Here is a 130,423-nt window from a genome sequence, read left to right as displayed (position 1 = left end):
ATTTTATTACTTCTTCAATTAAAGTATTTATCAAAGGCTTGTAAAATGTCATCAAACTTATCGGAAGCCTCATTGATGCCCTGCCTTGCGATCACATCATCAGCTATTGTACCTATTGAGTACAGCAAAGTGTTTATTTATTCAGCTTCAGTCTTGCTGTGTAGCTGGGAAGCTATTCTGTATCTTAACAATCATCTCCTGCACAGAGACCAATTCTGAATTTGGATAGGTCCTTCCAAATTCTCAAACCTTTCTGGCATTGTATATTTTGGATTCATATCTTTTCTAATCTCTGGATGTCGTTTTATTACTTTTATAACTTTTCATTCTCGCTGTAGAAATGTTCCTGCTCTATTCGGAGGTTTCCCGCACTTTCCGGAGGTTTCCTGCACTTCACCCTTGCAATGTCCTCAAGTATTGGCCGCCGACTTCAGATCTGCCCTCCATGAGGATTCGGCTTTTCCCCATTTTGCCTGCCCAGTGTGCCATTAGACAATGTTTCTACCCTTTTCTAAAGGTTGTTCACCTGCTGCTTGGTTCTGTGACTCGCAGCCTGTGATCACTGGACTTGGATTTTACTTCCAGACCACCACACTTCTGTGGTGCAACCTGAATGCCCATGCGGCTGACTCACCGACTCTCTGTCTCTTTTCGTCATCTACGGAGCAGCTCTGCAGCTCTTCCTAGCTTCTCCACGAGATCTGCAGTCCTTTTGGCGCTACTGTACCAGGTTAGGCTTCTCAAAATCTTCTGGATGTGTTCACCATTGTCACCATGCTGTATATTGTTGCTCGCATTTCAGATGCTAGGTTGAGCTTTGTTTACAGAGGTCTCTGAGTCAATGTAAATCTGAACAGTAACTCATTAATTGTATTTACATGGACTATGTACACTTTCCATAAGCCTGTCTAGCTGCTACCTCTCATGATGCTTCTTGCTTCTCCCTAAGCCCATTACACATGTGACTCTTACATCATCATCACAGTGGGAGGTGTTACTCTCGCTGTCTGAAACATTAACCCTTTCAGACCCTTATACTACAGGCAGGTGCTCAAAATTGCAACCTATCAGACAGGCTGTGAGCTGCAAGCACAGCATTGGGAAGAGTTTTAAAAGCAACACTGCCATGTTATATGGAGTTTTCAAATAAATTGATTCCCAGGCTATGGTTGTCATTGGAAAGGCCAAACCTGGCACATTTGGTTCTGTTTATTTTTACTTCTTAATAAAGCTGTGTTATAGTCAGGTGGGTGATGGCGTGGCTGGTTTCTGCGATATTTAGCGCAACGGCTCACTTACATGGAAGGGGCAGAATGCCTACACCTGATGATGTCGAGGGAGCGGACGCTCCGTCCCCAGTAACGGCGTCCGGCGCCACTGTGCCGGCGCCATTTTTAAAAGGCTTCACGCCGTTCTGATTCATTTCAACTTTTAAAGGTACAGGTGGGAAAAAATTGAAATTAAAACTTTATCAGTTTAAATCCCCTCTCCTGCCCTCTGCCCCCAATGAGTAATCAATATCTAAGTAGCCCTTTCCAGCCAAAAGATTAAAATTGCGATTCCAACCTTACCCCCCCCCCCACCCCCGAGCTTTCTCCACCTTACCTTTCAACCCCCTTCCCACCATCCCCTCCACCAATCGTGTAAGTTTTTGCCATTTCCCCCCCCCCCCCGCCACCCTGAAAACTGCACTCCTCCCCCCTCCCCACTAGTGTTCTGCATCAGATCTCCGAACGGCAACCGGCTAGAATATCGGTGTGGGATGTCTGTCACAGTGAGGTAAGTAATTATGCTTTCATTAACACTTATTTAAATATTTAAATAGAGTTTCCGTCGCCGAGCAGCAGGGGAGCCACCAAGAGGCTTCACCACCGCCGGTAAAATGGGGTGGGCCCTTCCCGGCATCAAGACCAATGGCGGGCCTCTCCCGGAGGTATTTTCCAGGCCCCCCATCTACCGCCCCTGACGTCGGGGGACTGGTAAAATCCAGCCCCAAGTGGCAAGCCAACTTTCTTTGTTGAATGATAATTTTCTTTAATCCACAGACTGGAGATCTGAATTTATATTTTTTTAAGAAATTTTTTAAAAGGACAGATGGAAAAAGATGACTTTGCTAGCAGCTTAAGATGGCCACCTAATTTGCAACACTGTACCCTACATCACAAGGCCTGTGAGGTGGAAGACAAAATGTCTTCTCATTTCCCAGCAAGAGCCAAGACCCATGAAGTTTAAGGGAGCTACCTGTTCTTTCATCAAGCAGAGAAATACTGCTAACTGCTATGTTTGAATCACTGAGTGACTGTCATGTAACCTCACCATCTGTGGTTTTAAGCTGGTATTTCTCGGCAGCAGAGGAGAAGCTTCCGGACTTTCTCACATGCAGACCTGACTGGAGGTTCCTCTCTCTCGCTCTCTCCATTTCAGCTTACAAGCTTGGAACTCTGCCTGATGACTAACCACCTTTGCATACTCCGGCTACAATCAGAAACCCCGTTGGGGGAAATCATCCGCATCACTGTCTCCAAGAGACCCACCAATCTAGTCATCTACTACCTCTTCGAACTAAAAGCCTCAGGACCACTGAATACACCTGGAAGCCAGCCGAATCACCAAACTGCACAGACTGTATACTCCTTCTTTCTATGGACTCTAACTCAACCAATCTATCTTCCCGCGCTCTGTAACCTATTTGTCTGTGTGTAAACCTCTAGTGTGTGTGTGAGTGAAAGTTGGCACGTCATTTTTTCTCATAGGTAAAATAAAGATAACTATTTAACAAATCCTAAAATGATCACAACACCACTCACACACGTGTTCACTCTCACATGCACTCTCAAGATAGAAAACAACAGGGTACGAGGTGTTCAGAGTTCAGGTTGTAAAAGTCTGTTGTTTCAGGAATAACCAGTGGGATCCCCTTGGAAGGCAAATTTTTTTAAAGTTGCAGGCCTATTTGCTGGTGGTCTGGTATTTGTTGGGTTGTTGCAGTCTCTTGGTGGTTCACTTTGGGTTGAAGATGGTGCTGATGTCTTTGGTCAATTGTCACCGGTAGAAAAGTTGTTTTTACAAAGGCATTCTCTTGTCTCTGCTGTACCTAGCTTCCAACTTGTCTCATCAGGCTTCAAATGTATTGACTGGAATCAATCTCTCTCTCTCTCTTATCCTTGTTGGAATTCAAAATGGCTTGAGGACAGATCAGACTGATGTTTTTCTAGTCTTGTCCTGAAAAGACTCTCCCCATTTGTTCCTCAAAACAATTACTTTTTAAGGTGAATTTTACAAGGGTTGGCTTCGCCCATGTGACATCAGGTTTCAGTCCCAGCTGGGCTGTATAAAGGCCTTTAAGATGTCCCCATTCTGAGGAGATGACGGTGGTCCACAGTCTGTTCTAATGGAGATTACTCAGAGGCAAGAAGTCTGAGAGAGCTCTTGTCGTATTGTCTTTGAGTATAGCTTACATCCAGGTGTGATTATCTGTCACATTTCCAGGCAGATGAGGCTTAATTGGTTTTCAGTCTTAGTAGACATGGATGTGATTGAAAAAGATGCTGAGGGTCATGTGTTTTGTCCTCCATTTTGTTGATAGCGCATGGACCAGTCGCTTTAAAATCGGGTTTGTCCAAAGACTTGGAGATTCCCAAAGAAATGCTGGCAATCTGTGGGCTGAAAGACTGAACTCATGGCGTTGACATTCATGACACTTCCAAAGGCGTTGTGGAAAAGTTTGTATTGGATTTAAAGAAGTTAGCTTCAGTCACAACGGATGGTCCATCTGCAATGATTGGACAAAAATCTAGATTTATCCATCTGCTGAAGCAGCGTCTGACTGCGGACTGCCTCAGTGCCAATGATTTGGCCTCTTTTCACTGCATTTTGCACCAAAAAAATATCTATGCTCAAATAGCAGGGAAAGACATGCCGTAAGGTTTGATGAACATGATTGTCAAAAATCAATTTAATTTGTGGTCGCGCTCCGAACCATCGGCGGTTCGTGGGATTGTTGGAAGAAGTGGAGTCAGATTTCACTGAAATCATCTATTTTGCGAATGTACGGTGGCTGAGTCGTGGCAAGGTCTTGCAACGATTTGCTGCCTTGCTCACTCCAATCTGAGACTTTTTGGTCGAAGGTTTGCAGCTCACTCTGGTAATAGAGGACAAAGCTTGGCAATGCGCCTTGCACTTTCTGGCCAACATCACCACCTACTTGAATGAATTAAACCAGAAACGTTAGGGGAGGGGAAAGCTGATTTGCGATTTGGTGCAGTATGTGCGAGCATTTCAGTCAAAACTGAAACTTTTTGCGGCACACATGAAGAGTCAGGATTTCACGCACTATCCAAATCTGCAGAAGATGCTGATTTTGACCAGCAGCACTATGTGAAGTGGTTGGCGAATCTGCTCAGCAAATTTGACAAGCGATTCTCTGATCTTGAACGTCTCGGGCTCACCTTTCACTTCATCTCAAGATCCATTTCACTTTGACATCTAGAATGCGCGACCATCTCAAGGGCTCGTCAGTGTGCTGATATTTTGTATCGTGTGGCAAAAATAGTGACCTGATCGCCACAAGTTTGGCGAGCGTTGAAATCCTAATGGGCAACACTACTCTAGACCCAGCTTTTCTTTACTCGTCCCATTATCACCCTCTTTTGCCTTGCACCATCATCCCTTTTGTCATTTTAATTTCACCTGCCTTCCACCCTATCGCAGACCTTCACTTTTGTTCTTTCCTTCCCCCTTTCCCTGCTTCTATCATTCATCATTATTTTAGGCTATGTTCATCCAGTAGGATGTAGACCTCCTCATAACTTTCCTTGCATGAGGGATTTCTGCCTTATACTGACAAGCAGTCAAGGCTTAGTGTCAGTCGAAGTTTTCTGTTGGGGTTGCCTCACCCTCAATGCTACACTGGAGTGTCAGCCTTGATTCTTACACTCGAGAACTGGAGTGGGACTCGAACCCAGACCCTAGTGACTCAGAGGCAAGAATGCTGTAAACTGCACCCCACTCCTCTTTTTTTCCCTCTTGCCTCTATACATGCTTGAAATCTGTCACATTTGTAACTATTTCCAGTTCTGATCATTGACCTGAAACATTAACCGTTTCTCTCTCCACAGATGCTGCCAGACCTGCTGAGTATTTCCAGGATTTTCTTTTTTAATTTTAGATTTCCAGCATCCGCAATATTACCAAACTTTGCCCTTGCCTCAACTCATCGGCTGCTGAAACCCTCATCCATGCCTTTGTTACCTCTAGACTTGACTATTCCAATGCACTCCTGGCCTGCTTCTTTCCCCCTGAAAACTTGAACTCAACCAAAACTCTGTTGCCTGTGTCTTAACTCACTCCCAAGTTCTGTTCACCCACCACTCCTTGTGCTCACTAATGTCCATTGGCTCCGTTAGCCAATGCCTAGATTTTAAGATTCCCATGTTTGTTCTCAAATCTCTTTATCTCTATAACTTCCTCCAGACCTACAATCCTCTATCTGCATCTAATTCTGGCTTCTTAAGCATCCCTCATTTTCATCGCTCCACCACTGGATACTGTGCCTTCAGCTGCTGAGGCCCTAAGCTCTGCAATTCTCTGCATCGACCTTTCTGCTTTTCCTCTGTTAGGATGCTCCTCAAAACCTACCTCTTTGACCAAGCTTTTGGGCACCTGTCCTAATATTTCCTCTTGCGGCTCAGCATCAAATTTTGTACTATAATTCTCCTTTGAGATGCCTTGGGATGTTTTATTACGTTAAAGGTGCTATTTACATTCTTGTCCAGGTGAGATCTGCTCTTTGATGTTACTTTCCATTTTCCTCAGGGTGGCCAATCCCATCTGTTCAGTTCCCTAGCAGGCATATTAGATCAAAATTACCATCAGATCCCTCATTCAAGGCATTTTGATTTCTGCAATCTATATAACCCATTTCTAAGAGATATTGGGAAAAGCTGATCCGCCAAGAAGTTTCAAAACACAACCAGGACTGGCTGGCGGTCCGCTGTACAGAACATTGCCTTTTCTGCTCTAAGACCCAGTTCACTCTCGGCCTAATATGCTTAGGCCCATAACACAAAACAAGTCTGTGTGGAGTTTGCAAGTTCTCCCTGTGTCTGCGTGGGTTTCCTCCCACATGCCAAAGACTTGCAGGTTGATAGGTAAATTGGCCATTAGCAATTGTCCCTAGGTAGGTGGTAGGGAAATATAGGGACAGGTGGGGATGTGGTAGGAATATGGAATTAGTGTAGGATTAGTATAAATGGGTGGTTGGTGGTCGGCACAGACTCGGTGGGCCGAAGGGCCTGTTTCAGTGCTGTATCTCTAAAACTAAAACTAAAAACTAAGCCAAATTTCAGCACGTTAGTCGTTTCACACAGCGAGGTTGGCAGAGAAAGGGAAATGATGTGGGAACATTGCTGTTCTAGGTTTAGTAGTAAAATTACATAGTATTTGCAGCACAGAAACAGCTCATTTGACCCAAAAGGTCTATGCCCATGTTTATGCATCATAAATGAGCCTCCTCCCATCCTACTTCATCTAACCCCATCAACATATCCTATTCTTTTCCCCCTTTTGTACTTATCTAGCTTCCCCCTTAAATGCATGTGTACCAGGGATGTCCAACCTTTTCATGAGGGGCCGCATTATAATTTTTGTCCTACATAGGGAGCCGGTGAGCAAATTTCAGAAAGGTAAAGGTATTAGAAATTTATTTTACTTATTAATCAAAACCAAACGTGCAGTTTTTTTGTGAACAAGCTTTAAATGAGAAGACTAATTTATTAACTTTCTTTCTCATCACTATGTGTTGAACACTGATTTAGTGAGATACCTGACATTGTTTTTGCTTGCAGAAGTAGACGATGTCTGCCCACACGCTCGATGTAGCGATGTGGAGCATTCCGGATAAATGTCCAACTGTCAGGGATGATATTGATCCCTCTCTCCCCACTCCTTCTGTGACCCTCCCCCCATCTGTGTTACCCACCCCCACTTCCTGGGGTCTGGTTAACCCAGCACCCTGCCCCCAGGTCCTAGGCCTGGGCACTGCTGCCTCCTCGGGTGGCTCCTCCTCAGTGATGGTAGCGGAGATGGCCGGGTCCATATGCAGGCAGAACCTGGGGCCTCGAGCTCCAGGCCGGGATAATCACACTGGGAATGGAGTTCGTACAGGAAGTCCCAGCAGACATGCAGCTGAGCCCGGGCGCTGCCATCTTGTTAAAGGAGCCAGAACGTAAGGTACTGAAGAGTCCGCCATCTGCGTAAAGGAGGACATGCACAGGGAGGTGTCTCCACCATGTCGGTAATGGACACAAACCATTGTCAGTCACAAAGTTTTGGTGGGCGGGCAGAAGGCAATGGCAGGTTTCCAGCGGGAATTTCCCATCCTTGACAGGCCAGATGGAAACCTTTGGCAGCCCAGATTCTGGCTCGCGGGCCATAGGTTGGACAACCCTGATCTATACTATGCACCTCAACTACTCCTTGTGGTAGCAAGGTCCAACTGCTCACCACTCTGTGGGTAAAGAAGTGTCTCCTGAATCCCATATACTTTTTTAAAAATTCTGTCATGGGATGTGGGTGTCGCTGGCAAGACCAGTATTTGTTACCCATCCCTAATTGCCCTTGACAACTGAGTGGCTTGCTAGGTCATTTCTGAGGGCAGTTAAGAGACAACCACCTGCTGTGGGTCTGGAGTCACATGCAGGCCAGACCAGGTAAGGATGGCAGATTTCCTTCCCTAAAGGACATTAGTGAACCAGATGGATTTTTACCATAATTGATGATAGTTTCACAGCACCATTACTAAGAGTAGCTTTCAATTCCAGATGTTTATTAATTAATTGAATTTAAATTTCACCAGCTGCTGTGGTGGGATTTGAAGTCGTGTCCCCAGAACATTAGCCTAGGGCTCTGAATTACTAGTTCAGTGACATTACCACGACACCATTGCCTCCCCTCTCCCCACTGCCACTTAACAGTATAAGGAACAGGAGTGAGCTGCACCCACAAGCACGGATTTACCTGCAGCCTCAGTTGCTCTTCCCCCATTCTCAGCCACTAAACCATAGGGAAGTGGATGCATCGAGGATGTTAGAATGATTTACAAGCTTGCAGTTTAGTCTCTTGTAGTTCACTGTATCAAAAGGTTTATTTTTGCTGTTATTAGCAAAGTTTCTTTGAATTATTGAGGTGGCTCAGATGGCCATGTTGATTGTAATAGATTGCCTTTGCAGTTCACACTCTGCTTCCCCTCTTTCCAAGATCAGGAACTCACCAAGCACCGAACTGTGGTCAGCACATTCACATCAATTCAGTAAGGAAACAAACATGTTATATTACTAATCCATACAAGAACAAAGCTAAACTATTAAAAAGCTTCTACTCATTTTAGAATTTCAGCAGTTTGTGATTTAATTACAAAAGCGTACATCTTTTATACAAAACAGCTCAAGGGATCAATATACACAACAGGCCTTTGAGGTCTCGCCAATAATCTTTTATTTTACATTCAACCTTCCTCAGTGGAGATTAGCACAAAAAAAACCTAATTCAACTATCACATTGCAGAAAGAAATAATCTTTCACGGGTTGCGGAAAACATAAGTAAAAACTTTTTCTCATCGTGGCATCTTGTGATTTAAAGTTTAAATGCATTTTCTGGGTGCCTACACAACACATTCCAACTTGGGAAAAAAATCTTATTTTTAAACCAACCACAAAGAAAAGGGAGGTTCTAGGCTTTCAGATTCATTAATAATGAAACCATGTAATCACAAGCAATCTAGCGAGACTGTACTATATTAAACGGCTGCCTTCATGTCTCCAGAGTCTAGCCTATAGTCACAGGTTAGGCGGTCAACAATCCAATGTGTTTCTTGTGAACATGTCCAGATTTGTCAGACTGAGCTTCACTTTTGAAGCCTTGGGTTGAAAGGGCAATTGAACTAACAATCCTAGAATCTCTACTGTGCTACACAGGAACATTTGGCTTGAAAGTGAATTAAACAGACAACAGGCTAACTTAAAATGGAATGATGTGTTAATTCGCCAATTCCACACCCCCACCACTGCTTAAAGGATTGGAAGATTGAAGAGGCACTACGCTGTTGTAGCTTTAACTTTGACCTAGATTCTCACAGCAGAATTCACCTTTGCATTTCTTTGCCGTGACAATGTAAATTGATTATTTACAATTGGACTGTTTACAGATACTGCTGTTGGAAAGTTATTGCTTTAACTCAAAAATTAAAGGCGCTTTACAAGCATCTGCCGTTCAATCTGATGAACTTTCATGAATTTTACAATTTTCTTCCTTCCAGCTAGATGGTGGCATGTTGCTAAATTCAGCCACAAAAGATGCAAGTTAAATAAAGTACCCTCGTCACTCTCCCATAGCATAGCATCCATGCAGCCAACCAAATGTAAGTATCGGATGAAGCAGGGTTAAAGGACAGGAAACAGAGACATAATTCAGTCCCCATTGTAAAACGTTGTACGTTCTGTCCTAGTTTTTGTATTTCCATTGTAAACAACTGTCAAATTTTTCCATTATAAATTCCTATGACCACATTGATAATGGAAACTGCCCATGAAAACTTTGTGCACTGCAATTAGGTCCTCCTGCTGCTAGTGGCACAGTACTGCCTCCACTGCCTGGGAGTGTAATTACAGGGTGACAAGCTCCCTTTATAAACAAGGACATAGAAAAAGTTGACAGGAGATGCATAAGATTTTTAACATTTTAGATTGCTTATTGTGGGTATGAAATTCAAGTTTTTTTGAAGATGGATGTTATTATTACCTGCCATGACAGTTTATTAATATAGTATATTTCATTATGGAAGAGATGCACTGATCTTTTTGAGCCCCTCAGGATAGAGGAGGGAAATATGTACACTATGTATTCAAGAGATGTGTGTTTTTGGCACTTCTAGGCACCTGATTGCTTTAGTAAAGAGTTGAACTGTAGCAATCTTTGTAATTATATTCCAAAGAATCTACCATCCCCTCATCCTCAAGCTCTAAATCAAACAAGGAACTGGAAGGCAGGGCATCAAGGAACGATGGGATGTTTAATTGTGTCACTGATCCACTACAGCATCAATCCTCACTACAAGCTCGCACCAGGTGCGGGTCACAGGTTGAGAAAACTAATGGGGCTGCCCTTGGCACATCTTAATGGCCAGCATTATGCTCAAGCTGGCCAATGTCCCACATCAGTTTGCCAGCCTCTTCTCAGTTGGTACCATGCATGAAAAAAGATGTAGCAGCAAAGAATCAAAAAGGTGAAATAGAATCAGTGTCTGTTGAGCAGTCTGTCTGCCCGGCAAGCACCATTTCTATTTGTGAAGTTGATTGTTTTGATTCAGGAGCACTCTGTTTAAGATATCAAATACAGAAATAAATGCAAATATATGTATTACAGTGCTGAAAAAAATAGCAAAAAACCCCAAACTATTAAGTATGATTCTCTATCTGCTAGTGTACTTCCTACTTTATCACCCTTGCTGAATAGAAAAAACTTGAAGGAGCAGCCAATTAACCAAACTTTAGAAATAAGATTCCGAGACAGTGGCACGTCTGAGGATCGCCAAGGATGATCAGCAGGCATTGATACAGTGTTTCAGAATACAATGGAGGCGTTGCAAAGCTCCTCAATCAGCTGATCTGCTTTACAGCATTCTCTCCCACACCTTCCCCCTCCCCCCGCACACATACAGCAGCCTCCCAGCAAAGTGAGTCCAGCTGCTGGCTCTAGAAAGTGGGTCATAAAACTGCCTGACACCAATGCTGGCATCCCAGACACAGGGACAAAATGCTGAAAGGCAGTGTATGCGTGCGCGCATGTACATGCACACACTATACTCAAGTGATTTTCCTGCCAACCAGATCAATGCAGACCCTGCCTGTTCAAACACTGTACAACACAATAATTCGGGGAATCATGCTTTTCCTGCCAATTTGTGTAAAGGTGTAAAAGGACAGAGTCCTTTCTGTTGTGGTGGGTAGTTGAGGTTCAACTGTAGTAAATATCTGCATGTACAGACGGGTCAACTTAAAAATCAGGTTACAAGCTTTAGACTTATTCTACAAAATTCTTCAGAAAATGAAATTCTGTTTTAAAGATCAGATTTATGCAACTTAGTCTACAGGAGATATACATTTGTACAGTTCCATATCAATACTTCTACTTGGCTGCTAAAAACAGGATGTGATGGTATTTTTCACATCCTTACCAGTGCCCCACAATCATTAAACTTTCAGCTGTAATCCCAGAACACAAGATACTTAGTAACAAGTGTACTGTAAATGACACAAATGCAGGTGTTGGGTTCTATTTAGAAAAGATGTTCAGTTGTCTCCTAATCTTTGGCCTTGACCCCAGAAATAGCCTCTCCCCCATCGAGCCCCCTGATCTTCAGCTTGCGGTCTCCTGCTAGCTGGCCGGACTCCAAAACCGGATATCCCACCCCTCCTAGAAGGAAACCATCGAGTCCTGGAGTGAGGGAGAAGAGGTAAAAAGGTAAAAACAGTTTTCCCAAATATAATCTCTCACAATATGGTAACCAAAATCGTTAAAGATTCAAGAAAACAAAAGTAACAGCAAAGTACACGGTAGCAGATATATTTACTTACAGAAACTGTGGTGTAGAAAGAAATGTTCTCCCACCATACTCTTGAGGGTATTTAAACATCAGGACATAGTACATATGGCCAACAAAGATACCAACAAGCTCGTCCATTACCCTGCCATGGAGGTTTAAAAAAATGAACAAAGTATTTAGTGGCTTGGCTTTTCAAAAAATATTTTGAAAAACACACACAAATGTAAGTTCAAGAAAACTACTGAAAAAAACAGGCAAACACATCAACAAATTTTAAACCAATCACCTTAATAAAGGATTAAACTTAACTGTGGCACTGCTAAAGAATGAAGTACAGTGTGAACACTGACTGGGAAAGATTCTGAAGCCTCTCCTTGGGACCAGTCTCTTTGTTATGGTGCTATTTGGTATCAGGGCTATGTCATCATTGCCTCAGATTTCTCTCACTGAGTTGAATGGTTTTGTCATTTCTTTCAGTGCAATAGCGGTACCCCAATAGCGGTATAACCAGTACAAAAGATTGCAGAATTTCAAGCACGAGTTACGTTCAGTGCAATTAAGACTTTACGTGATCTTTTGCAGTTTTAAAAACGTCCTGCTAGAAGCAGTCCCCCACTGCGCACCCGCCCCACCCAACGACACAAATCTGTCCTCGTTTTTGGGATGAACTAATCACTAACAGTAATTTCCACTTACTGCGCATGTTTGCAGGCCTTCTAGGAGGCTGCAAAAATTAAGTTGGATCTTTTAGGCATAAAGACACCAACAGGTATGTTTTGAATGAAAACATTTTTTTCAATTTACCAAGGAACTTACTTTGAACCCCAATCTAACTAGAAAATAGTTTTGTATTTTTTTTTTTAAAAAAGTCAATTTTAGTGATTTAAAGCGGAGTTACTCACAGGTACTGGAGTAGACACCGATTTTAAGTTTTTTTTGTGATAAACCCATTTTCAGCTGCATTAATCAATCTTTACCAAGTTACCAGTCTTAAGAATATCAAGGAATATTTTTAAAGCAAATCTTTTTTTTAAATTATGCTGTCAAATGCTGCCCGATTGTGCTGGTGAATGGCAGATTTTATATTCATTGATATGCAAATGTGTTTGAGTGGAATCTCAGGGGAAAACTCTTAAAACAGGCACAATTGGTGCTCAAATCGCTGATCGCACCCAAAGCAGAAATTCTATTGCATAATATTTTAAGAGGAAGGGTATTTATGTGCGACAGGGTGATACTGAAGCACCAATGCACAATATTGTGAAGTAATAAAAGGTGGGGATTACATGCCCATGGCCCCAACCCCAGATTTCCAGATGTCAGCCTCGAAGAATGCTACGAGGGGTCTGGAGTGGAAATGGAGCAATTTCCACTGTGACAGCATACAGAGCTGAGGAAAAAAATGCTGCCCTCAGTCTACTTGCACCCGAGTTTCAGAGTAGCAGTGCTGGGAGGTTTGCGAACTCGACACCCAGCTGTGCTCTCTTCCCTCTAAAATGCCTATAGGGCAGGCTAAGTCCCAGGATCCTCTGTGTATGCATTTTTATCTGAGTAATGGACTTACAATGGCCAGAGCCTTATCTGAAGTCACAAGAGTGAGCATCTCTCCAGTTTTCTTTCTTTTGCTTTAACTTTACTTTTTACCTTTACTGGAGTACAATTTATGTGGAACAGTTACCCTCCATCTACTCCACCACCCCCCTCAAGTCACCACAGGTTGTGTATGACTGCATGTGCTCGCAGGCTATCCAACTAGAATCACAGCTGAGGCCAAGCTTATTTTCATTTGGGGCTCACATTCAGAAAAAGGTCATTGAGTAGTCAGCAGCGGGAACTCGCAAGTACTCCTCCCCTAACCTAGCAGCATGGAGACCAAGTGTAGTGCCTCATTTTGCTACCCAAGTTGACTTAGCACAGGCCAATGATCCACCCTGGTCTACGAGGCTCAGAGACTGACATTTACACTATGTGTTCATACCGTATGAATTCCTGATCAGAGAGATAAAGAAATAGAGAATTTGATCTTTTGTGCACTTACGAATTTCTCAGAATATAGTTGAATATTAGCAGAGCCCAAGGAAGGTAACAAGCCTGTGGGACAATAATGTAAAACAAAAAAAAGTGAAGATTTTTGTATTGTACTGCTACCGCTAAATACAGGTTTCTGTTGAAAGTACATATTGGGTGGTTTGGGGGACCGCACTGTGTATTTATCCACTGTCACATGCTTCACTGTACAGTGGCATCACAGGTGCTTCTACCCCCTCACGCCCACACCCACCACCACTTAAATACCTCACACCGAGTTCCCAGGTTGCATCAAATCTCTGGGAAGATGTGGAAGAGTAAATACTTTCCCTGAAGGGAAACATCAAAAGCACCAAGGAATAGTTAACGTTCAACATTCTCAGTGTCAGCCTAAATTTAGTGGTAGCATTCTTCCCTGAATTAAGCGGTCATGAGTTCGAGCCCCAATCCAGACACTTGAGCACATAATCCAAGCTGATGCTCTCAGTACAGTGCAGAATGAGTCCTGCAGTGTCAGAGGTGCCGTCTTTCAGATAAGATGTTAAACCAAAGCCCTGTCTGTAAACATTTATCCTTCAACCAACTCAATAATTAAAAACATATCATTCGGTCATTTCCCTCATTGCTGTTTGTGGGATCTTGCTATGCACCCCTGCCAACATTACGACAGTCTAAAGTATTTCAATAGCTGCAAAATCCTTTGATTTTATATCCCTAGGATGTCCAGTTATACAAAGGCCAATTGTGGCAGCCTGCTGCTGTCCTCGTTGCCAGCAGCCAACTACGCACAGACCACAGATCAAATCTGGGACCAATCTGTTTTTTTTTTATTCATTCAAGGGATGTGGGCATCGCTGGCTAGGCCACCATTTGTTGTCCATCCCTAATTGTCCTCAGGAAGGTGGTGGTGAACTGCCTTCTTGAACTGCTGCAGTCCTTGGGGTGTAGGTACACCCACAGTGCTGTGAGGGGGGTTCCAGGATTTTGACCCAGCGACAGTGAAGGAACGGCGATATAGTTCCAAGTCAGGATGGTGTCTGGCTTAGAGAGGAACTTGCAGGTGGTGATGTTCCCATCTAGGGTGATCACCTTCTAGGTGATAGAGGTCGCGGGTTTGGAAGGTGCTGTCGGAGGAGCATCAACAAATCAGATGGTGCGCCTCCTAACTGACTGAGCTATTGGGAAGCTAGAACTGCAGATTCTGCTCCAAACCTTAGATCAACAGTAACGATTAGATGTTCCTACCTTAAACGTCATCCCAAACCAAAATGTTACAATCTGGTCTTTATTCAGTTGTGCCCACACATACACCACCGTCAAAACGAGGGGAACAAACAGAATCTGTCAACAAAGAAAAAGTTATAAATCTATGTTAGTTAACCTATCTTAGCAAAACAGGCAACAGCCCCAAGTGCCTAACTACCATCTTTCATGGTTCATGCTTGTGCATTCTCTCAAACCCTCAGTAGAAATCAGGGTCTACCCTGCTGCAGTTTTGAGTCACATAGGTATAACCTCACTGCAGCAGGTATTCCATGGCATGTTCCCAGCAACACACCACCAAGCTAAGTGTCTTTCAGGAAAACAGTTTGTGTTATGTCATATGGTACATGTCATATGTGCCTCAACAGGTATTGGAGTTCAAAGGGCATGAATAAATCACTCAGCTTTCACACTTGTGGTTTGATATCCCATCCGAAACACATTCCTGCCCACAAGCTATGCTGTATGGAGCCCACTAATCTTTCACGTGAATCTGCATGCTTGTCGTTGCATTTCACTGGACTGCATGCTAAGGAAACACACCTACACAAGAACAAGTGCTTGGTTAAGAATAGCTAAAGCGTTAGGTAAGTACGCAGTAGAGAAATCACTCTAAGCCATCACCCCCTAATAATAAAACATCTCACTTCTGAAGCCCCCCATTGAAGAATTCTCAAATTGCAGGAAGATCTTTTTTCCTTTTGTCCCTCTATGACCACCACTCTTTGATATTGACACACAAGGTGTAAGGCAGGAGTTACAGTTTTACTATTGCAACACTGGAACTGCCCCACATTCTAACTGATTTGCATGCACAATGGTTATTGCCCCCAAGCAATGCATTAAAGTCCCAGGTGCTCCCTCCAAGCTAATGACCACTCTTTGGGGGACAGGGCAGGAGGGATAGAAAAATGAAGTACCAAATTCCTCACATGATCAAGCAGTCTAATAAAGAAACTGTACAGTAAGAACATAATCTTTCTTTAAACCCAATAATTTACAGTACCAGGGTGTAAACTAAACACCAAAACTCTGATATTTAAAATGCATTTTTTGCCACTTACTTGTGTCGCATCAGTGCAGGTATTAATTGCAAGAAAGAGCACTGCAACTTGAAAAAGTAAAATGCTTCAAGGTGTTTTATAGAAGAGGGAGAAGGAACAGGAGGATATGGACCTAAAGTAACAATAGGCAATGAATTAAAGGAATGGCCAAAGAGGTCGGTTTTGGAGGGGTGGGGGGGGGGGCTATTGAACAACAATTTGTATTTATATAGTATTTTTTAATGTAATAGAACAGCCCAAGACACTTCATAGGAGCATTACCAAACTAAATTTGACACCAAGCTACATAAAGAGATACTAGGGCATTGGCAAGACCACACCTAAAACACTGCGTACAGCTTTGGTCTTCCTATTTAAGAAGGGATATACCTGCATTGGAGGTGGTTCAGGAAAGGTTCACTAGGCTGATTCCTGGGATGAAGGGGTTGTCTTATGAGAAAAGGTTAAGCCTATATTCATTGGAAATTAGCAGAATGAGGGATGATCTTATTGAAATATACAAGATCCTGAGGGGACATGACAGGGTAGATGCTGAGACGATACTGCTCCTCGTGAGGGAATCTAGAACTGAGGGCACAGTTCCAGACAGAGATGAGGAGGAATTTCTTCTGCCAAAGGGTCGTGAATCTTTGAAATTCTCCACCCCAGAGAGCAGTGGAGGCTGAGTCATTGAATATATTCAACGCCAAGATAGACAGATTCTTGAACTATAGGGGAGTCAAGATGAAGGGGAACAGGCAGGAAAGTGGAGTTGAGGCCAAGATCAGATCAGGCACAATCTTATTGAATGGCAGAGCAGGCTCGAGGGGCTGAATAGCCTATTCCTGCTCCTATTTGTGGAATTTGGAAACGTGATCAAAAGCTTGGTCAAAGAATTAGGTTTTAAGGAGCATCTTAAAGGGGAAAAGAGACAGATGGAGAATCAGAGAGGGAGGGAATTCCAGAACTTAAGGCCTAAACAGCTGAATGCACAGTTGCCATTGGAGGGGCGAAGAAAATCGAAGAGCTCTACATGCCAGAATTGGAGGAACACAGAGTTGTCAGAGGACTGTAGGGCTGGAAGAAGTTTTAAGGGAGCTTTTTTGAAGGCAGTGATAGGCCCAGCGAGGCAAGAAAGTTTCAGAAGTGTCCCAGAGTTGCAGCCACAAAGGCTCTGCCGCTGATGGTGAAACAGAAGGAGGATACATGGTGGGGTCAGTCAAAATTACCAATGTCAAACTTCAAATGCAAAACATAATTAAACTTCTCTTTCACACCACTGTAAACCATTGCATTCTAGTTTGCTGGTCTCGTATTTAATTTGATCAGCAACGCAAAGGTTCACTTGTGTGAAAGTAGAGGGAGATCGCCAGGTGTCAATTTTTTTCAAGTGAGATCTACCACCAGTCTTGCTCTACTCACCCAAAATGAAACATTAACTGTGGTCGTGGACAAACTGTAATGGCAACTATCCCATCATCTTAGAACCTAACACCAAACAGATTTTCATGAAGTGCAACAACCTCACCAAAGATACTTACAAGCATTCCAATGGTTAATCCAACAATCTGTTACAGTGTTGATCAGGAAAATATGAATGGCATGTTCATTCCTATTAAATTATTAGCATGTTTTTAAATGCACATGTTCCAATGCTTTGATGTTGCAAAATAGTCTGAAAGCTGGCAAAAACAAATAATTTGAAGGTGTTATGTCCTCCTTGGCCCATCATTGGTACAAGCCCCTTGGATGGGCACTGGAGGAAAATAAACTTTCAGGGCTATGTGGATAGAGCAGGCGAAATGAGGCTAACTGCTCTACAGAGAGCCGGCATTGATTCAACGGGCCAAATGGTCTCCTTCTGTGCCGTAATGACTCTGACTCTTCCCAAGGCAGTGACTCATGTAGGGGTACGATTACACAGGCAAAAATCATCCTCCAGTACCTTGGTCAATGCTTACTTTAAAAGTGTGAGCCGAGAGTATAAACATCTAGAGCACACAGTTCAGCCCAATCCTGTTCCCGAGCCTGTGCCGACTTCCACTGGACATCAATCAGGAGCCGATTTCCTTCCCCCACCACCTCTAGACAAGGAACACTGTGGTCAGGGGTAGCTTCACAATTTCTGCCCTAACTCACTCAGAACATACCAGAGGCTTAACCTGGATTCCGTCAGGTCCATATGGTTCATTACCATTGTCTGCTGCAGTTAGTAGCACTCTCGCCTGAGTCACAGGGTTGTGGGTTCCAGTCTGACTCCAGAGACTTGACTGAGGGACGGCTGCACTGCTGGAGGTGCCATCTTTCAGATGAGGTATGGCATCCTCTCAGGTGGATGTAAAAAGATCTTGGGGCACTAATTTGAAGAGCAGGGGAGTTCTCCCTGGTGCCAATATTTATCCATTAACCAACACTACAAACAGATTATCTGGCCATTATCACATTGCTGTTTGAGAGAGCTTGCCGTGTGCACATTGGTTGCCACATTTCCTGTTACAGCAGTGACTACATTTCAAAAAGTATGCCATTGGTCAACACATGCTTTGGAATGTCCTTAGGTTGTGCTATAGAAATGTAAATTATTTCTTTAACATCTCTTCACAAAAAGGATACCACTGTGCAAATCCAGTTAAAAAACAACATAAATATGTAATCTGCTGTTCTCCCATCAAAGAAACCTATATAAAAAAGCACAAGAAAAATTATATTGCAGACGGTTCCTTCAGGCAGCTCAAGAATGGCAGAGAAATCGAATATGACATATTGTAGGGTGTCGGATACTATCTAACACCTTTGAAAACTGGGTGAAAGCTTCCTCTCTGAGGAAGAAGTGCCACCAACAAGGGACTGAAAACTTGGTTTAAGGAATATAGCAGACAATCAAACACAAAAATGTTTTGTATTATGGAATGTGTAGCTATTTCCCATGCTTGTGTAACAAATAATACTTCAGAAACTAATGTTTAATGGCAATATTGCCTTTTAAGATAATGAAAGCCTGTGAGAAAAATACTTTACTTCCCAAGATGACTGTTTGTTTTAAACATGCTTTTTAGCAAGGCAATGCACTTTTACTTTAGCCAAACTCCTGGAATAGTTTTTTCATTTTTTTTTTTAAAATGAGTTTTTCCTAAATATTTGGAAAGATGAGTATACTCACTAGATCCAGTGCAAACACGTCAGTAGAAACCTACCTCTTTCCAAGCTAGAGGAATATGAATACAGGAAGTACAGCTGAATCAAGTAATGGAATCCCATTGGGTAAAACAGGCATGCAGTTATTGGCCTCCATATCTGTAGACAAAAAAAAGTCATTAATTAGGTTCACACACCCCATCAGTATAGTAAGAAAATAAAACACAAACTACGCACACTATTTGTGACAAAATAATGTCTAGCATACTGTATCGACCATCACAGTCTGTTGCCCTACCCGTTACATTTTCAAAAAAATGCAAAGAAGCAAATACTATCATTTGTAATGCACAGAACATTAGCAGATACTGTTAACCCAAGGTAGCAGCAAGAAACCCAAACTGATGCTAACAAAGCCTCGAGACATCCAAAAGCTCCTACAGAACTCTCCTGACGATTGCTGGCCACATGGAATATTTTTCTTTGTAATCTTTATTTCTCTCTTCTAGAAGCTCCTTTATCTGTTTATTTCAAAAAAAAAGCCTACATTTATACAGAGCCCTTAACAATCCCAGGGTGTCCCAAAGCACTTTACAGCCAATTCATTATTTTAGTGTTGTATTGTAGGAAATGTGGCAGCCATTTTGCACACAGCAAGCTCCCAGAAAGAGCAATGCAATAAGGGATAAATATCAGTTAGGAACACTGGAGAGAACTCCCCTGTTCTTCTTTGAGATAGTGCCATGGCATCTTTTACATCCACCTGAGGTAGCAGACAGGGGCTCGGTTTGACATCTCACCCGGAAGACAGCATGTCCGACAGTGCAGTCCCTCAGTAATGGATTTAAAGATCCAGTGGCACCATTCAAACAAGAATAGTGGAATTTACGCCGTTGTCCTGGCCAATATTTATCCCTCAATCAACATCACTAAAACAATTAACTGGCCTTTAACAAATGGCTGTTCATGGGAGCTTGCTGTGCACAAATTCGCTGCTGCGTTCCCTACATTACAAGAGTGACTACACTTCAAAAGTACTTCATTGGCTGTAAAGCACTTTGGGACATCTTGAGTGTGTGAAAGGCACTATAGAAATACAAAAACTTTCTTTTTTAGGGGAGAAGAAAATTGAGAGGAAAAGAACATTGAATAGCTGTATGTATAAATCCCACTTAAAGTCTGCAGAAACAAGAGTCATTAAAATTTCAATAAATAGAACAGTTCAAAAACTTCTTTCCAGAACCACTTAAACTCATATCACCTTAATAACCCAAGTAGGAATTGTATAAGATGCTGAAAAAGATGAGGGAAAAAGAGTTTAATTCACGGAGCATGAGGCCTCATTCCAACAAATGCTGGGCAAATATATTATACCACTGCTAAAGCACAGATACATCCGCTTCGAAGACTGAGAAATAAAATGCAAATTTCTGTCAAGTATACACAGGGTAAGCATAGAAAGATCAATTTCTAGTATATGACCATAGCAGACATCCACGTACTGAATACATCCAACTCTGTTGGGATACCTATGCTGTAATTAAGGGAAATGGCTGATTGTTGTTAGCAGGAAATCCATTCACTTCAACTGTAGAATATCCTGAGCCAGGTAACGGAAGAAGCTTCCAAGTACAATTAGGACAATTCTAATTAATTATATTCTAATCTGGGCTGTGTTATTTTGCGTGACAGTATAATTATTCCGCCTGATCAATTTTCCCAATGAATTCCTTCAAGTATCAACCTGAGACTGTGTGGACCCTGTTCTATCAGATCTAATGCAGCAACAATGTGCATCACTGGGAGTTTCAAAGCTAGTATTGTTGGGGTTCTGAACTGTCCGCTCTACAATGAAAATACCTTAATACAGACATTGCTCTACCTTAAAATACTGCCCTTAAGATTGCAGCACAATTGGTTAAAGTGTATTTTAATATAAAGAGTAAACATGCAATAATAGGCTGTACCTTGAAAGAAATTGTGCAAATTGCTGTTTTTCATTCTAGAAGCCACCTCAATAAGAATCTTTTTGATCTGATATGCAATTTTATATTTAGTGTAAACTCTGATCACTTTTAAAAGCTTCAACCACACTGCTTTAGCAAGTGTCAAAACACTGATGCAAAAAGTCAAGTAATATTTCAATTAACGTTAGCACTCATTTACCTAATCCCCCTCTGCAACAACGTGTAAAGTGATAGGCAGCTATTTCAAAGTATGCCAACATGCAGATGATAAAAGGCTTTTTCAGTGAATAGGAAGAGCCCAAAGAGCTGAGCTGCATTACTAGAAAATTGCTTAGCAATGACTATTTTTAAACGGATTAGTGGCAGCAAGAACCCCAATGTCACTGGACACAAATCAAGAGTCCAAGTGCTTTCTAAGAGGGTACCACTAAAAATAATCTAACCCGTGGTCCAATTCAAACTGAAAGAAACTTAATAGGAACTAAATTGGCTTTTTGTGGTGAGCAAATATACAATTAATGCCCTTTAGTGCCCATGGGCAATGGACATTCAGAGTGGATGGGCCCATGGTTCAATCCCCAATTGATGTCAAGTGAGCCACACTCAGTTTATGCGGCAGCAGGAGGGGCACAGCAATTAGCCATGAACCCACTTCAGATCGTTATCCAGTAACATTTCCCACTCCCCACTAATAAGTGCACGAGGACAGAATCAAACTCAACAAGATGCTCAAGGTTAAACAGCCTATCAGCACTCATTCTAGGCTGGCACATGTGAAAACTGGCCAGAGGCAAGCTCTGCGAGGGCACGCAGCACCTGTGGATCCCAGTCAGAATCAACAACTTCCAAAAATGGAAGAAGGAAAACTGGATTTTGAAAATATTTTTTAAAATTGGGAACTAAGCACACCAGAAAGCTAAATCCATCTAGTCAATGCTGCTTAGAAACTGATCTCTATAAAGAAATGCTGAGGTATGGCTGCAGTTATTCTAATGCTAGTATTTTGGCTGTATTTGTACAGCCTCACTATAACTTGCAGCTCTAAGTAAAAGCATTTGTAAAACATGCTAACTGCCCTAAACTAATGTTCTGTTAGGCAATGAACAGCACAGCTTCGCAGTTTTTATATAGATCTGTTACAATTCCTTCAAAGGTAATTTACAATTGTGATGGAAAATGGAGAGATCCTTCAAAATAGAAGTTACTTCATGTGATCATTGTTACATAAGCAACTGTCCCCAGTTTAGATGTCATTTCATTTATCTATTGATAAAAGTTGCCAGATTTACAGCTTGCAAAAAGGCAGCACAAGTGATGAAAAGAGAGCTAGATTCGTAATAGCAAATCACAATCAGTCCCGTGTCAAATCATCCTATCCACTAATATGCAAATTCCAGCCAGTAAATCCTTTACATATATTTAAATATATTCATAGAAATGCAAATATATTTTCACAAATCCATGGATGAAAAATTATATTCTCAATAGTATCCATTCTACAACATTGCAGCTGATATATACACCAACATTTTAAATAATTAACATGAACATTTTAAAGTATTTTTGAGTTATCAGGAAAAAGCGACATTCTCTTCCTTGTACACAAACTGCATCTTACAAACTGAAGGTCACCACTACCTGCCCTGGGTTTTACTGTAACATAAAATGTCAATTCATCAAGGAGGAGCAGAATCAAATACAGAACTGAAACAATATGTATTTATATAGCACCTTTAACGTATTAAAACGTCCCTAGGCGCTTCACAGGAACAGACACAAATTTTTGACACTCCCGAGGCACAGAAGGAGATTTTCGAGCAAGTGACCCAAAAGCTTGGTCAAAGTTGGTTTTCAGAACTTTGAGGATTAACTTATTTTATAACGTAAATTGGAAGGGAGGGCGAGGAGAAACATTTACAAAGTGGGAATGGTGGAACTTATCTTGACCCCATACACCTAAGGCAACTGTTCTCAAACTGGAATCTGCAAAGACTTTAGGAACATAGGAGCAGGAGTAGGCCATCCAGCCTGTCGAATCTGCTCCACCATTCAATTAGATCATGGTTGATCATCGACCTCAAGGCCACTTGCCCACGCTACCTCCATATCCCTTGATGTCATTAGTATCCAAATAGCTATCAATTTCTGTCCTGAACATGCTCAATGATTGAGCTTCCACTGCCCTCTGGGGTAGAGATTTCCAAGGATTCACTACCCTCTGAGTGAAGAAATTCCTCCTCATCTCAGTCTTAAACAGCCTACCCCTTATTCTGAGGCCATGTCCCACGGTTCTTGACTCACCAGCCAGGGGAAACATCCTATCTACATACACCCTGTCACACCCTGTAAGAATTTTATGTTTCAATGAGATCACCTCTCATTCTTCAAAACTCTAGAGAATACAGGCCCAGTTTCATCAATCTCTCCTCATAAGACAATCCTGCCATCCCAGGGATTAGTCTGGTGAATCTCCATTGCACTCCCTCTACGGAAAATATATCCTTCCTTAGTTGATTGTACACAATACTCCAGGTGCAGTCTCACCAAGGTTCTATACAATTGCAGCAAGACTTCTTTACTCCTGTACTCAAAACCCCTTGCAATGAAGGCCAACATACCATTTGCCTTCCTAATTGCTTGCTGCTCCAGCATGCTGGGTTTTAGTGATCCATGAACAAGGACACCCAGGTCCCTTTGGGCATCAACACTTCCCAACCTCTCTCCATTTAAGAAATACTCAGTCTTTGTTTTTCTACCAAAGTAGATAACTTCACATTTATTCACATTATATTCCATTTGCCCATCCAGGTCTCCCTGAAGCTTCCTTGCACCCTTCTCATAACTTACATTCCCTCCTAGTTTTGTGTCATCAAATTTGGAAATATTACATTTGGTCCCCACATCCAAATCAGTTAGAGACTGTGAACAGCTGTGGCCCCAGCACTGATCCTTGCGATACCCCATTAGTAACAGCCTGCCATCCCGAGAATGACAAGGGCAGCACATACATGGGACCACCACCTGCAGGTTCCCCTCCAAGTCACACACCATCCTGACTTGGAACTATATCGCCGCTCCTTCACTGTCACTGGGTCAAAATCCTGGAACTCCCTTCCTACCCCACAGGGACTGCAGCGGTTCAAGAAGGTAGCTCACCACCACCTTCTTAAGAGCAATTAGGGATGGGCAATAAATGATGGTCTGGCCAGCGACGCCCACATCCCATGAATGAATAAAAAAAAAATTCCTACTCTGTTTTCCATCTGTTAACCAATTCCCAATCTATATCAGTATATTACCCCCATGTGCTGTAATTTTGTTTACTAACCTCCTGTAAATCCAAATACACCACATCCACTGGTTCTCCCTTATCTATGCTGCAAGTAACATCCTCAAAAACCTCCAACAGGTTTCTCAAATATGATTCACTTTCATAAATCCATGTTGACTCTGCCCAATCATGTCATTATTTTCTAAGTGTCCAGTTATCACATCCTTTAGAACAGATTCTAACATTTTCCCGACTACTGCATCAAACTAACAGGTCTGTAGTTCTCTGTTTTCTCTCTCCCTCCTTTCTCAAATAATGGGGTTACATTTGCTACTTTCCAGTCTGCAGGAACCTTTCCAGAATCTATAGAATTTTGAAGGATAACTATCAATGCATCCACTATCTCTACAGCCACCTCCTTCAACACTCTGGGATGTAGCTCATCTGGTCCAGGGGATTTATCAACCTTCAATCCAGTTAATCTTTTGAGCACTACCTCTTTATTAATACTAATTTCTTTCAGTTCCGCACTTTCACAAGTCCTTTGGTTCCCTAGTATTTCTGGGAGATTTTCTGTATCGTCCTCCATGAAGATAGACACAAAGTAATTGTTTAGTTTTTCTGCCATTTCCCTACTCTCCATTATAAATTCTCCTGTATCTGCCTGTAATGGACCCATATTTGTCCTTGCAAATCGTTTCCTTTTCAAACACCTAAAGAAGCTTTTACAGTCCACCTTTATGTTTCTCACCAGCTTAGATTCATGTTCTCTTTTCCCTTTCTTTATCAGTTTCTTGCTGGACTCTAAATTGCTCCCAATCTTTCTTTGGGGGTGGGGGGGGGGGGGGGGGGGGTCCGCAAAATAATAATGGAGATGGGAAGTGAGCGTGGTCATCACGTGCACGGTGCAGAATGAGCTGGCTGTCTTGTCTCAGAGGGCAGTGTACATGGAGGAGTACTGAGAGCAGCAGCAAGACCACCAGGCAGACCCACAGTCGCCAAGGTGGGCACCCAGGTGAGTTTAGCCTTATTCAAGAGAGGGGAGTTTTTTTTTAAATAAGCAACTTAACATGTCAAGCAACACACCAAGGGGAGACACTAGTGGGAAGCAAGCAAATCTGATATAAGTTCTGAAAAAGGACCACTGACCTGAAACATTAAATCTGCTTCTCTCTCCACAGATGCTGCCGGAAATTATGAGTATTTTCAGCATTTCAGATTTCCAGCATCTACAGTATTTTGCTTTCATATTACGGATATAAGTAAATACCTGTTCTAGGCAAATCTGACACCTATAAGTAAATACCCGTTCTAAATACATTTAAACACTCTTTACATGCGGCACTTTCATATTATACAGTATTATAATTTATCTGAGATTATGCATCCATTTGAAAAGAGGACTTTCAACCCCCAAGAGAATCTCTGGCCTAAGGCAGGCAGTAGCCTGGCTGAAGTTTGAGGCTGGCTGAGGGAGGTGTTGCCCTACCTGGAAGCTGTTGAAGAAAGGCTCGGCCCACAGCACCAGGGCCCTGGCGCTCACCAAGTTGAGCCTCTCCATGACAGGGATGATTACACTGCCCGTGAACCAGCATCTAGTTACCAGGGGGATGCTGCGGTACCACTCGCCCAGGCCGCTCTCCGCCATCGCCCGCTCTCCAACCCGAGGTGGGGGGTTTTACGGAACCAGCCCAATAATCCCCTCTGTATCACTAACTCTCCTCACGCAGAGCGACACCAATACACCCTCGGCCCGCCGACTGATCTACCGGCCCAGGAGGCCGCTGGGAAACCCCCAACCTACTTCCGGTGACGTGTCAACACCATAGGCCGCCACCTCACACTGCTTCCGGGTCAGGGAGCAATCAGCTGATAAGCATTGTTGCACTGAGTCTGCCCAGCAACAGTTTATCCTGGCCATCAACCTCCTCTCTTTTCTGCAATAAATATTATATATTGCTAGTTATATGCTCTATACAGGGGTGTTTATAAAGTCCTTGTGCAACGTTAATCTTTAATAACTTTGGATGTCCACATGATAGAAGCAAATTATAAGGAGCATAGGGAAGAAAAATTCATAAAGTTTTTTTAACAAAGAAAGACTCGCGTTTATAGAGCATCTTTGATGACCTCAGGAGGCTCCAAAGTACTTTACAGCCTTTTGAAGAGTAGTCACTGTTGGAGGAAATGCAGCAATTTGCACACAGCAAAATACCACAAACAGCAATGTGATAATGACCAGATAATCTGTTTGATGTTGATTGCGGGATAAATATTGGCCAGGATACTGGAGAGAAATTCCCTGCCCTTCGAAATAGTGCCATGGGATCTTTTACGTCCACCCACAGAGAAGATGAGGCCTCTGTTTAATCATCTCATCAAAAAGACAGCAACTCCAACATTGCAGCACTCCCTCAGTATTGCACTGCAAGTGTCAGCCTGGATTTTTGTGCTCAAGTCCTGCTGTGGGACTTGAAGCCACAATCTTCTGACTTACAGGTGAGTGTGCTGTCCACTGAACCACAACTGGCAGTATGTTAATGGTGTTAATGCTGCATTGATGTTCATGAGCTCATTCAGCAGCAACTGGAGTATGACTTCAACGAGTTGGAAAATCAGATTGAACGATGTATCACAAAAGATGGTGGTTATGTTGAAACCTAAAAATTTGAACTGCATTGTCTTAAAACCTTGACTAATGCTTTCATATGCTGTTTATAATTTGCTTCTCTAATGTGGACATCCAAAGTTTAAATTTGTACAAGGACTTTATAAATTCCCTGTATATGTAAAAAGAGGATATTACATCAGTGCAGGTGCAACCTTACATTGAAACAAGGGATCCCATTTCCCAGAAGTTCAGTAGCCTTCTAATGTATGAACAGATGTGTTTAAGCTCTTGTTTCTGCAGGCTGCAGAGGTGTGACATATGCCCTTGCAATATGGCCCCCTAAGCCTAGACAACGCAGGTCTCCGAAGCCACAAATAAAGTTGAAATCCATGCTCCTGTAAATTTGCATAAACTTTAAGTTGCTATTACAACATGCTGAATGCCATTTCTTAATTAAACTATCAAGGAAACACTAGGTTACGATACATACATTGTCTATATTACAGTATTCAAATATTAGCTTTAAAGGTAATAATCAAATCAACGATTTCAGAAAATAAGAAACCTTTGAAGTTTGATGGCTCTGGTGATCACACCCAAAATCATGATTGAATTATTGCAGTAGAATTCATTTGTTATGCATTACCCTGAATGGAATGTGTAATTATATGCATGTTAGTAAAGAATGTACTTGCATTTAAACGGAACCTTTCACATGCCCAGCATTTCCCAAACGGCTTTGCAGCCAATGAAGTGGCCTATCGATGTGTAGTCACTGTTATATCCCGCAGTCAATTTTCACGGTGCAAGGTCCCATCAACAGCAATGACCTAAATGATCAGATAATCTGATCTAGCAGATTTGGTTGAGAGATAAATATTGGTCAGGACACCATGTGAACTCCCCTTCTCTTCTGCAATTAACACTATGATTCTTACCCAATCATATTTTCATAACCTTGAGCTCATGCAGTTTTCTTTGACCTATTTCTGCGAGCAAGATAGCTAAATTGAAAACAGAAAACAGAAAATGCTGAAAACACAATAGGTCAGGCAGCATCTGCGGAGAGAGAGAGAAACAGAATTAAAATTTCAGATGGTTGAGCTTTCCGTTCGCAAGCTATTTCTAAAGATGGTTTCTGATAAAAGGAGAATATAAAGCAACTTTCTGTATTACAGAAACAAAAAGGACAAGAAAGCTGAATAGCTTTAAACTTTATAGCACAAGTCTCTCAAGTGGAGAGACATGGAGCTAAAATCAACAGTTTAACTCCAGACTCAGGTTGCCAACTCTGGGTGGATGCATTCCCAGAGATTTAATTTCATCACCTCCAACCATCCTGCCAGTCAAATTGCCTTTTTGTGCTATCTCCAATATTTATCACAAATAAATTAAAGTGTTCAAAGAAATTGATCGAAAATTTACAATTTTTTTTATATGCTTCTAATGATTTTTCTCCCAGGTTGCTTACAACCGTTACCAGTGTTCTGACCGAGGTGGAAGGAGTTCACTGTCTTTTAGTCCCACTTCTCTGCAGGCCACAACGTATATTTTAAAAATGTTTACCCATTTACTGATTCAGCCAATCACATATTCTACTCTTTATCCCAGAATAAAATACACCAACAAGGTTTCTTTAATAAACAACAAAATTATCAGTTTATTATCAAAGAAGACTTATCCAGGAATGAAGCAAAACATTAACACACAGATTGAAATATGAAAGTTCCCTTTTTAAATTCTCTACACACACACTGGAAAAAAAAAATACAAACAAAGAACAAAGAACAGTACAGCACAGGAACAGGCCATTCGGCCCTCCAAGCCTGCGCCGATCTTGATGCCTGCCTAAACTAACACCTTCTGCACTTCCAGGACCCATATCCCTCTATTCCCTTCCTATTCATATATTTGTCAAGATGTCTCTTAAATGTCGCTATCGTATCTGCTTCCACCACCTCCCCTGGCAGCAAGTTCCAGGCACTCACCACCCTCTGTGTAAAAAACTTGCCTCGCACATCCCCTCTAAATTTTGCCCCTCGCACCTTAAACTTATGTCCCCTAGTAACTGACTCTCCCACCCTGGGAAAAAGCTTCTGACTATCCACTCTGTCCATGCCGCTCATAACTTTGTAAACCTCTATCATGTCGCCCCTCCACCTCCGTCGTTCCAGTGAAAACGATCCGAGTTTTTCCAACCTCTCCTCATAGCTAATGCCCTCCAGACCAGGCAACATCCTGGTAAACCTCCTCTGTACCCTCTCCAAAGCCTCCACGTCCTTCTGGTAGTGTGGCAACCAGAATTGCACACAATATTCTAAGTGTGGCCTAACTAAGGTTCTGTACAGCTGCAACATGACTTGCCAATTTTTATACTCTATGCCCCGACCGATGAAGGCAAGCATGCCGTATGCCTTCTTGACTACCTTATCCACCTGCGTTGCCACTTTCAGTGACCTGTGGACCTGTACGCCTAGATCTCTCTGCCTGTCAATACTCCTAAGGGTTCTGCCATTTACTGTATACCTCCCACCTGCATTAGACCTTCTGCCATTTCTCCGCCCAAGTCTCCAACCGATCTATATCCTGCTGTTTCCTCTGACAATCCTCATCATTATCCGCAACTCCACCAACCTTTGTGTCGTCCGCAAACTTACTAATCAGACCAGCTACATTTTCCTCCAAATCATTTATATATACTACAAACAGCAAAGGTCCCAGCACTGATCCCTGTGGAACACCACTAGTCACATCCCTCCATTCAGAAAAACACCCATCCACTGCTACCCTCTGTCTTCTATGACCGAGCCAGTTCTGTATCCATCTTGCCAGCTCACCTCTGATCCCATGTGACTTCACCTTTTGTACCAGTCTGCCATGAGGGACCTTGTCAAAGGCTTTGCTAAAGTCCATATTAATAACATCCACTGCCCTTCCTTCATCAATCATCTTAGTCACTTCCGCAAAAAACTTAATCAAATTAGTAAGACATGACCTCCCCTTCACAAAACCGTGCTGTCTCTCGCTAATAAGTTCGTTTGTTTCCAAATGGGAGTAAATCCTGTCCCGAATAATCCTCTCTAATAATTTCCCTACCACTGACGTAAGGCTCACCGGCCTATAATTTCCTGGATTATCCAGACAGAAACTCTCTCGGCAGAGGTTTGTTACCAAAAAAAATACAAAAAAAATACTTTGGCCAAATACTTGCTATCTCTTGAAGATAAAAGAGAAGATATGGAAGGAAGTGGGCGGCACAGTGGCGCAGTGGTTAGCACCGCAGCCTCACAGCTCCAGGAACCCGGGTTCGATTCCGGGTACTGCCTGTGTGGAGTTTGCAAGTTCTCCCTGTGTCTGCGTGGGTTTTCTCCGGGTGCTCCGGTTTCCTCCCACAAGCCAAAAGACTTGCAGGTTGATAGGTAAATTGGCCATTATAAATTGTCACTAGTATAGATAGGTGGTAGGGAAATATAGGGACAGGTGGGGATGTGGTAGGAATATGGAGTTAGTGTAGGATTAGTATAAATGGGTGGTTGATGTTCGGCACAGACTCGGTGGGCCGAAGGGCCTGTTTCAGTGCTGTATCTCTAAACTAAACACCCGGAGAAAACCCACGCAGACACAGGGAGAACTTGCAAACTCCACACAAGCAGTACCCAGAATTGAACCCGGGTCGCTGGAGCTGTGAGGCTGCGGTGCTAACCACTGCACCACTGTGCCAGTGGAATATGCAGGGTTTCTTTCAAAGAGGCAGAGAAACAGATGAGCTGGGTGTTTTTTCCTTGGCAGGTTGATCTTCAAATGTCTTCAAAACAGTTCACACTCCAACATACCAAGACAACATTTCAGAAGTGAAAAACAACTCCTGACCCTCATAAATCGTGCCTTGTCACTTCTCTGTAAACATCTCCCCCAAGTCACCAAGGTTTGTTTATTTATCTTAAGACATGTGACTTCTATTAAAGGTTGTTTTCATCACAAGATCTCAAGTGTCCCCTCAGTGAACTTTAAAAAAAAGAGTCCAGCAACTATGAAATCTTCAGCCTTCCAAAAAAAGAATCCATTTCCACAATTTAAATACAAGTCCTCAAACAATATTCAACAAAAAATGGAAGTACTTTCATAACACCAGGTTACTCTTTATTTCCTGGAGACTCCTGGAGGATTGGCAACTCTACTCCTCTTTTAATTGAAATCTTAAGGAGCCACTGGGTCATCAACCAATTAAAGGAAAATCTAATAAACATGCCCCCTTTTTAGAATAGCATAAACAATGAACACCCAAATCAGAGCCAAGAGAAAAGGGAACTTAACAAATTAAATCATAATACGGCTTATGTTAGGATGAGACGTGAAGGCTCAGTTAGGGCGCGTGAGAGTTACAAGCTAGCCAGGAAGGATCTAAAGGGAGGGCTAAGAAGAGCAAGGAGAGGACACGAGAAGTCATTGGCGGATAGGATCAAAGAAAACCCTAAGGCTTTCTATAGGTATATCAGGAATAAACGAATGATAAGAGTTAGAACAGGGCCAATCAAGGATAGTAGTGGGAAGTTGTGTGCGGAATCAGAGGAGATAGGGGAAGCGTTAAATGAATATTTTTCGTCAGTATTTACAGTAGAAAAAGAAAATGTTGCCGAGGAGATTACTGAGATACAGCCTACTAGGCTAGATGGGATTGAGATTCACAAGGAGGAGGTGTTAGCAATTTTGGAAAGAGTGAAAATAGATAAGTCCCCTGGGCCAGATGGGATTTATCCTAGGATTCTCTGGGAAGCCAGGGAGGAGATTGCAGAGCCGTTGTTGTTGATCTTTATGTCGTCATTGTCGACAGGAATAGTGCCAGAGGACTGGAGGATAGCAAATGTTGTCCCCTTGTTCAAGAAGGGGAGTAGAGACAGCCCTGGTAATTATAGACCTGTGAGCCTTACTTCGGTTGTGGGTAAAATGTTGGAAAAGGTTATAAGAGACAGGATTTATAATCATCTTGAAAAGAATAAGTTCATTTGCGATAGTCAGCACGGTTTTGTGAAAGGTAGGTCGTGCCTCACAAACCTTATTGAGTTTTTCGAGAAGGTGACCAAACAGGTGGATGAGGGTAAAGCCGTGGATGTGGTGTATATGGATTTCAGTAAGGCGTTTGATAAGGTTCCCCACGGTAGGCTATTGCAGAAAATACGGAAGTATGGGGTTGAAGGTGATTTAGAGCTTTGGATCAGAAATTGGCTAGCTGAAAGAAGACAGAGGGTGGTGGTTGATGGCAAATGTTCATCCTGGAGTTTAGTTACTAGTGGTGTACCGCAAGGTTCTGTTTTGGGGCCACTGCTGTTTGTAATTTTTATAAACGACCTGGATGAGGGTGTAGAAGGGTGGGTTAGTAAATTTGCGGATGACACGAAGGTCGGTGGAGTTGTGGATAGTGTCGAAGGGTGTTGTAGGGTACAGAGGGACATAGATAGGCTGCAGAGCTGGGCTGAGAGATGGCAAATGGAGTTTAATGCGGAGAAGTGTGAGGTGATTCACTTTGGAAGGAGTAACAGCAATGCAGAGTACTGGGCTAATGGGAAGATTCTTGGTAGTGTAGATGAGCAGAGAGATCTTGGTATCCAGGTACATAAATCCCTGAAAGTTGCTACCCAGGTTAATAGGGCTGTTAAGAAGGCATATGGTGTGTTAGCCTTTATTAGTAGGGGGATCGAGTTTCGGAGCCACGAGGTCATGATGCAGCTGTACAAAACTCTGGTGAGGCCGCACCTTGAGTATTGCGTGCAGTTCTGGTCACCGCATTATAGGAAGGATGTGGAAGCTTTGGAAAGGGTGCAGAGGAGATTTACTAGGATGTTGCCTGGTATGGAAGGAAGGTCTTACGAGGAAAGGCTGAGGGACTTGGGGTTGTTTTCGTTAGAGAGAAGGAGGAGGAGAGGTGACTTAATAGAGACATACAAGATAATCAGAGGGTTAGATAGGGTGGATAGTGAGAGTCTTTTTCCTCGGATGAGGATGGCAAACACGAGGGGACATAGCTTTAAGTTGAGGGGTGAAAGATATAGGACAGATGTCAGAGGTAGTTTCTTTACTCAGAGAGTAGTAAGGGCGTGGAACGCCCTGCCTGCAACAGTAGTAGACTCGCCAACTTTAAGGGCATTTAAGTGGTCATTGGATAGACATATGGATGTAAATGGAATAGTGTAGGTCAGATGATCGGCGCAACATCGAGGGCCGAAGGGCCTGTACTGCGCTGTAATATTCTAAAAAAAAAAGTAAATTACTGCAGATACTAGAAATCTAAAAACAGTAAGTGCTGGAAATACTCAGCAGGTCTGGCAGCATCTGCGGAGAGAGAAACAGAGTTAACGTTTCAGGTCGATGACCTTTCATCAAAACTGGAAAAAGTTAGAGTTGAATTGGATGAGCAACTGAATAGAAAAAAAATTGTAGGGCTACAGAGACAGAGAAGGGGAGTTGGAACAGCTGAGTTGCTCTTGCAGAGAGCGGGCATGGACAAGACAGACAGAATGGTCTCCTGCTGTGCTGTAACCACTCTATAATTCTATTCGATGTTTCTTTGTAACAGGCTTTAAGCAAATACAGGAGACAGGGAAAGGCTGGAACGCAGGAGAATTTGAATTACAAAAGGGGATGGTAATGAGACAAGTAAAGGAACAAAAGATGGGTCTAGAGGTGTAAATGGAAAAAAGCAGAAACATCACCAACAGCTGCCATTCAAAAACATCTCTCAATTTTTCCAGTTCTGATGAAAAGTCATCAATCTGAAACATTAACTCTCTGTTTCTCTCTCCATAGATGCTACCTGAACCTGCTGAGTAACTGCAGAACTTTCTGTTTTTATTACATTAATTTATAACATTATTTACTGCATTAACCAAACAGCTGTGATTTAGTTGGTAGCATGCTTACCTTAGAGTTAGAAGGTTGTGGGTTCAGGTCCTACTTCAGAGGCTTGAACGCAATAATCACAGCTGACAGTCCAGTGCAGTGCAGTAGTGAGGGAGTACTGCACTGTTGGGGGTGTATTTTGGACCCGCCTGGTCTGCCCTCTCAGATGTTCTGGGCCAATATTTGTCCTTCAATCAACACACACAAACTGATAATCTCGATTATTACATTGCTGTTTGTGGGAGCTTGCCATGCACAAATTGGCTGCTGCTTTTCCTACATTATAACAGTCACTACACTTCAAAAAGTATATCATTGTCTGGAAAGTGCTTTGAGGTGTCTGCTGGTCGTGGAAGGCTCTATATAAATGCAAGGAGTCTTTTATTTTCACTGCAACCAAATAAAAGCCCAAAACTACAATTCCCAGTAAGCGCACTTGCGCAGTGATGGACTGGTGACATCACTTCCTCCTCCAACCGGTTGCCAGGGGGTGGGATCAAGTCCGTTATTTTGAGTTTTTTTTTGTCTCAACGTCGTTAATGGGATTTTGAACATTTTTTTCTTGTCTTTCTTTCAACGTCTTTAAGGAATTGTTAAATAAAAAGCGGAAGCGGTAAGATAAAGTGAAGGGGAGAAAGTTTGAATTTCCCGCCGGGTGGCGGCGGCAGTGGCGGTGCCGCGGCCTGTCAGAGAGTTCCCAGCCGCGGACTCGGCCTGATGCAGAACACCGACATCGGTCCCCGGGAGCACGGCAAGATCTGGCACCGGAAGCCCAACCCTTCAACAGCCGATGGGTAAAACTGCCTTCCTTGTCTGACTACTTAACTGGCGCCTATTCAACTGTGGGTGCATCGCTGCGGAGTGAGGGAGACGCCATCATTCCCGCCCACCCCAGTCTGTTTGGGATTTTTCCATTTTTTTTTAGAGATACGGCATTGAAGCAGGCCCTTCGGCCCACCGAGTCTGTGCCGACCAACAAACACCAATTTACCTATCACCTGCAAGTCTTTGGCAGTGGGAGGAAACCGGAGCACCCGGCGAAAACCCACGAGGTTACAGGGAGAACTTGCAAACTCCACACAGGCAGTGCCCAGAATCGAACCCGGGTCCCTGGAGCTGTGAAGCTGCGGTGCTAACCACTGTGCCGCCCCTTTCCCCACCCCTTTCCCATTCCCCAAACATTGTTTCCAGGATACTCCCCCCTACCCCCCCCCCCGCGCCTCCTCTCTCCCCCCTACCCCCCCAGCGCCTCCTCTCTCCCCCCTACCCCCCCCCGCGCCTCCTCTCTCCCCCCTACCCCCCCCGCGCGTCCTCTCTCCCCCCTACCCCCCCCGCGCCTCCTCTCTCCCCCCTACCCCCCCCGCGCCTCCTCTCTCCCCCCTACCCCCCCCCGCGCCTCTTCTCTCCCCCCTACCCCCCCCCGCGCCTCCTCTCTCCCCCCTACCCCCCCGCGCCTCCTCTCTCCCCCCTACCCCCCCGCGCCTCCTCTCTCCCCCCTACCCCCCCCGCGCCTCCTCTCTCCCCCCTACCCCCCCCGCGCCTCCTCTCTCCCCCCTACCCCCCCCGCGCCTCCTCTCTCCCCCCTACCCCCCCCGCGCCTCCTCTCTCCCCCTAACCCCCCCGCGCCTCCTCTCTCCCCCCTAACCCCCCGCGCCTCCTCTCTCTTCCCCCCCCCGCGCCTCCTCTCTCTTCCCCCCCCGCGCCTCCTCTCTTCCCCCCCCGCGCCTCCTCTCTTCCCCCCCCCCCGCGCCTCCTCTCTTCCCCCCCCCCCCGCGCCTCCTCTCTTCCCCCCCCCCGCGCCTCCTCTCTTCCCCCCCCCCGCGCCTCCTCTCTTCCCCCCCCCGCGCCTCCTCTCTTCCCCCCCCCGCGCCTCCTCTCTTCCCCCCCCCCGCGCCTCCTCTCTTCCCCCCCCCGCGCCTCCTCTCTTCCCCCCCCGCGCCTCCTCTCTTCCCCCCCCCGCGCCTCCTCTCTTCCCCCCCCCGCGCCTCCTCTCTTCCCCCCCCCGCGCCTCCTCTCTTCCCCCCCCCGCGCCTCCTCTCTTCCCCCCCCCGCGCCTCCTCTCTTCCCCCCCCGCGCCTCCTCTCTTCCCCCCCCCCGCGCCTCCTCTCTTCCCCCCCCCGCGCCTCCTCTCTTCCCCCCCCCCGCGCCTCCTCTCTTCCCCCCCCCGCGCCTCCTCTCTTCCCCCCCCCCCGCGCCTCCTCTCTTCCCCCCCCCCCGCGCCTCCTCTCTTCCCCCCCCCCCCGCGCCTCCTCTCTTCCCCCCCCCCCGCGCCTCCTCTCTTCCCCCCCCCCCGCGCCTCCTCTCTTCCCCCCCCCCCGCGCCTCCTCTCTTCCCCCCCCCCCGCGCCTCCTCTCTTTCCCCCCCCCCCCCCCCCGCGCCTCCTCTCTTTCCCCCCCCCCCCCCTACCCCCATTGGTCTTTACAGTGAGAATAGTGGACAATTGAAGTTCGTGATAAATCAGTAATTTCCAGTTTATTCCATCTGCGAGCTCTGCAACAAAACACCCAACACAGGGTGTCACTGACAGCACCTTCCTGGATTTCCATGTTTAACTGTGCATGTGCGGATGGTAGAAGTTGCTGTCAGTTTTCTGCAGTAATAACGAGTGCTGGCAGTCTCACTCATTGTGACTCCAGATTCTGGGATCATGTTGTGTAAGCTCCAGGAATACGTGCCATCAGAGTTAGCTAGCTCAGCCCGAGTAATCTGTCAGTCAGTGTCCACACATATATAAACTGTACAACGGTACCAATAGATGGAGATCAGGAAGGAAAACTCTTGCTTTTTTTTTGTTACCCTCTCTCCTTCCCAAGACCCTGGAAACTAAAATCTGATACTTGTTTTGCTTCTCTTTGTGGCCCCAGCTAAGACCAGCTAATTTAGAACAGGGATCAAACCAGAGGCTTTCCATGTGATATATTTATTTCCTCAGCCTACGGGGTGATCCAGCTGGTTTTAATCATTGTTATGTAATACCATTGTAGATTTAGTGGACTGTGTGCTTAAAAAAGTGTTTAAGCCTTTTAACTTGCTAAATATGATGTAAATCATATGAACTATGAGTCAGTCTCATCCTTTACATATTTAGGTTTGTGATGAAAGTAGTTTTCCAAACACTTTCCCTTGAAGATGGTAAAACTTTAGAGAGATTAGATAAAGCTGTAGTCATTTTAAAATTACTCTTTCAATTGTACTAATAATATGTAACATTCATCAAGTTATCGATTCGTTATACAGCTTTTTGTTCTATGATGAATGACTACAAACCATGACTGTCACTTGTTTTATTGCTAGAATTGCTTAATAAAAGTAAACTTTTTTTTTTGTATTTACTGCCTCAAGAAAATAAGATGCATATATCCAGGTGTTGAAATTATCCATTTTTAAATCTTCACAGCACTTGAGATTTTAAAATATTTTACTTAGATATGTTTTTGCTAGCAAAACTCATGCCTGCTTTGGGTTTATATTTTCTATTTTGAATATGCTTATTCTAGTGTTGCAGAGTGATTTACCATAGTTAGCATTAGCACTTCCCAATAGTAAGATGCTGTATACCATTCCATATCTGTTTGAATGGATTAGGTATGTAGGCCAGCAACTGCTGAGCATGTAATGAAAGCAAAACTGAGCATGTAATGAAAGCAAAATTAATACATTCTGAAATTGACCATGCAGTTCATTTTTAAAGATATGGAATGTATGTTTTCAAGGGTAGTTTTGCAAGCATTCATTATATTCTCATAGACGATAGTGATTATAGCACAGGAAGAGGCTGTTCAGCCCATTGCATGCTACTAGCTCTTCAGCTGGAGCTTTCTCTGTATCCGATAATCACGTTTTCAAATACTGATCCAAATCTCTCTCTCTGATAATATTCCAATTCTTTGCCTTGATACCTACTTCACAGAATCACAGAATTGTTACAGTACAGGGGGAGGCCATTCGGCCCATCGTGTCTGCACTGGCTCTCCAAATGAGCAATCCACCTATTGCCACTCCTCTGTAACCCTACACATTCTTCCTTTTCATATAACAGTCTAATTCCCTTTTGAATGCATCAGTTGAATCTGTCTCCACCACACTGTCAGGCAGTGCATTCCAGACCTTAATCGCTCGCTACGTGAAAAAGTTTGTTCTCGTGTTTCTTTTGCTTCTTTTACCAATTACTTTAAATCTGTGCCCTCTCGTTCTCAATTTTTTCACGAGTGGAAACAGTTTCTCCCTATCTACTCTGTCCAGGCCCCTCATGATTTTGAATATCTCTCCCAAATCTCCTCTCGGCCTTCTCTTCTCCCAAGAAAGCAGTCCCAACTTCTCCAATCTATCTTCGTAACTGAAGTTCCTAATCCCTGGAACCATTCTCATGAATCTTTTCTGTACCCTTTAAAGCCTTGAAGCATTCCATGTCTTAATACTCCTCTGAAATGACTCCCCCCTCCATTTCTCTAATAATGTGAATGTAAATATGCAATAAATGTATGGTTTGTCCTCGTTGGTTGCTATAGTCAGCTGAAATTATTCTGGTGCAGTAAGAATTTCAAAAAATATCGTGACTTTGATTAGTTTTACCAATTTTTCTAAATCCATGTCTCCTTTGTTTCTGAACAGTGTCATAGTAAATGTTACCCGTAGTGTGGTGGGACATCACTCAAAGATCATTCGATTTCTTCATGTTGCATTTGAGGCTGCAGGGGAAGCTTTTCTTGCTGGTGATCACCAGGGCAATATTTATCTCTTTGACTTGAGTAGGAATAGGTAAGTTAGTTTAATTATTTTTTTTACTCGGAACAATGGAGTGCCAACATTGGGCAACATTCACTGATGGTAATATTGTATATTGTCATCTTGTGCATTCCCGATTTTAATTGTTCCATTGTGGATGACAGTGGCTTCAGCTGTCTGGGCCCTCAGCTCTGGAATTGCCTCCTTAAACCTCCCTCTCCTTTTAAGACACTCCTTAAAACCAGCCCCTTTGGCCAAGCTTTTGGTCACTTGTCCTAATATCTCAGTGGGGTTCAGTGTCAAATTTTGTTCCTGTGAAGTGCCTTGGAATGTTTTACTACGTTAAAGATGCAGTATAAATGCAAATTGTTGTGATCTAGGTAACCTTTTAGGTGTGTTTCAGATCCATAGGCATTAAGGAAAATACTCCATCTATATGAAAATGGGTATGCTTCAAAAAAACTTGAATATGACAATAGGTTGGCCAGCACTGTGATGTGAACCATTAACTCAACGAAAGATTTTTCTTTTAAAGCCTAACCAGCCTGATTTCTCTTCTTTCCTCAACCCTGCCCCTTTCTTTAATGCAGAGACATTGAAGTCACCTATAGTACCTGCAGTGCTCAGATACATACTGAGGATCAAACTTGGGATTTTCTTGGTTTGCATGGTATCACACTAGGAGGTGCCATTACCTACTGAGCCTTTGGAGCAGAGCAGTCCTCAATGGGGAGTTGGAGCAAAAGCAATTAAATTTATACATAATAAGTAACTGGGAATCCGGTTTTGAGGGGGATAAAGAAAGCAACATTGGGTGCATCTTGCATAAGTTTTGTAAAGTTACAAGTAGTATTGGTACAAACTAGTCGGATCTACTGTCAAGAGCAAGTGTCGTTATCCAGTGATGCCAGTTAGAAGGCATGACACAGCTGGACCAGGGTGGAATTTTGTCTCTTTTTAAAATTATTTAAGAACAGCAGCTCTACAGGTAGCTAATGTTGTGTAGAGCTTTGCGATGCAATTTATTAACTAGCAAGGAGGGTTATGAGTGGTGGGTCCACAAAATGGAGAAGCACCTGGCTGTAATTGTTCCAGTGCATTGACTCAGCACAGACTGCCTGAGTCACAAGCATATGGTGTCAGATCCCAAACAGGAACATGATAATAGGCAGGGTAACTGGCTGCCATCTCATTCCTTTTTCTAATCAATTCTACCCCCCGCCATCTTCCCAATCAGTACTTCATTGTTATCTAATGACAGAATTTATTGTATCAGTAACTTCTGTGGTCAATGATTTTATTGACATTATTTACGATGCTTTTTTTTTGTTCATTATTCTTTCTGTAGCTTTAAACTAGTGCAGCGAACAGGACAAGCATGTACAGCATTGGCTTTCAACCTGAGAAGGAAGACAGAATACTTGGTCGCTCTGGCAGATTACTCTGTGAAATGTTTCGATACAGGTACAGTTAAGTTTGTAACAATTGATGATGTAGAATCAAGTAATTGCTTTACATATGGAGGCTCTGTTCAGTAATAAACTAAACGGCTAAAGGCGCAACTGTTCAGAGCGCGCTACATAAAATAGCCAGGGAAGATTAATTGGTAAAATGACCCTTTACTGCAAATAAGCATATGGAATAATTCAAATTTTTACGAGCTAATTTCTGTATTTTAACGTCTCAGCAAGTTTATCTAGTGAGTTGCATACCGACCAATTGGATTCCTGGTTTGTGCTTAGTTTAGATCATATCTGGGGAAAGATGTGGGTTTTACAATTAACCTGGACATCCCAGCTTTCATGCAGGGATGGTGGGGGCGGGCAGGAGTGAATCACATCATTATCAAGGGACCCTTGCTGGAACCACATGTTTGTGGATGTCTAGTGAAGGGCTTGGCTCCTGCTCTTCCTTTGCTTGTGCATCCTTCAGCATTCACTGTGGAGGCTTGCATACAAATAATGGCCATTTGGGTGAGGTAGCAGAGGATAATAGGCAGTCATGAAACTGTATCCCAGCAAGTCTGGAGCTCTTGTGATAGATGTTGATTGGCAACTTTCAATAAAGTTGTTCCATTTCTCGGAATAGTATAATGGATCATCAAAAACAAAACATGCAGAAATAGAATTCTATACTATAACTTAAATAGATTGTAGCACAATCCTAGAGAAACAGATACCCACTACACCTTGTTTTGCTGTTCACTGTAGCCTTTTCCTACTTGAGCAAGTACAGTTATGAGTTCCACTTTTTTTAATAGATAATTAGTCCTCCGTGAAGAGCTGCCACAATTGGTTATAGAGAATCATAGAATGCTTAAGGCACAGAAAGAGGCCACTTGGCCCGTCATGTCTGTGCCAGCCGGAAAACGATCCACCTATTCTAATCCCACCTTCCAGCATTAGGTCCATTCCCCTACAGCTTACGGCACTTGAGGTGCATATCCAGACTCCTTTTGAATGAGTTGAGGGTCTCTGCCTCAACTACCCTTTCAGGCAGTGAGTTCCAGACCATTGCCACCCTCTGGGTGAAAAAGCTTTTCGTCATCTGCCCTCTAATTATTCTGTCAATCACTTTAAATCTATGCCCCCTCGTCACTGACCTCTCTGCTAAGGCGAATAGACCCTTCACCTCCATTCTATCCAGGCCCCTCAAAATTTTGGGTTTGCCTCCCTATGTGTAACAGTTTGCTTTCAGTAACTATTTGTATTGGCATCAAACTTGAAAGTAGCAAGTTGACCTGAAATGACTAGTGAAGGCTCTTTTTTAAAAAAAAAAAAATATTAACTCCAGTAATTTTGTGATTGATGTGTAACGATGCAGGACTTTTGAGTTTTGTACACCTTATACTCTGAACACTTCTGCTTAATGGCCAGACACCAAAGAGCTTGTGAGCTGGATGAGGGGACATGAGTCTGCCGTTTCATCCATTTCTGTTCATGGATCTGGAAGATATGCTATCACCACATCAGCTGATACAGCCCAACTCTGGGACTTGGACACGTTCCAACGAAAGAGGAAACTGAACGTACACTTGTCAGTTGGCATTCAGAAGGTTTGTTTAGGATATTAAAATCGGGACTATAGCAAGCCATTACAGATTAGTTTGGTTTGAGCTATTTAAGCATATACTGGTCATAGAAAAAAGTTGCATACCATTTATACTTGTGTCTGATTCATGAAACCCCAAGGAAGCTTTCTAATTCTTTTGCACAACCATCAGTAAATCACTACTGTGCATACTGTAGATGGTACACACTGCAGCCACAGTGCACCAGTGGCAGAGGGAGTGGATGTTTATATTCCATCATCCATAAACTGCAACTGGTTCAAATCCTGTCCTGCAATAGGTCCTATTTGTCCATCACCCCATCCTCAGTGATGTGCATTAGTTCCCTATTCCCCAACATAGTAAATTCAAAATCCTCACCCTAAGCTTCAGATTCTTTTGTGGTCTCTCCCCATTCTATCACTGCAACCACCTCCAGCCTTAAATTCCCTCCCACATCCTTTCAACTCTGACACTAGGCTTTTGTGTAGTAAAGCTGTACAAGCAACACCTCTTCACCATAACATGCACCTTTTGAGTACAACTGTTCATTTCAAATTTGTCAAATTGTAAATATTACGTAACAAATCCCAGTCAGACTCAACCTGTAAAATCACTGCAGACGCTGCACAATTTTCCAACCACAAACTCAATAGTCAAAAATTATATGTAGAACATGAAACTATTTCTGGCCTACATTGTTCCCAAATAAACTATTATATAAAAAAAAGATACCTTAATCCAGACTTAACATACAAAAGTGCCTCCTGGGGAAATAATTCACCACAGCATTTCCAAGAAATATAACTTTTTTTTAAAACATTGACATTTGCTTGGGGGGAGGGGGAGTTCAAAAAGTCATCAGTTTTTGGTGACCGGCGTTAACATTTGGGGAAATACATAACTGTCTCATAAATTCTGCACATTGTGTTGATGGGAAGCAATGTAGAATTCTTCACAATGACAACAAGCATAAATGCTCATGTGTTCTTTCGACAAAACCTCAGATATCTTCTCCCAGCGGATAACATCATTTCTGAGCCAAGCATCAACAGATTTACAAGGCACTAATGTAAATGGTGGACTGGAATCCCTAAAATTGCCATCTTTTGCAGGGTGATGTCAATCAGCTGCAGTGGAAGGAAAGGAAATAAAATATAAATTTTTTTTTCACCTTTTCTTGCTGCCTACGTTTTTATCTTCTTATAGTGATCCATGATGCTCCATACATTGATTGGACTTTTAATTACATATAATGTTACCTCAGCCCTATTCTATATAGTTAACCTATCCCATAATATGAGCGCTCAATACCACCTACAGTTGCAATTCTCAGAATCTTGTGACCCAATTTGGTGATTTTTAATATATATATATATATATATTAAAATATATATATACAGTGATTTTCCTTGTAACTTCCAATTGCATTGTTAACTAGATAATTCGTTAATTAGCAATGTTTTTATTGCTGAAAGTCTATTTTACATATCCTTGCTCTGAGTAGATTAAAAAAACTTATTTCATCTTTTCTAGGGTATGTTAATTGAACTCCAGCTCTGTGATTACAGTTTCTGTTAAATAACCTACTTATATCTGCATTGAAAATGTGGATCCTGACCCCATTCTCCAGTGAAAGCCAACTCAGTTATTTTATCTGTCTTCGTAACTTGCATCCTCAAATTTCTGAACTCTCCATGTTGCTTTTGTTAGAATTATTTCCAAACTTTCTAAAGGTAGAGTGCCAAATCTTGCACAGCTTTCCAGATATGTTTCGATCAGAGTTTTATACATTGCGAATATAACTTGTTCTGTTATAATCTAGTGTTCTGAAAATACATCCCAAAACTCAATTAACCTTGTTAAAAATTGTTTTACATTGTCGAGATACTTGGATGATAATCCCACCCAAATTGTTTTCTTCTACTTCATTGTGTATACATAGTTTCTGTTCTGTACTTTATGCATTCATCTACTTAAACTCCATCTGCCATTCTTTAATCCATCCACTCAGTCCAAATGTGTCTAAATATTAGCACAATGCCGTCAGTAAATGTTATGCTATTGCTAGAAGGATCTTGGCCTATGTTGTGAATAGTGTCGGACCTGGACCAGTTTCTACAAAATTTTAGAAATCAGATAATGCCTTTTCAAACAGTAGGAAAAGGTTTAACTTGCCCCTTTACTGAAATACGTTCCACATATTCCACGTTATTACCAATTTAAGGAAATTGTGATTTGACATCTGATATCTCATGGTAAAATTGAGATTATCAGGATTCAACTCATTCAGATCATATTCGTTAACAAATATTAGATTGCTCAATGCTGGTGGTTGTGAATTGTTCTGAATTTTTGTCTTGTAATATTTTACAAGATACTTTAAGTTTCAGTTGAAATATGTTTTGCATATATTTCAAAGTAACTTTTAAACAAAATTAAGAAAGCACAGTAATGTAGGCTGATGTTTTCGGGAGCATATTTCTCCCATTTGAGCTTTTCAAAACATTTTTTGTCACTTACTAATGGTATTTGTACCTGGAACTCAATCTGTCTGGGATACTATGGACAGTTCTGGGCACCACACCCTGGAAGGAAATATTGGCCTTGGAGGGAGTGCAGTATAGATTTACTAGAATGATGTTTGGACTCCAAGGGTTAAGTTATGAGGAGAGATTACACAAACTAGGGTTGTATTCCTTGGAATTTAGAAGGTTACAGGAGGATTTGATTGAAGTTTTCAAGATATTAAAGGGAACAGAAAAGGTAGATAGAAACTATTTCCACTGGTTCGGGAGTCTAGGAATAGGGGGCATCATCTTAAAAGTGCAAGCCAGGCCTTTCATGGGTAAAATTAGGAAACACTGTACGCACACAGTGTGGCAGAAGTTTGGAACACTCTCCCACAAATGGTATTTAATGTTTGGGTCAATTGTTAATTTGAAATCTGAGATTGATAGATTTTTTTTGTTAGCTAAAGGTATTAAGGGATATGGGGCAAAGGAGTTGGGTTGCAGATCATCCATGATCTCATTAAACAATGGAACCGGCTGCAATGGCTAAATAGTTTACTCCTGTTCCTATGTTTTGCCATTGAAGGAGCATTCTATCTCCCATTTTCAGAAATGCATGGTAATTTGTGCTCCTTTCTTCTGTAATCTAGGTTTATTTCCTTCCATTGAGTAACACGATCCTCAGTTGCTTTAAGGATGATTCTATCTTTGCCTGGGAAAGTGACACACTGCATTGCAAGTACCAATTACCGGTACCAGAAGATGAATCCCGTATCAATTATAGAGCTTTTGCTGTCACCAGGTAGGGTATGTACAGAGTTTTGATGTGACATAAAGAAGGCAAAGGCATTCCAATTACCTTGTTTTGGGGATTCGCTTTTGTTCAGAGAATCACTCAGCACAGAAGGAAGTCATTTGGCCCATCGTGCCTGTGCCACCTCTTTGAAAGAGCTATCCAATTAGTCCCACTTCCCCTGCTATTTTCCCGTAGCCCTGCAAATTTTCAAGTATATATCCAAGTTGCTATTGAATCTGCTTCCACCACCCTTTCAGGCAGTGCTTTCAAAATAACAGCTCACTGCTTACAAAAAGTTCTCCTCATCTCCCCTCTGGTTCTTTTGCCAATTAACTTCAATCTGTGTCCTCTGGCTACCAGCCCTCCTGCCAGCAGAAACAGTTTCTCCTTATTTACCCTAACGAAATGCTTCATAGTTTTGAAATTCATCTTTTAGGATTTTTTTTAAAGATTTGTTTTACAGTTTAACCATTGGGTTTTCTCTATATTGGAGGACACTTGCATACATTCTGCCTTATGACAATTATGGTTTAAAGGTAAATCGTGTTCAACTGTACTTCTTTGAAATGGCTTTTTCAAAAAATGTTATAGTTTCAAGAAGTATGCTGTGCTTTATGCAACATTCATCAAAGGGTTATAAAAGCTTAACTAGTTAGTTAAGTTTTTTTTGGAAAACTTTAAGAACTTATTTTCTTCTCTCCCCTTTTGAAGGTACATAACTCCTTGCTGATGTATACACTAATCATGTTACCATGATAATTTGAAGATAGCACAGATACTTTACTGATCTACGCATTAAATAGAAAGAGTTAGTCATGTCTGTTCCATAGTTGCTCGATATCCTTTAAGTACCTCGTCTAAATGGCCACCTTACAGGTCAGATCCTTGATGACCAGATGTCTGTAGGCTATTCTAGCTGCAGAATGGGAAGGCAATGAGTTGGAACCTATTTTCTATCCTTATCCACAATCCTCATACATGCAGTTGAACAAGAGTTGCTGGCATCCCAGCTAAGATCAAGTTAACTTGGCAAAAAAAAGGGCTGAAACCTGAGATCATGCTGGTCTACTTGGCTCAGCTACTCAACTCGCTGAGCTATTGGAGAATCTTAGTTAACATTCCTCGTACAGCGTGTGTGATTACAGTACTGTCTTCCTCCTGACTCCCTACCTTAACAACAATTTATTGTGTTTATAACACTGCCTTTAATGTAGTAAATCCTCCAAAATTGCTCACAGGAGTAGTGTTGAACAAAATTTAACATCAAGCCCAATAAGGAGATATTTGGGGCAGATCACAGGGAGATCATAGTGCCTTAAAGGAGGAAACAGAGGGCAAGAGGTTTAGGGAGGAAATTCTGGAGCTTGGGGGCCCAGGTAAATAAAGCCACAGCTGCCAATGGTGGAGCAATGAAAATTGGGATGTCCAAGAGGCCAGAATTGGAGGGACTCCGATCTCGGGGTGGAGGAGGGGTGGTTGTAGGAATTTAGGAGACTACAGAGATAGGGATACTTGGAGGCATTTGAAAACACGGATGAGAACATTAAAATTAAGGCATTGCTTAACCATGGGCTAATGTAGATCAGCGAGAATAGTGGGTGATAGGTGAATAGGACTTGGTGCGAGTTAGGACACTGGCAGCAGAATTTTGGATGACCTCTGGTTCTAATTGGGTGTAGTTTGAGCCCTATAAAGACATAACTTATGAATCAGGATTTGTGTCAAAATCTTAATACTTACAGGGATGGTCGGGCTCTTGTAGCAGGAGGAAAATCAAACTTTCTTCACCTTTGGTGCCTCAACACCAGACAGCTGCAGCGTATAATTCAGATGCTTCCAAAAGTGAGAACTGTTCGACATCTGGAATTTCTCCCCGACAGTTTTGATGGTGGATCAAGCCAGGTAAGCGTTTCAGATGAGGAGCAGCTGATATTTGCATCAATGGCCAAAATAGAACATTGGTTGGAGGGTGTTCTGTCAGCACTGTGCAGTACCTGGTATACTGAGTCCAGTTTTAACCACTGAGACACAAGGGTGATATTCAAGACTAGAAGCTGGTGCACAGAAGAGTCAAGGGTAGGGGTTGATCCTTACTGCCCGAGGGCTGAGTGATGAAAGACTAGAAAAGTTTGGGTTGTTCTCACTCAAAGAGGTGATCGAGAGTCTCACATAGAGATATTCTGGACCTGAATTTACTCTTCAGTGATTATGAATGGACTGAAAATCCAGCTCACTTAAAATAGTAAACAGAGCAATAAAGGTAAATCTGGAACACTACTTCAGTCTAAACTGTGACATGGGGCGTGGGTTGAAATGATTGAAAGGCAAACTTGGGGCTGGTGTCAGGAAGCTGGTGTTCAAGAAAAGATCATTATTGGTGAAATGGACTTCCTGGTAGGACTTGCAGATAATTCTGTTATTATGTGATTGGTGGGGGGCACTACAGGTTTTCTCTAGATTTTGAACTTTGATGGGTTGTTGTAATTTCAACAAATGCAGTATTGAACTTTTAATTCACAATGTGGCTCTTTCATCATTGATATGTTGCACATTCCATTGATAAAGTATTGCTGTTTGCTTTTTAGTTTTTAGTTTTTGCTATTGTTGCCAATAATGCGTTGACCAATGTTGCAGGTCATTGGCGTTCTGAGCCAGGATGGCATCATGAGGTTTATCAACATCCAGACCTGCAAACTTCTTTTTGACATTGGAAGCCTTGATAATGGAATTAACACTGTGGCAATCAGTTCAAATGGACACTACATTGCAGCAGTCTTAGAAGATGGCAGCCTTGGCATTTACAGTGTCAGGGCTTTGTCACAGGAATTAAATAAGGTATTCAGTTTATTGGATGGAATATTATCATAGATGCAAAAACATCATTGCACAGTGAATATAAGTAGTGATTTAAGGATTTTCATACCAACATAAGAATACAGCAAGATTAACATTTTAATTTGCTGTTGGAGATTTATTAGAATGTCAAACTGACTTTCTGACTTTCATAAATGCTATTGAAGTACTGTATGGAGAATCTTTGTAGCGATCACATATTTTAGATTTTGTATTTTAGTACTGTGAAGTGCTTTGGGATGTCCTAAGAATATGAAAGGTGCTATATAACTGCAAGTTTTTTTTAACCAAAGTTGCATTTATCGAAATGGAGATGAATGGCTGTCTCAGGTTGCATACACATTACCTGTGTTTCTATTGTTATGAAAGTGCTTCTATTTTTTAAATATTTTTGAGGACTCCTGTTTAAAAATTGTGGAAATGCATTCATTTGAAAGACTGAAGAGATTCCATAGATGCTGGACTTTTTTTTTAAAAGGTCACTGGAAGGACTTGAGATTTTGTTCGAAAATAAACTCTTACTGATGTCACCTGTCTTAAGCTAAGTAAACAGCAGGAGCCTTGGTGACTAGGGGAGTTGTTTACAGAGGAGTGACGTGTCAAGATTTACGGTGATCAAGAATTTGTTTCATTTTGGATGTTGTTTTGGTCAGTTGGGGGTAAGCCTGCTGAGAGAGAAGCCACCAGCTCAACCTTTTCCATCTTTTTGAGAAACCCTGAAAATTCAGTGTGATAGCGAAAAGCCTGTGAGACTAAGCTTCGATATCGCCTGAAGAAAGCTGCTTCAAAAAGATCCCAGTGACAGCCGTCCATTCATATTTGGGACGCAAGAATAAAGGGACCATATGACCATACGAATTAGGAGCAAAAGTAGGCCATTCGGCCCCTTGAGCCTTCTCCGCCATTCTATAAGATCATGGCTAATCTGTTTCTGTCTTGAATTCCACACTCCCATCTACCTCCAATAATCTTAGATTCCCTTGCCTAACAAGAATCTATCTACCGCCGTCTTAAAAATATTCAATGACCTGCCTCCACTACCTTCTGAGGCAGAGTTCCAAAGTCTCCCAATCCTCAGAGAAAAAATTTCTCCACATCTCTGTCCTAAAAGGATGACCCCTAATTTTAAAACTGTGCCCCTTAGTTCTGGACTCACCCACAAGAGAAAACATCCTTTCCACATCCACTTTGTCAAGACCGTTCAGGATCTTATATACTTCAGTAAAGTCTCCCCTCACTCTTCTAAACTCCCGTGAAAACAAGCTCAGTCTGTCCAACCTTTCCTCATAAGACAGTCTGCTCATTCCAAGTCAATTCAACTGATATCATTCCATATCTTATCCTTTTCCTTCAAGAATTAACAAGTATTTGGCCAAAGTATTTTTTGTCATTTTTGTAAAGAGATCTCTGCAGAGAAAACTCCTCCTTTTATTTTTTTCTTTGTGTGTGTGTGTGTGTTAGGCTAATTTAGAAGGGAGCTTTCATATTTCAGTCTGTGTTAATACTTTGCATCTTTACTGAATAGGTTTTGTTTTATAAATTAATAATTTTGAATTTTAAAGAAATGTGGTTGGTGGATTTTATTTTGAAATAAGAGTATATAATTGGCCGTATTGGTAACTGGGTAAAACATATTTAAATATATGTTGTGGGACTAGAGGAAGACGGTGCACTCCTCTAGCCTCGGTTGTAACACTATGCAGTGCTGTTCTGGGTCCCTTTTTATGTTTTTTTTTAAAGCAATGTTTGTTCGGTGTAGTCGATGCCATTCACAGCATTTATTGTATCTGTTTTCTGCTCTGCAGGTACAGTCCATTTAAGCAATAGGCGATGCTTTATTCTACATTACAATCCCAACATAACCAGTCATTCATCCAGTCAGATCATGCAATTCTTTTACAGCTACTTCTGTTTACAGCACCAGAGCACTTGGAATACAGTGACTGCAATGGGACCACCACTTTCTCCTTTGAATTCATAGCAATAATTCTGGTTATTACTGTTTTTCTTCATCTGTGTCACTAGCAGACTTCAGAGCGAAACCAGTGCAGGATATTTTACTGTCTCACATCAGTTGCTTTTGTTTTCTCCAGCCTCCTCCTCCACTGGTTAAAGTTGTTGCAGACAGCGTGAAGAACAAGGATTTAAAAAATAAGAATGCTGTGTCTGGCCTGAAAATGAGAGTGACTACTGGAAGAGTAGAAAGACCTTGGGGAGGAAAGTCAGCTGGCAAGAAAATGCAGACCAGGGTCCTAAAACCATCTGGCAGTGTGCTGGAGGACAAAGAGGTCAGAAGGCAGGGTCGGGAGGGAATTTTAAATGAAACTGACTCAAAATAATTGGATTTTCTTTTAAGCATTGCTTCAAAATCAAACATCAGGAAAAAGCTCATTTGTAACTAATGTAAATTGTTCAAAAGATTAGTTGTCTGCTGGAAACGCAAGAAAGGTCTGAATGTGTATAAACTAATTTAATTCATTTTATTTTTTTCCCCTCAAGTTTTTCCCCCCTCTCCCAAATTACACTGACTCTTTCACAAATACAAATCTATTGATGCTGAGCACTCTCTAGTACACTGCCCAGAGCGGCCATTCTTCATGTGAGAGTTTAGACAGTGAACGTCACAATCTGTGTCTCAATCACTTAACTGCGTTCCACACCCAGCTAGGATTAATCAAATTGGCGTAAACTAGTGCACCAGCCATGTCTCAATGGATGATGCTCTCGTCTGAGTCAGAAGGTAATGGGTTCAAATCCCACTCCAGAGACTTGAGCAGGTAATCCAGACCGATGACCAGTGCCATACCGAGGTGGAGGCGCAATTGTTCAGATCAGACGTTAAAGCAAGGCATGGTGGGTTGCCCTCTCTGGCGGAAGTAAATGATCCCACAGCACTATTTTGAAGACGAGTAGGGCAATTCTTCCTGGTGTCCTGACCGATTATTTATCCCTCAACCAACATCATTACCATATCAATATAAAAGCAAAATACTGCAGATGCTGGAAATCTGAAATAAAAACAAAGCGCTGGAAATACTCAGCGGGTCTGGCAGCATCTGTGGAGAGAGAAGCGCAGTTGTTCTGATGAAGGGTCACAGACCTGAAGTGTTAACTCTGCTTCTCTCTCCACAGATGCTCCCAGACCTGCTGAGTATTTCCAGCACTTTGTTTTCATCATTACCACATTGCTGTTTGTGGGATCTTGCTGTGTGCAGTTTTCTGCTGCATTTCCTACATTACAACAATGACTACACTTCAAAAGTATTTAATTGATTATGAAACACTTTGGGATGTCCTGAGGTCATGAAAGATGGTATAGAAATACAGTTCTTCTCTTTCACTCCATGAAATGCTTCTGGTAGATTATTAGATGGCACTTGTAGTGCTGCAACTACTGCCCAGATGAGATCAGCTAATTTGCCACTTACCAGGAATTTAATGTAGAACTTTCCTGGTCTGTACAATTCATTGTCATGCAGTGTATTTACCTGCTAAACCATTGAAGTTTTGGTGAAGACAAGCTTCTTACTGATGGTAGTATTACTGCAGAGAGCAGTCCAGTAGAAATTAAAGACTTCCCCTTTTCCACTTCAGTTTTGTTTTTACTTTGAAGAGGTTTGCGTGGTGAACAGTTAACAAATGTTAAAATATTTTCAATTAGCGACTCCACATTTCACCCTGTTTGCAAAAGGGAAATAATTTGTGATTTTTTTTTTCTCTCTTCATAATATTTTAGAATGTGCTTCCAGCGGGTCTTAATAAAAAGCGGCTACGAGCCCTACTGAAAGAATTTGGAGAATATCCGGAGAAGTACAGGTATGCTGCTGAGGTGTTAGGAAATACCAACAACCTAATTACCTGCAGCTGCATTTATTTTAAAACCTCTATGTCTATAATAATTGATTTAATGTAAGCTACACTGAGGGAATTCCAAGCAGTCAGATGTTGGTTTCTTCTCTCCTTTCACCAGCCCACCCCTCTTTTCTCCAGCCCCACCATCATCTGCCCAGATACCTACATTACCTATGTGTTTAGTTTGTTCTGGATTGAACTGATTTGAAATGAATGTAAACCATAAGTGTTAGTGGGCTGTTTGTTGATGAGGGCATCGCGCTATTTCTAATCAGGTACTCTCAATATCTGCACATGCACTTTTCACGAGGAGTTGGGGGATGGTTATCAAGAGTGGGAACACTGTTGATTTCCCCTCCCTAGCCCAGGGGTCTGAGGCCAATTGTAGTCCCTTCAGCATTGCTGCCAGGGCTGAGATTCGCTGTTAGCACGGACTGGGAGTCAAATTCAGGGCATTATGTTCTGTGCGGCACAGTTTTTAAAAACTACCTTTATCCCAATTGAGAGATGAGTTTTGAGTACAATTATAGATGGAACCAAAGTGTCAATGTAATTTTGTATCTTTTCAAATTCATAATTCACATTTTTTTAATGTTAATGTTTACAGATTGTATCTGGAAAAGTTGTTGCAAATATAAAATGGTCACTAATAAATCCATTAGGGAATTCAGGAGAAACTTCTTTACCCAGGGAATAGTGAGAATGTGGAACTTGCTACCATAGGGCATGGTTGAAGCAAATAGCATAGATGAATTTATCGGGAAGCTGGATAAGGACATGAGGGAGAAAGGAATAGAAGATTATGCTGATAGGGTTAAAAGAAGATGGGTGGGAGGAGGAGAGTGTGGAGCATAAAAAACAGTATAGACCAGTTGGGCTGAATGGCCTGTTTCTGTGCTGTAAATTCTATTCAGTTTTGTATGAAACGCTAAGTTCTCCTTTTATATCTTTGATTTTGGATTTAGGATGTTCATTTGGCGTTCTTTACTGCAATTGCCCGAGAACCATGCAGCATTCAGTAGTCTCACTGACAAGGGTACGCATGCTGCACACCTGAGAATTCATGAAAAATACCCTATCAAAAGTCGAAAACTTTTAAGAATCCTTCAAAGGTGTGTTTCAAAACTTAATTTTTTTTTTTAAAGAATTTGTTACAAATATACTCAAGGCGTTAACTTGAATAATTAGTGAACTTGTTAACCCTTAACATTTCTCAGCAGTGCCCTTTTCTTATCCATAGCTTGATTCTGTAATTATTACATATCTGATTTAAAGTTAGTAGCTTAGAATCCTGATTCCAAAAATTAAAGCCTTGACATTTCTGGAGAGGATTGGGATCAATAAAATCTATTTTGACAAGAAGCTATATAGTAAGACAAAAATATCAACTTTAACATCAATTGTTGAGCCAGGTCCAGGTTTGAGAGTCCTAAGGTTTAGGAACTTAGCATATTTAACGCTTGCTGGCCCTCCCTTAATTTTTTTTTGTCCTTTTCAATTTTCTTAATCCATTGAAAAAAAATTAGACCATCACTGCAGTTATCTAATTTATTTAATTTTTAACCACTTACCTCACTCCTGCTGTCTCAACTGGCATCATAGTCCTCCAAGATGAACATCACCTAGAGGAAGCTTTGAGGGAATCAAGGGCATTGAATGCATTCTGGGTGGCGGACTTTGTCGCCCAGAGTGGCTCCGTAGTACGACCACTGATTGAGCTACGTGAGTCCTGAAGGACACAGTGCCAAACTGAGCTTGCATCAGATGGTGAAGGAATCAACACAAGAAAGTAACCTACTTGACATTGCCCTCACCAACCTAACTACCACAGACCCTTCTGTCCATGGCAGATTGTTACCACCCACATATCATGGCTGTACTGTAGAGGATACACTGCAGAACCTCATCAAGGCTGCTGCTTCTCAACCCCACAAGCTCCACCACCTGGAAAGATGCAGGCAGCAGGTGATTGGGAAGGCCAGTGGCTTCAAGTCGCACCCTGACTTGGATATATATTGCCATTCCTTCATCACTGGTTCAGTATCCTGGAATTCCCTATCTTAACACCATGTGGGAGCACCTTCACCAAAAGCACTGCAATGGTTCATGGAGAAGGGCCAACACCTCCACCTTGAGTCCACTGAGGATGGGCAATAAATTGCCAACATCACCTGCATGCTAAGAGTATATATTTTTTAAAATTACACCCATTCTTTTTGTCTTTATAGGCAGATTCTCTAGCTAGAAGCGTGGAAGTATCTCCTGTTTTGATCTTTACAAATAGTTGCAGTAATTGTTATACCGTTACTATTACATGCCTTATTAAAAACCAACAATCACTACAGTAATCAGGGATTCAACATTGAACGACTTCAGTTTAACTGGGCTCATCCCAAATAGGTGTTGATTCTAATGCCGGGCTAATTGATGAAAGTTAGATACAAGCTTGTATATGTGTATATCTATGTACAAACATAAATGTAATTGACTACACATGCATTAAAATACTTGGATGAATGAAGTAAGATATTTAGACCACTTCACTATATTTTATGAAATGGGGGGGGCAAAACATCTGATTTAATTGAGTGCTCAGATTGAACTTCATGATTATTTTATAAGCCATATATTTGAATGGAAGTTATTTATTAACTAATGTAGGTGGATCATAAAATGTGCATTACTCTTCCTCTCCTGCAGGTTGTAAATTGTGTTGCGATACTGTTTCACAGACAGTTCTTTCATAGCTTGTGGACAACAAAGTTTCTTATCAAATATCGGTACATTGAAACTAAAAGTAACCTTTCTTTATAAAACAAAAAGTTTGAAATGCTTGCCGGTATAGGTTGAGTTGCTGTGATCATTCATTTCATTTTTTTTTAATTCATTCATGGGATGTGGGCATTGATGGCTATGCCCGAATTTACTGCCCATCCCTTATTGCCCTTGAAAAGGTGGTAGTGAGTTACCTTCTTGAACTGCTGCAGTCCATCTGGTGTAAGTATAACCACAGTGCTGTTAGGAAGGGAGTTCCAGGATCTTGACCCAGCGACAGTGAAGGAACAGCGATTATAATGCCAAGTCAGGATGGTGTGTGACTTGGAGGGGAACTTGCAGGTGGTGGTGTTCCCATGCAACTGCTGCCTTTGTCCTTCTAGTTGGTAGAGGTTGTGGGTTTGGAAAGTGCTGTTGAGGAGCCTTGGTGTGTTGCTGCAGTGAATCTTGTAGATGGTACACACTGTGTGTCGGTGATGGAGGAAGTGAATGTTTGTGGATTGGTTGTCAATCAAGCGGGTGTCAAGCTTCTTGCGTGTTGTTGGAGCTGCACCCATCCAGGCAAGTGGAGAGTATTCCATCACACTCCTGACTTGTGCCTTGTAGATGGTGGACAGGTTTTGGGGAGTCAGGAGGTGAGTTACTCGCTGCAGGATTCCTAGCCTCTGACCTGCTCTTGTAGTCACGGTATTTATATGGCTACTCCAGTTCAGTTTCTGGTCAATGCTACCCCCAGGTAAAGGTCTGCTACCTGACCCGAACCTGACTGGACCCGACGGCATGTGTCTGGTTCGGGTCGGGTTGCACTTCCAGGTCTGGCATTCGGGCTCGGGTTAAGCCGGGTCAGACACGCTCTATCAAAAGTAAGTGGCTCCAATGTTAATTTAATTTTTGGACTAGAAAGGTGGTTTTGTTAGTTATTTTAAGGTTATGCAGATCAGCAGCAAAGTAAAAAAGCAGAAGATAAGTTAACTGATGGTCAGGAAAAAATGGAAGGACTCGGGCCAGGTCGGGCTCAGGTCGGATGTGGTTCTGTCGGGCTCGGGTCGGGTTTTTTTTTTTTTTTTTTGCAGACCCGAGCAGGGCTTTATCCCCAGGATATTGATAGTGGGGGATTCAGCAATCGTAATGCCATTGAATGTCATAGGGAGATGGTTGGATTCTCTCTTGTTTGAGATGGTCATTGCCTGACACTTATGTGGCACGAATGTTTCTTGCTACTTATCAGCTAAGCCTGGATATTGTCCAGATCTTGCTGCATTTCTACACTGACTGCTTCAGTGTCTGAGGAGTTGCAAATGGTGCTGAACATTGTGCAATCATCAGCGAACATCCCCACTTCTGACCTTGTGATTGAAGGAAGGTCATTGATGAAAGAGCTCAAGATGGTTGGGCCTAGGACACTACCCTGAAGAACTCCTGCAGTGATGTCCTGGAGCTGAGATGATTGACCTCCAACAAACACAACCATCTTCCTTTGCGCTAGGTATGATTGCAACCAGCAGAGAGTTTTCCACCTGATTCCCATTGACCTCAGTTTTGCTAGGGCTCTTTGATGTCATACTCAATCAAATGCTGCCTTGATGTCAAGGGCAGTCACTCTCATCTCACCAATCCAGTTAGGAAATTTGATCCATGTGCAAAGGAGAAAGTGGGACTGGTTGAGCTCCAGAGAATACAGATCTAATGGAACAGGAAATAAAATTAAATCTTACTTTAGTAATATATTGTCTGTTTTGTTCTTCAGAGTTTTGTCAACCATGGCTCATTGGTCAGCCATCTTTGGTGAGGTCTCATATCTTCCACTATTAGCATTTCCATTTGTCAAGCTCTTTCAAAACAACCAGTTGATTGGGTTCGAAGTTGTTGCTACCGTTATAAGTAAGTAAGAGTTAGACAATTTCAGACAGTAATCTCTACCCCCATTTTGTTTCCTTTTTCTTTGCAGGTTTCAATTTTTACTCTCCATTTTCTCTTAATTTTGCTTTTGGACAGCATTAGTTAATTGTTCTGCCTTTCATACCTTCCCTAGACACTTTTTTAAAAAAATTCTTTTCATGGGATGTGGGTGTCACTGGCAAGGCCAGCATTTACTGCCCATCCCTAATTGCCTTTGACAACTTAGTGGCTTGCTAGGCCATTTCAGAAGGAAGTTAAGAATCAACTACATTGCTGTGGGTCTAGAGTTGCATGTCGGCCAGACCAGGTAAGGACAACCGGTTTCCTTCCTTGAAGGACATTAGTGAACCAGATGGGTTTCTTTACTTACCACTCCTTTAGGCCTGCACTGCCAACACTTTTTTTTTCTCTGTCATTTAATCTCTCCTGTCTTCCACCCTATCATAGACCTTCCCTTTTGTTTTTCCACCCTCCCTTTTTTTTTTACTGTTTTCCAGCATTTTTTATTTCAGATTTCCAGCATCTGTAGTATTTAACTTTTTTGTAAGAGTTGGACATTGCCTTGATTAGTGAAGTGATTTTCTTTAAAAAAAGAAATCAGTTTTATTGTTGAGGAAAATGTATTGTAGGTATAATCTTTCAACTTGCCTGTTTTCTAGTAAACTGGTGCCAACACTGGTTTGAGTACTTTCCAAATCCTCCAATAAATATCCTCAGCATGATTGAGAATATTCTGGCTCATCACGACAAAGAACTGCTGCAGCACTTGGTGAAATACAACATAACCACACAGGTAGCAAGCTAATCTGCATTCTCTTTTTTATCAAATTCTCTTTTAGATCTTGTCTTCATACTTTTATTGTGACTCTGTGTTGAGCATACAGCAGCTGATGGTGGAGTAGGGCATTCTTAAATCAGACATAACATTTCTGATCGCAGAATAAAGCTCCTTTTACTATGTCCCACCAATTCCCAACCCCAGAATAACCGCCTATTGCATCAGAGTGATGCTCCTAGACCAGCTATTCCTCTGGCCTCAAGAATGGGGCAGCTATTTAGTGTTAATTGCAAAGCAGTTCTTTTTTTTTTTTACAGTGAATTTGTATCATCTTGGAACTGAGCTAACGCTACCCAAATTTATTTCACTGTGTCCTTACAGATGTCAGGAGGAATCTTCCATCCTATAACTCTAAATTAGATTCAATCACAGGTTACAAAGATGATAGGATGGTGTCTTAATTCACTACATGACCCAGTGCTAAATACAATTATCTAGTTTTCTGCTGATTGTCCCAGAGTGTTGCCTTCAATTTTATTCTTTCAAGTCAATGGACATGGTGTAATCTGTAATGCACTGTACTGATTGTCAATAGGGTCTAATTTTAAAAAATCTGAAATCTGTCTAGGTCCAAGTAGAGCAAAATCCCAGGTATTTAATTCTGCATGCATTCAAATTACAAACTTTATGAACTATCTTTATGATTTTAAGTAATTCTAATGATTTTTCAATTCTGTTTCACTTTTTATCTTCACTGCTCTAATAATGATCTTGCTTCTGTCCACAGTTATATGCTTGGCCACTTATGGAAACACTTTTCTCCGAGGTGCTAACAAGAGAAGAGTGGCTTAAACTATTAGATAATATTTTCACCAATCATCCATCCTTCCTGTTGGTGGCAGTAGTGGCCTATTTAACTTGTTCACGAGCTCCTTTGCTCCAGTGCAATATTAAAGAAGACCTTGAGGTGAGAAATAAAGTTCAAATTGTTATTAATGTTAGTTGTAGAGCATGGCACTTTTCATTGCAATAAACATGAGCTTTACTATTTGTGGTAAGTTTCTTTTCAATATAACATTTTCTTGTTTAATTAAAAAAGTCTTTTTCCAGTGTGTATCTTTTATTTTATTAATAAATGTGACCCTACCATAGAGACAGTCAGCCTTCACGCGTGCCCTTTCCCACTTTCACGCACTTTCTCGGGCTCGCTCTCTTTCACGTGCACTTTTTAAAAAATTTTCTTTTTCCCTCCCCGATCCCTGTTGCACATTTCGGGTCTATTATCAATACCTTCTCTGGTTCAGTGGTGTCAATCACTCCCGTAACCCATCCCAAACCTTGTTATGCTGGAGTAGCCTCTAGCTACCCAATATCTATCTGTGTGATGTAAGGTTAGTATTTCTTTGTGGTCTGAACTAGATAGCTGTGTCTTTTTGCACACATATTTCTTCAATCCCTCCAAAAGCAGAGCGAGCAAATAACTTGGTGAGAGAGTGCCAGATATAATTTAATTTACTTCACAGCACATGAATATACAACAAAACATTGCATTTACTTATGTCAATCACTACAACTTCTGTTTGAACAACAGTACAAATAATACAGGTGCTACATTTCACTACATTATTGGGTCATGTTGCTCGACTTAAACAAAATAGCTTCCAACTACCTGTTTCAATTTAATCTTTATGCAGTCCTTGCCGGGCATGCCTGTATCAGTGCTTTCAGTTTAAAAAAAAAAATCCTGCAAGTTTCTCTGGGAATACTTCTATTTAATCCACTCAACAGGAATGAAAATGGTGTGTTTGGGCATCGTGCCCATTTTACACCCTGCCTGATTTTACGCTCCTCCTTAGAAGTCAGTGCCGTGTTAAATAGGGTATGGTCTGACATATGCGTCCAACCTCAACCTGATCTCTCCCATTCCCACCTAGCGGATTAAGTTAAAATGTCCCCCTCTGTCTCTGTATTCACAACCAGAAAGGAATCGGAGATTTCCCAGCACACTGGATGTGAATTCTTTACTGATTACAGAAACAGGATAACAAATTGATTATTATTTATAGTCTATGGGAAAGCACCATCCTAGATAGCTCACCTAGCATCTTGACTACCTTGCATCCCTTTTTTTAAACTTGTGTGCATGCACTCTGCTTTAAAACTCCAAGTAAGCTTTTCCAAATCCTTTTCTGTGGGGGAAAATGGTCCAAAAGAAATCCTGAACTGTGATGGTTGCTACCCAAGTGGCTGGTCCCAGGCCACTGCCAGTACAGTTCTCAGCTAAATACCAAAGTAGAGATACTTTGATGTTTCTGTCACACCCTGGGGAGATGCCGCTGCTGCAGCATTGTGGGGAATTGATCTGCATTCTTAAATAGTCCAAGTGTCTGGTTATTCAATGCAGAATTTTTTGTGTGTCTGTCTAGTTGTTGTGGGAGTGTAGTTTGCATCTTTGGTTTATGTTGGTATGAAAATCAGCATGTGACTGAAAATTCCTATGGTTTAAAAAATGAACAGCTGCAGATTTGAAAAAAATACTTGCATTTTATATATAGCACCACAGGCATTCTCCATCCAATGAAGTACTTTTGAAGTGTAGTCACTGTTCAATGTAGGAAATGCGGCAGCCAACTTGCATACAGCAAGCTCCTACAAACAACAATGTGATAATGACCAGGGAATCTGTTTGTGATGTTGCCTGAGGGATAAATAACTCCCCTGCGCTCCTTCGAAATAGTACTTTAGGATCTTTTACCTCCACCTGAGGGGTCAGATGGGGCCTTGGTTTAATGTCTCATCTGAAAGAAGGCACCTCCAGCATTACAACATTCCCTCAGTACTGCACTGGGGTTTGAACTGGATTGTCCTAGACTGGGACTTTAATCCACAGCCTTCTGACTCAGAGGTGAGATTGCTACCCACTGAGCCACAGCTGACACAAGACAGGAAAGGTTTGTATTCCATTGAATACTCCCTATAGTTTTACTATACCCATGGTGGTAGTGCTGGCAGTTTGTTTTTGATTACAAAATGTACTTGGGTGCTATCAGTCCCTTTTGGTATGATGCATTTTATTTTATTTTAGAGATAGAGCACTGAAACAGGCCCTTCGGCCCACCGAGTCTGTGCCGACCAACAACCACCCATTTATACTAACCCTACAGTAATCCCATATTCCCTACTACCTACCTACACGAGGGGCAATTTACAATGGCCAATTTACCTATCACCTGCAAGTCTTTGGCTGTGGGAGGAAACCGGAGCACCCGGCGAAAACCCACGCGGTCACAGGGAGAACTTGCAAACTCCACACAGGCAATACCCAGAATCGAATTCTGGTCCCTGGAGCCGTGAGGCTGCGGTGCTAGCCACTGTGCCGCCCACATGTGAGATCATTAGAGTATGTTAAATGCTTCTACAACATCTCATCATATTGTTCATAACATAGGAAACAAGAGCAGGAGTAGTGAAGAAATTCTCCTTATCTCAGTCCTAAACGGCCTATTCGTTATCCTGACACTATGCTTTCTAGTTCTGGACTCTCCAGCTAGACAAAACAGCCCCTCAGCATCTAATCTTTCAAGCCCTCTTAGAATCTTTTTATGTTTCAATGGATTACCTCTCATCACTGTTCCCATCCAAGCTGTACAGCAACCCAAATTATTCCTGCAGAGGCCACTCACAAGTTGGCCCCTTTAAGTTACCATGTATGTGCAACTGCGCAAAAAAATTTGAAGGGGCCGCGCACTCCAAAAGAAACCTTGTTTGGGTGCGTTGCCTTTCATTCTCCTAAACTCCAGAGAATAGAGACCCATTCTACTCACTGTCTCATCATCGGACAACTCTCTCATTTCAGGAATCAATCTAATTAAGCCAGGTAGAATTCATACACCACATTAGCATTGCCACTAGGAACCAGAAATAACAGTAGTTATAAACAGGTCATGGGTGGGGATGGAGCACTGAATCAACTGGGACCTATTTGATCCTAAGAGTGCAGCCCCAGCAGATTTTCCGAAAGAGGAATTATAGTGGGGTGTGGAATTGTTTCAGGACTGTTGCTCTGTACCTTATTGAATGCACAAACTTCAAAAGCAGAAATGAAGATGATCTTTATCTCAGTGTTAATGACCCTGAAGCAGTGTTATGATTTGAAAGAAAAAATTACTTTGTATTTTTTTTAAGTGCTTGTATTCTAATCCTCTAAAATGATTGTGTATAACAAGTGATTGGGAGTCATGGGTGTAGAGAGTAACTGATGCAAGTTTAATGCGTTATCTGGAAAATTCAAACAATTTTTTATCTAACATAGCATTTCTTCCATCACCGTAACAACCTGGACCTAAGTGACATGATCAAAGAAGCATACCACCTCATGGATACCACGCCTAAGGATATCCATCCCAAGCGCATGTTGGATGACTTTGTACCATTAACCAAGGGGCAGTATCCAATATTTAACAAATATCCAAAGTTTGTTGTTGACTACCAGACTAAAGAACGAGAGAGGATCTGGCATGAGGAGATGGAATATTTAAAAGAACGGTAAACATGAAAGTGAAGATTGAGTTTTGTTTTTCTCATTTCTTTTGTACAGTCTAATTACAGATGCATAAGTAGACCCTAGTATTCATATGTTTCCACTACAAATTTAGAATTGGTGCAAAAACAATTTCAACTTCACATGAACACTGAACTTGTGTATATTTAGGTGATGCTGCCTGAACTGATTCTGGGGTGGCTTTAACCTTCATCCTCCACAGAAACTTGCTACTCCATCTCAGGTTGGGCCCTGTCTCCGCATTCAGGCTGTACTGGTACTCTAACTGAAACATTGATGCTAAGTTAAAACTACCTTGTATTGAGCCTACAGTTGTAGTATGGATGCAATCAGTAATTTATTCACTTTTTTTTATATATGATGGATATGAAAGAATACTTGCTTAAGGCAGAAGATTGATTAATCCAATGTTCATTTTCTTTGCTCATTTGGAAACATTTTCCAAATTGAGTTATTTCATTAAGTTAACCACATACCAGTTTTACTGTAGTTAGCTGCAAATGTATGATGTATCAATTCCAAAACTGGAGCCTGATGCTTAGTTGGTGAACCTTTCAGATCCATCCACCTGATTCATTACTAAAGTCTCTTAGCTTTTTTTTTAAAAAAAGAGTTCTTCCAATTTGCAACGGTATGCCAAATGATATATTTGCTCCAGCTGTGTAGAATACAATCAGGAGTGGACCCGGTCTGTTTTTTCATTGCTGGTTTGTTTGATCATGTTTTGGAGGGCAGGATCTGGAAAGCACAAATCTATCGGAACATATGAAGCAAAGACTTTTAGTTAGCTAATGAATCCACCCGCATAGGAACAGGCCATTCAACCCCTCGAGCCTGTTCCGCCATTCAGTTAGATCTGGCTGATCTGTATCTCCACTCCATTTACCAGCCTTGTTTCTTAATCCCGTAATACCCTTGCCTAACAATCTATTGATCTCAGTTTTGAAATTTCCAGTGGACAGCCATGCCCGGGGGGAGGGGGAATTTTCCTGGATTTACAATACTTTTTTTGTGTGAAGAGGTGCTTCCTGACATCAATTACTGAACGGCCTCCTCTCATTTTAAGCCTCTTGTCCTGGACACTCCCATTCTCTGATTTTATAGTGACCTAAAATAAGACTTTAAGGCATAGACTAGGCTTGTATTCCCTTGGGTATAGACGATTAAGCGGTGATTTCTAATTTTTCCTCTGGTGGGGGAGTCCCGAACAAGGGGGCATAAAATTAGAGCTTGGCTATTCAGGGCTGATGTCAGGAAGCACTTCACGCAAAAGGCAGTTGAAATCTGGAAGTCTGTCTTCCTTTTCTTGCCCCCGCCCTCCACAAAAAGCAGTTGATGCTTGGGATGAATTGAACATTTCAAAACTGAGATTGCTGGATTATTGTTGGGTAAGGGTATTAAAGGTTACAAAAACAAGACAGATAGAAAGCCATGATCTCATTGGAATATGCTTGAGGGGCTTAATGGCCTCCTGTTCCTATTGCATATGGATGGGCCCTTGTTTCTTTTGCATAATCGCTTAATAATCAGTTCTTCTGTTAAAGGTCCAGTGAAAAAATCATCCTAACATACTTAATTATTTTTGCTCTCATGGTCTGCTCAGGCAGTTGGCACATGGACTGCAGGCTGAAAGTGTAAAGAGGCAGGCTGAGAATGCAGCCTGGCACCGGCAACAGGAGCTGCTCCAGGAAGCTGAGGAGCAGAGGAGAAAGATCCTACTGGAAGAGGAACAGAAACTTGTAGAACAGAGACTGAGGTAATCTGCACCAGTGTGTTGGAAGTACAGCCATGATATGGAATCTTAATTGTAAGCAAAACTATCTGTGTGTTTTATGTTTGATCTGTCACATGTCTACCTACCAGAAATTCCCACTCTGCAGTTACATATATGATGCCATAGGTGTACTTGACAGCATAGCCTAATTTTAAGAATATCTGACACTTGCACATATAATTTAATCCACTTGGCACACTGCTGTTTTTCAGATGCTATCACAAGGGTTGTTGCATCCCAAACTGAAATGACTAGCTGTAAAGGTACAGCAGTTAAGCTTGGTATCAGACAAGTGCTCCCATATGCTAATCAGATTTTTTTTCTCTAGTTAACTTTCCTTTTAATGCTTCTTATGTCCATGTGATATTGAACATACCAAGAGAAAGCATCAGAAGCAGTTGAGCTGCTTTGGGGTTTGTTTTACATTCGTACTTGCAGTGGACTTACTTTCCTTAACATCCTTCTCCTCTTTCCACCCTCTGAACCAATGACTTGTACTGATGAATGGTTTTACTGGTACAGCAGCCTGTTGTCACCTAAATGGGCATTCTTCACTTGAGACCCTAGAACGTGAGTGTGGCAGACTATTTGACCATGGGGTTTGCACCTGATCACCCTGTGTTGAGTACCACTTTTGGCAATGCATTTATTGATGACCATTGGGCAGATTTTGTTTTTTCTTGAAGGTTTGCGACTTAGTTTCTGCTAAGTTATTGGTTTAGGGGCCTCAGACTTGAGCCCCACTCCGGAGATGTAAATCCATATCTTAAGTTGACAATTCAATGCAGCATTGAGGGAGTGCTTTCAAATTCTATGCAGTTGCATCAGTTCAGTGATGAAATCCTGTTCCCTCAAGAGTTGATGCTGTTTTTCATAGCATGGTTAAATTAATGAACTCATGAAAGCTGTGATCATTTGATTTCTTATGCTCTGTAAAATCAATGTTTTTTTTTTAAATGTAAAAAGAACATCAGTCTTTCACAACCTCTGATAATCCCAAAGTGCTTTACAGCCAAGTAAGTACCTTTTGGAGTGTAATGTAGGAAATGTGTTAGCCAATTTGTACACAGCAAGGTCCCTCAGACAGCAATAAGATAATTACCAAATAATCTGTTTTAATGGTGTTGGTTGAGTGCTAAATGTTGATTAGAACTCCCCTGCTCTTATTCAAATAGTGCCATGGAATCTTTTACTTGCACCTGAAAGGACAGTAGGTTTAATGTCTTGTCCGAAAGACCGCACTTCCAACAGTGCAGGACTCCCTCAGTACTGCACTGGGAGTGGCAACCTGGAATTTGTGCTCAATTCCCTGGAGTGGGGCTTGAACCCACAACCTTCTGGCTTGGAGACAACCGTGCTACCCACTGAGTTAAGGCTGACACTTGAGTAGGTCATTTAGTCTATTGATACTAATTCTGCATTGATTTCAGGAAGGATGAAGTGACGTTCTTACATTTGTTCCTTGGTGAAAATAATTAGACAAATTAGTAATGAATGGCAAGTAACCAAAGTGTACATTTTGAATGAAATTCTAAACACAAATCTGCTGCAAAGTATAGGGATATAGCCAATATTTTCCTTTTGTTAAATATTATATTCCTTCCTTTTGAAGACTTGCCGCTATGAAGCGTGAATTGAAGGTAAAAGAACTTCAGGTCTTGGATGCAGCACACAGGCGTTTCATGAAACATCAGCAGGAACAACAGAAATCTGAATTAAGGAGGCTTGATGATGAGATAGACAGGAAGGTCTGTGTGATTGAAGTTTACATTTTTTTTATTCAGAGTTAATATTTTTGTGAGAGAAACTTGACCTCCAGGGTATTTTGTTGGTCTGTCTTTAAATTTTTTTTCTTTTCAGCATTGTGCTTTTTCCCTCCCATTTTCCAACTCTTGACTTTTTCCATGCATTCCCTGTATAGGTTGCCATCTCACTTCCAAGTCTTTGCTGCTCTATACCAGCTATGAAGAAGTATATGAACAGCCCAAGTTCAGCTGCTGTTTCTGATTTTATAGACTCCATGGTCCTGAATGCAAGTGTAAAGATTAGTTGACTTGGCTGTTCAAAGTCTATACCTAATTGGATCAACTTCTTGTGGTTTTTCCTACCAGAATCCCATTGCAAATGTGGTTCCAAGTTTTTAGCAATGATTATAAATTTTAAAATTCTCATCTTTGTTTTAAAATCCCTCCATGGCCTCACCCCTCCCTACAACAAAAACAAAATACTGCTTCGAGATGCTGGAAATACTTGGGTCTGATAGCATCTGTGGAGAGAGAAACAGAGTTCACGTTTCAGGTCAATGACAATGAAGGGTCAAATACAAGTTGTCTCATTTTGCCTTTTTCCCCTTGTAAGCATTCTGTTTAACAGTGATGTTCCACGTGGAGAAATCCTTTTTCGCTACATTACTTATATTCTTTGGGCCTCCTTATCTCGAGAGACAATGGATACGCGCCTGGAGGTGGTCAGTGGTTTGTGAAGCAGCGCCTGGAGTGGCTATAAAGGCCAATTCTGGAGTGACAGGCTCTTCCACAGGTGCTGCAGAGAAATTTGTTTGTTGGGGCTGTTGCACAGTTGGCTCTCCCCTTGCGCCTCTGTCTTTTTTCCTGCCAACTACTAAGTCTCTTCGACTCGCCACAATTTAGCCCTGTCTTTATGGCTGCCCGCCAGCTCTGGCGAATGCTGGCAACTGACTCCCACGACTTGTGATCAATGTCACACGATTTCATGTCGCGTTTGCAGACGTCTTTATAACGGAGACATTACTTATATACTTTCCTAATTTATATTGAATTGTGCATTCTGTATCTTTTTTTTTGTGCACAATATTCATCAAGTCCAATTTAGAGGACTATTTAGTAACCTGCCTGGACTAATGTTTTCCTCTCCTCCCTGTGGACGAGTATTTTGGAGAGTATCAGTTCCCCACAATGACGTAGCTGAAGTCAGGAACTCGCCATGTGGGGAATCCCAGGTTTGATCTTTACCCCTCCCCGCCAGACTTGCTGCTGTTTCTTGTGTGTTAGTATTTGAATGTGTTTCATTGAAGTACAAAATGTCATCACTCCGTTTTGGTTTAAGGTTGTTCTCCGGGACAAGGAAACTACTGCCTTAATTCAGGATATTGAAGTGAGAAATATGGAACTGGAGATGCAAAAAAAAATATTTGAGCAAGTATGCAATACTCCTATCTACCACTTTCACTATAAAGTATGTCAGAAATATGAGCACAGCAAAGAAGCTAAATGTTGCACACTATTTTTATTAATTAATAAAAAGCTTGATGACCATTCTCTGGTTATCTTAACTGAATAAATGTATTTTTTAAATCTTTGCTCAATTCAGAACTTAGATAAGAGCATTTGTTTACAGGCTTGTCAGTTGATGTTTCTATATGTGCTGTAGACTTTGTTTATCCTTGAAACATGTCCCTCTTTAAAAGAAAATGCCAGGAAATGTATGCATTCTTACAATCTCAAACACTTGGATGATATTTTGAATATTTGAGAGATCGGCTATGATCTATGTACCATATGGTGTAAATAGGTTCTCTGGGTAGCTATCTCTGGTTTCAATAATCGAACTAAAACATAAAAATGTAGGGGTTATTTTAAAAAAACATTTGCTTGCTATATAACTCCATGCTGTTGTATTATAATTGCAATTGCAGCAACTTGCCAAGGAGCATGAAGCTGTGACACGGGATGTGAAAGGGCAGTTGGGTACCAATTGGATCAAAGCAGATGTCGAAGAACAGAGGTTTAAGAGGTTGCTGGAAATGGACCAATATCCCGATGTTGAGGATTACAAGGTACATTGTATGTAGTTCTCCTCCTGTAATATTGATGATGGTTTGCTATTACTATTCATGTTCTCTCCCAATTTTATTCATTTTCACAACAAATGCTGTTTTCATAATTGGACACAGATCTCATGATCAAAAGCTTGCATCTTTATGCATCACCAGTAACTTTCACTGGAGGCTCCCCACTATATGCATCTACCCTGTCCAATAGGCAAAGAAGTACCATGTGGCTAATTGTGGGGTTTACCTAAAATACTGACATTTATATATGCAGTATTTTATTACGCAAAAGAATACACAATCAGCTTAATTTACATGTAATAATTCAGCTTGTTCAGTCCATCGGTTATTGAATTCCTTGCACTATAGTAGAGCTGATGTATCACTAACACATACACACGTTTTCTGAGCGTCTACGAGAAGGAACCAGTTTTGTGATAGTTTTAAGTTAGATCAACATAGCGACGGATGCTGATCTAGCTCAGTATTGCTACTGTAACAACTGCAATTAATAGCTCCATGTTTTGCCCGGAAAATATTTCTTCATGAAGCATATTGCTGGTAAATACTTTGAAAATCTTTTCTACTCTGCACAGGAACATTTTTTAAAAAGCTGCAGAGAATTTATACTTTTTTTTTCATTATTGTAAATATGTTTATATTTTTGACCAGAATGATGAAGAGGGGCCAGCTGAAACTGATCAGCATACTACCAATGTGGACTGGCAAGCACAGATGCTGCACAAGCAAAGGATGTACAGTTTGGATCAGGAAAAATACCAAGCAGAAATGGCACGCCTTGCCAATGAGAATAGAGAAAGGGAGACCAACCTGTTGCAGGCAATGAAGGAAATTGAAGGCAAGCAGGTGAGTAATGTCAAATGTGAAGGTGGAGCATATTTGTAAAATGGACTTTTCTATTCACCAATGCTTTAATTATAAATGTGCATGTTTCTCCCCAACCCCCACCTCTTCATCTTAATTGAGAATGAGAAAGGAGTTCCATTCGAAGGCGACACAAATAAGTTTAATTATTTGATGTCCAGTAACATTTCAGAGTGCTAGATTATATTGTGGTAAGGCAAGTGAGGAAGAGTTTATACTGTCTGAATATGTGCATACTGGGTATTTATATTGCAGATAGAACTATTGTATTTTTCCAGTGATCATTTTAATATAGATATTTATCGTCTTGTCAACTTTCCAACTACATTTATGATGCAGATGTGTGAAGATTATAAAACTACAATGAGCAAGTGAAAAGCACACTGGGATTTCTGTAATCATCCAGCCCACACGCTAGTAACTTGTCCCCCGCTCAAAAGATTGAGCGTCTCTAAGCTAATGTGTACAAGTGCATCAATTTTATTGGGTATTTAAACTCTTTCTGTGACAATAGTTGAGCAATGTCCAGTTTTGGAATTACTTAATTACGTGCCACTTTATAGAATCATGAGCACAAAAAGAGGCCATTCAGCCCATCATGCCTGTGCCAGCTCTTTGAAAGAGAAATTGATTATTCACCACTTCTCTGCTCTTTCCCCATAGCTCTGCAATTTTTCCCCTTTCAAGTATTAGTCCAATTCTCTTTTGAAAGTTGCTATTCACTCTGCTTCCACCACCCTTTCAGGCAGATGAATCCAGATCATATTCACTATAAGGCCTTGATATGCTTCCTAAAGTGTGGTGCCCAGAATTGGCTGCTCTCCTCCCAGCTGAGGCCTAACCAGTGATTTATAACTTGGTTATTTGTACATGTACTTTTAACTTGCTTATCATTTCAAGATCAGTATTTAGAGGAGAGATGTTAGAATCACAGGTTAAATGCCCAGGTTGTGTGTGTGGTTAGCTTTGTGAAAGCTGTCTACAAGCATTTGTTCAGTCATGTGTTATCCCAGAGGTGTAATTAGCAATCGCTCACTAACAAATGGGTTGGGCTGTCATTGTTTTTAACTACGGTTTGGTAGGGCAAGTGGTTCTGAAGTATTCCTTCAGGAAATCATTAGCAGCTCAGTGCCAATCTTATGTTCAAAGAACAAAGCCTAGTCTAACCCTCAAATTGGTTATCAAGTAAATAGGCACATTTGAATTGACTTCTAAATTCTTACCATGGGAACGGTGAATCCAAGAACTTAAGTGCTTTTGGGATGTCCTGAGTAGCTGAAAAGCACGAGATAAATGCATGTTCTGTCTTTTTAATTTGTCATTTTTACTTTACATTTTAACACTGGGCATTACTGCTATATACAAACCTAATATTCCAGAAAAAAATGGACTCAAATGAGTTAACTTGATGGAATAGTTGTGCAATTTAAGCAGGTTGGCTTCCAAAACAGGCTAAGAAGTTTAGTTGCTTCGAATTGTGGAGATGGGGGCAAACTGCAAGAAAGCAATTGCAAGTTGTTTGGCTGGAGGGGGGGGACGTCAATTGATTTCAGTGTAACTCCAAAGCCTGTTTAATTTTGTTTCCTTGTGCAGTGGGATGAAGTTGTCGCAAGGCACGCTCAGCTAAAAGCATCCCAACAAGAGAGGCTTGCTGTCGATGTTGGCAGATGCCTGTTGTCCGATGCAATGAGTCGAGCAGCAGAACTTGATGGATGTCAGCACGACAACTTGCGTGACAATTTGCACAATTCTTTTGGTAAGCATCCAAACCATTTCCATTGTTATTTAGAGACATAAGTTAGCAAAATGCTGGAAATGCCCGGCTGGTTGATTGGCACTTGAACAAGGAAGGTTAACCCTTCAGGAGTAAGCCTTCCATGCAGCTGGTGTAAAGCCCTGTTTTTTTTTAATAGGACAGTGAAGTAAAGGCATGTGGTTGTGAGGGCAAGAACAATGGGCAGGTTTCAGGAATTTAAATTGACTCTTTTCGCAAAAGTGTCAGCAAACACTTTAAAAAAACTGGAAAGAAATAATAAGCCGCTGGACACTATGCAAAGTCATCTCAAACCACTTCAGTATTTGGGTGTTTAATATTCAGGTCTTTGAGAAACAACCACAAGTTGGGTTGGTAGTCAGTGCTTCCGAAATGCATAGGTAATCAGCAGAATGTGAATCCAGCAGAATGTGAATCCAGCAAGAAAATTAGGAAGATTTAATTTTTGTATCTGTTTTGGCTAAAGAATTTCAGCTGGAAAATGATTCTTTTTGACAAAGCAGCTATCAAAACACTGTTCAGAGTGAAACGCTGGAGTTTTTTTTGCCCACGGTGTACCACGTTTGAGTTTAGCTGGGCTCTTCAATGACTGAGAAGAACCATATAAAGATAGGCAGCTCCCTGTCAGTAGAGAAGTCCTGTCATTCTTGGTTTGAATCATATCGCACAGAAGGAGGTCATTCGGCCCATCGTGCCTGTTCTCTTGCATTTTTGAGTCGCCAGTTAGTGGTCAGCAGAGATCGATGAAGTTCTGTCACCTCCTAGAATAATACTTGGTGGAACCGAGGCAAGGGATGAAACTAAATTACTTACAGAAATGAATGAGAAACAAAGGGAACTTTGTAGTGTTTTTCAACACTACGCCACTAATTATTGAGCAACATTCTTGCTCCTCGTATGAGGGCAATACAGTACTGCTACAAGGCTTTTAAATTGAACTCTGGCAAAGTCACTTAATATTGCAACTTTTTTTTCCTTCCTTAGAGAGGTTGTGTGACCCAAGGAATAAATGTCCAATAAAGCAAAGAAGGGATCTCTTGCAAGGCAGAGCAGACCAAAATCCTGATGGTCTCTGTTTGAACAATGTGTCCTGGGACTCTTCTGTTCAGTGTAAGTTGTGTTAGAAAGTTAGTGGCAACCTAATCGGCGTTATTTTTTTTTTTGCTCAAGTCAGTGAATCATGGAATAACACAGAACAGAAGGAGGCCTTTCGGCCCATTGAGTCTGCACCAGCTCCGAAGAACAATCCAGTTAGCCCCGCTCCCCTTCTCTTTCCCTGTATTGCTTCATTTTTTTCTCCAAGTATTTATCCAATTCCCTTTTGAAAGCTGCTATTGAAGCTATTTCTCCCACCCATTCCAAATCCTAACCACTCATTGTGTAAAAGGTTATCCCTCATGTCGCTGATGGTTCTTTTTGTCAGTCACCTTAAATCTGTGCCCTTTAGTTATCGACTCTTCAACCATTGAAACAATACTCTTTATCTACTCTACCTAAACCCTTCTTGATTTTAAATGCCTCTATCAAATCTCCTGCCTTCTCTGCTCTAAGGGGAACAATCCCAGCTTCTCCAGTCTATCCACATAACTGTAATCCCTTATCCCTGGAACCATTCTGGTAAATCTCTTCGTTCTCCAGAGCCATCATATCTTTCCTAAAGTGTGGTGCCCAGGATTTGGCACAATACTACAACTGAGGCTGAACTAATATATAGGTTTATCATAACTTTTTATGTTTTTTTTTGTTCTCGGTGTCTCTGTTTATAGAGGCTAGGATCTCGTATATGCTTTATTAATTGCTTTGTTAGCCTGTCCTGCCACCTTCAAAGACTTGTGCACAGACACCCCAGATCTCTCTTTGCACCCATTTTAAAATAATACCATTTACCTTGTATTGTCTCTCTTCATTCTTCCTACCAAAATTCATAATTTCTGTCACTATTTTTGTTTAATTTCATCTGCCACGTCTGCCCAGCATGTTTTTTGTCTTCCTCACTGTTTACTACAATCCCAAGATTTGTCATCTGTAAATTTCAAAATTGTACCCTGTACCCCAAGTCTGAGTCATTTCTTTTCTTTTCCTTTTTCTTTTTGGGCCTCCTTATCTCGCGAGACAATGGATACGCGCCTGGAGGTGATCAGTGGTTTGTGAAGCAGCGCCTGGAGTGGCTATAAAGGCCAATTCTAGAGTGACAGGCTTTTCCACAGGTGCTGCAGAGAAATTTGTTTGTCGGGGCTGTTGCACAGTTGGCACTCCCCTTGCGCCTCTGTCTTTTTTCCTGCCAACTACTAAGTCTCTTCGACTCGCCACATTTTAGCCCCGTCTTTATGGCTGCCCGCCAGCTCTGGCGAACGCTGGCAACTGACTCCCACGACTTGTGATCAATGTCACAGGATTTCATGTCGCGTTTGCAGACGTCTTTATAGCGGAGACATGGACGGCCGGTGGGTCTGATACCAGTGGCGAGCTCGCTGTACAATGTGTCTTTGGGGATCCTGCCATCTTCCATGCGGCTCACATGGCCAAGCCATCTCAAGCGCCGCTGACTCAGTAGTGTGTACAAGCTGGGGATGTTGGCCGCCTCGAGGACTTCTGTGTTGGAGATACGGTCCTGCCACCTGATGCCAAGTATTCTCCGGAGGCAGCGAAGATGGAATGAATTGAGACGTCGCTCTTGGCTGACATACATTGTCCAGGCCTCGCTGCCATAGAGCAAGGTACTGAGGACACAGGCCTGATACACTCGGACTTTTGTGTTCCGTGTCAGTGCGCCATTTTCCCACACTCTCTTGGCCAGTCTGGACATAGCAGTGGAAGTCTTTCCCATGCGCTTGTTGATTTCTGCATCTAGAGACAGTTACTGGTGATAGTTGAGCCTAGGTAGGTGAACTCTTGAACCACTTCCAGAGCGTGGTCGCCAATATTGATGGATGGAGCATTTCTGACATCCTGCCCCATGATGTTTGTTTTCTTGAGGCTGATGGTTAGGCCAAATTCATTGCAGGCAGCCGCAAACCTGTCGATGAGACTCTGCAGGCACTCTTCAGTGTGAGATGTTAAAGCAGCATCATCAGCAAAGAGGAGTTCCCTGATGAGGACTTTCCGTACTTTGGACTTCGCTCTTAGACGGGCAAGGTTGAACAACCTGCCCCCTGATCTTGTGTGGAGGAAAATTCCTTCTTCAGAGGACTTGAACGCATGTGAGAGCAGCAGGGAGAAGAAAATCCCAAAAAGTGTGGGTGCGAGAACACAGCCCTGTTTCACGCCACTCAGGATAGGAAAGGGCTGTGAGGAGGAGCCACCATGTTGAATTGTGCCTTTCATATTGTCATGGAATGAGGTGATGATACTTAGTAACTTTGGTGGGCATCCAATCTTTTCTAGTAGTCTGAAGAGACCACGTCTGCTGACTAGGTCAAAGGCTTTGGTGAGATCAATGAAAGCAATGTAGAGGGGCATCTGTTGTTCACGGCATTTCTCCTGTATCTGACGAAAGGAGAACAGCATGTCAACGGTCGATCTCTCTGCTCGAAAGCCACACTGTGCCTCAGGGTAGACGCGCTCGGCCAGCTTCTGGAGCCTGTTCAGAGCGACTCGAGCAAAGACTTTCCCCACTATGCTAAGCAGGGAGATTCCATGGTAGTTGTTGCAGTCACCGCGGTCACATTTGTTTTTATAGAGGGTGATGATATTGGCATCGCGCATGTCCTGGGGTACTGCTCCCTCGTCCCAGCACAGGCAAAGCAGTTCATGTAGTGCTGAGAGTATAGCAGGCTTGGCACTCTTGATTATTTCAGGGGTATATTAATGTATATCAAAGGACCAGTCAGTGGTCCTAGTGCAGAACTCTGAGGCACACCACTGTATATCTCCCTGTAGCCCAAAAAGCAGCCATTCAGCACAACTCTGTTTTCAACCCCTTTTCTATTTTTGCATCCATATTGCTATTGCCCTTTTTTATCCCATGGGCTTCAGTTTTGCTAACGAGCTGAATATGTGGTATTTTATCAAATACCTTTTTGAAAATCTATATACACCACATCAACTGCACTGACTTCATCCACCCTCTCTGCTATCTCATTAAAATACTCAACTAAGTTAGTCTGACAGGATTTTCCGTGAATAAATCCGTGCTGGCTCTTTTTAATTGTCCGTGCTTTTCCAAGTCACTGTTAATTTCCTTCTGGATTATTGTTTCTAAAAGCTTCCCCACTGCTGATGTAAACTGACTGGCCTCTAATTGCCAGGTTTATCCTTCTACCCTTTTTAATTGAGCATGTTGTGTAGTTGAGTTTTAACACGTTTCTTTTACCAAATGTTTTCACTCGAGTTGTATGTGGTCTAAAATTTCATTGCACGCACGCTTTCAAAAGACAGGTATATCTTGAAGCATCATTTCACCTGCAATGATCCTGTCACTTCAGGATTCTTGCACAATGCTGATTTCCTAGTGCTCCTTCAATTTGAAATGACCATCATTGTACAGTATGAGTCTTATTGAATAGACATTCATGCCTAAAGTCAGTACAGAAGAAGAGACTTGTGCAGTTTGACTTCTTTGGGCAGAATGCTTGATGTGTTCTGACTTGTGAGCATGCTGAAGTAACATGGTTTATTGAGATCATCCAAAACTCTGCTGCCTGTGTCCTAACTTGCACCAAGACCCGTTCACCCATCACCCCTGTACTCGCTCACCTACATTGGTTTCTGGTTAAGCAATGTCTTGATTTTAAAATTCTCATCCTTCTTTTCAAATACCTCATGGCCTCACCCCCTCCTTATCTCTGTAATGTCCTCCAGTCCCAAATGCCTCTGACATCTCTGCGCTCCTCCAATTCTGGCCTTTTGAGCATCCCCCATTTTAATTGCTCCACTTTTGGTGGCCGTGTCTTCAGCTGCCAACGCCCTAAGCTCTGGAATTCCCTCCTTAAACCTCTCCATCTCTCATTCTCTTGTCTCCTTTTAAGACGCTCATTAAAACCTATTTCTTTGACCAGGCTTTTGGCCATCTGTCCTAATAAGACCTTATCTGGCTCGGTGTCAAATTTTGCTTTATAATGTTCCTTTGCAGCACCTTGGGACATTTTAATAGGTTGTCTTGGCCAATTTTTGGCTTTTTTGAAAAATCGTGCTGGTTTATTCTCTGCAGGAATCGAGTAGCCATTCATTGCCTATGCATGACTGGACTGTTATTTCATTCATTCTCAAGTACTAATGCTGGGTTGGTTGTTAGAAATGGGTTTATTTATTTCTGTAACCACTTGTACCTGTTCTCAAAGTGCAGTATATCTCCTATTTTTATTCTACTGGTTATGGTTCTGGGCTAACAAGCCACAAGTCAAAAGTTCAATTCCCACATGGCAAATTATGAAATTGAATTCGATAAATCTGGCCATTTCCCCCCTGGCACTAGTGTATAAAAGTGCCTGTAGAAACTACTGGGTTGTTGTAGATTCTGAACCATTAACGGAAACTGGAGATGGGTAATAAAAGTAACCTAAGTGTGTTGCTCGCATTCTGAGAATAAATTTTTAAAAAGGACAAAGCATGGACACTTCAGTAATCCCAATTTTCTGAACTTTCATGTATCTTGTGTTATCATGTAATAAATTGGAAACCATCTGATTGCAGAAATAGGCTCCTTTACCTGTGAACCACCACAGCTAACCTGAGGGACGTCCCACTCTATTTCAGTGTATTTCACTAGTTCTTCTGCACGTTGACTGCAGGTAGTTTACAAGCAATAAAAATGGTGTCCCCTCCCTAGAAATGCATTCCTTTCTCATGAGTTTTAATAGGTACATATTTCTTTAATTTCAGCCCTGGACTTATTGCAGTTAACTCTTTTTCTAACATCCGTGCCATCTTGCATCCTGAAAGACTTACACTTATACAGTGACGACCTCAGGACGGTCCAGAGCACTTTACAGACAATAATGGTACTTTTGAGGTGTAGTCACTGCTGTAATGTAGAAACAAGGATATTTCTCCTCTTCCCATGTCTAATAGGAGCAAATGACCATTCCTCTTTGCAATTCGAAGATAATGACCCAAAGGATACTAGCTCGATTGAGTAGGACAAGGGAACATGATATGACTCGCAGTCCCTGAAAGAATTGGAGTTCCTACTCTTTCTATCCCACCTCCTACAGCCACCAAAAACATCATTAAATGCAGCAGAATGATGGTGCTTATGTCTGTTTCCAGCATTTTACATTTCTTAGTTTTTCTGCAAAGAAAACTGGGAAATTGATCCCTCAGCTAATTCTAATCTTTTGTTTTATTACTGTAGTGTCTTTAGACAGAGGAAGAACTGACTTAGAAAACAAGGAGCGTGAATTGTTGACTGGAGTACGAGAGCTAAGACACAAGCTTGCAACACAGGCTCGTCAAAGATATTCATCCAGCTCCCTGACAGACAGGACAACATAAACATGTTATTTGATAACATTCCAGTTAAAATACAATCTACTTAACATTTTTGCGATACTTTATGTTGATTGCTGTTCCATTTTGGATTAGTTTCAAATGAAATCAAGCTTTAATTTTGTAGTTATGTACAGAGTGGTTAAGATGTGTATATCATGCTTTTTAAAAAAATAAATGCTGCTATTGTACAAAGGTGGTAAAACAGCAGGGAATTTTTAAGGTGGTTAAAGTTTGTTCATTTTTAAAAGATTTTTTTTTATATGTCTGTGTAATTAAAGCTTTTAAGCCTTAATCCCTCTGTCCTACTGCAGAGGATTGCAGTGAGATGTGCACAGCTGCTGCAGTTTAGGTCTCAGATGGGTTGATCTGTCCTATGGGCAGTGGACATTTAAGACCGTAGAGAACTGATTAGGCTCAGACCCCAGAATATTACTTGTCAGATGGGAAGTGGCTTCAACGTTAGGATGCATTGGAGGCAGTTTCAGCTTACTGAACTGTTTAGAATGGGCACCTTCCAGTCTGGTTATGGGTGCCTCTATCTTCCTCTCCTGTACAATGTACAGGCTGCACTGACACACAGCAACTGCTGTTCACAACCTCAAAACACCTTCATCCAGTGTACCACCCTCAGTTTCCTTCTCTTTCACCACCCAACACTCACCCCCCCCCCCCCCCCCACCCCCCACCCCCCACTTTCCTGTGCTGCTCACACTTTAACTGCCAGCTTTCTCCTTATTTACTTTTCTTTCCTCTCTGCTGAAGTTGGCACATTGCTGCAGGGCGCATCCACCTCTTCAAGGGTTTCTTGGGCCAGACGTAGGGAAGATGGTTCCACTCGTGGGGGACTGTAAATACTAGATAGTCATTAATAAATCCAATAGGGAACTCAGTGGTGAGAATGTGGAACTCGCTGCCACAAGGAGTTGTTGAGGTAAATGGCATAGATGCATTCAAGAGGAAGCTGGATAAACACGAGGGAAAAATGAATAGGATATGCTGATAGGGTGAAATGAAGAGGGCTGTCACGTTTCCTATATTGCAACAGTGACATTACTTCATTGGTTGTAAAGCACTTGGGACGTCTGGTGGTCGTGAAAGGCACGACAGCAATGCAAGTCTTTTTTTTTAAATGTTGCACCTTGCTCAGTGAGGTGTAACTGGGTTTTAACAGTGATAAAATTTGATAAGCAGAGGTGACCCTAAAAAATGTATTTTATTTTCATGCAGTGCTGTTAGATGATTAAGCTAATTTTTAAAAACATTTTTGTCGGGATATTTTAGCTTCCTTTACCCCATCACTATGTCCCAATTTTTAATGTGCTCTATATAAAAAAAAAAATAATAATTTCAAGTGATTTTATTTTACTGCTTTTAGTTTCCTGTTTTTGTGTCTGAAAATCCTTTTAATGTGATTAGCAGTTTGGACAGCTTGATGACCGCACTCCAGCTCCACGCTGGGAATCCCCAGTAAAGAATACTGCAATCAGTTGCAGAGGTGAAATTCTCACCAAAGAGATCGAGAACAAAGAAAATTACAGCACAGGAACAGGCCCTTCGGCCCTCCAAGCCTGCGCCGATCCAGATCCTCTATCTAAACATGTCGCCTATTTTCTAAGGGTCTGTATCTCTTTGTTTCCTGCCCATTCATGTATCTGTCTAGATACATCTTAAAAGACGCTATTGTGTCCGCGTCTACCACCTCCGCTGGCAATGCGTTCCAGGCACCCACCACCCTCTGCGTAAAGAACTTTCCATGCATATCTCTTCCCCCCCCCCCCCCCCACCACCCCCAAACTTTTCCCCTCTCACTTTGAATTCGTGACCCCTAGTAATTGAATCCCCCACTCTGGGGGAAAAAGCTTCTTGCTATCCACCCTGTCTATACCTCTCATGATTTTGTACACCTCAATCAGGTCCCCCCTCAACCTCCGTCTTTCTAATGAAAATAATCCTAATCTACTCAACCTTTCTTCATAGCTAGCGCCCTCCATACCAGGCAACATCCTGGTGAACCTCCTCTGCACCCTCTCCAAAGCAGGGGTGAGGTTGATGGTGAACTTTCAGCATTACCCCTGTGAAACAACCCCAACTTCAAATCCTGAAGTTGCCGTCTGTTACTCAATGCTCCGACACGACCTGCACTGTGGCTCCACCCTAGAGCCCGCAGTCATTGAAATCAGTGCAAGCTTCAACTTTCCTGCTCCCACATCAGTGCTGGAAAGCTGTGTGTCAACTGTGGCTCAGTGGGTAGCATTCTTGCCTCTGAGTCAGAAGGTGTGGGTTCAAGTCCCACTCCAGGATTTGAGCACAACAGTCTTGGTTGACACTCCAGTGATGAAGTTGGGGAGGGCTGCACTGTTGGAGGTACCGTCTTCAGATGAGGCATTAAACAGAGACTACTTAGCTGGATGTGAATAATCCCATGGCACTATTTCGAAGAGTAGGGAATTCTTCCAGGAGCCCTGACCAATTTCTATCAACCAACATCACAAAACCAGATGATCTGGTCATTATCCCATTATGTTTGTGGGAGCTTTTGGTAATGTGGTGACCAGAACTGCACGCAGTATTCCAAATGTGGCCGAACCAAAGTCTTATACTGTAACATGGTAGGAATATAGGATTAGTATAAATGGGTGGTTGATGTTCGGCACAGACTCGGTGGGCCGAAGGGCCTGTTTCAGTGCTGTATCTCTAATCTAAATGACCTGCCAACTCTTGTACTCAATACCCCGTCCGATGAAGGAAAGCATGCCGTATGCCTTCTTGACCACTCTATTGACCTGCGTTGCCACCTTCAGGGAACAATAGACCTGAACACCCAAATCTCTCTGTACATCAGTTTTCCCCAGGACTTTTCCATTTACTGTATAGTTCACTCTTGAATTGGATCTTCCAAAATGCATCACCTCGCATTTGCCCTGATTGAACTCCATCTGCCATTTCTCTGCCCAACTCTCCAATCTATCTATATTCGGCTGTATTCTCTGACAGTCCCCTTCACTATCTGCTACTCCACCAATCTTAGTGTCATCTGCAAATTTGCTAATCAGACCACCTATACTTTCCTCCAAATCATTTATGTATATCACAAACAACAGTGGTCCCAGCACGGATCCCTGTGGAACACCACTGGTCACACGTCTCCATTTTGAGAAACTCCCTTCCACTGCTACTCTCTGTCTCCTGTTGCCCAGCCAGTTCTTTATCCATCTAGCTAGTACACCCTGGACCCCATGCGACTTCACTTTCTCCATCAGCCTACCATGGGAAACCTTATCAAACGCCTTACTGAAGTCCATGTATATGACCTCTACAGCCCTTCCCTCATCAATCAACTTTGTCACTTCCTCAAAGAATTCTATTAAGTTGGTAAGACATGACCTTCCCTGCACAAAACCATGTTGCCTATCACTGATAAGCCCATTTTCTTCCAAATGGGAATAGATCCTATCCCTCAGTATCTTCTCCAGCAGCTTCCCTACCACTGACGTCAGGCTCACCGGTCTATAATTACCTGGATTTTCCCTGCTACCCTTCTTAAACAAGGGGACAACATTAGCAATTCTCCAGTCCTCCGGGACCTCACCCATGTTTAAGGATGCTGCAAAGATACCTGTTAAGGCCCCAGCTATTTCCTCTCTCGCTTCCCTCAGTAACCTGGGATAGATCCCATCCGGACCTGCGGACTTGTCCATCTTAATGCCTTTTAGAATACCCAACACTTCCTCCCTCCTTATGCCGACTTGACCTAGAGTAATCAAACATCTGTCCCTAACCTCAACATCCGTCATGTTCCTCTCCTTGGTGAATACCGCTGCAAAGTACTCGTTTAGAATCTCACCCATTTTCTCTGACTCCAGTGATCTCTTAGCAAGATTTACTTTGAGGTGATCAGTGAGTGCTCTGGTCTCTCTGCTGACCGTAAACTGGGCCATTAACTAAACTGATTGACAATCCAAGGTAGAGTATTTTGTGGTTATGGATTAGTAGACGTGGTGGTACTAAGATGGTGTGTCACTAACTAAGCGGTATCAGCAAACTTCAAAATGTGTTTTTTTAAATCCCTTTCCCTACCCCCCACCATACAAATTCTGGCAGTTTCTCTTGAGTTCACAACTAAAAAATTAAGATTTTTAAAGAGAAAGAGGGAAATCTTCTCAAAGGGATGAAAGTGCTGCTACAAGGAAAGAATCACTTCATGCTTGCCTGATTTTTCACCTGGCCGACTGAAGCAACCAGATGATAAAGTTGTCATTTTGTCCTTTGATATTGCTGAGGGACAGTGGAATATCATTTTTCTGCAGTCTGATGCCTGATGAGAACTGTTTTTGCTGGGAATGATCGGCTACAGATGGGGGATCCTTGTTTTGAAACCCCTCCATGGCCTCGCCTCCCTTTCTCTGTAATCTCCATCAATCCCACAATTCTCTGCGATACCTGCGCTTATGTAATTCTAGCCTCTTCAGCATCCCAGATTTTAATTGCTCCTTCAGCTGGCTGGGCTCTAAGCTCTGGAATACCCTCCCTACCTCTCTATCTCACTTTCCTCCTTTCAGACACTCCTCAAAACCTATCTAATTGTCCAAGCTTTTGGTAATCTGACCAAATATCTCCTTATGCCATATTCTGTTTTATAATGTTCCTGTGAAGCACACTGGGATGTTTTATTGCATTGTAGGTGCTTTACAAATATAAGTTGTTTTCAGGTGAGAATTCCTCATATGGTATTTATATTCTGCATCAGGCAATGCAACAGGTCTCATTGTAGGAGGTGCCTTCAAGGACAGCTTCTCAGCATGATTTCTTTCTTTGAGCAAGTTGTCCCCATTTAGCGTAATCTATTGAATACTTTTTCAGAGCCACTTAGCAGCAGCAACTTGCATTCATAGTGCCTTTAACATAGTAAAATGTTCCACGGCGCTTCACAGGAGTATCATCAGCTCTGAGGGATGGGGGGCTGGTGGAGATTACAGAGATCGGGATGGATGAGGCCAGAGAGGGATTTTCAAACAAGGAGCAAAATTTTAAAATTAAGGTGTTGCAGGACTGGGACTGGATGGGTGACCAGGACAGTATGAGCTGGCAGAGTTTTGGATTAGCTCAAGTTTATGCAGTCCTTATATTTCGAGCTGAATGCTGCAAATTTGCATCCTAGTTATCAGTGCACCATAAAAGGTCTACATGATTCCTTCCTCAAGCATTCGTTGCATGACCCTTTGAGCTGTGCCTTCCAAATCACAGCATCTGTGCTTGGCCTGTCTGCTGCTTTAAGAACATCAGCACCAGTAGTAGCTGGTTAAACTAGCATTGTGGTTATGCTACTGGATTAGTAATCCAGAGCCCTGGACTAATAATCAGGAGACATGAGTTCCAATCCCACCATGGTAGCTGGGAAATTTAAATTCAGTTAACTAAATAAATCTGGAATAAAAAGCTAGTATCAATAATGATAACCACGAAACTACTGGATTGTCATAGGTACCCATTGGATTCACTAACAGTCCTTCAGGGAAAGAAATCTGCCATCCTTACCTGGTCTGGCCTAGATGTGACTCCAGACTCTCAGTAATGTGGTTGACTCTTAACTGCCCTCTGAAATGCCCAAGCAAGATACTCAGTTGTAGCAAAACCTGCTACAAGAAGCTATAATCCACATGGACTGCAGCAGTTCAAGAAGGCCTTCTCAAGGGCAATTAAGGATGGGTAATAAATGCTGCATAGCCAGCTACGCTCGCATCCTGTGAATGAATTTTAAAAATCTGGTAACCTTTTTGTTTATCGATGCATGGAGACTCTGATGCTAACATGGTAAACATTTTAAAAGCTTCATTAAGTTAGCAAAAGCAAGTTTTTAAAAAAAAGGTTTGTGATTGTACTGAAAAGTTTATAGTTAGCTTCAAATATTGAGAAAGCCTCACCTTTCTTCAGGGGACTAATATTTAAAGTATACTTTAAATAAAAGATTGTGAAAAGTGTGGATGAGCAGAGAGACCTTGTCCATATACACAAATCCTCAAAGGGAACACGGCAAGCTGATAATGTGGTTAAAAAGCAAATGAGTTTAAAAATAGAGCCATAGCATATAAAAGTAAAGAGATCATAGTAAAACTTTATAAATCACTGGTTAGGCCTCAGCTGGGGTATTGTGGGCAATTCTGGGCACTTCTCACTTCGGCCTCCTAGTCTCGAGAGACAATGGGTAAGCACCTGGAGGTGGTCAGTGGTTTGTGAAGCAGTGCCTGGAGTGGCTATAAAGGCCAATTCTAGAGTGACAGACTCTTCCACAGGTGCTGCAGATAAAATTGGTTGTCGGGGCTGTTACACAGTTGGCTCTCCCCTTGCGCTTCTGTCTTTTTTCCTGCCAACTGCTAAGTCTCTTCGACTCGCCACTCTTTAGTCCCCTCTTTATGGCTGCCCGCCAGCTCTGGCGATCGCTGGCAACTGACTCCCACGACTTGTGATCAATGTCACAGGACTTCATGTCGCGTTTGCAGACGTCTTTAAAGCGGAGACATGGACGGCCGGTGGGTCTGATACTGATGGATGGAGCATTTCTGACGTCCTGTCCCATGATGTTCGTTTTTGTGAGGCTGATGGTTAGGCCAAATTCATTGCAGGAAGCCACATTCCTGTCGATGAGTCTCTGCAGACACTCTTCAGTGTGAGATGTTAATGCAGCATCGTCAGCAAAGAGGAGTTCCCTGATGAGGACTTTCCGTACTTTGGTCTTCGCTCTTAGACGGGCAAGGTTGAACAACCAGCCATCTGAACTTGTGTGGAGGAAAATTCCTTCTTCTGAAGACTTGAATGCATGTGAGAGCAGCAGGGAGAAGAAGATCCCAAACAGTGTAGGTGCAAGAACACAGCCCTGTTTCACGCCATTCATGATAGGAAAAGGGTCTGATGAGGCGCCGCTATGCTGAATTGTGCCTTTCATATTGTCATGGAATGAGGTGATGATACTTAGTAGCTTTGGTGGACACCGATCTTTTCTAGTAGTCTGAAGAAACCACGTCTGCTGATGAGGTCAAAGGCTTTGGTGAGATCCATGAAAGCAACGTAGAGGGGCATCTGTTGTTCACGGCATTTCTCCTGTAGCTGGCGAAGGGAGAACAGCATGTCAATGGTGGATCTCTCTGCATGAAAGCCACACTGTGCCTCAGGGTAGACACGTTCAGCCAGCTTCTGGAGTCTGTTTAAAGCGACTCGAGCGAAGACGTTCCCCACTATGCTGAGCAGGGAGATTCCATGGTAGATGTTGCAGTCACCGCAGTCACCCTTGTTTTTATAGAGGGTGATGATATTGGCATCACGCATGTCCTGTGGTACTGCTCCCTCATCCCAGCACAGGCAAAGCAGTTCATGGAGTGCTGAGAGTATAGCAGGCTTGGCACTCTTGATAATTTCAGGGGTAATGCCATCCTTCCCAGGGGCTTTTCCGCTGGCTAGAGAATCAATGGCATCACTGAGTTCCGATTTTGTTGGCTGTACGTCCAGCTCATCCATGACTGGCAGAGACTGGGCTGCATTGAGGGCGGTCTCAGTGACGGCCCCTGTCAAGTGTGATCCTGGATTATTTCTTAACCAGTTCTAGGTAGTGCTCCACCCAGCGGTCCATTTGCTTGCGTTGGTCAGTGATTGTGTCCCCTGATTTAGATTTGAGGGGGGCGATCTTCTTGATGGTTGGCCCAAAAGCTCTCTTAATGCCATCATACATTCCTCTGATGTTTCCGGTGTCAGAGGCGAGCTGAATACAACTGCATAGGTGTTGCCAGTAGTCAATTGTGCAGCGCTTCTGGCTGCTTTAAGTGCTACGGATGTTCAGCTGAGGGAGTATGAGCAGCTATGGGCTGTGGTAATAATGCATCAGGGAGCAAGGTTCATGCAAGGAATATTAGTGAAAAAATAAAATTGAAGTCACTTTATCTGAAATGCATGGAGCATCCACAATAAGATAAATGAACTAGTGGCACAAATAGAGATAAATGGTTTAGATCTAATTGCCATTACAGTGACATGGTTACAAGGTGACCAAGGTTGGGAAATAAATATTCCAGGGTACACAATATTGCAAAAAGAGAGACAAAATGGAAAAGGAGGAGGGGTAGCACTGATAGTAAAGGATGACATAAGAACATTAGTAAGAAAGGATCTTGGCTCAAAAAAACAGGAAGTAGAATCAGTCTGGGTGGAAATTAGGAATAGCAAGAATCAGAAAACACTGGTGGGAGTAGTTTATGGGTCCCCTAACATTGAACAGAGCATTAAACAAGAAATTATTGGAGCTTGTACTAGTAATAGTTGTGGGGATTTTAATCTTCATATAGACTGGACAAATCAAATTGGCAAAGGTGATCTGGAAGATGAGTTTGTAGAGTGCTTTCGTGACAGTTTCCTGGAGCAATATGTTATGGAATCAACTAGGGATAAAGCTATTCTAGATCTAGTATTGTACAATGAGGCAGGATTAATTAGTAATGTCATAATAAAAGATCCACTGGCAAATAGTGATCATAATACAATTGAATTCCACATTAAGTATGAAAATGACATTCCAATCACAAACAAGAATCTTAAACTTAAACAAAGCCAATTACATAGGTATGAGGGGAGAATTGGCTAAGGTTGATTGGGTAAATAAACTAAAAGGTATGGCAGTAAATAAACAGTGGGAAACATTTAAAGAAACAATTCAAAATGTTCAACAAAAATACATTCCATTGAAAAACAAAAATTCAGCATGAAAGATCCATCCGTGGCTTACTAAGGAGGTGCTCGATAGTATTAGATTAAAAGAAGAGGCTTAGAATGTTGCAAAGAATAGTAGCAAGTCTGAGGATTGGGAGTGTTTTAGAAACCAGCAAAGGGCCACCAAAAAGTTGATAAAAAGAGAAAAATAGAATGAGAGTAAATTAGCCAGCAATATAAAAATAGATTGTCAGAGCTTTTACAAGGTTATAAAAATGAAGAGAGTAGCTTAAGTAAACTTTGGTCCCTTAGAAGCAGAGACAGGAGAAATTATCATGGTGAATGAGGAAATGGCAGACATATTGAACAAATATTTTGTGTCTATCTTCAGCGTAGAAGACACAAGTTACATACCAGATTATCCAAAGGATAACCTAGGGGCTAATAAGAGTGAGGAAAGTAAGGTAATTAACATCAGCTGAGAAAAAGTATTGGAGAAACTCAAGGGACTAAAATCTGACAAATCCCCAGGACCTGATGTCCTACATCCTAGGGTCCTAAAAGAGATAACTGAAGAGATAGCTGGCAAGGGTATTGAAGTACAAGAATAAAGAAGTCTTGCTACATTTGTACAGGGCTTTGGTAAGACCACACCTGGAATACTATGTGCAGTTTTGGTCTCCATATTTAAGGAAGGGTATACTTGTACTGGAGGCAGTACAGCGAAAATTCACTCGATTGGTCCCTGGGATGAGAGGGTTGTGCTATGATGAGAGGCTGAGTAAATTGGGTCTATATTCTCTGAAATTTAGAAGAATGAGAGGTGATCTCATTGAAACTTACAAGATTCTGAAGTGTCTTGACAGGGTAGACATTGAGAGATTGTTTCCATTGGCTGGGGAATCTAGAACATGGGGGCACAGTTTCAGGATAAGGGGCCAACCATTTAGGACTGAGATGAGGGAAAATTTCTTCACTCAAAGAGTTGTGAATCTTTGGAATTCTCTACCCCAGAGGGTTGTGACTGCTCCATTATTGAATATATTTAAGGCTGGGATAGATAGATTTTTGGTCTCTCAGGGAATCAAGGGATATAGCGAGTGGGCGGGAAAGTGGAGTTGAATCCTAAGATTAGCCATGATCGCATTGAATGGCGGAGCAGGCTCGATGGATCAGATGGTCTACTCCTGCTCCTATTTCTTATTTTCTTATGTTCATAAATAATTTTAAAAGGGAGTTGACGAGGACAAGGAACTTATAGGATTACGGACAAAAAGTGGGGGTATGGGACTAAACACGACAGCTCCTTCAAAGAGACAGTACAGGAATGATGGGCTGAATAGCCTCCTTCTGTGCTGTAAGTTTCTATGAACTTCCCCCTATACGGTTTAGCTATTTGATGCCAATAAGCAGACTGCACGGTTGAGCAAACAATAACCAGCTGGTGTTCTATTTAATACCCTCTGCTCATTGGCATTTCGTACAGCCGAACTTCTGTTTAATCACAAGCAGCAGATACATTTCCACCTACTCTTGAGCTAAATATTCTTAAATAGAATGAAGCACCTACATTTCTACTTTTTAACATGTTTACGATGCTCAGCTTCTGTGTTTCCTCAGGCAGAACCCATTTAGCTAGCTGTCATTTTAATGCCTAGTTATCTCACCTGGTCAGATGAAACTCCGATGAGCTAGATCGTAATGTTAAGTGGCAACTCTTTGACAAACAAAGGTGTGCCTGTAATTCAGAACTCTGGAGAGTAGTGCCCAGGTGCTGGATCCCAACATTTACTTTACTTCAATCAGCTTTCTGGTATACATTCGTATGGCTGGGGAAGCAGTTATAGTTCGATGTCAAGGTTAACAATGGCTTCAGCTGATGCAGTGCGAATGGTTGTGATGTGACCAGGAATGGATCTCTCAGGGAAAAGAGTTCAATATGTGGGCGCTGGTCTGACTGGGATGGCCGCAGTCACAATTTGAGCTGGTCACAAGTGGCCACATCCTCCCTGGCCTGTCCTCAGGCAGTTGAGGGTTGTCCAGATTTTCCACGGGAGCTCAAAACCTGGTACTTCGCCACTTCGGTCAGTTACCAGGTTGTGGTTAGTAATGTTAGCAGTCAACCAGGAGGTGCACCATCAAGAAGTGGGGCTATCATTGGTTTGTAGGGCATGGAGTGTGTTCCAGTAGGGGTTATGAGATTTCCGGCGAGCGCGTGGAGTTTTTTTTTGAGGTCCAGTATCAATGGGAGTGCTTCGCTAACTGTCAATCAGTGGTGTTCTTTGAGAAGAATATTTTCCCTGCAGACATCAGGAGGTTCAATGTGTGCTAGCACAGGAAGACACTGGAGCTGTGTTGGTCTCAACATTCCAGAAATAATTTTCATGATTTCCCTGAGGTGAATATTTACCAGGTTTGTGTGGTGGCTGCTGGGCCAGGTTGAGCAGAAAATACTCTGCTGTTGGGTAGACCAGGACGGGTGAAGCAGTGCGTAGTGTGTTGACTCTGCTGCCCCAGGTGGTACCCGCCAGTTTCCTTACGAGATTCACTCTCGTCTTGACCTTGGCTCCGGTGTTCTGGAGGTGTTGTCGGTAGGTCAATGTACGGTCAAGAGTGATGCCAAGTATTTTGGTGTTGGGTCGTGGGTGAGTGATCGGCCATAGAACTGGACGTGAAGTTCTTCCATGGTCTTCGAATTGTTCAGGTGGAAGGCTGAAACAACAGTCTTGATGGCATTTGGTCGGAGTCTCCATTTTTTGAAGTAGGCTTTCAGAGAACATAGATCTTCAGTGTTTTCTCAATGTCTTGAAGTTCGTTTGCCTGGAAAGCCGGGGACAAGTAGTCAGCATATATGAAGAGGTGTTGGGGGAAGACAGCAACCTTCACATGGTCCTCCTGTTAAAGTAAGTTTTCCAACTTAAAAAGCTGTGAACTAATACTGTCAAGAAGGGGACCGAATGCCAGTCACTGGGCTCCCAGTCCAAGCAGTAAAACCCCACTGGAAAATGAATTCTCTCAGGGACAATAAAGCTGAGAAATAGGACCAGCGACAAAAACATACCAGATTCCTGGTGTAAATATGACAACATCTATTACCACAGGCTTCGGGCCAAATGGGGGTCCCGAACCCACACTTGCCAAAAGCACACCCACTGGCAAAATCTTTACAGAGGCAATCTCTTAATTGGCCGATTCTGCTTTGAAGAATTGAAAATTCGATAATGTAAACTGTGTCCACAGCTGCCAGGCCAACATTGCGGTCGGGGAGCCCCTCCACAGCTTGGCCTGTGACCACAGCTGTGGCCCTTGCAGCCCAGCAGATCCAGACTGGGCTACATTGCAGGATGTGCCTCTGGGGGACCCGCCTCCCCCACTGCCCCTGGCCTGCCACTGGGAGGCTGCTAGCCTTCCAGCCGCGGGCTGCAGTCGCGTTGAAGGGCCCAGATAGTGTGTGAAGAGTGCCCTCAATTGGCACTTTAATTGGCTACCCAGCACTGGATAGCTGTCAACCCCCAGAAGCTGCCTCCCTGAAAACAGGCCAGAGGCAGAAACATGGTGGGAAACTGTAGCCAGAAACTGTGGCCACATTCACCTCCATGACAAATCCAGCCCTTAGTGCCCAATGTAAACCCCACAAGCACTGGATATTGAATTTCAACATCTGCCTGCACAATAGGATGCATTCTCGGTGCCAATAATGTAAGGGAGCTGAATTGAGATTAATAGGTATTCTTTAAGATAGCGTGTTTCAGTGAATTAATCATGTGTAATCACAGCTATTTGTTTTAATTCTGCTGTCACACAATTTCAGCACCAGTAACTCTTCCAACCCAGTTGTTTCAATTATGTCATCTGCATTCACTTAGTGGGACTATTCCAAAAGTCAACCGAAATTTAACAAAAACAAATGTCAAAACTTAATTGTGTGTCCCTTGATTTCTCATTAGGTGAACACTTGCACTGAACTATAAGGAGCCCAGAAGATGTCAGGTTTGACCTCCATTGTGCTGACTCAGCCAGCTAATCTCACTGGAGTGACAGCTGAAGGTGCTCCAGCTGGTTTCTTGGTTAGATGGAGCAGAAATGATTTGTTTGGGTGTCGGGTGGGAACAGGATAGGGCCTGATTGTGACGGCCTTCAGACTTGAAAAGCTGCCAACATTCGTTGCCTAGACATGCTCATTAAGAGTAGTTGCTTAGGCAAGGTACAGGGGCTGTTAGTACCCATGGAATTGTATCCCCGTGAGAGTCAGAGCTGTCTGAAGAGGAGGCAGAAAAGCTGCATACAGGGGCGTTGGCAAACGGAACTTGGTGCAAGTTTGGATAAGGACAGCAGAGTTTTGGGTGAACTCAAGTTTATGGAGGTTGGGAAGATGGGTGTTTGCTTGGAGGTTAAGATGAGCCCAGAAAAAAGGATGGATGAGGGTTTCGGCAGCAGGTGAATTGAGCCGAGGGGGGATATAGGGAAACTAGGGGCAAATAAAAAATGAACATGGTCAGTTCAATTTAAATACTGTAACATTTCTAAAATGATTCTCGCCCCTTTTTGTCTAGATCAAATTTCTAAGATGGAAGTTTTACCTGGCAAAGTGTTAACTTTATGCCAAAGCTTTAGGAATGAGATTGCTGAGCTCATCTCAGTGGTGCAGTGGTTAGCACCGCAGCCTCACAGCTCCAGCGACCTGGGTTCAATTCTGGGTACTGCCTGTGCGGAGTTTGCAAGTTCTCCCTGTGACTGCGTGGGTTTTCGACGGGTGCTCCGGTTTCCTCCCACTGCCAAAGACTTGCAGGTTGATAGGTAAATTGGCCATTATAAATTGCCCCTAGTATAGGTAGGTGGTGTGGGGATGTGGTAGGAATATGGGATTAGTGTAGGGTTAGTATAAATGGGTGGTTGATGGTCGGCACAGACTCGGTGGGCTGAAGGGCCTGTTTCAGTGCTGTATCTCTAAATAAATAATCCCAAAGTATCTAAGCTCAGAAACTTAATCGACACAGACAAATGTTCACAAGCTGTGGAGTTTATACAACTGCAAGTTAAAAACCACTATATATACCCTGTTCTTTGGGCCTCCTTATCTCGAGAGACAATGGATATGCGCCTGGAGGTGGTCAGTGGTTTGTGAAGCAGCGCCTGGAGTGGCTATAAAGGCCAATTCTGGAGTGACAGGCTCTTCCACAGGTGCTGCAGAGAAATTTGTTTGTCGGGGCTGTTGCACAGTTGGCTCTCCCCTTGCGCCTCTGTCTTTTTTCCTGCCAACTACTAAGTCTCTTCGACTCGCCACAATTTAGCCCTGTCTTTATGGCTGCCCGCCAGCTCCAGGCCATACCCTGTAGCCTTAAGCAAAATCTGAATGTTCCATAAATGGTTTAAACCAGTCAGTGCAGACATACATCAGTTACACAAGTAATTGATCAGTAAAGGAGCGGCTGCAATGAATTAAAGCTTTGTAGGCAGGTGTTGGAACTGTGAACATGGAGCAAGAATAGAATGCTGTTATGTAAACTGACATCCTCCCATTAAAGGAATGTATAAGCAACTTTGATGTAATATATCTACCGTGCAGAACTGTAGGGATAAATATATTTTAGTCCACTAATTCCTTTGTTTCCACATGGAAGGGAATTTAAAAGGATAATCTCCTTCATTGGCGGGGTGCATTTCCTCGGAGCACCTGATTTAAGTATTGAATGGTGGGACACAATGGATAACAATGCAGTAATAAAACATGGAGGTGAGAAAGTTGCAACAAGTGAATCTCCTGCAATGGTTTCTCTTCATTCTCCCACACCATTACCTCTATCCTTGGAGCCTTCCTATTTCACATCTACAAGCTGCCCCTCAGTGGCATCATCCGAAGACATATGAACATATGAATTAGGAGGAGTAGGCCACTCAGCCCTTCGAGCCTGCTCCGCCATTCAATGAGTTTGTGGCTGAACTGATTACTCCACATTTCCACCTAACCCCTGACATCAGGTTCTACCTGTATGCTGAATGCAACCAGCTCTACCTCACCACCACCACTCTCGATCCCTCCACTGTCTCTATATTGTCAGATTGCTTGTCCGATGTCAAGAGCTGGATGAGTCTCAATTTCTTCCGATGAAACATTGTGAAGACCGAAGCCATTGTCTTAAGACCTCCTCACAATTTCCATTCCCTTATTACCAACTCCACCCCCCTCCCTGGCCACAGTCTCGGGCTGAACCAGACTGTTCGTAAACCTTGGTGTCCTAAGTGACCCTGAGATGAGCTTCCAACGTCATATCCTCTCCGTCACAAAGACCACCTACTTCCACCTCAGTAACATTGCCTCTCTCCGTCCTTGCCTCAGTTCACCTGCTGCTGAAACCCTCATCTATCCATTTTTTTAACCCCTCCAGCCTTGACCATTGCAATGCACTCCTGGCTGGTCTCCCACGTTCTATCCCCTGTAAACCTGAGCTCATCCAAACCTCTGCTGCCAGTATCCTAACTGGCACCGAGTTACATTCACCCATCACCCCTGTGTTCGTTGACCTACATTGGCTCCCGGTCCAAGAAAGGCTTGCATTGCTATAGCGCCAGTTACGACTTCAGGATGTCTCAAAGCGCTTTACAGCCAATGAAGTATGTTTTTTAAAGTGTTGTCATTGTTGTGGGAAATGCGGCAGCTAACGTGCACAGCAAGCTCCCACAAACAGCAGCATGATAATGGTTAGCTAATGGGGCAGAGTTCCCATAAATTCTGCCCAAATTGTGCCAGTTTTGAGAAGTGTTTTTTTTTTTCTCTTGAGTTTCCACTCAAACTCAGTTGCACATCCCCAAATATAAAAGCTGTCATGAACCAGTACCATCAGGCAGCATTTTAGATTGCAATTTTTAAAAATAATTTGTTTCAAGAAATATTGCTTGATCTATTTGGTGAAGTTTGATTAATACTGCTGCAAATGGAATGATCAAAAATTAGACATTTTAATCAGTGTCCAGTTTATCCCCTTTGAATAACCCGATGTTAAATAATTCAAAATGACTTTAGGGCGGCACAGCGGCGCAGTGGTTAGCACCGCAGCCTCACAGCTCCAGGGACCCGGGTTTGATTCTGGGTACTGCCTGTGCGGAGTTTGTAAGTTCTCCCTGTGACCAAGTGGGTTTTCGCCGGGTGCTCCGGTTTCCTCCCACCGCCAAAGACTTGCAGGTCAATAGATAAATTGGCTGTTGTAAATTGCCCCTAGTGTAGGTAGGTGGTAGGGAATATGGGATTACTGTAGGGTTAGTATAAATGGGTGGTTGTTGGTCGGCACAGACTCGGTGGGCTGAAGGGCTTGTTTCAGTGCTGTATCTCTAAATAAATAAATGGGTCTATAGATTTTTAGTCTCCTTGAAGGCCTTTCAAAAGAGGGCAATTTACAGAAAGGTGCCATGATAATTAATTCATCCTTGGGGCATGGTGGTAAAAGCCAGTTTTGTGCCTGGGGCTTACTTCTAGCACAATGTTTTTTAAACTAGCGCCAAAGATTTCAGAACTCAATTTGCACTGAATGTATCTTGCACTTCGAATTCTGTGATATTTTGCGGTGGTTTTGCCAATTTCGGACATGATATGCCAAAATAAACAACGCAATCAAGCGGAAACCCAGGGTGAATCTCTTTTTCAGTGATGTTGATTGCGGGTTAAATGTTAGACATGACACCAGGGAGAACTCCCTTACTCTTCTACGAAAAAGAATGGGTTGAACACAGGAATCAGACCAGCACACAAAGAGAGAGAAACATAAATATACAATGCAACAAATGGTATTTGATGCATACATACAGGGAAAATCACAGATGTATACAGTACATAGAGAAGAAGTGAATCACAGATAAACTTAGGAACATAAAATCACAGACACAATCGGGGATATAGAGTAAGAATCACAGATACACTTGAAAGAGAAAAAGAAAGATTTGAATTTCTATAGCGCCTTTCACAACCACAGGACATCCCAAAGCGCTTTACAGCCAATGAAGTACTTTTGAAGCGTAGTCACTGTTGTAATGTAGGAAACACAGCAGCCATTTTGCACACAGCAAGATCCCACAAACAGCAATGTGATAATGACCAGATAAATTTTTTTTTGTGTTGTTGTTATTGGCCAGTATACCATGGAAGAATTCCCATTCTCTGCCATGGGATTTTTTACATCCACCTGAGAGAACAAGCGAAGCCTCAGTTTAATGTCTCATCTGAAAGACAGTATCTCTGACAGTACAGCACTCCCTCAGTACTGCACAGGAAGTATCTGACAGTTTGAGTGCACAGGTAGGTCCAGTGTGGAACAGAGGAAAACACCAACATTTAAAATGAGTCATGAGTGTTGAAAACACGCCAGAGGAAAAAAATAACAAATTATTAGTTCTTAGAGTCACAGAGTCATACAGCAGAGAAACAGGCCCTTTGGCCCATCGTGTTTGTGCCAGACATCAAGCACCTATCTATTCTAATCCCATTTTCCAGCACTTGGCCCGTAGCCTTGTATGCTATGGCGTTTCAAGTGCTCATCTAAATACTTCTTAAATGTTGTGAGGGTTCCTGCCTCTACCACCTCTTCAGGCAGTGCGTTCCAGATTCCAAACAACCTCTGGGTGAAAACATTTTTCCTCAAATCCCCTCTAAACCTCCTGCCCTTTACCTTAAATCTATGCCCCCTGGTTATTGATATCTCCACTAAGGGAAAAAGTTTCTTCCTATCTACCCTATCTATGCCCCTCATAATTTTGTATGCTTTAATCTCTGCCTGAAGGAAAACAACCCTACCCTATTCAGTCTCTCGTCAAAGCTGAAATACTCCAGCCCAGGCAACATCCTGGTGAATCTTCTCTGCACTCTCTCCAGTGCAATCACATCCTTCCTATAGTGTGGTGACCAGAACTGTACATAGTACTCCAGCTGTGGTCTAACTGGCCTATACAGCTCCATCATAACCTCCCTGCTCTTATATTCTATGCCTCAACTAATAAAGGCAAGTATCCTATATGCCTTCCTAACCACCTTATCTACCTGTGCTGCTGCCTTCAGTGATCTATGGATAAGTACACCAGGGTCCCTCTGACCCTCTGTACTTCCTAGGATCCTACCACCCATTGTATATTCCCTTGCCTTGTTAGTTCTCCCAAAATGCATCACCTCACACTTCTCAGGATTAAATTCCATTTGCCACTGCTCTGCCCATCTTACCAGCCCATCGATATCGTCCTGTAATCTAAGGCTTTCCTCCTCACTATTTACGACACCACCAATTTTCATGTCACCTGCGAACTTACTGATCATACCTCCTATAGTCACGTCTAAATCATTAATGTACACTACAAACAGCAAGGGTCCCAGCACCGATCCCTGTGGTACACCACTGGTCACAGGCTTCCAATTGCAAAAACAACCCTCTTCCTCCTGCCACTAAGCCAATTTTGGATCCAATTTGCCAAATTGCCCTGGATCCCATGGGTTCTTACCTTCTTGACAAATCTCCCATGCAGGACCTTATCAAGAGCCTTACTGAAGTCCATGTAGACTACATCAACTGCCTTACCCTCATCTACACACCTAGTCACCGCCTCGAAAAATTCAATCAAGTTTGTTAGACATGATCTCCCCCTGACAAAGCCAAGCTGACTATCCCTGATTAATCCCTGCCTCTCCAAGTGGAGATTAATCCTGTCCCTCAGAGTTTTTTCCAATAGTTTCCCAACCACTGATGTTAGACTCACTGGCCTGTAATTACCTGGTTTATCCCTGCTACCCTTCTTGAATAATGGTACCGCATTCGCTGTCGTCCAGTCCTCTGGTACCTCTCCTGTGGTCAGAGAGGATTTGAAAATTTGCGTTTGAGCCCCTGCAATCTCCTCCCTTGCCTCACATAACAGCCTGGGATACTTCTCATCTAGAGCATGGCTACCCGACCCGAACCCGATGGGAAACGTGTCGGGTTCGGGTCAGGTCGGGTCGCTCGTCCAGGTCTGGCATTCGGGCTCGGGCCGGGTTGGACACGCTCTATCACCACCTCCGCTAAGTGGCTCCAATATTAATGTACTTTTTGGACTAGAAAGGTTGTTTAGTTACAGTTTTTTTAAGCTTGTGCAGATAAGTAACAAAGTGAAAAATGGTAGCTAGGTTAACTGATGGTTGGGTTGGGTGTGGGAAAGATGAAAGGACTCGGGCCGGGTCGGGCTTGGGTTGGATGTGGTTCTGTCGGGCTCGAGTTGGGTTTCATTTGCAGACCCAAGCAGGCCTTTAATCTCATCTGGGTCTGGGGATTTATCCACTTTTAAGCCCGCTAAAACAGCTAATACCTCCTGCCTTTCAATGCTGATTTGTTCCAGTACATCACAATCCCCCTCCCTGATCTCTACACCTACTTCGTCCTTCTCCATAGTGAACACATATGAAAAGTAATCATTAAAAACCTCACCTACGTCTTCCGGCTCCACACACAGATTGCCACTTTGGTCGCTAATGGGCCCTACTCTTTCCCTGGTTATCCTCTTGCCCTTAATATACTTATAAAACACCTTGGGATTTTCCTTTATCTTGCCCACTAGTGTTTTTTCATGCCCCCTCTTCGCTCTCCTAATTACTTTTTTTAAGTACCCCCCCCTACACTTTCTATACTCCTCTAGTGCCTCTGCTGTTTTCAGTGCTTTGAATGTGCCATAAACCTCCTTTTTTTTCCTAATCCAATCCTCAAAATCCCTTGACATCCAGGGTTCCCTGGACTTGTTGGGTCCTACCCTTCACCTTAACGGGAACATGTTGGCTCTGAACTCTCACTATTTCTCACTATTTCACACGGATTTATCTGATGTGACAGCTATCTGATGGTCTCTGATCCTGATTCAGCACTTGCCTGAAGGGAGGGTAGTATAATTCTCTTGTTTACACATAATTTACATATGAATTACCTCAGGAACTATCCTCCTGTATTAATGCAGCTGTTGCTATAGTTATCAGTGAGCTGGTGTGGAGCCGGTCACAAGCATTAAAGATGAACGCACAAAGTTACCTGAGAACCAACTATCAGCTGAAGCCGGCCGGCAAAATGAAGAAGCGACTGGAAGCCATTAAAAACCCGTGGATCCCTCCACCGACATTTGACCTGAGCCACAATGAAAGCATAAGGTTGGCTACAGACACCCTGTTGGATATCGGCGCGGAGGCTTATGACAATGTGCTGACTCAAGAAGGGGAGGTGAACTTCCTATCTCCTTCCGAAATAAGATACATTATCAGTAACGCCAAGGAACCCCTTCAACTTGTGGAACCACCTTTAGAAGGAGAACAAACCAAACGCGGGGCATCGGATGCCTCCGCCGATCCGTCAGACACTTACTTTCCAGCACTCTCGGACAGCAATGGACCGGTGCTGGAGCAAGGGTGGCCAATGGCAGACAAAAGGTACTACTTGAAGGGACCCTCAAACATCAACGTTTACTTTCAGACTGCAAAATCGGACAGCATCAAAGATGTTTTACGTTTTTACATCAGCCAAGCTATTGAGGTAATTCCTTTGCTACAGAGCAGCTCAGTCGTGCTTGTTACGAGACAGCAATGGCTCAGAGTTTGCTGAGGACACGAAAGGCAAGTTAAATTACCACGCTGTTACTGATGTGTAAAAAAATATCCAACAACTTGTGGCGAAAATGAGTCGCAGCGCGAGTTGCGAATGGCTACGAGTAGCTGGATGATTTTCACAACTCTGCCATTAACCTCATCAATAAGGCATCAATCCTCCTGAGTGTCATGATTTTGCTGTACTTTTGTCTTAATTACCCATTAAATCTGCCGCATGAAAGTTAGGGCTGGCACTTAACAGCGTAAGGATCCTCTCAATGATGAGAATTATGTTCCTGCAATGGCACTCAACTTCTCCGGCCCGGAAAGGGAATAATTACAATTGTGGAATCTCACTCCTGCAGCTAGTAAATTGTTCCTAGGAGATCTTAACATTTTAATTTTTAGAAGAAACATTTTTTTCCTGTTCCTTTTCCCTCTCTCTCAATCCAGTCTCTCTCTCCTTCTGTTTCTCTTTCTGGGCCTGATTTGACTCTAATTCCCCCGATTTCCTTCTCCATTGTTCCTCTGTTTCTTTCTCAATCCGTAAATCTCATTGGTTAAGGGGATAGACTGTTGGTCTCACCATTCACTGAAGTCCCAAACGCCCGGTGCCCCTCGCCGCCCTGTTATCAGCTCACATTTACAGCAAGTTATGGGGCAAAATTTTTCGAGCTGAAGGGTGCAGGAACCAGTCTAACCGGGCACATCACGAGATTCCCGAAACCTGGGCCAATATTGTCAAATTAGGTTATACAGCATGAATAGTCATGTCTGGTATTATTTGAATAGTGTTAATCCAGTATGGACTTGATGGGCCAAATGGCCTCTTTCTGTGCAGTTATGACTCTATGACTGTAAATCTGTATATTGAATACTCCATTCACCTGATGCCACCCAACTCCCAACTATTCCTTGACTGGAGGGTTATTCAGAGAGTAATGATAATAAAATGACTGCAATTCTGTAACCTATTAGAAGGTTGATATTATTCTGTGAATCACAAGAATGAAACTAACAGATTAGAGTCTAGCAAACTTTCAGAATAGATTGTAGCTTTGAAATTGCTCTAAAGTATTTGTACTGAGTGTATCTACATCTCTCGCTGTATCTATCCATCTAGTTATGGTGTTCAGTTACGTGGATAGATTAGATTCGAGAAGCTGGGCTGTTCTCCTCAGAGAAGAGAAGCTGATTTATTACAAGTGTTCAAAATCATGAGGGGCCTGGACAGAGTGGATAGGGAGAAACTGTTCCCATTGGTGGAAGGGTCAAGAACCAGAGAACACACATTTAAGTTGAATAAGAACATAAGAAATAGGAGCAGGCCATTCGGCCCCTCAAGCCTGTCCCACCATTCAATAAGATCATGGCTGATCTGACCCAGACCTCAATTCCTCTTTTGTGCCAGCTCCTCATGGCCCTCAATTCCCCGATATTTCAAAAATCTATCTACCTCCTGTTTAAATATTTTCAGTGATCTAGCCTCAACTCTCTGGGGTAGAGAATTCCAGACATTCACTACCCTCAGAGAAGAAATTCCTTCGCATCTCAGTTTTAATTGAGTGTCCCTTTATTCTGTAACTATGTCCCCCAGTTTGAGATTCCCCCACTAGTGGGAACATCATCTCAACATCTACCCTGTCAAGCCCCCTCAGAATCTTGTACGTTTCAATATGATCACCCCTCATTCTTCAAAACTCTAATGAATAAAGTCATAAGCCGTTCTTGATAAGTCAACTCCTTCATCCCAGGAATCAGCCTAGTGAATCTCTTTTGAACTGCCTCCAATGCCAGTATATCCTTTCTTAAATACAGGGACCAAAACTGTACAGAATACTCCAGGTGGCAAAATAACCAGAGGTGACATGGGGAAAAGTATTTTTATGCAGCGAGTGACTAGGATCTGGAATGCGCTCCCTGAGAATCTGGTGGAGGCAGATTCAATCGAGGCTTTCAAAAGGGAGTTGGATAATTATCTGAAGAGAAAAAATTTGCAGGGCCACAGGGAAAAAGCAGGAGTGTGGGACTAGCTGAGTGCTCTTACTGAGAGCCAGCATGGACTCAATGGGCTGAATGGCCTCCTTCTGTGCTGTAACCATTCCATAATTCTATTGATACATATAGGGAATTTTATCAAGCTTTGAGTATATTATTGTTAGACAGGGCCTATCAGTGTAGATGTTAACTGATAATGCAATCCTATTCACAATTTCCTCATCCTTCCCTCTGCTCCTTTTACCAATTATCTTAAATCTGTGTCCTCTGGTTACTGATCTTTCTGCCAGTGAAAACAGTTTCTCCCTGTCTACTCTATCAAAACCCTTCATTGTTTTGAACACCTCTATTAAATCTCCCCTTAACCTGCTCTACTTTACGGAGAACAATCCCTGATCCTCCAGTCTCGCCACATAATTGAAGTCAAAGTGGGAAAGTTACACTTCCGACTGTGAAGCTGATGATTTGACCCTTCTCTCCACCAGCTGTTAGCTATTGTGATGGACGTATTCACCGACATTGACATCTTCTGTGATGTCCTTGAGGCAGCCAACAAGCGCAATGTCACTGTTTACCTGCTACTGGATCAACACTCTTTACAATACTTCACTGAAATGTGTGAAAAACTCCAGATAAAAAGCAGCCACCTAAAGGTATATATTTTGTCAGCATTATATTAAAGAACAAAATAATCTAGTTTAACTTCTGCACAATACAGATGTATATATCTATGCTCACACATGCATAAAGGACACTTGTCCAAGGGAGGGGAGAGTGACCAGTTCTTATGGGACTGAGCCTGGTTAAAAAGACGGAAGAGGTTAAAAGTGACAGTCCCAAAGCTCAGAACAGAGAAACTTCAGGGGAAATTTAATCGAGATGTTGAAAATTCTGAGAGGTTTTGGTAGAGTAAATTTGGAGAAACTGTATCCACTGGCAGGGAAGTTGGTAAACAGAGAACATAGATTTAAGGTAACTGACAAAAGAGCCAGAGGGCACTTTGTGAAGACATTTAACCAAATGTTGACATCTCCAACTTTTCACAGTTCTGCTGAAAAGTCATTGACCTGAAACATTGGGTGGAATTTTAGGGGCCATGCAACAGTGACTTTGATGGCGTGCAGTGTGATATAATTGGGCGGGAGATGTTTTTTTCAGATTTCCAATGGTAGGATTCTTTTAGTGAAATTAAGTTAGCAGCGTGTTTGCAGCATTCCGAGGTTCCCTCCTCACACTGGCAGATTGCAGCTTTGCATTCATTTCAATACCATAAATACTCATTACCCTACACTTACTTACAATTGTTGGAGGTCAATCATCTGAGCTCCAGGACATCACTGCAGGAGTTCCTCAGGGTAGTGTCCGAGGCCCAACCATCTTCAGCTGCTTCATCAATGACCTTCCTTCAATCATAAGGTCAGATGTGGGGATGTTCGCTGATGATTGCACAATGTTCAGCACCATTCATGACTCCTCAGATATTGAAGCAGTCTGTGTAGAAATGCAGAAAGACCTGGACAATATCCAGGCTTGGGCTGATAAGTGGCAAGTAACATTCGCGCCACACAAGTGCCAGACAATGACCATCTCCAACAAGAGAGAATCTAACCATCTCTCCTTGACATTTAATGGCATTACCATCGCTGAATCCCCCACTATCAACATCCTGGGGGTTACCATTGACCAGAAACTGAACTGGAGTAGTCATATAAATACTGTGGCTACAAGAGCAGGTCAGAGGCTAGGAATCCTGAGGTGAGTAACTCACCTCTTGACTCCCCAAAGCCTGTCCACCATCTACAAGGCACAAGTCAGGAGTGTGATGGAATACTCTCCACTTGCTTGGATGGGTGCAGCTCCAACAACACTCAAGAAGCTCGACACCATCCAGGACAAAGCAGCCCGCTTGATTGGCACCCATCTACAAACATTCACTCCCTCCACCACCGACACACAGTGGCAGCAGTGTGTACCATCTACAAGATGCACTGCAGCAACGCACCAAGGCTCCTTAGAGAGCACCTTCCAAACCCACGACCTCTACCACCATGAAGGACAAGAGCAGCAGATGCATGGGAACACCACCACCTGCAAGTTCCCACCCAAGTCACACACCATCCTGACTTGGAACTATATCGCCGTTCCTTCACTGTCGCTGGGCGAAAATCCTGGAACTCCCTTCCTAACAGCACTGTGGGTGTACCTACCTCACATGGACTACAGCAGTTCAAGAAGGCAGCTCACCACCACCTTTTCATGGGCAATTAGGGATGGCAAGAAATGCTGGCCTTAATAACGCCACCCACATCCCATGAACGAATAAAAAAAAAATCAAGTCCTACCTGACATATTAAGGTGAACAGTATTCCAGTGCCACCTGGCTCACATTTGTTGAAATGTGGCATACACCAGTCGGCTTTCTGCAGCTGTGTCTGAGGTCAGTGTTTTTCTTTCTTGAACTCATCAGCACAAGGAATGCCAACATTGGAATGGAGGTTTGGCTCCAGGCTCAGCACCAGGAAGGGTGATTTTTCTCAGGGGATGGTGGGGAAGGAATGGGGTGTGGGCATGGAGGAGCAGTACTCGGGGAGGACGGGGTGGGGTGATTGGGTACATGGAGGAGCAGGGGAGGGTACTCGGGGAGGACAGAGTGGGGCGATGGGGTGCACGGAGGAGCAGGGGAGGGAGGAGGGGAGTGTCCAGGGTGTGTAAACATAGAAAATAGGAGCAGGAGTAGGCTATTCGACCCTTAGAACCTGCTCCGCCATTCATTATGATCATGGCTGATCATCCAACTCAGTAACCTGTTCCTGCTTTTGCCCTGTACCCTTTGATCCCTTTAGACCCAAGAGCTATATCTTCTAACTCCTTCTTGAAAACGTACAATGTTTTTGCCTCAACTGCTTTCTGTGGTAGCGAATTCCACAGGCTCACCACTCTCTGGGTGAAGAAATTTCTCCTCATCTCAGTCCTGAAAGGTTTACCCTGTATCCTTAGACTATGACCCGTGGTTCTGGACTCCCCCACCATCGGGAACATCCTTCCTGCATCTACCCTGTCAGGTCCTGTTAGAATTTTATAAGTTTCTGTGAGATCCCCCTTCACTCTTCTGAGCTCCAGCAAATATAATCCTAACCGACTCAATCTCTCCTCATACGTCAGTCCCACCATCCCAGGAATCAGTCTGGTAAACTTTCGCTGCACTCCCTCTATAGCAAGAACATCCTTCCTCAGATAAGGAGACCAAAACTGCACACAATATTCCAGGTGTGGTCTCACCAATGCCCTGTACAATTGCAGCAAGACATCCCTGCTCCTGTACTCGAATCCTCTCGCCACGAAGGCCAACATACCATTTGCCTTTTTTACCTCCTGTTGCACCTGCATGCTTACCTTCAGCGACTGGTGTACGAGAACACCCAGGTCTCGCTGCATATTCCCCTCTCTCAGTTTATAGTTGTTCAGATAATAATCTGTCTTCCTGTTTTTACTACCAAAGTGGATAACCTCACATTTATCCACATTATACTGCATCTGCCATGCATTTGCCCACTCACTCAACTTGTCCAAATCACCCTGAAGCCTCTCTGCATCCTCCTCACAACTCACCCTCCCACCCAGTTTTGTATCATCTGCAAATTTGGAGATATTACATTTAGTTCCCTCACATAAATCATTAATGTATATTGTGAATAGCTGGGGTCCTAGCACCGATGGTACCCCACTAGTCACTTCCTGCCATTCGGAACAAGACCCATTTATCCCTACTCTTTGTTTCCTGTCCCTCGTGTAGTGGTTATTATTGCTGCTGAAGCTGGCTGTGGGCGGCTGCGGTGGTGATGGTTTGAATGAATTTTACAGTCAGAGGGATGAGTGCTGTTAATGTCGGGGTGCAGTGGGGTGAATTCAGGGTTCTGGCTTGCAGAGGGAACGGTCAGAGTCAATGGGGCATATGGATTCTGTAAGGGGGAAGGTCAAGACACATGGTTGGGTATTCAACAACATCATAGGGAGGGGAACGGGACTCGGCAATAACATTGAGGTCGAGGAGGATCAAGGGTCAGCTGGCATGTTGATGGTAATAGGAATAGGAACAGGGGGGGATAAATGGCATGAATAAATTGATTATGACAATGTCCAAGGTAACTGGGGGGGAAGCTCAATGGTAAAGGAGGGAAGGCGTAAGATTACATTGGGTATGTCAAGGGTGATGGTTTAGGCTGGAAGGTGGCAGGAGGAGGTTAGAAGGTGGGGAGACTTGCCTTAAAATGTGCATTTTCTCGAACGATCATGAAAACCACATGGCCAGTGAAGCATTGCAAGGAGAGTGGGAGGAGGCAAATAGTAGGAGGATTTCCACCTGGCTGCAATTTTAAGGCACAGAAAAGAGAACTGCTCATTGCCTCGCTGGTTCAGCTGACTGGCAGCAGAAGGCTGAATTGGAACGCTCTGCTCATTTCATTCTTTGAAAAGCTGCAGTAACATGGGTCTCATACACCCAACTTATCTACTGCCATGGGAAGAAGAGCAGAGGGAGCAGGTACGGAGGGCTCGTTCTGCTCAACAGATGATGCCCAAATGCCAGCAACAGGCAGTACAGGAAGGTGAGGATGCTCCAAATGATAACATCCAGGAACGGCCTTATTAAAGACGGGCACTGGCACATCATCGCATCCTCAGGACAAGGAGAAATTACCTTCAAATGTCAGAGAGCCAATGCCAGAGACACCTAAGGATGTCACATGAAATGGTCACCGAAATTTATAGGATCTTGCAACATGACTTGCAGCCGCTCAGCTTCAGTGGGAATCCCATGTCAGTTGCCCTCAAGGTGACAGCTGCACTCAATTGTTTTGCTCGCGGGACCTTCCAGGTATTCAAGGGTGATATATGTGGCATATATAATGCTTCCAGCGTTCCGGACGACTACATCTGCAGGAAGTGGACCCAGTTGCAGCTCCTCACAGACCGCATGGATCGGTTGGAGCGGCAATTGGATGCACTTAGGAGCATGCAGGTGGCAGAAAGCGTCATAGACAGGGGTTTTAGAGAAGTGGTTACACCCAAGGTGCAGGCAGATAGATGGGTGACCGCTAGAAGGGGCAGGCAGTCAGTGCAGGAAACCCCTGTGGCTATCCCCCTCTCTAACAAGTATACCGTTTTGGATGCTGTTGAGGGGGATGACCTATCAGGGGAAAACAGCAGCAGCCAGAGCAGTGGCACCACGGCTGGCACTGTTGTTCAGCAGGGAGGGACAAAGCGCAGAAGAGCAATAGTTATAGGGGACTCTATGATCAGGGGCACAGATAGGCGCTTCTGTGGACATGAAAGAGACTCCAGGAAGGTATGTTGCCTCCCTGGTGCCAGGGTCAAGGATGTATCTGAACAGACGGGGCATTCTGAAGGGGGAGGGTGAACAGCCAGAGGTTGTGGTACACATTGGTACCAATGACATAGGCAGGAAGAGTGACGAGGTCTTGCAGGGGGAGTTTAGGGAGTTAGGTAGAAAGTTAAAAAACAGGACCTCTAGGGTTGTAATCTTGGGATTACTCCCTGTGCCACGTGCCAGTGAGGCTAGAAATAGGAAGATAGTACAGCTAAACACGTGGCTGAACAGCTGGTGTAGAAGGGAGGGTTTCAGATATCTGGACCATTGGGATCTCTTCAGGGACAGATGGGACCTGTACAAGAAGGAAGGGTTGCATCTAAACTGGAGGGGCACAAATATCCTGGCTGCGAGATTTGCTAACGTCACTCGGGAGGGTTTAAACTAGTGTGGCAGGGGGGTGGGAACCAGAGCAGTAGGACAGCTAGTGAAATAAATGAGGGGGACATAGTAAATAAGGCCAGTAAGACTGAGAGGAAGAGCAGGGAGGGAGATGTTGCTGAGCACAGCAGGACTGGTGGTCTGAAGTGCATTTGTTTCAATGTGAGAAGTATAACAGGTAAGGCAGATGAACTTAGAGCTTGGATTAGTACTTGGAACTATGATGTTGTTGCTATTACAGAGACTTGGTTGAGGGAAGGACAAGATTGGCAGCTAAATGTTCCAGGATTTAGAAGCTTCAGGCGGGATAGAGGGGGATGTAAAAGGGATGGGGGAGTTGCATTACTTGTTAAGGAGGATATCACAGCTGTACTGCGGGAGGACACCTCAGAGGGGTCATGCAGCGAGGCAATATGGGTGGAGCTCAGGAATAGGAAGGGTGCAGTCATGATGTTGGGGGTTTACTACAGGCCTCCCAACAGACAGCGGGAGGTAGAGGAGCAGATATGTAGACAGATTTTGGAAAGATGTAAAGGTACAGGGTTGTGGCAGTGGGTGACTTTAACTTCCCCTATATTGACTGGGACTCATTTAGTGCTAGGGGCTTGGATGGGGCAGAATTTGTAAGGAGCATCCAGGAGGGCTTCTTGAAACAATATGTAGATAGTCCAACTAGGGATGGGGCCGTACTGAACAAAGCACAAAGAACAAAGAACAGTACAGCACAGGAACAGGCCATTCGGCCCTCCAAGCCTGCGCCGATCTTGATGCCTGCCTAAACTAACACCTTCTGCACTTCCGGGGCCCATATCCCTCTATTCCCTTCCTATTCATATAGTTGTCAAGATGTCTCTTAAACATCGCTATCGTATCTGCTTCCACCACCTCCCCTGGCAGCAAGTTCCAGGCACTCACCACCCTCTGTGTAAAAAACTTGCCTCACACATCCCCTCTAAACTTTGCCCCTCGCACCTTAAACCTATGTCCCCTAGTAACTGACTCTTCCACCCTGGGAAAAAGCTTCTGACTATCCACTCTGTCCATGCCGCTCATAAACTTGTAAACCTCTATCATGTCGCCCCCTCTACCTCCGTCGTTCCAGTGAAAACAATCTGGGTTTTTCCAACCTCTCCTCATAGCTAATGCCCTCCAGACCAGGCAACATTCTGGTAAACCTCCTCTGTACCCTCTCCAAAGCCTCCACTTCCTTCTGGTAGTGTGGCGACCAGAATTGCACGCAATATTCTAAGTGTGGCCTAACTAAGGTTCTGTACAGCTGCAACATGACTTGCCAATTTTTATACTCTATGCCCCGACTGATGAAGGCAAGCATGCCGTATGCCTTCTTGACTACCTTATCCACCTGCGTTGCCACTTTCAGTGACCTGTGGACCTGTACGCCCAGATCTCTCTGCCTGTCAATACTCCTAAGGGTTCTGCCATTTACTGTATACTTCCCACCTGCATTAGACCTTCCAAAATGCATTACCTCACATTTGTCCAGATTAAACTCCATCTGCCATTTCTCCGCCCAAGTCTCCAACCGATCTATATCCTGCTGTCTCCTCTGACAATCCTCATCATTATCCGCAACTCCACCAATCTTTGTGTCGTCCGCAAACTTACTAATCAGACCAGCTACATTTTCCTCCAAATCATTTATATATACTACAAACAGCAAAGGTCCCAGCACTGATCCCTGCGGAACACCACTAGTCACATCCCTCCATTCAGAAAAACACCCATCCACTGTTACCCTCTGTCTTCTGTGACCAAGCCAGTTCTGTATCCATCTTGCCAGCTCACCTCTGATCCCGTGTGACTTCATCTTTTGCACCAGTCTGCCATGCGGGACCTTGTCAAAGGCTTTACTGAAGTCCATATAGATAACATCCACTGCCCTTCCCTCATCAATGCCAATCGTCATCTTTGTGCACAATAAGTAAGTGTATGGCACGAAGGCTGCTCACACATTCCAAGTGTCTCCCGTGCCTGTCGCCGCACCAGTTATTTATATATCGAATTGTGTGGGATATGGGAAAAATGGCAGAAGCAGAAGTTGCACCAACTTTCAGTCTCCCCGTCAGGAATGCCACAGGCTGATAAAATCCTGGCCTTTAACTATTTCTCTCTCCACAGATGCCGTCTGACCTGCTGAGTATTTCCAGCATTTTCTTCTTTTATTACAGATTACCAGCATCCGCAGTATTTTGTTTTGGTAATAGTAACTAGCTTTCTAATTACAGCAGCAAAAACCTGTATTTATATAGCGCCTTTAACATATTAAACTGTGCCATTGTGCTTCCTTCACAGGAGCACTATGAAACAAAGTTTGACACCGAGCCACATAAGGCGATACTAGGTCAGATGACCAAAAGCTTGGTCAAAGAGATGGTTTGAAGGAGGAGAGGGAGGTAAAGAGGCAGAGAGGTGTAGAGAGGGAATTCCAGAAATTAGGGCCTTGGCAGCTAATGGTGGAGTGATTAAAATTCAAGGATGCTGAAGTGACCAGCATTAGAGGAGTGAAGAGATCTGGGTGGGTTGTGGGGTCAGAGGAGGTTACATACAGAGTGGAATAAACGCTTATGTTGAAAACTGGCGAGTAATTGACGTGGGACATGGCAACACAATTGACACTTTCATACTTTTAGCAGTACAAAGTTGACAATGTGCCACTTCCTGTGTCGTTCAAATATAAGCTTTGTTGTTGCAGTCACTTGATCAACCCCTCTCTCCCTCTCTTGTGCGGTGCAGAATATAGGAGTCCGGCATGTGTCTGGTGACCTCTACTGTTCAAAGTCAGGAAAGAAGTTCTCAGGCCAAGTTCAGGAAAAGTTCATCATCATAGACTGCCTGTACGTGTTAGCGGGATCCTACAGGTGAGTGGCCAACACACATCAGTGCGCTTATAGATAGTGCAAACAGCAAAAGGTGACACAGGGTTAGGGTTGCCAACCCTCCAGGATTGGAGTCTCCAACAATTAAAGAATTATTCCGGTCTGTAACCTCCTCCGGCCCTACAACCCTCCGAGATCACTGTGTTCCTCTTGGACACTACTGCGAGCAATCCCAGGAGAAAAATCAGGGCATTGAATAAAATCATCTTTATTTTCAATCTTTATAAACACCTTTGTCTATTTAGTTATAAAAAATATTGGAGTTAGGGAAACAGGTTGTTTGACCTGAGAATCGCGTCATCCAATTGGATAATGAAAAGTCTGTTCACTTTCCAATTGGCCATGGGAAGGTGGGGTGTGGTTGGATGGATGTGTCAGTCGACCAATGGCGGGTGTGTGAGGGTGGGACAGTTGGGGGTAAGAGGATCATGTGATGAGGCCTCCAGGAATACATCCAACCAGAGTTGGCAACCCAGCATGGAGTGTGCATCGCAGATTTTTTAAATCCGTTGTGGAAATGTTAAATGAGTGGTTTCTACAAACAGGCAAGTTGTAGACACTTGTCCTGAATCTTGCCAAGCTGCTGATATTTGGTGAAGGGCATTGATTTGTTGGTCTGATCATGTGCCCTCAAATTCTAGCTTTGTCTCTTCTGCATTCTCACCAGTGATAATATTACTGCTCAGGGAATTCATTGCTTCAGACACTCTGTCTAAAGGTTCCATACATTGACAACATCAAAGTAAAATGTTACTAAATTCCATTATTGTAGGCCAACAAAATAAGAAAAGCCTCCTTCAACTGCCAGCATCTATTGGTATTTTTAATACTGGTGTTGCGATCAGGTGAAGAGGGGTCACAACGATCCCCTCTTGTCCTTCCTCTTGTTTAACCGCAACAGGGTTTATTCTTTTTTAAACAGTGGATGTGCTACCACTTCAGTGAGTGTTTACCTTTTACCTTTGTTGTGATCATAAAAGAACCAATCGGACAGGTTTTCTTGAGTTTAAACAAGAAAGAGGTGAGTTTATTGCACTTAAAAATCTAAACCCGATCTAGATAAAATAATAAAATTATGCTGCACTTTCACACACACACATACGTGAGAATCACACACACCCAAATAGATTACAGAGTGATGAGGAATAGATTTAGGTTGGATTAGAGTCCAGAACAAATAAAAATAATATACAGTCTGTGGTTATGGTAAGTCAGTTGTCTTCCGGCTGTAGTTGTGGTTCTGAAGTCTCTGGCTGGTAGAGGTATTTTGCAGCTGGCCCACCGGGTTCAGGTTTTTCTTGGAAACAGTGATGTTGGTGGCTTTCTTCCCCAGGGTCTCTGTCTGTAGCAATGTAGACTCGGATGCTCTGTAGTCACAGACTGGTTTCAAAAAACTTGCAGTATAACTAGAGAGAGACAGACAGACAGACACACACACAGCCCAGCTGGGGCTCCTTCTTGTTAGCACTAGTAGCTAGTCTGCCGTGTGTAACAAAACTCCCAGTTTTACACAGCCTGGGGAGACTGTCACATGGTTGTCCAGTGTCCTCATTTGCAATTTGATTAGATTCAGGTCCAGGAATTCTCCATCTCTTTCTGGTCTCACTGTTTCGCCATTTGAAGTGAAGATGTTAGCTGATTCCAGATTCATGAGGCATTGTTCTAGTGGTGGTTAGCTGAGACATACAACTCTCCTTTGAAGTGTAAATTGTGGTGACCATCTTGGCAGCCAGTTTTTTTAAAGTTTAATGTAGGATCCCAGCTTTCCTTTTTAAAAGTTTAATGTGGGTTTCCAACCGATGAATTAAAAATCCTTATTCGGCATAGCATATTTTCTTGACAACTGGTATTGATAAGATTTATAAGGAAACATTTTCAAATGCTTCAAGAACAAGAGTTTGCATTTATATAGCACCTTTAACATAATAAAATATCCCAAGATGCTTAACAGGAGCAATTATCAAACAAACTTTGACACCAAGTCATGTAAGGAGATATTGGGTCAGATGACCAAAAGCCTGGTCAAAGAGCAGTTTCAAGGAGTTTCTTAAAGGAAAGAGCTTTAGAGAGGGAATTTGAGAGTTTAGGGTCTACAGCTGAAGGCATGGCCACCAATGGTGAAGCAATTAAAATCAGGAATGCTCAAGAGACCAGAATTTGACGAGCACAAATAATCTCGGAGGGTAGTAGGGTTGGAGCAGATTACAGAGATAGGGAGGGACAAGGCCATGGAGGGATTTGAAAACAAGGATGGGAATTTTATAATCGAGGTGTTGCATAACTGGGAGACAATGTAGGTCAACAAGCCCAGGGAACAGGGCTTGGCTGTGGAGCAAGAACAGAAGCAGCGGGGCTAATTGGATAGCTCTTTCAAAGAGCCAGCACAGGCATGAGGGGCCGATTGGCCTCATTCTGTGCTGTAAGGTTCTATGATCCAAATAGGATTGGATTCCAGCTCTGCGTGGGAATCACTGGAAGCAGGGTTGAGATTTTAAGAAGCGATTTCAGGAGGTTAATCAGTGGAATGCACCTGATGCCCATGCCAGGAGTGGAGGCTGGAACCATTCGGAGGTCTATTGCCTTGTTTCAAAGAGTACTGCACACTCATTAGATGCAGCTCACTGAGGTCTGGGCCGACACAATAATAGAGACTGCTTGGATGAGGTTGTCAGATTGGGATGCGGCGGAGGTGGGGGTTCATGATTGCTGCCTAGGGCTGGATGCAGAATGCCTGGTGCCACAGTGTCCTACATCTTCCAGCTCCTTCTCACAAATTTTTTTTTTTTTAAACTTGCCTTTATTGGGGGCCTTTTACCGCCAGTAAACTGGTCGGAGATTGCATGGTGCACCTTCCACTCACTCCTGTCCTAAATTGGCAATCATAGTCCTAAGCGTATCGCAGGACTCAACTTTGCATATTAAAAAGCGGCTGAAACATTTTACGAACCTTTGCTGCTCTATTAACACCGATTTGCCCAAATTAAAATATGGCCCACTCTGTTTCTGTGGAAATTAAGCTGAAATTCTAATGGGACAATCTGATATATTGTTCATGGCTTTTGCACTTACATTTCTCTTTAATCATGTTCTACTCTTAATCATCCAATATTATGTGTCCGCAGTGGCACTCTCGCCTCTGAGTCAGATGGACGTGGATTCAACGCCCCCCCCCCCCCTCGAGAGATTTGATCTAGGCTGACACCCTGCCCCTGGTGCAACACTGAGGGAGTGCTGTACTGTCAGAGGTGCTGTCTTTCAGATGAGAAAGGCTTGCATTTCTGCAGTGCTTTTCAGCACCTCGAGATGTCCCAAAGTGCTTTACAGCCAATTAATCATTATTGGAGTGTAGCCATTATTGTAATGTATGGAAAGGTAGCAGTTTTCACACAGCAAGATCCCACAAAAAGCAATGAGCTAACTGGCAAGATCATCTGTTTTCCTTCAGTGATATTGTTTGGCAAGGACCCTGGGGAGAACTCCCAAACTGTTCTTCAAAACAGTGGTTGTGGGGGTCTTTAACGTCTGCCTGAGACAGGGCCTCGGTTTAATGTCTCATCTGAAAGATGGCAACTCTGACAGCACAGCACTCCCTCAGTACTGCACTGGGAGTGTCAGTCATGATTTTGTTGTGATCAAGTCCTGTAGTGGGACTGGAACCCACAACCATCTGACTCAGAGATGAGAGTGTGACCCACTGAGCCACCGCTGATAACGTTTGAGGCAAAAAGAAACATTAAAGAAACATATTTGCCTTTGCTTTTTGTGGCAAGAAATATTAAACACTTTATTGTTTAGTTCGAGTCAAACTTTGATCTCTTTTCTCTCCTGACTTCTCTTTTTGCAGTTTTACTTGGTTATCAGGGCAGGTGCACAGGAACTTCATCACCCTCTTTTCAGGGCACATTGTCGAATGCTTTGACGAGGAGTTCCGTAGGCTATATTCTCAGTCTAAGCCAGTAAATGAATTCAGCTCAACGCAACTGGCGCCTCGCTCCCCTCCGGGCTGCTTGTCAAAAACCAGCACCAGATCGATTCGCATGTGGCCAGAAAGTCGCAATACCCGTTCAGACTCCTTGAGCGGTGTGTCAAATTACAGTGAGCAGAGACACAACGTGGCCACCCCTCAGCACAGGGTGCTGTATTCCTCTCTTCTCCAGCAGAGGAATTATCCCTTCCTAGTTACTGGCGTCGAGAGATTGTGTCCTGGTCCAGTTGATCGCTACCTTAATGAAATACCAAAGCCACTGATGTATTCCAAAGACATCAACGTACTAAGGCCTCAGAGGGAGGAGTTACAGAACATATCACGCCTATTACCATTCGGGCAAAATTACTTGCTGAGAGACACTAAACACTGGCTCAACCCAGAGCAAACCAACAAAGGAAAATACTCAATGGACTTCCTGTTCAGACCAAACAATCTGACCAATCCCAATAACTTCAACAACAGATATGAAAAGTACTTGAAGCACTGAAAATGATTGGTCCAATCATATTGAAGGAAATCTGACTTGCACATATTGTTATGGAAATATAAACAAAATATCTATCTTCAGAGGCTGACACTCATTTTGTTGAACCTTGAAACTCTGGACTAACATCATTTTTAAGGTCACTATCATGTGTGACATAGCCATTCTTGATCAAAGACCAAAACAGCTAATCTCTGTCCCTGTGTGTATCTCTTTTTTTCTTTCTATCTCTCGCTCGCTGTGTCTCCCTTTCTCTCTGTGTGCATCTGCTTTTTTCGCTCTCTCTGTATCTGTGAAGATGGCTGTTTTTAATGCTCGTAGTGCACAACTTTGGTTGTCATGAGCACTCATTGAATTTTCAGGCATGTAGCCAATTTCCCAGTGCATTCCTGACATGTGAAACTTTGCTCCCAAGGAATGGTAGACATGGAAATTTACCGCATCAGTGCCTGTCTTTAGCTTTAGTTTAGTTTAGAGATACAGCACTGAAACAGGCCCTTCGGCCCACCGAGTCTGTGCCGATCATCAACCACCCATTTATACTAATCCTACACTAATCCCATATTCCTACCACATCCCCACCTGTCCCTATATTTCCCTACCACCTACCTATACTAGGGGCAATTTATAATGGCCAATTAACCTATCAACCTGCAAGTCTTTTAGCATGTGGGAGGAAAACGGAGCACCCGGAGGAAACCCACGCAGACACAGGGAGAACTTGCAAACTCCACACAGGCAGTACCCAGAATTGAACCCGGGTCGCTGGAGCTGTGCGGCTGCGATGCTAACCATTGCGCCACTGTGCCGCCTCAATTGGTAGCACTGTCAGTGCAAGCCTCACTCCAGACACTTGAGCACATAACCCAGTGAGCATTGCACTGTCGGAGATGTCAGATTTGACGTTAAACCCTACCTGCGGACATAGGTGGATGTTAAGGATCCCATGGCACTATATTAAGAGGAGCAGGGACATTCTCCACAGTGTCCTGGCCAATATTTAGCCCTCAAATATCACTAAAACATATTATCGGATCATTATCACATTGATGTCTGTAGGGGCTTACTGTGCACAATTTGGCTGCTGTGTTTCCAACAACAGTGACTACATTTCAAAAGTATTTCATTGGCTGTAAAGCACTTTGGGATGTTAAATGTATGAAAGTTCTGTCGTTTAGTCATTCTCTATCTTTCACTGCCTTTGTGTATCGTGATTTTCTGTCTTTTTGTCTCTCCATCTTTTTCAGCCAATGCACTCCTATCGTGTTCTGTCCTCGTCTGTGATTTGTGATTTCCTCTCGCTGTCCCTGTTTGTAATTGTTTCTCTCTCTCTCAACTTCTCCGAGTGCATCTGCAATTAGCTCTCTGTATCTGCCGAATGGCCTACTCCTGCTCCTATGTTCCTAATCTCTGTACCTGTGTACTTCTGCGTGTGGTTATCCCTCAGTATGTATCGAATGCTATTTATTCCATTATCTGTTTATGTTTCCCTCTTTGTGTGTTTGTTGGATTCTCTCTCTCCAGTGTTCAGCCCACTCACGCTTTATGCTCAATAAGCAACATGTGCCTAGTGGTTAACATACTGGACAACATTGGTCTAGCAGAGATCAGCTAATTTACAACAGGTATGGAATCTGGAAGTCTTGGTTCTTAAGGCCTGATGTGGTGTGCATTCATTTGCCCAGTGATTGGGGTGGGAAAACAAAGAGGACCAAAAATAAAATAGGATTAAGTGTGAGCTATTTTAACTATGTTAATAACCAAACTCAACAATCGTGTAGTTACAGACTGCAATTGGGAACCTTTGAATTCTGCTGGCCTCTGTTGTGGTTGTAATGAATTGTGAATATGTTTTATGTTATAATAGGAGGCAACCGATCAGTCAGCTCAATTATCACTGTACATAACGTTCTAGAACATTCTAGAACAACTAAGGTGTGACTCTTCTGCACACTGTAAGAATGCAGCCATACATTAAAGGAATACTTCAGAATAAGGTCTCGGTAGCTTCATTTCAAGTATTCAACTGGCATAAACTGTACATTCTTCTTCCCTTTTTTTATAATTAGCATTTTTTAAAAAAAAAGTTTGTCTTCCCCATTTTGAGTTCCCAACTTTTAAGTTAGTTTCTAGTTTCTCAGTCGAGAACTTTTCTTCAGGCCACTTCCAATAATTCTGAGACCAGCCACTAAAGGACACACAAGGGCAGATCATACTGATACAGCTCCCTCATACAGAAATCCATTCAACTCGGAAAGACAGACTTGCATTTCTATAGCACCCTTTCAGGACCTCAGGACGTTCCAAAGTGCTTTACAGCCAATGAAGTACTTTTGAAGTGTAGTCACTGTTGTAATGTAGGGACACCGGGAGAAGTCCCCTGCTCCTCTTCATAAAAAGCAATGGAAATTTGAAACATCCATCTGTGTCAGCAGGCAGGCCCTGTAAAGGCTCATCTGAAATGCAGCACTCCTGACAGTGCAGCACTCGCTGGATTATCTGCTCAAGGCTCTAGAGTGGGGCATGAAATGATAGCACTCTTGCCTTGATTCAAATCCCCACTCCAGAGACTTGAGCATATAATCTAGGCTGACATTCCCCAGTGCAGTACTGAGGGAGGGCTGCGCGGCGAGTGGTGCCGTCTTTTGGCTGAGATGTTAAACCAAGAGCCCGTCTGCCCTCTCAGGTGGATGTAAAAGATTCCATGGTACTATTCGAAGAAGAGCAGGGGAGTTCTCCCTGTTGCTTTACCTAATATTAATCCCGTCATCAGTATCAACAAAACAGATTATCTGGTCATTATCACATTGCTGTTGGTGGGATCTTGCTGTGTGTAAATTGGCTGCTGCATTTTCTACATTACAATAGTGACTACACTTCAAAAGTACTTCATTGGCTGTAAACATTTTGGGACCTCCTGAGGTCATGAAAAGGTGCGATAGAAATGCAAGTCTTTTTTTCTTAAAACTTTCAGCCTACTTTTTCTACACCTTGCCTCCCATCCACAACGCTGCTGCCAATACCAGTAAGCCATCAAGGTACACAATAGGTTTATGGAAAGAAATGATACGTTTTTGTAAAGCTACAGCACACCTCGCCTTATAATGTGTTACTTAAATGGTTCTGTAGGTTTACGCACGAGAAGGTTATAACTATCGTACAGCCAAGGTATGATAGGAAAGACATATTTCCTTACAGAGGGCAAAAACCAGAGGGCATAGATTTAAAGTAATTGGTAGAAGGATTTCTTATGTTCTTATTAGAGGGGAGTTAAGGAGAAATCTTTTCACCCAGAGGGTGGTAGGGGTCTGGAATCCACTGCCTGAATGGGTGACAGAGGCAGAAACACTGATCACATTTAAGAAGTACTTGGATATGCACTTAAAAGTGCCGTATCTATAAGGTTACAGATCAAGAGCTGGAAAGTGGGATTAGACTGGAAGCCCATTCTTGGCCGACACAGACATCATGGGCTAAATAACTTCCGCTGTGCTATAAAATTTCTGTTTCTGCGTATGAGATGCTGTTTTAGTGTTATAAAAATTACAGTACCATAAATCACTATGCTGATTTGAAACGGGGGACTAAAGACTAGATCTAGCACCAGGACGTGTGAAATCCTTCTATCCTACTTCAGTAGCATTTTTTGAACACATCAAATATAATTTGTACCCTGATATGGAGAAAAACCTGATTTGACTGCACAATATAGTGATTTTGAAGACAGCTCACATTGATATTTCTTCTAAATATCCATGTGTTTTAACATTCCACCTTAAACATTCACTCCCTCCACCACCGGTGGACAATGGCTGCAGCGTGCACCAGCTACAAGATGCACCAGAGAAACTTGCCAAGGCCCCTTTCAACAGGACCTTCCAAACCCATGACCTCTACCACCGAGAAGAACAAGGGCAGCAGATGCATGGGAACACCACCAACTGCAAGTTCCCCTCCAAGTCACACACCATCCTGACTTGGAACTACATCGCCATTCCTTCACTATTGTTGGATCAAGATCCTGGAACTACCCTCCTAACAGCACTGTGGGTGTACCTACACCAAGTGGACTGCAGCGGTTAAAGAAGGCGGCTCATCGTAAATTTAACGACAAAAATAATTACCTCTGGGTTGAATAACCACAGTGCATTTTTTTTGTAGATTGCTAACAATTGATTTTTTTTTATCTGGAATACTTCTGCATTTTTTTTTTTGCATTTCCTTCATCTGTTTCCAATACTGATAATGTAAGGGCAACTGAATACTTAGTTTTGTTCTTGCCAAACAGTGCATTCATTTGACAGGCTTCTAAAGGGACAGTTAGAGATGGACAACAAATTAAATCCTTTCTTTCTGGGTTTTTCTGTTCCATACTCTAATAAAAACACATAAGCTATGATTGTGTGAAGTGGCAAATCTGGATTCCGATAACTTAAAAAAAAAATTTGGTAGCAACTCTGTATTCCATTTAAAAGACTTCTGAAAAGAAAATTAATTCCACAAGCATCTGGGTTGCAGTCGTGTATTTAGCAGAGATGCATTCTTGTTTTGCTGTGTTGATGAAATCCTTATTTCCATTGTGAGGGAGTAAACATTAGGTTGCCAGATCTTGGGTCAATATTCCTGTCCTTCAGCAACACATAACCAACTCTCCTGAACGGACACCCAATCTCAGGATGTCCAGTCACTGGTAGCAGGAAGCTATGGGGTGGGGGTGAAGGAGCTAAAATATAAATGTTTCTTGTATATGAAAATACATATTTGACATTATCTTTTCTCAGTTTCTGTAAATATCTACATGGGATGGCAAAAGAACATGTTTGAAATTTATGCCTTTGTTCCAGACTCAACAATTCCAATGCAGTCCTGGCCGACCTCCCACCCTTCGTAAGCTTCAACTCATCCAAAACTCTGCTGCCCGACTCTTAACTCGAACCAAGCCCCATTCATCCATCACCTGCTGTGGTCGCTGACCTACATTGGCTCCTGGTCCGGCAACAGCTGAAATTTAAAATTCTTATCCTCGAGTTGAAATCCCTCCATGGCCTCAAGGTGTCCAAAGAGGTAGGTTTGAAATGAGCTTCTTAAAAGGAGGAGAGATAGAGAGGCGGAGAGGTTTAGGGAGAGAATTCCAGAGCTTAGGGCCTTGGCAGCTGAAGGTATGGCCGCCAAGGTGGGGGAAATAAAAATCAGGGATGTAAAAGAGACCAGAACTGGAGGAATACAGATGTTTTGAAGGGCTGGAGGTGGTTACAGAGATAAGGAGGGGCGAGGCCATGGAAATTCCATCTTAAATGATGTTATAGACCCTACTTCAAGAGCCAGATGATTGAATATTCCACTCTCCAAACAATCTGTGTGAAATCTTTTCTAACTTTTCTCTTCTGAATCCGTGCCCGGTTAATACAAATTCTCCAACCACCAGAAACAATCTTTATTTGCCCTCTCAAAAATCTGTCATGATTTTGAAAGCCTCTATTGGATCCCTATTTAAATTACAGCCAGGCTGTTCAGGGGTGATGACAGGAAGCACTTCTTCACACAAAGGCTAGTGGAAATCTGGAACTCTCTCCCCCAAAAAGCTGTTGAAGCTGATCGGCAGTCAACTGAAAATTTCAGAGGCAAGAGAGCTATCCACTGATCCACAGCTAGTCTACATATGTATTTACCGCAAGATGCATATATACAAATCAACTCATCATGAAGGTGTATTAGAAAATTATAAAACAGCTTTAATTTAGAGCAATTAGCAGAATACTTGACTTCCTTTTCAGCCGCCTCAACAATCCTGCAATAAGAAAAATAGCAGTAAAACCAAAATTAACAACATTTTAAAACAGTGGGGATAAAAATGAGCTTCCAGAGCATCTTAAATATAGAAGTTAATATTACATACATGAACATTGCTCTTCTGGCTACAGAGCTTATATCAAAACCACATCATGGCTTGACAGTTCACTGACGAAATTGGTCAGCGATATCACAGATCGGATTCCAGAGTGAAAAGTGTATGATATCGGTAAAGGGTATGAGGTCCACAAAGTAAGTACAAACCAGTTACTTTCTTGCACGTCAGTTAGCAACTTTAAGAACTCACTTTTGAAGTCTGCAGGAAGCCAGTTGCCTTCGCAAGTTTGTGAAATGTAAAAACGAGCGTTTGCTCCATTCCATCAAAAGTATGAGCTTTTGCGTGATGTTTTATTTCTCTGACCAAGTGAGCTCTGCGTAGAGCCTGAGTTCCTTAGTTGTCCACTATAAACACAGGGTTACTTCCACAGTCCCAGGCAGAGATCAAACCATGCTCACATTATCCAAGACCTTTCTTTCCTTCCAACCTTGCTTTACTTCTGATGTGGGACAGTAGAAGGATTCGCATTTAAGCTTCTTAAACCATTTCTCCTCAAAGTCAGAGCCTGACTCGATGGCAACACAGGTCAGTGAAGATGAATTGGGAAAAGTTACAGACCTTTCAGTCTCTGCACCATTTTTAAACCTGTCTGGCAACAGGTCCTCCTCCATCGCCTGAGAGAGAGGAAAGGCAATCTTAATATAAACATTAAAAAAAGCAAACTATGGTATTTATAATACAAATTTCATAGAAACACACAGCACAGGAGGTCATTCGGTCCAGCATGCCTGTGCTGGCTCTTTGTAAGAGCTATTTAATTAGTCCCACTCCCCTGCTCTTTCCCCATAGCCCTGCAAATTTTCCTTTTTAAAGTATTTATCCCACCATGGCGGATGGTGAAATTTGAATTCAATTAATAAATAAATCTGGAATTAGGAAGCTAGTCTAATGGCAACCATGAAACCATTGTCGATTTTTGTAAAAACCGATCTGGTTCACTAATTCCCTTTAGGGAAGGAAATCTGCTGCCCTTACCTGGTCTGGCCTACATGTGACTCCAGACCCACAGTAATGTGGTTGACTCTTAACTGCCCTCTGAAATGGCCACTCAGTTCAAGGGCAAATAGGGATGGGCAATAAATGCTGGCCTAGCCAGCGACACCCACATCCCATGAATGAATTAAAAAAGAAATCACTCGAACCCCCTTGTAATAAAGGCTAACATACCGTTTGCCTTCCTAATTGCTTCCTTTATTTGTATTATTAGCTGCCACTGGGTAAAGCCCATGTTGGTGCAGGGATAGAGGTCTGCTTGGTGCATGTGTCAAATCTCTGTCACAGCCTCTCGCTACTGAGGTGCGGCCTCTTGATGAAGCGCCTCTTAGGCAAATTGATCTATGATCGCTTCCAATAATGTATGGGGTTTGGAGGGTCTTTAATGGTGTGGTAATCACACTTACTGGATATTATTCTTTTCCCTTACATCCTCCAGGAAGCATAAACGGTGGGATTCCTGGAGATTCCCATATTGCCACCTAAACCACCAAATGGAAATAAATCAGTGCAAACTGCTTAGAAATGTTTCCGGGGGCAAATATAAAATACACTGTCCCAAAGTATGTTTCAAAATTAGGCTGTCCAGCTCCAATGTAAATCTGCACTCCTTTTGTACTTCTATATAAGCTGCACTACAGTTTTCAATGAGCTTATATTTGCATTGAGCATATTTCCAGGGAAAAACTCTGGAGGTACAAACATGCTGCCCCCAAGCAGCTAATTCTAATATTACAGCAAGCAGCTCACTGGTTTTCGGTGAGATGGTTGGGTCCTGAAGCAGGTAGTGAACGATGGTATTGCTCACTGCCTATAGCTCTGACTGCCAACGGTGATGTTACATCACTAACCACTGGCGTGAAGCAGCAGAGGTCTTCCTGAAGATGTTTCGAATTAAAGGTCATTTTGTTTTTTTTTAAATGAAAATCCTTTGGAAAAGTTAAATGAAATACTTCCAGCACAAATAGAACGGGCAGAACCATGGATAATGACGGAGCTGCACCAACTGATCCGCAGCATACAATAAACCATTTTACTTAAGAAACAGTTCAAACAAATTCCTATGCATGTTGTCTTGTGCAGTTCAAGCTTGCAGCTTTGCTAAAATGAACCACACTGTTTGCTAACACACTGGGCTCATTTCCAAATGCTCTGGCTTGTAATAGACCAAATTACATACATATGTGTCGGGGCCAGTAGAGTTTGATATAGTCTAAAAGAAACTGTACATTTTGTTCTTCTAGCCTGAGCTTTAAACTATCCAACAGAGAGAAAAAAAACCACACCAAATGCACACAACATATCTTTGAGTATCTTATCCTACAGAGTTGTTAAATGGACTCTAACAAAAATAAATTTAAAAATATAGTTGGAAAATAGAAATATCGATTGTGATAGTTTCCACAAAATCAAAAACAGATTTGCATTCATAAACCAGCTCATTGCATCTCTCAGAAACATCTCAAAGTGCTTCACATACTATGACTTACTTTCAACTGCAAAGACTCTTGTTATCTCAGCCAAGTTGCACACTGCAAGATCCCACAAACAGCAAATAAGATAAACGACTAGTTAATCTGATGATAGAGGGAGAAACGCCGGTCAAGAGAACTCTCTTCTCTACTTTGAAATAGCATTACGGGATCCTTAATGTACATCTGAACAAGCAGAAAAGTCCCATCCAAAGGACGGCACCATTAATAGTACAGCATTCCCTCAGGATAACACTGAAATGTCAGCCCCCAGTTAGTTGCTTTATCTCAGAGTGGGACTCACACCCACCACCTTCTGACCCAGGAGGCAAGCGCATCATGAGCGGAGTTAAGCTGAGGGTTCAACGTTGTGCAGAAGTCTACAAACCTTTTGCAATCTTTCCAAATGGTGGGCTAACAGCTGGTCACTGTAACTCAACTGGCTGTTTGTAAAGGAGTTTTAATGATTAGTGAAGCTCCCATATCTGGCTACAAGAACCTTAGCTCTAGGGTCATTGAGTTCCGAAGAAGGGTCACTGACCCGAAACGTTAACTCTGCTTCTCTTTCCACAGATGCTGCCAGACCTGCTGAGTGATTCCAGCATTTCTTGTTTTTGTTTCAGAATTTATTACCCTGGTTGTCCTGAGTTTTTATGTAGCTGACTGGCTTGCTCGGTCACTTCAGACAGCAGATGATGTGGGGCAGCAGGTTCCTTAGTGAACCAATCTTCATGGTCACTTTTACCAGCTTTTCATTTCCAGATTTTTAAAATTCAAATGGTAGGACTTGAACCCACAATCCCTGGATTATTAGTCTAGTAACATAAGCACTATGCTATCACACTCCCATCTACCCACCATAGTTTGGTAACCTGGACAAATAAGCTGTCAGATGTTCATGTGATTCGTTCGGTGCCAGCTGCACTTGTTTGACAAAATTTGTTCAAAACTGCTTACTAAAATGTGACAGACTAGCAAACTCACAAAGAGGTAAAATTCCTCCCGTCAAAAGTTTTACCAGAAAAGTGTCAGTGCAAGTACAAAATTGGATCCCAATGAGTCTAAGAGTGGGACTCTGACGCCGTGTTACACCCTCAGATGATGGTATTTTTAGGCCCATTGCCTCAACCAGCTAACCTTATTTTGAGGTGAGTTTGAAGTCGATGGTTGTAGCCAACCCATCCCTTGACTTCGCAGATACTGCAATCAAAACTAGGTGCTTTAACTGCTCATAAATCAAAAAGAAATACTTAGCCAACATTACTGTACTGTTCCGGAATTAGTACTGAACCAACTGAAACATATGATCGAAAAAGACTTGGAAACACGATAAACTCTCCATATATGGTATTAAAAACATATAACACTTTGGGTTCACATGCCACTGCATATCTGCCATCACTCGTAGGAGTATATTACTGTATTTCAACAGGACAATGACATCAATATTGCAAAATACTCTCTCAAATTGATACTACAAGTAAACAATTAAAAGAAAAATAGAAATGCTTATCTAATTAAGAAACGTGTAGTTTAATCGAACATCACAGCACAGGAGGCCATTCAGCCCATCGTGCCGGTGGCCACTCTTTGAAAGAGCTATCTAATTAGACCCATTCCCCCGGCTCCTTCCCTGTAACTTTGCAAATTTTTCCTTTTCAAGTATTTATCCAATTCCCTTTTGAAAGTTACTATTGAATCTGCTTCTAACGGCCTTTCAGGCAGCGCATTCCAGATCACAACAACTCTCTGAGTTTAAAAGTTCTCATCTTCCCCCTGGCCTTTTTGCCAATTATCTTAAATCTGTCTCCTCTGGTTACCGACCCTGCTGCCACTGGAAAAAGTTTCTCCTTGTCTACTGTATCAAAACTCATAATTTTGAACGCCTCTATTAAATCTCCCCTTAACCTTCTCCGCTCTAAGGAGAACAATCCCACCTTCTCCAGTCTCCACATAACCCTCAAGCCTGGTATAATTCCAGTAAATCTCCTCTGCCCCGTCTCCAAGGCCTTGACATCCTTCCTTAAGTGTGGCGCCCAGAATTGGACACAGTACTCTAGCTGAGGCCTAACCAGTGTTTTATAAAAATTTACATCACTGCCTTGCTTTTGTGCTCTATACAAAAGGTTAACTGAACTGTTCAATAGCTCTTAATATTTGCAATACCTGCTTGTATATCGCACCATATCAAGTTATGCACAAGTGAGATGCTATAATATGAAGATAGGAAGCTTGGTATTCTGCAGCAATAGCCAACTTCATTCAGTTTCTGAAATCAGTGCAGTATCCTGGTCTCAGCATGCTATGTAAACATATGTCCTAGTGCCTGTGTAAAACTACCCAGTGTAAGTCTGCCCTGCACAACTCTGGACTTGTATTCTTGTATGTCTCAAAGTACTGATCTGGGCTTACAGTTTTTCTCAAAAGTATTTCACACATTGGATGTACGACAGACGTGCAGTAACTTGTTTTTAAGTAAGAAGAGTTCCACAACAACTTGCATTTATACAGTGCCTTTAACATTGTGAAATGTCCCCAGACCTTTCACAGGAGCTGTTATCAGACATAATCTGACACTGAGTCACATAAGGTGACCAAAAGTTTGGTCAAAGAGGTAGGTTTTAAGGAGCATCTGAAAGGAGGAGAGAGAGATGGGGAAGTTTAGGGAAGGAATTCCAGAGCTTAGTTCACACATCTGAGGTTTATAAATAAAAAACTGCAGTCATATGACCTGTACAAATGCTGGACAGAAAAATTTACACATCTTACTCACACAGTGTATAGAAATATAAATTCAAGCAACTAATAGATCCAGCTACCTCACTTAGTGCATTCAGAGCCTCATCCCGCAGTTCCAGGTTGCTCAGTTGCTGCCTGATCTCCTCTTGGACAGTCAGGTTCCTCTCCAGGACAAAGGAGGCCTGCTGAGGCTTCACCATCTGCAACAGAAGTCTAAACACAGATGAATTTCACTGGTTAATCTTTCCTATTGCAAAGAAACCTGCATCGTGTAGTATATAATATGCAAAATGCACAGTCCAATCTCATTGGTGCCAAACAGAATTCGTCTCAGAATGGCCAGAATTGGGCTTTGTCTTCGATCCCCGCCACAAACTCCGTTCCCTAGCCACCAACTCCATCCTTCTCCCTGGCAACCATCTTGAGGCTGAACCAGACCACTCGCAACGTGGGTGTTATTATTTGACTCCAAGACAAGCTTCGGGCCATATATCCGTGACGTCATTAAGGTCACCTATTTCCACCTCCATAATATCGCCCAACTCCTCAGCTCAACTGCTGCCTAAACCCTCATTCATGCCTATGTTACCTCCAGATAGAGGCCTGCTACCCGACCCGAACCCGGCATTCGGGCTCGGGTCGGACACGTTCTATCACAGGTAAGTGGCTCCAATATTAATTTAATTTTTGGACTAGAAAGGTGGTTTTGTTACATTTATTTTAAGCTTGTGTAGATCAGCAACAAAGTGAAAAACTGAAGGTAAGTTAACTGATGGCTGGGTCAGGTCGGGCGCTAGAAAAAATGGAAGGACTCGGGCTGGATGTGGTTCTGTCGGACTCGGGTCGGGTTTTTATTTTTGCAGACCCGAGCAGGCCTTTACCTCCAGACTTGACTATTCCAACGCACTCCTCACCAGTCTCCCACATTCTACCCTCCACAAACTTGAAGTCATCCAAAACGCTTCTGCCCATGTCCAAACTCACACCAGGTCCTGTTCACCCATCACCTCTGTGCTCACTGACCTACTCTGGCTCCCAGTTAAGCAACACAGTAATTTTTAAATTCTCATCTTTGTTTTCAAATCCTTCCATGGCCTCTCCCCTCCTTATTTCTGTAATCTCTTCCAGCCCCACAACCCTCTTGCACATCCCCGATTTTCATCGCTCCACCATTGACAGTCGTGCCTTCATCTGCCGAGGCCCTAAGTCTGGAATTCCCTCCCTAAACCTCTCCATCTCTCACCCCCCCTTTAAAACATTCCTTAAAATCTACTTCTTTGACCAAGCTTTGAGTCATCTGCCCTAATAGTTCCTTACGTAGCTTGGTGTCAAATTTTGTTTCAGATGTTCTGCTACGTTACGGTGCTATATAATTACAAGTTGTTGTTGTTGTCTCTGTACTTCCATCGATGAAGCTGAAACTCAGTTTAATTATTGAGGTGATATGCAAATACACAAACAGAAAAACCTACAATCAGAGACAGAAACTTCACAATATGTTACCTTAAAAGTAACTTAATTTAGTACAGAATGTCTTTGCATACAAAGTCAGAATACTCCTGAAGATTTCTGCCTCCAACCTGGCACTTGTCAGCTTACAGTATCCAATACACACAACACTGTTACAACCTCCAGGTCACAATATTGTTTTTCTAGATATTGGGCAGTAACTGTGCTCTCTGGAATGCAGGGAGCATTTCTAGATGAGACAGAGTAATTTTCTCACCACCTGTCGTTTCGTGCTCAACCTGAGTGAGCATGGCACTGGGGGGGGGTGGTCTCTGCTAGGGGTTCCTCTCAACTCCACAGTTGGGTATGGAGAACAGCATGAAGGAGAGGCTAATAGACTTGGAAAGGGAATGAGTTACCAATGATAGACTATTTCTATGCATACCAAAAATTATTTTTGAAAATAAGTGAGAGAAAATGCAAGAGAGAAAAAAAAAAAGAGTAACAGGACAAGGAGAGAGAAAAAGGGCAAAAAGCAAAGAAAGTTATAGTATGCACATAAACTGGAAAACTTGCAGAAGAATAATATGTTGACGACGCACACCGATATTAATATGCAAATCAGCCAGCAGATTCGGGGATTAAGAGATATGTCGGGAGTTGCAAATCTCTAGAACTTGCTGGTCAATTTAAGCCATCCCACCTACTGCTTCACACAAACGGCCTCTCGCCCTTAGCCTCCCCGTTACTTTTAAAAACCTGTTGGATTTTCACATTAAACTCACCCCAGAAAATTAAACCTGGAACTTAACAGCATAAGTACCTTTTCTAATAGCATGACAATTGTTAATACAATGCAATCAAGCTGGCCCAGAAAAGGAACAATTTATATTGTTGTTAAAAGTGTCAACTGTAAAAGTTTTACATATTTTTCTTTCTGAATGTATCGCTCAATTCAATTTTTCTTTCACTCTATTTCTCTATCTGGACCTGATTTGACTCTAATTCACCCTATTCCCTTCTCCATCACTCCTCTCTTCACTGAGGTCCCAGATGCTCCATTGCCCTTGCCACGCTGTTATCAGCTCATGCTCCTGGCAAGTTACAGCGTAACATTTTTCCGAGCTGAAGGATGCAGGAAAGGGTCTAACAGCGTACACTGCACGACCTAGCCCAGTGGCACAGATAAATGACGTGCCCTATTCATGTGTTACATGTATACCTTGCTCTTACAAAGGAGAAACATGCAAACAGCCACAGATCACTCAGCTCCTGCCCACTTTTGCAATCGATTTCTCTGCCTTTGCCAACAGCTGAATAGAAAGAGGAAACATTTCCTGTTCCAGAAGGTTGCTTTCTACTGCTTGCAATTGTTGGGTCAGAGTTCTCTTCCTTGGTTGCACTCCTGGGGAAGATTGTCTGCCTTTTACTACCCATTTGCACAGAAGGATCTTTGCTTGATTGCTGAGGCTGTGCACAGCCAGCTTTGATTTTAGATGTTTCTGTCTCTACAGCTGTCTTTTTTGACATTCTGAGGCACTGCCCATCCTTGTAGGCTGGGACTGTTGACACTGTCGTAGAAGATAAGGCTTGAGCTATACCCAAGTAAGAATCAGCTAGTTTCTTCCAGTACCACGGGTTGAGAGGGTGCAAGGAAACTAATTGTTGCAAACAGCAAAGCTCTCGGGACAAATTTCCAGCATTCCGATAGATCAGAATATCAAGGTTAAGAACTGTGGTGAGGTGGTCTGTGTTGGTTACCTCAGATCTCTAGTAAACAGAATAAAAACAACAGTGAGTAGGAATAACGAAAAATCTAAACTCTTAATATACATGAAAATAAACAAGAACCTAACCACAAGTGACTGGCACTTAATTTTGCAGTGTGTTAGTGTTCATCGTGCATGCAACACAATATCACACAGTCATGCAGCATAGAAGGAGGCCACTCGTCCCATCGTGCCTGTGCCAGCTCTTTGAAAGAGCTATCCAATTAGTTCCATTGCCTTTGCGCTTTCCCCATAGCCCTGCAAATGTTTCCTTTTCAAGCAATTATCACATATTTCGTCGAGCTGCATTTCTAAATATTATAAAGGTTTCAGCTTTTTTAAACTTTATACTTTTGCTTCCTTTTAGTGGCTTAATGTCATGCACTATTTTCCAGTTGAGGTAGGATCTATAAGTATCAGCTCAGTGAGTAGTACTCTCGCCTCTGAGTCAGAAGGTTGTGGGTTCTTCAGGACTTGTGCACAAAAACCTAGGCTGACACTCCACTGCAGTACCTAGAGTACTGTTGCAATGTAGAAAACATGGCAGCTGATTTGTGCACAGCACGCTCCCACAAACAGCAATCTGATCATGAAGAGATCATGTGCTTTTGTAACGTTGGTTGAGGGATAAAGGTTGGCCGGGACACTGGAAGAACTCCCCTGTTCTTCTTCAAAATAATGCCATAGGGTCTTCGATGTCCACCTGACAGGACAGACTTGGCCTCAGTTTAACGTCTCATCTGAAAGACAGCAGCTCCAACAGTGCAACACTCCCTCGGTACTGCACTGGAGTGTCGGCCTGGATTACATGCTCAAGTCTTGGAGTGGGACTTAAACCCTGACTTAAGCGAGACCCACTGAGCCACAGCTGACATTTCAATACTTTGCAATATGAGCACAGTATTTTTTTTAATTACAATTTAGCTTCACAGCACCGTGCAATTTAATTTTCTACTGCCGCTGTTAAGACTAACCAGCTTTTGCTCTATATCCAAAGCTTCTTCAGCTCTGCCAAGAAGGCACAGACATCGAGCTCGGGCCTCCTGTAGGTCTCTTCTGAGAGCAATATTTGTCTCCGGAACAAGGGCCAGACTGCTGGAGTATTCACACCATGCTTTCTGGGAAAGAAAAAGTACGGTACAGTATACATTATACAGTATTTTGTGATCAAGTGGCCATTTACAATTATATATCATTTAGACTAATACTAAAATCTAGCACAGCCAAAAAATTTCTTAAAAAAGAAACTACAAGTCCTCTGCAAACAAAGTGTGCATTCTTTTTCCGCCGTTTAAAACTTTATAGACAATGCGGCACAGACTTTGTTCTGACAATGGAAGCGAGATTAGTGCAGTTTCTACGTCTTTTAAATTCACTTTATTGAAAGAACAAACAAAGCACCATAGACTTTTGAACAAATGTTAAGTAGTATTAAAATATTACAGACAGGAAATGGTCTTCCCTTGGTCACAGCAAACACTCCAGGTTTCTACATACCTGATAATCCCGATGCTTGAATGCCAGATCTCCCCGAAACTTCAGTGCGGTCAGTTTCTCCACATCATCAGCTGTGCAGATTTCATCCCAAAACCACTGCAAGTCATCAGAGGCAATAAACATTAAAATCGACGTAGGACTTCATTTATAAAAAATTGACTGCAGAGTTGCGGATTCAAGCCAATTTTGTGACATGGGAATTACTGCCAACTTTTCACACCAGCCAGCCCACTTTCAGGGAGGGTTTATTTTTAAGACACCCAAAAATGTAGTAAGATAGCCTAGTATAATTTCTGTACACAGAGGGCAGTCAACAGAAAGTCAACAGCAAGGAAGTTATGCTAAACTGTTATAAAGTGTTCAGCACCATTCGTGACTCCTCAGATACTGAAGCAGTCTGTGTAGAAATGCAGCAAGACCTGGACAATATCCAGGCTTAGGCTGGTAAGTGGCAAGTAACATTCGCGCCACACAAGTGCCAGGCAATGACCATCTCCAACAAGAGAGAATCTAACCATCTCCCCGTGACATTCAACGGCATTACCATCGCAGAATCCCCCACTATCAACATCCTAGGGGCTACCATTGACCAGAAACTGAACTGGAGTAGCCATATAAATACCGTGGCTACAAGAGCAGGTCAGAGGCTAGGAACCCTGCAGCGAGTAACTCACCTCCTGACTCCCCAAAGCCTGTCCACCATCTACAAGGCCCAAGTCAGGATGGGTGCAGCTCCAACAACACTCAAGAAGCTCGACACCATCCAGGACAAAGCAGCCCACTTGATTGGCACCCCATCTACAAACATTCACTCCCTCCACCACCGACGCACTGTGGCAGCAGTGTGTACCATCTACAAGATGCACTGCAGCAACGCACCAAGGCTCCTTAGACAGCACCTTCCAAACCCGCGACCTCTACCAACTAGAAGGACAAGGGCAGCAAATACATGGGAACACCACCACCTGCAAGTTCCCCTCCAAGTCACACACCATCCTGACTTGGAACTATATCGCTGTTCCTTCACTGTCACCGGGTCAAAATCCTGGAACTCCCTTCCTAACAGCACTGTGGGTATACCTACCCCAAATGGACTGCAGCAGCTCAAGGCGGCAGCTCATCATCACCTTCTCAAGGGCAATTAGGGATGGACAATAAATGCTGGCCTGGCCAGTGACGCCCACATCCCATGAATGAATTTTTAAAAAATTACTGGTTAGGACTCAGTTAGACTATTGTGTCCAATTCTGAGCACCACACTTCAGAAAGAATGTCAAGGCCTTGGAGAGGTTACAGAGGAGATACACTGGAATGGTCAACAGGCATGCAGGACTTCAATTATGTAGAGAGACTGGAGAAGATGTGATTGTTCTCCTTAGCGCATAGAAGGCTAAGGCAAGATTTAATAGAGGTGTTCAAAATTATTGACAGTTTTGATAAGGAGTAACTAAGGAAAAACCGGTTTCCACTGGCAGGAGAGTCAGCAACCAGAGGGCACAGATATAAGGTAATTGGCAAATGAACCAGAGGAGGGGAGATGAGGAGAATTTATTTTTACGCAGTGAGTTGTTGTGATCTGGAATGCCCTGTCTGAAAGGGCGGTGGAAGCAGATTCAGTCGTAACTTTGAAAAGTGAATTGGATAAATCCTTGAAAAGGAGAAATCTACAGGGCTATGGGGTAAGAGCAGGAGAGCGGAACCAATTGGATAGAGCATTCAAAGAGCCAGCACAGGCTAAATGGGTTGAATTTTTTTTTATTCATTCATGGGATGTGGGCGTCGCTGGCCAGGCCAGCATTTATTGCCCATCCCTAATTGCCCTTGAGAAGGTGGTGGTGAGCTGCCTTCTTGAACTGCTGCAGTCCATGTGGGGTAGGTATACCCACAGTGCTGTTAGGAAGGGAGTTCCAGGATTTTGACCCAGCGACAGTGAAGGAACGGCGATATAGTTCCAAGTCAGGATGCTGTGTGACTTGGAGGGGAACTTGCAGGTGGTGGTGTTCCCATGTATTTGCTGCCCTTGTCCTTCTAGGTGGTAGAGGTCACGGGTTTGGAAGGTGCTGTTTAAGGAGTCTTGGTGCATTGCTGCATTGCATCTTGTAGATGGTGCACACTGCTGCCACTGTGCGTCGGTGGTGGAGGGAGTGACTGTTTGTAGATGGGGTGCCAATCAAGCGGGCTGCTTTGTCCTGGATGGTGTCAAGCTTCTTGAGTGTTGTTGGAGTTGCACCCATCCAGGCAAGTGGAGAGTATTCCATCACACTCCTGACTTGTGCCTTGTAGATGGTGGACAGGCTTTGGGGAGTCAGGAGGTGAGTTACTCGCCGCAGGATTCCTAGATTCTGACTGCTCTTGTAGCCATGGTATTTATATGGCTACTCCAGTTCAGTTTCTGGTCAATGGCAGCCCTTAGGATGTTGATAGTGGAGGATTCAGCGATGGTAATGCTATTGAATGTCAAGGGGAGATGGTTAGATTCTCTCTTGTTGGAGATGGTCATTGCCTGGCACTTGTGTGGTGCAAATGTTACTTGAATAGCCCCTTTCTGTGTGTATAAGTCTATAAACAGCTGGAATAGTGGCTGAGGTTGGGACACTGGGCTTATTTAGGTAACAACTACAGTAGAAACCATGGTAGATTTGGTATTGTGAAGGCATGGGATCAAATGGACCTTCTTCATTCAAATCCATCCATCTCCAGAAAAACACCAGTAATTTTTAAAAAATTACTGATTGTCAATTCAAGTCCAATACTGCTTACTGTTAGATAGGAACTATACATTTGAATAGAATAGTACCACATAATAGACTAATGAATAAGGTCAGAGAATGCCGAGTCAGGAGACAAGTGGCAGAATGGATTGCTAGCTGGCTGCAAGACAGAAAGCGGAGAGTGAGAGTAAAGGGTAGTTATTCA

At 42.9% G+C, this 130,423-nt stretch overlaps 4 protein-coding genes across 8 annotated transcripts in view; 2 read left to right on the top strand and 2 right to left on the bottom strand.

The window, feature by feature from the left end:
- Positions 1-9,201: 9,201 nt before the first annotated feature.
- derl1 (derlin 1) lies at positions 9,202-26,112 on the bottom strand. Of its 2 annotated transcripts, none has more exons than XM_068032549.1 (8): positions 25,797-26,112; positions 19,129-19,228; positions 18,548-18,612; positions 17,476-17,502; positions 14,874-14,969; positions 13,639-13,691; positions 11,632-11,742; positions 9,202-11,491 (listed from the first exon to the last, which is right to left on the bottom strand). In XM_068032549.1, the coding sequence occupies exons 1-8, from the start codon at positions 25,953-25,955 to the stop codon at positions 11,347-11,349; spliced, it is 756 nt and encodes a 251-aa protein (XP_067888650.1). In that variant the 5' UTR covers positions 25,956-26,112; the 3' UTR covers positions 9,202-11,346. The 2 variants fall into 2 exon arrangements, with proteins under 2 accessions (XP_067888650.1, XP_067888651.1); XM_068032550.1 differs by lacking the exon at positions 25,797-26,112 and adding an exon at positions 25,457-25,587.
- A 160-nt stretch (positions 26,113-26,272) lies between these two features.
- tbc1d31 (TBC1 domain family, member 31) lies at positions 26,273-76,495 on the top strand. 3 transcript variants are annotated; one of them, XM_068032547.1, is made up of 23 exons: positions 26,273-26,806; positions 34,400-34,606; positions 38,424-38,570; positions 39,886-40,001; positions 41,414-41,592; positions 44,750-44,901; positions 46,638-46,797; positions 47,530-47,730; positions 49,842-50,036; positions 51,485-51,564; positions 52,566-52,712; positions 56,123-56,256; positions 56,934-57,067; positions 57,840-58,019; positions 61,365-61,597; positions 63,217-63,369; positions 65,000-65,135; positions 66,472-66,564; positions 67,061-67,201; positions 67,868-68,062; positions 69,674-69,836; positions 70,839-70,964; positions 76,147-76,495. In XM_068032547.1, the coding sequence occupies exons 2-23, from the start codon at positions 34,530-34,532 to the stop codon at positions 76,284-76,286; spliced, it is 3,282 nt and encodes a 1,093-aa protein (XP_067888648.1). In that variant the 5' UTR covers positions 26,273-26,806; positions 34,400-34,529; the 3' UTR covers positions 76,287-76,495. The 3 variants fall into 3 exon arrangements, with proteins under 3 accessions (XP_067888648.1, XP_067888647.1, XP_067888649.1); XM_068032546.1 differs by lacking the exon at positions 26,273-26,806 and having other exon boundaries at positions 34,291-34,606; XM_068032548.1 differs by lacking the exons at positions 26,273-26,806; positions 34,400-34,606; positions 38,424-38,570 and having other exon boundaries at positions 39,913-40,001; positions 41,361-41,592.
- A 19,485-nt stretch (positions 76,496-95,980) lies between these two features.
- Positions 95,981-112,038, top strand: LOC137369659 (protein FAM83A). The gene is made up of 4 exons (XM_068030996.1): positions 95,981-96,493; positions 99,030-99,197; positions 107,066-107,190; positions 111,053-112,038. Exons 1-4 carry the CDS (start codon positions 95,981-95,983, stop codon positions 111,681-111,683), a joined length of 1,437 nt encoding a protein of 478 aa, XP_067887097.1. The 3' UTR covers positions 111,684-112,038.
- A 5,345-nt stretch (positions 112,039-117,383) lies between these two features.
- zgc:101716 (uncharacterized protein LOC492784 homolog) overlaps positions 117,384-130,423 on the bottom strand; it is a 14,377-nt gene continuing 1,337 nt past the window's right edge. For both annotated transcript variants that reach the window (XM_068032544.1, XM_068032545.1), the window contains exons 2-6: positions 127,508-127,603; positions 126,985-127,128; positions 125,464-126,011; positions 122,873-123,005; positions 117,384-118,202 (exon numbers count right to left, since the gene is read on the bottom strand). In XM_068032544.1, the coding sequence (XP_067888645.1) occupies positions 117,972-118,202; positions 122,873-123,005; positions 125,464-126,011; positions 126,985-127,128; positions 127,508-127,603 (1,152 nt within the window). In that variant the 3' untranslated portion in view covers positions 117,384-117,971. The remainder of the gene's footprint in view (positions 118,203-122,872; positions 123,006-125,463; positions 126,012-126,984; positions 127,129-127,507; positions 127,604-130,423) is intronic.

Source organism: Heterodontus francisci, chromosome 5 (genome assembly GCF_036365525.1).
Source record: "Heterodontus francisci isolate sHetFra1 chromosome 5, sHetFra1.hap1, whole genome shotgun sequence".
Classification (NCBI taxonomy): domain Eukaryota; kingdom Metazoa; phylum Chordata; class Chondrichthyes; order Heterodontiformes; family Heterodontidae; genus Heterodontus; species Heterodontus francisci.
Note: the sequence above shows the minus strand (reverse complement) of the source record. Positions and strands in the feature narration are given on the sequence as shown.

Coding starts and splice junctions, on each gene's coding strand:
- derl1 (XM_068032549.1), bottom strand. CDS start 25,955: ATGGCGGAGAGCGGCCTGGGCGAGTGGTACCGCAGCATCCCCCTGGTA. Junction 19,229..25,796: donor CTTTCTTCAACAGCTTCCAG/GTAGGGCAACAC, acceptor TTTTGTCTACAG/ATATGGAGGCCAATAACTGC. Junction 11,492..11,631: donor CTTTCTACACCACAGTTTCT/GTAAGTAAATAT, acceptor CCCTCACTCCAG/GACTCGATGGTTTCCTTCTA.
- tbc1d31 (XM_068032547.1), top strand. CDS start 34,530: ATGCAGAACACCGACATCGGTCCCCGGGAGCACGGCAAGATCTGGCAC. Junction 38,571..39,885: donor TTTGACTTGAGTAGGAATAG/GTAAGTTAGTTT, acceptor TTCTTTCTGTAG/CTTTAAACTAGTGCAGCGAA. Junction 58,020..61,364: donor ATATTAAAGAAGACCTTGAG/GTGAGAAATAAA, acceptor TATCTAACATAG/CATTTCTTCCATCACCGTAA.
- LOC137369659 (XM_068030996.1), top strand. CDS start 95,981: ATGAACGCACAAAGTTACCTGAGAACCAACTATCAGCTGAAGCCGGCC. Junction 99,198..107,065: donor TAAAAAGCAGCCACCTAAAG/GTATATATTTTG, acceptor TGTGCGGTGCAG/AATATAGGAGTCCGGCATGT. Junction 107,191..111,052: donor GTGTTAGCGGGATCCTACAG/GTGAGTGGCCAA, acceptor CTCTTTTTGCAG/TTTTACTTGGTTATCAGGGC.